This window comes from Arvicanthis niloticus, chromosome 3 (assembly GCF_011762505.2).
Source record: "Arvicanthis niloticus isolate mArvNil1 chromosome 3, mArvNil1.pat.X, whole genome shotgun sequence".
In the NCBI taxonomy this organism is placed as follows: domain Eukaryota; kingdom Metazoa; phylum Chordata; class Mammalia; order Rodentia; family Muridae; genus Arvicanthis; species Arvicanthis niloticus.
In genome coordinates, this window is record NC_047660.1 from 44,363,169 (window position 1) to 44,506,104 (window position 142,936).

The 142,936-nt window shown below is 43.3% G+C and overlaps 3 protein-coding genes and 1 pseudogene across 5 annotated transcripts; 3 read left to right on the plus strand and 1 right to left on the minus strand.

Annotated features, from left to right (window-relative positions):
- Window positions 1–4,893: 4,893 nt before the first annotated feature.
- On the plus strand, window positions 4,894–30,093 carry Slc25a30 (solute carrier family 25 member 30). Of its 3 annotated transcripts, XM_034497076.2 has the most exons (10): window positions 4,894–5,040; window positions 13,505–13,635; window positions 15,148–15,295; window positions 18,757–18,851; window positions 20,013–20,098; window positions 20,894–20,989; window positions 21,617–21,741; window positions 24,189–24,327; window positions 26,760–26,840; window positions 27,483–30,093. In XM_034497076.2, exons 2-10 carry the CDS (start codon window positions 13,572–13,574, stop codon window positions 27,522–27,524), a joined length of 876 nt encoding a protein of 291 aa, XP_034352967.1. In that variant the 5' UTR covers window positions 4,894–5,040; window positions 13,505–13,571; the 3' UTR covers window positions 27,525–30,093. The 3 variants fall into 3 exon arrangements, with proteins under 3 accessions (XP_034352967.1, XP_034352970.1, XP_076786820.1); XM_034497079.2 differs by lacking the exon at window positions 20,894–20,989; XM_076930705.1 differs by lacking the exon at window positions 4,894–5,040 and having other exon boundaries at window positions 13,504–13,635; window positions 15,112–15,295.
- A 6,410-nt stretch (window positions 30,094–36,503) lies between these two features.
- Window positions 36,504–87,875, plus strand: Cog3 (component of oligomeric golgi complex 3). Its single transcript, XM_034497938.2, has 23 exons — window positions 36,504–36,812; window positions 43,482–43,628; window positions 47,405–47,466; window positions 48,544–48,709; window positions 49,289–49,363; window positions 50,380–50,472; window positions 51,432–51,557; window positions 52,992–53,072; window positions 56,934–56,977; window positions 57,789–57,915; window positions 58,735–58,826; window positions 59,961–60,100; window positions 61,275–61,435; window positions 62,971–63,076; window positions 64,494–64,618; window positions 67,194–67,283; window positions 69,723–69,843; window positions 72,181–72,269; window positions 72,368–72,502; window positions 76,117–76,192; window positions 80,646–80,773; window positions 81,493–81,591; window positions 86,159–87,875. The coding sequence occupies exons 1-23, from the start codon at window positions 36,639–36,641 to the stop codon at window positions 86,186–86,188; spliced, it is 2,487 nt and encodes an 828-aa protein (XP_034353829.1). The 5' UTR covers window positions 36,504–36,638; the 3' UTR covers window positions 86,189–87,875.
- Window positions 87,876–96,878: 9,003 nt separating this feature from the next.
- On the minus strand, window positions 96,879–129,791 carry Erich6b (glutamate rich 6B). The gene is made up of 12 exons (XM_076930519.1): window positions 129,397–129,791; window positions 125,691–125,736; window positions 123,307–123,473; window positions 116,935–117,009; window positions 113,049–113,131; window positions 108,007–108,143; window positions 107,031–107,092; window positions 104,024–104,178; window positions 102,203–102,288; window positions 101,888–102,040; window positions 99,952–100,180; window positions 96,879–97,322 (listed from the first exon to the last, which is right to left on the minus strand). The coding sequence occupies exons 1-12, from the start codon at window positions 129,722–129,724 to the stop codon at window positions 97,023–97,025; spliced, it is 1,821 nt and encodes a 606-aa protein (XP_076786634.1). The 5' UTR covers window positions 129,725–129,791; the 3' UTR covers window positions 96,879–97,022.
- Window positions 129,792–130,204: 413 nt separating this feature from the next.
- On the plus strand, window positions 130,205–131,708 carry LOC117705206 (endothelial differentiation-related factor 1 pseudogene; annotated as a pseudogene).
- Window positions 131,709–142,936: the final 11,228 nt, after the last annotated feature.

The window sequence follows — 142,936 nt, forward strand, 5'->3', positions numbered from 1 at the left end:
GGCAAAATGCCTACCGTCCCTTCAGGGTCCCCAGGGTTTTGAGGCTTAGCTCAACTGGGAATCAAGCTACCTTTCACGGTCCCACATTAGGGTTTTACTGCTTTGAACAGACACCATGACCAAGGCAACTCTTATAAAAACAACATTTCATTGGGGCTGGCTTACAGCTTCAGAGGTTCAGTCCATTATCAGTAAGGCAGGAGCATGGCAGTGTCCAGGCAGGAATGGTGCAGGAGGAGCTGAGAGTTCTACGTCTTCATCTAAAGGCTTCTAGGAGAATACTGGCTTCCAGCCAGCTAGAATAAGGGTCTTAAAGCCCACACCCACAGTGACACACCTACTCCAACAAGGCCACATCTCCAAATAGTGCCACTCTCTGGGCCAAGCATATTCAAACCACCACATTCACTATCAGTATACAAAAGACTGTGGCTTCTGTCTTTGACCCTTCCATTTCAAGTGAAGCAGTCATAAACAGTTTTATAGGGAGGTCCACAATGCAAGAAACTGCCATCCTTAGCTGTTGTAGGTTTAGATATGTTTCCTAAGCCCCAAAGATAAAGTCTTGAGAAATTACTTGGAAACAACATTTTTTTTTGTTATTACTGTTGTTGGGTTTTATTTAATTTAATTAATTAATTTATTTGTTTTGCCAACACAATAAAGTTAGGTATGGTCACACTGGAAATGTTAGTTAGCTTTCTGTGACAATAACAAACACCTGGGATACCTTCACTTACAAAGAGAAAAGAGCTATGTGGGTTTATAGTTTTGGAGACTTGTCGGGTGACAAGTTCACAAGAAGCATGTGACAAAGCCATTAGAACTCACCTCACAGCCAGGAAGTGACAGACAGAAAAGAATGAAGTCCTACTATCTACTTGAAAAGCACACCTCTAATAATTAGAAGAAAGACTTCCCACTATGCCCCACTTCCTCCATGTGCTGCTAATGTAAGACTAAGCTTCGAACATATGGGCCTTTGGGGGATGTCCTAGACATTTTAAAATATGACACTGGATTGGAGTGAGTCTAAATCCTGGGACTGTCATATTTTTAAGAAAGAAATTTAGGAATAGAGACACACATGGGGAGCACCATCCAAAGGCCCCTGGCAGAGGTCAAAATGAGGAAGCTGCCAGAGAAAGGCTGTGCACATCCTCAGGCTGCGCCCTAAAGCCTTCACAGAAAATATCATTGTGTTATCATCTGATTTTTGAATTTGGAGAAAATCAATCCCTTTTGTGGTACTTTGCTATGAAGTCCCAGGAAACGATTTCATCAGTCAATGACCAGCCTGGATATGAAGCCTGCCAGCAGGCAAGAGTGTGCCTGAAAGAGGATCTTGCAGGGTGTGCCAGCAGCCAGGCTGTGTGAACTTGCAAGCATTCCACTTTCAGTCTGGGGACAAGCCTGGAGATGACCACAACCCTAAGTGACCCTTAACTGCAGACCTGTTAAACTTCTGGAGCGGAAGTACTAATCTAAGTGTTGCTGCCGCTCATCCCTGCCCATCAGGAAGGTAATTTAGGGGGTAATGATGCTTAGTTACCAGCCCCAGTGCTTCCTGATGGGAGGAAGGGAGAAGAGCTCAGGAAATTCGAGCCATAAAATAGCTCTGAAATGGATGCAAAATTTAAAAATGACAAATATAATATGGCATCAGTTAGAAACTGATACTATATATATATATGGAAGAGATGGCTCGGTAGTTAAGAATACTGGATATTTTTCTGGAGGATTGATTCCCAACACCTATATGGCAGCTCAGAACCATTTGTAACTCCAATTCCAGGGGATCTGATGCCCTTTTCTGGTTTTCTTGCATACTGGACAAAGGTGGGTTACGCACATACATGCAGGCAAACCATTTATACACATAGAATAACATAGTTAGCAAATAAACTGATACCATAACCGTAAGCCCTGCTATATGTCTCAGTGAGTAAAGGCACTGATGACATAAGTTCAAACCCTACCACCCACGATGGAAGGAGAGAACTGACTCCCCAAGTTTTCTTGTGGGAACACACACACACACACACACACACACACACACCATAAGTAAATGTTTAAAAAAATTTTAAAAAGAAGTATATTAATTCAAGAACTTTGGAACACTATACATTAATTGCATCATATTTAAAAGATTATAAAGATTAAAACAACTTCAAAGAAGTCTCAAATCTAGTGAGTTTGTTGTTGGTGATGTTACTGGTGTGTCTCAGCCCTGCTCATTCTGAGATGGACAGGGCAGTTTTGCCTCAGAGCAGGCAGAGCTCAGGGCAAGGTCACTGCTGTCTCCAAGCAGGACCGTTATCTTGGCAGAAAAAGTTAATCATACAAGCCTTAGCTGCAAACTGTGGATGCCCATTGGGACTGGTGGTTGTGCTGGGCTGACTCAGGGAAGACCATTGCTACTTCAAGGTCAGTTGCAAACAATGATAAGCTTCAATTGCAATTACTCTGGTGACATTGAACCACTGCCCGACAGCCTGCAGAGAACTTCCCCAGCTCTAGAGTTGTCTGCTTAGGAAGCCACTGTCAAGGTAGTTCTGCCCACTGTCTCATCTGCTGTGGCTTTCCTGAAGTGTACTTTAATAACTCCACTTTTGCCTTCAGTCTCTGGTGAATTCATTCACAGCCCAAGAGTCACTAGCCTGTTACTGCCACTCCTGACAGAGTCAACGACTTTGTGTAGCATGTAGGACAGAAGGAGTAGATAAATGTCTTAATGCTGGGGGAATAAGAGAATTTACTAGGTTAGATGAAAGACACACAGAGAGGAGGAGGCTAGACTAGAGCCCAAGGTACAGGCTTTTAAATTAGAGATATCTACCACTCATGATTTAAAAATATCTGAGGGTGGTGAGATGGCTCAGTGGTTAAGAACACTAGTTGCTCTTCTAAAGGACTTGGGTTTAGTTCCCAGCACCTATATAGCAGCTTATATAATCATTTGTACTCTTTTTCTAGGAGATCTGATACCCTCCTCTGACTTCTGTGGACACCAGACATCCATGCGGTGTCCACAGAGATCATGGACACACATGAACATGCACACACATGCACACAAAACACTCAAAATAAGTGGAAATAAGTAAGAACAATTTTGAAATATCTGTGGAGAGAGGCATATTGTTTGCGAGGTTGACACTGCTTGTTAACTTGACAGATCTAGATTCAAGCCTCCTGGGATACCCTTAAGGCAGTTATCTAGATTAGGTGCCTGTGAGGGATGTTTTTGGGCAGGGAAATTGAAATGGGAAGACTTCCCCTGAATGTGGCCAACACCTTCCATCAGCAGTGGGTATACAAGGAGCCCCAAGGGAAAACCCTTTGATTGATTGATTGATTGATTGATTGATTGCCTTAGCCTCTTGCTAGTGAACGATTCTGCCACTGCTTCTAAATTCCTTTGCTAGCACCAGAACCAGGCTTCATTGGCTCTCCAATGCGGACTGAAGGCCAGTAGCTCTACAGGAGCCTCTGGCATCATGTTGGGATCACTGAGGCACCCAGGCTGGTAGACAGAGCAGCTGCCAGGTTCCCAGCCTTTCCACAGTGCAGGCAGCCATCCTTGAACTGACTACCCAGACCATATCATGTAAGGTGGTTGAATATATCTCCTTTTAATATATAGTCATTATATTAGTTCTTCTCCTAAAGAGAACCCAACTATGCTGTTTTATGTTATGTGATACAATATAAAAAGAAACATATAGAAGGACTTTATAACAAAACTTTCCAAGCACAATAGGCAAGGAAGACATTTTGAGAACTGGTAGGCATTGTGCTAGAGAACAGGGAGTGCAAGAAGATAAGACATCCCCGGGACACTGGGGCAACGTGAGGGGGCTTCCAATGGCTAAAGGCGGGCAATTTAAGTGCCAGAAATAGTACTGGTATTTGACTGGAGCAACTGAATTTGAAACAAACCCCGCAGCCCACATCATTATTCAAAGCAAAGAGGAGGGGCTTTTTTGAGGAGAGAGAAACCTTGAGCAAGCAGCATCTTGCTCTTTGCTTCTTGCTTGGAGGGTAAGGACAAACTGGCAGTGTGCAAGTCCAGAAATGAAGGAAGTCTTGTGAATATCCGCCATTGTTCTAAATGTTTCTACATCTAATCACGAGGAAATAATCCCATGAATCTAGAGCGTGACAAGACAATTTGTCTGGACTGCAAATATGCCAAAATTAAGAATTTAAAAAAGGAGAAGCTCCGGTCGGGTTGTAAAGTAAATAAATAATTAATGAAAAAAAAAAAAAAAAAAAAAAAGAAGACGCGAGAGCTCTGGTTTAAGAAGTTTACGAGAGGTGAACTTAGATGTATTTCGTTGATTTTTAATAGCTCCTGAGTTTAATATATGCATGTGTGTATGACCTTTTGAGACAGCAAGGGGCTATAAATATGATAGTGTATGGGATATGATTGAAAATGTACTGTTTCTTGTATATGATAAGTGGTAAATTTTCAAGAGTTCGGTGTGGGAGGAATATACACAGAAAGAATGCAAGAGTTGTAAAATGCTAGCGTTGGTGACTCTGGGTTCTCAATTTTCAGTTAGCACGTTTCAAATTATGGAGCTCTAGGGTAAAAACAGTAAATGCAAGATGATTTCTTTGCGACTGCGGAGGTTCAGGGAGACAGAGAAGCCCCTCTGGAGTAGAGTCATTCGGCTCTGTGGCTTCCCGGTTTCTCCTTCACAGACCGAAGGCCGTGGGGAGCAGCGAGCAGCCGGCAGCCGGCAGCTCGGTTCCCAGCAGCGCGAGCCTGAGAACTGGAGTCTGGCTGCTTCTGGGACCAGCTCTTCCTGGATCGGATCCGCTGTGGCCGGAGGCGTGGCCTTGAGGGAGCCGGTGTCCGCACTGGCCAATGAGAACGTGGTGTGGGCGTGTCCAGCGAGAAGCGGGCGGAGCCGTACCGGGCTTGGTCCGCGCCCGCCACTCGGCGGCCTTTTCTTCCGCTCCCGCCCTGAGGTACTCCCAGGCGGCTGCACTGGCTCCGAGGAGTAGCTACAAGAGGAGCTCCGCCGCGGGGTGAGTTCCCGGCCGCGCTGCTGTCCTGTGGACCGGCCCGGAGAACCGCTGCAGCGGGTTTGCTCCGGGCTGAAGTGCCCTGGGGCTCGCGGGCTTCGTTCCGAGGGCACGAGGCTCCGGGGCCCGGGCTCGCTCCGGGGTTCGGGTGGTTCTGCGGGAGCCGCGGAGGATGGCCGAGGAGGGCGTCCAGGAGGCTCAAGGGTTGAACCCTTCGCTGCGGCACTTCTTCCTCCCACCGGTGTGCGCCCCTCCCACCCGTGGGCAAAGACAGTGCAGCTTCAGCACCCGGGAGCTTAGTACCCGGGATAGGGCTCTTCACCTATGGAATTGCTGGTGGAGGACTGGGGATGTAGCTCAGTGGTTGAGCTATTTAGCGTATACATGGGTCCCGGATTCAATCATCATAGTTGCTAAATAGACGGATAATAAACAATTTACATGTTCCTTAAGGCAGGGGCGCGCGCTCGTACACACACACACACACACACACACACACACACACACACACACTTGCTCGTGGAACAAGCCAGGTTGCTGCTTGCGAGTTTGCAAGAACCTGTCAAATGAATTGCTCGAGAAATTAACGTGCTAATGCGTTTTAAAGTCTTTTTGGGTGTAATTTCAGGCAAAACACTCAACAGTCAGGATTGTTCTTGCCTAAGAATGGCAAAACAATGCTAGAACGCCCTTGTAGATTCTACATTCGGAGATGTGTTAGTGTAAAGTGAAAGGCATGGATTTAAATCTTAGCATTGGCGCTGCCAACTTTTGTAACATGGGCTTAGCTAACTCGTGAAAAAAAATAGTACCGTTTCTAAAATGTTTTTAAAACACCATATTTCACAAGTATGTGTTTTTTTCTGTACACTTAAAAAAGATTTATCAAATCTTATTTATATGCTTGTGAGTTTATATGCACCACACGAGTGCAAAGTACCCTTGGAAGTCAGAAAACACAGATCCTCTGAAGCTGGAGTCTAAGCAGGTGTGAGCCCCTTGATGTGGATACTGTGAATTGAACCCTAGTCCTCTGGAAGGGCAGCCAGTGCTCTTAACTGCTGAGCCATCTCTCAGCCCCTCACTGTGTGCTTTTAAAAAAGAATAGGGAATAGGAAAGGCTTATGTTGGTGCAGAAATTTGGTCACCCTGATAAGCCCATAGAAACAGTGGTCATGGGAGTGTTCATGGAATTTTGTTTATTGCATTGCTTGTTCTTTGACTATTCGTGTTTATTGTCGTGTGTTCCTTGACTATTTGCATCTATTGTATTGCTAGACCCTCAACCTAAAACTGACCTTAATACATGCATGCAATTAAAATGGTATAAAAGCAAAAAGGAGGAGGGGGATAGGATAAGGGGTTTCTAGGGAGGGGAAATGGGATGGCATCTGAAATGTAAATAAATAAAATAATCCAATAAAAAAATAAAAAGAGAAATTGGTTATAAACCTGTAGTTCTCAGATTAAAGGATTCTCAGTTGGTACAAAAAAAAAGTGTACGAGGAGAGAGTTATGAGAACATGAAGGGAAGAGTATGTGATTACAGTTTAAGACTGTAGACTGAAAGAACAGACTAAAATGAAGATGATTTATTAATTATATAAGAGGAACTTGGTTAGTACCCTTAGAAGTACTAACAACTTAACAAAAAGATCATACAAAGCAGTGAGTTCCATCACACTGACTTCATAGCTTTTGTTCACCTTACCCACCCGCCTTCAGTTCCTTCCATCCCTCCCTCCTTCATGCCTCCATCCCTCCCTTCCTCTCTCCTTGCCTCCATGCCTCCATCGACTGCCTGCCCAGTTAGAGCCCTTCTGCTTTCTAGTCCATCAGCTGTTTCCTGTCTCTCCGAAGGTCTTTTCCTCCCTTCTCATGACTCTCTTCCTAGTAATGTGATCCATACACTTACAAATACATATATATTTATGAACATAAAACATGGAATGTTTGTCTTTCTAAGTCTAACTTATATTGCTTAATATAGTGACTTCTAATTATATACATTTCCCATAAATGCCATGATTTCATTTTTTCTTATGGCTGCATAAAATTCTACTGTATATTGTCATGGTTTGTATATGCTTGGCCCAGGGAGTGGAAGTATGGTTTTGTTGGAGTAGGTGTGTCACTGTGGGTGTGGGTTTAAGACCCTCATCCTAGCTGCCTGGAAGTCAGTATTCTGCTAGCAGCCTTCAGATGAAGATGTAGAACTCTCAGCTCCTCCTGCACCATGCCTGCCTGGATGCTGCCATGTTCCCACCTTGATGATATTGCACTGAACCTCTGAACCTGTAAACCAAACCCAATTAAATGTCCTTTATAAGACCTGCCTTGGTTATGGTGTCTGTTCACAGCAGTAAAACTCTAAGACATATATGTGGATCACTTATTTTTAATTTACTTTTCGTATTTTTGGGTCTCACTATGTAGCTTTGGCTAGCTTAAAACTTGATATGTAGACCAGGCTGGTCTTGAACTCACAGAGATTTACATGCCTCTGCCTCCCAAGTACTGGGACTATAGGCGAGTGTCACCATGTTAGGCATGGGCCCCATTTTCTATATCCACTCATCTATTGATGGACATTTAGGTTTATTCTATTGCTCTGTAGCCCAACTGCCCTTGAACTCAGTGATCTGTCTGTCTTTGTTGTCTTTTTTTTTTTTTTTTTTTTTTTTTTTGGCATGTGCCTCCATGCCCAGCTCAAAGCAGTCTTAATTTGTATTTACCTGCAGCTCCTTATATGTCCTGGATGTTAATCCCTTGTCTCATGTGTAGTTGGCAAAGATTCCCCTCCCTCTTCGGTTAGTTGCCTCTTCACTATTTTCTTTATGCAAAGAAGCCTTTTAATTTTATGTAATTCCATTTGTTTTAATCCTATAAATCGTGTGCTTTAATGACCTCTTTTTACAGTTGTACAAATAAGGTCAGGTGGAAATAAATATTCATTAACACATAAGAGGATATAATAGAATGGATGACAGTATATATCTTATTGTAGGGAGAAATTTTGAGGTTCTTTGTATAGATACTTTCATTCAGATTTTTTTTTTTTTTTTTGTGGTGTTGCTAGGTTCTGGACCCTCAGCTTTCTACATGCTAGCCAAATACTTTGTCACCAAGAAATACCCTTCAGTCTTTAGTAAACACACACACATGCATATGTATTTAACAGCCTTGGCAGATACTTTTTGACTGCAAAGTATTGTGAAGAGGAAAGATCATGCAGTCCTTCAGAGAGACACTAGCTGGAGTGCCTCATCCTGACCGAAGAGTTGCTTTTCGGAGGCTACTTGCTTCAAGTCCTTTGTGTGGAAAGTGTATAGCAATGCCTGATGATATCAAATATTTCATAATGACAGCTGATATTGTTGTTGACAGCTGATGTGCTGTGCTTATGATACAGCAAAGAGAATTTGTCAGTGAGTTTCAGTCTGACTTGGAGTGTATGGCCAAACATGACGGTTGGAAGTGATCTACAGCTACCGCTGGACTCTGGCTGTCTGCAAAGCTGTAATCCCTTCGATAGTTCTCAAGTTGAGACACATCTGTCTCCATCTTGGCCTTCACTATACAGAATTAGGGTTCTCCGAAAATCACTCCTCATAAGAAGGTTAAAGATACACATGAAAGTAAAAGGTTGGAAGATCTTCTCCAAGGTATCTTAGACACAAATGGGTTAGTTTACTGAACACAGGTTACAGCCCGAGAGAACAGAAGCTCGGCAGTTTGCCATGGTCAGCACAGCCTGGAACACACCTGTTGGCCGAACCCAGCCTTCAGCTGGACCGTTTTTGTTTGGGTGCTTTCTGGTTCTTTATGTTATTTGTTTGTTTGTTTTTTAGTTTTTCAAGACAGGGTTTCTCTGTTCTGACTGCCCTGGAATTCACTTTGTAGACCAGGCTTGCCTTGAACTCAACAGAGATCCATTTATTTGTGTCTCCCAAGCATTGGGATTAAAGTTCTGTGTCACCACTCAGGGCTTGGCTTTCTGGCTTTTTTTTTTTCTTTGTAATAAAGTATAACAATCTTTAAAAAAAGGTGTAACACTTTAAAAGTTTGCCATCTCTTTAAAAGTTCAAACTCTCTTAACTGTGGGCTCTTGTAAAACCGAAACCAAATGATTTACTTTCTTATTCCTGAAGAAGGGAGACAGTTATAGTCCTATCAAAGTAAAACCAAAATCCAAATTCTGTAGCTCAGTGTCCAGCATCTGGGATCCACTCATGATCCTCTGTTTCTCAAAACTCTGGCAGTGCCCCCTCACCAGCTCTGCTTTCTGCCATGCACAGCTTGTCTGGTAGGCTCAGGCCCTTCTGCTCCACTGTTCTTGGCAGACATTCCACACGCCTGACATCTCCAATATCCCAGAGTCTCCACTGAAGTTGAGGCTAGACCTTTATCAGTGGCCTCTCCTGGTTGTTACTTAGCCTCAGCTGTTCTCTATGACCCCTTCAATCTTGCCTCTCTCGTGTTTTCAAAACTAGAGCCAGGTAGGTGACCCTTAGATGTTGCTGAATTCCAGCTAGCAGCTTGAGATGCACCCTTGGCCCCAGGACCACAGCTTGTGTACTGACCCTAAAGAAGTAATTCCCAGAACGTTTCACTTCAGTGAGGCTGATCTCATTAATCACAGTTGGTTCTTTAGCCTCAGCTGACCAGCAACCACAGATTCCTAATCCAGAATATCACAAAGACCCTAATAGAGTCTTTGCTTCCCTCTGAAATGTTACAAGCCAGACCTCCATTGTCTTTATTATAATCTAAGCTCCCACAACAACCGTGCATTAAAATCTGAGTGCTCAACAGTTCCAGATTCTAAACATTTCCATAGTCTTTCCCCTAAAACAACATGGGAAGATTTCATCAGGTAACACCCTACTCTTGGTACCAATTTCTTTTCTGTTGCTATAAGAAAAATACTCCCAAAAGCAACTTGGGGAGGGAAGGCTTTCATCTGACAGGTTACATGTAGTCCACCCTCAGGGGAAGTAAAGGCAGAATCACAGAGGAACACTGCTAATGGCCTGGTTCCAGGCTCACATTCAGCTACCTTTCTATAGCTCAGCACCATCTACCTAGAGATGGTACTTCTCACAGCAGGCTTTGGCTCTCTCACATCAATTAGTCATCAAGAAAATACCCCACAGACATACCCATAAGTCACTTTTTCTTTTCCTTTATTGGTTGTTTTTTTTTTTTTTTTTTTTTTGAGACAGGGTTTCTCTGTGTAGCCCTGGCTGTCCTGGAACTCACTCTGTAGACCAGGCTGGCCTCAAACTCAGAAATCCACCTGTCTCTGCCTCCCAAGTGCTGGGATTAAAGGCGTGTGCCACCACTGCCCGGCTTCTTTTCCTTTATTTTTATTTATTTATTTATTTATTTATTTATTTATTTATTTATTTATTTTGAGACAGGGTTTCTCTGTGTAGCCCTGGCTGTCCTGGAACTCACTCTGTAGACCAGGCTGGCCTCGAACTCAGAAATCTGCCTGCCTCTGCCTCCCAAGTGCTGGGATTAAACACTTTTTCAATAGAGGTTATCTACCTCTTCCTAGGTGGGTAAAGATGACACCCAAGATTAGTTATTACACCTAGCATGCATGAAACCCTGGGTTTGATCCTCAGCACTGCATAAAGCCAAGTGTAGTGATGCATACTTATATTTCCAGGAAGCAGGAGGATCAGAAGTTCAGAGCTGTCTTTGTCTACATAATAAGTTCCTGGTCAGCCTGGCATAGGAGACTGCCTCAAAAACAAAACAAGCCAATAATGAGGGGGGAAAATACTTAATATTAAAACAAATAGAACTAAAGATAGCTCAGAAATAGCAACAGAAAACTAGAAAGTTAATTAGTGACAGAGCATGTGGGTATGATGGTAGTGTAGTTAATTTCTAAACATTAAAGTTAAACTTAAAAAATAATCTATTTTTGTTTTTAAATGTACATTGGTGTTTTGTCTGCCTGTGTGTCTGTGTGAGGGTGTTGGATCCCCTGGAACAGGAGTTAGAGACATTTGTGAGCTGCCATGTGGGAATTGAACTCAGGTTCTCTGGAAGGAGAACCAGGGCTCTTAACCAGTGAGCCAGCTCTCTAGCTGGTAAATTATCATCCACTTTCCATAAACGTTTGCTGGCATTCTGGAGTCATGTGTGTTTGTGTGTATCTGTGTGTGTTATGCGTGTGTATGTGCAGATATGCCCATCCTCATATATCCATGTTTACATATTAAAGAAAAACACTTGTAACTGAGATGAACAAAAAGACTCACCTGTAATGTCACCATCGCAGAACAGCCATTATAAGCAGAAATTTAGATCGCAGGGCCCCTGAGGCTAGCCAGCCTTTAGTTTACAGAATTACAGAAACAGCACAGATGCTTGGGCTGCACCCATGGAAGAAGAACTACTAAGGAAGCCCATGTACCACACAGTTGCATGATGGGTGTATAGCATCAAGCCCCTGAAAACCAGTCCTATAGATGGTGGGCAAGGGTGGGAGCAGCCTTTGGAGTAATGAGAGTTTTGGAGGACTAGAGAGAGTGGTGACTACAGTAAGAGTCATCAGTTCATTTCAGATATTTGGTTTATAGTGGGGAGGGCTGTGGAGAGGGGTCAGCTGGTAAAATGCTTGCCAGGGATCTGAGTTTGATCTCCAGAATGCATTTAAAAAGCCAGGTATATGATGCATGCATGCAGTCCCAGTGCTGGGGAATTGGAGACAAGTGGATCCTCGGGACTCCGTGGCCAGCCACCCTGGCTGAGTCAGTAAGTTCTGGGCCAGTGAGAGGATGGAGAGAAATAGCATGAAACATTGCCATCCAGACATGACATTACTGCTGCAGCCACAGGCATCTGGGCTTGATTGGGTTCTCAACTTCCCATCATGCATAGAGGAAGAGGAGATAATGAATCCTCTTCCCTTCCTCAGTAACTAGTGACTAGTAATGGTTGCTGGAGGTAGGGGTGTCATTTTTTTTTCTTAATGGTGTAGCCACTGGGAAACTGGGAAGAAGGGGTTCAGAAGGAAAGGGAGAAGAGACAGAGGGTAATTGGCATGAAGGGTGAATATAATCACAATGCATTATGTATACATACACATATAGGAAATTGTCCAAAAGGAACTATAAGTAAGTCTATATTCTTAATTTTTTGCGATGGCTGCTCTTGTGATGGTGGTGGTACAAAAAATGCTTAGCATGGAAGGTTAACAGGAACAAAGTGTGTACTTTCACCAAGGTCTGCCCTGTCTTTCCGTCATGCCAAACTTCCTCTGGGCTTGTAACACAGTATGGAGAGAGTGAGCTGACATTTACTGAGTACACACTCAATGAAGGGCGTGTTCATGTTATGGATGTTTCATTTGATCTCGGTTCACAGTGAGTTCCAACTCTAGTATTCCGGAGGGACATGATGTTTTTCCTCAGGGAGTCACTAAGACAGTGGCAAATGAATAGCAAATATTTATTGCATGAGAAACTAAGAGATCTATGTATGGTAAATAAGACTGGCTGGAAAGCAGCCTCCAGTGCACTGTGCTGAATGTGCATACAAGTATCAGGCAGAATGTAGGTTAAGCCCCTGAAGAAGTAAGGTTATGGATTGCTCATTTAGGGCCTTGGTTAGAGTTTTATTGCTCTAATGAGACACCATGACCATGGCAACTCTTGTAAGGGAAAACATTTATTTGAGGAGGGCTTACAGTTCAGAAGTTCAGTCATTACAAGTATGGCGGCACACAGGCAGACATGATGCAGGAGGAGGAGCAGATGGTTCTCTGCATCTGGATTGGCAGGCAGCAGGGAGACGGGGAGCTACTGGGCCTGGCTTGAATATTTGAAGCCTCAAAGCCCACCTGTAGTGACAGCTTCCTCCAACAAGACCACACCTCCTAGTAGTGCCATTCCCTATGAGCCTGTTGGGATCATTTTTACTCAAACCGCCACAAAGCCTAGGACACAGGGGCTCTGCTTTAGTAAGGCGAGGTTTGCCTCAGTTGTTGATAGTGTTGTTTGGGGACATTCTCTGAATAAAACCCAGGGATAAGAGTTTGGAGCAGAAGCTGCCTATGTGGGAAGGTCTGTGTGGTGGTTTGAATAAGCCTCATCCATTTGAATACTTAGAGTGGAACTGTTTGATAGGATTAGAAGGATTAGGAGGTGTGGCCTTGTTGGAGGAAGTGTGTCACTTGGGGTGGGCCTTGGCATTTCAAAAGCTCATACCAGGCCCAAGTCTCTGTCTTAGCTTGCAGATCAGGATATATCTCTGATCTGCTGCTCCAGTGCCATGCCTGCAGCCATGCTCCTGTTATGATGATAGTGGACTGAACCTCTGAAACTGGAAGCAAGCCCCAGTTAAATGTTGTCCTTTTAAGAGTTGCCTTGTTCATGGTGTCTCTTCACAGCTGTAGGACAGTAACTAAGACACTATGGTTTTGAATTGTTTTCTCTTTTGTATCTAGAACAAGCCTGGAGGCAAACCTGCAGGAGGCAATGTTTGAATAACTCTAAGAAGACCAGACAGTGAAAATGTCAGCCCTCAATTGGAAGCCCTTTGTGTATGGAGGGCTGGCCTCCATCACAGCAGAATGTGGTAAGAGCTCTGGCCACTGAAGCTTTGTCTGAGGGATGTGGTGGCTGTCGGGTTTTGTGTTTTCGTGCGTTGTATTCAAGTGCAAGCTTGTGAAATCATACCCTCCACATTCAGACATGCCTTCTTTGGCTATGTTTTAGACAGCCTAGTTGTTTTGGCTACTTATTAGCAACTTTGGGTTTAAAGTGCATAGGGAGAAAGTTGACCTGTTTTATGACTCCCATTTGGGTTGATCTGACCCTGTTCCCTTGCCCCTTTCTCCACTTTGCCACTGTAAATCCATTTGTCTGCAAGAAGTTTGGCAGGCTCCAGGGCCTTCTCTGAACCAGAGCAGCAATCTGACTCTCCATCGCTAACTTTGTGCATCACCTCTGTTCCGTCTGTTGGGTTCTGCATCTGATTGCCTTGCTCCTGCATCCCATTGTTTTGCTCCTGTATTCTATTGCCTTGCTCCTGCATCCCATTGCTTTGCTCCTGCATCTGATTGCCTTGCTCCTGGGTTTGTGCTGTTTTATCAAGCACTCGTTAACTGCTTGGCTTCTGGCTTGGACATTCTCTTTGCTCAGTTGACTTGCAAGGTGCAGGAATCACCCACTCTAATGCTGGTCAGATTTCTGTGAATGGATTATGGAATTTGAAAGACTGATTCCTGTCCCTGAATGAGTTAACGTGGACTTAGTGAGCCAAAGTTACTATTTGAGGATGGAGTCTATGTATTTGGGTAACTGGTCAGGTCAGTATTAAGCATTCTTACCTGCCTCATCCGATCTCATTTATCAAAGAAAATCCCTTAAACTTTAAAACCTGTTCAGTCACTTATCCCAATCTTAGCTTTTTCTTGTATAAAGAATATTTGGGATTTTAAGTGGATTTCCTCTTTGTGTAAATGGTTTTATTTATCCATGTTCTGTGGTAGTTCTGCCTCCTCACTCAGCTTTATAGAAAGATAGACATAGTATATAAAACCAGCATTGTGGGAGGTGGGAGAAGGCAGATCAGGAGTTCCAGGTCAGCTTCAGCTACACAGCAAGTTTAAGACCAGGCTGGGCAACATGAGGCCCTAGCTCCCAGAACAAAACCAACAATGTTTATTCATTTTTTGAAGTTGTTAATTTTTTGCCCACCCTCTGCTTTTTTTAAAAAAATTTTTTTTTGTTTGTTTGTTTGGTTTTTGTTTTTTTGAGACAAGATGTTGCTATATAGCCCAGGCTAGCCTCAAACTACTAGTCTTCCCTCTGCTTCCTGAGTTCTAGAATGCCAGCAGTCACCCTTGGCAGTCATTCCTTGGGTCCACCTTGCTTGAGCACATGGTCAGCAAGCCAGCCCCTGTTTCTGTTTCCGCCTCCCCAAAGTGTTCCTCAGTGTTTTTATGTGGGGTCTGGGAGTCAGATCCAGGTCTCCAAGCTTGTAAGGGAAACACTTTATCAAGTGAACCATTTCCCCAGCTTTGCCATTTCTTAATGTTTCTTTTTTCAGGGAGATTTTTTTTCTCTTTTTCTTTAACATTTTAAGGCACATTTCCAATTGATTTAACTAAGACTCGGCTTCAGATTCAAGGCCAGACCAATGATGCCAACTTCCGAGAGATCAGGTACCGAGGAATGTTGCACGCGCTGATGAGGATAGGTCGAGAAGAAGGCCTGAGGGCACTGTATTCAGGGTGAGTATATTTTTGTGTGTTTGTGTTTACCTGTGGGCCCTTTGAAGTGCCTGCTTAAAGCAGCACCTTCGTAGAGGGAAAAGATGAATGTTGGCATGTGTTTAAAAACAAAAATTACAATGGTAAGTTTCCCCTTTTAATTTCAACTCTGTTATCTTAAGTACATATGTAGCAAAGGTTTTGGTAAAACTATCTTTTTATTAAAAAAAAAACAGACAATAATATAAAGTGCGTATGTTTAAAATATTTTATTATATAGTTTTTCACCTTAGAAAGAATGGACCCTTCACTTAGTTATACTTAAGTATGTAGGTTTTTGCCGTGACAAAAATATTGTCTTGTGGTTAAGGCTTGGAAACACTTTAAATTCATTAAGCTGATGGGAAAGTGAGCAGCATGAGGCTTGACCTATATCCGTGAGTTCTTTGCAGGGAACATAACACCCTTTGATGGTTTAAATGATGGGTCTTAAGGGACAATTAAAGGCTTAAGGGAACAACTGAAGGGTAGATACTGAAGTACCTAGAAACTGGCAAAGTGACCCTAAGCTAAAGGGCCCAGGGCAGGAGTCATAGTGCCACAGTTCAGGAGGGTGATGCCTTGTGGTAGAAGACCGTGCTGTCAGTAGATGCTTACAGTACTGCCCCTGTATGGGGTCATTTCAGGGGTGAGGTGGGGTGAGATGCCTTGCTTCTTTCCCCTTTTCCCTTCCCTCTCGCACCAGTTGGACTCCTGGAGGTCCACTGGAAGGGTGTGTGTGAGATGTGGTCTGTAAACATCATCCTTTCTTGGAACACAGAGAGGGGTGAGCATGAATGTGGATAATACATTCCCTAATGAACTGTCACTGATGGGTGCTGCACATGTGGAAATGGGATTGCAGTAGTATCTGGTATCCATCCCACACTGTTGAGGCCAGGGAGGTGGGGCTTTTAAGGAAAGCCACTCCATGTAGGAGGCACAGAATCAGACCTTGAAGGCTCAAGAAGAATTAGGCAGGCAGAGGGGTAGGAGTGGGCTATTCACATACGGCTAGGCAGCATCGTAGTCCTACAAATACAGTGTTTCCAGCATGGAGATGGTTGAGAATTGGTGAATAGCAAGAAGTGAAGCCAGAGTGTTATTAGAGCATCAGAGAATGGACAGCCTTATGCCGTGCCAAGCACCTGTCCTACCCCTCACTCCTCTGTGCACCGCACTGGTGGCCCTAAGCCTCTCCAGGGACTCACTGATCCCTAGAGGTCATTGTTTTTAAATCCAGCTAAGACATTCATTCATCATTCATCATTCATCATTCATTCATTCATTCATCATTCATTCATTCATTCATAGAGAGGTCTTGCTGGGTTGCCTAGGCTGCCTTGAACTCATGGCTGAAATGATTCTCCTGCCTTAGCCTCCTGATTAGGGTCATGTGTCACCATGCTCAGCCAAGGCAGTATTTTTAAAATGTTTAATTGTGTATTCAAACAAGAGAAAGGAAAGATCCGGCAGGCCTGGATTCATTCACAGTGACAGGAGTAGCTGCAGTTGATATTTCCTCTGGCTTATGCAACCTTGATGCATGGCATATGTGTGCACAGTTGGACTGAGGCTGTGCACTCATCCTTGGCATCTGCCTGGTGCCCATCAACACTTGCATTTGCTGCGCCTGTGGCCAGCGAGGGCTGGGGTAGAGTTTGTATAGAAAGAGTACCTTGAGCAGGTCTCCATTATGAAAGTCACGTGGCGGCCACAGGAGGACGAGTTTAGAGAGAAGAATTCCGAGGAATGGGCATCCTGGTGGGGGCAGAGCCTGAGGTGGAAGCTGAGATCTGGTCTTGAGGATGGAGGGAGAGGAAGGCCAGAGAACTTTAGTGGCAGGATCAGCAGCATTGGGTGACTTTATTAAGGCGTTCCCGGGTAGGAGAGGTAGTGAGGAGGGAGGAAATCAACGCTGAGGTCTGGACTTGTGGGTTTAACTAGTGTGTAGCTATAACCTTCCCCACCTCAATCCCTACAGGAGACAGAAGAGGAGGGCCAATGCTTAGAGAAGGAAGGAGTGAACTCAGTGCAGGACATTTGATAGGGCATGTGTGGGATGTCTAATCCGAAGAACTAGACAACAGCTGGAAACTCGTCAGAATTGTGTTGGAATGTGGATCTAAGAGTCATCTGTTAGGATGAGCATGAAGCCATGGACAGGATGGGCTGGGAGGCGTGTGGAGGAAGGAGACATGATCCTGGGGGGCCTCCCAGAGGGCATGTGTGGGAGCTGTGGTGGGAGGAGAGTGGAGCAGGTCAGATGCTGCAGAGGTTACATGAGATGCTATGTGGAGACTGCCTTGGGATCTGGCTGGCTGGCCACCTTGGTGAGGGGATCTCAGGTAGAAATGTAGAAAGCTGGGCCGAGGGGCTGGGGGTTGAATGAGAAAAAGAAATGAAACGGAAGGAAAGACCATGACTGCTCCCAGGTATGGTAGAGGAGAGCATTTAAGGTAGATGTGACAGAGCTTAAACAGTCTCAGAGACATCTGTGAGAGCCCAGAGTGGACATGACCAGACTGAGCTGGGCCCTGAGAGGGGAGGGGAAGGGAACGGGGTGCAAAGGCCTAGAGGACAGAGGTACAGAGAGCAGCGGGTGACCAGAACACTTCATGATATAGGGAAGAGCCTATAGCATGTAAGGGCAACTCAGCCCCCAGGCTGGAGAGTTCAGGGGAGAGTGGAGTCTGCCATTTATACTAAGTAACAAGTAGGGACTGAGGGATGCTGGGGGAACCTGGGCCAAGTCTGTTTTGATATGTTAAATAAGCACTTCAGCTGCTTGTCTCTGTCCCAGGTTTGAAACCTAACAAGGGCTAAGCACACCACAGGTTGGCCTCCCAGAGGATGGGAGGGTGGTATCCAGGATGGAGAGATATGTCTTGTGTTTGCTAATTCTGGCTTGAATTTTGTATCCTATTGGAAAAACTTAGAGGGACAGGAAATAACTGAGTGTGTTCTTCAGGAGGTACCAGCCTTCCTGGATTTTTTGTACTTTGAAGGGAATGTCTATGCATTTTAATGTGAGTGGGCAAATTGACTTCACATTTGCATTTCTCTCAGGTTAAGTACAGCCTCAGGCTTCCACTTAAGACCAATAATTACCTCTGATTTCAAGTCCACAGGTGGTTTTCTTACAGTTCTTAATGTTAAGATATTCATTGTAAACTGAGTGTGGTGGTGCATGACTTTAATCCCAACACGAGGGAGGTAGAGGCAGGTGCACTGGAGGCCAGCCTAGTCTACACATCGAGCTCCAGGACAGCAGGGCTGCAGGCACACTTTGTTTCAAGAAAAACAAACTAATAAAATAAAATAAAATAAAATAAATCTATTCTAGATGTAGTTTAGGCCTTTATGTGGCCTTTGCATGTGTTCCCCCTGAGAGTTACTGACGTGTAGGTTGGCTTTTATCTGCCTGCATGCCCATGTGACAGGATTGCACCTGCAATGCTGCGCCAGGCTTCCTATGGGACCATCAAGATTGGCACTTACCAGAGCTTGAAGCGATTAGCCGTGGAACGCCCAGAAGGTGAGTGGCAACCCTATCACCTGCTGGTAATCAGCGAGTTGTTAGTTGCTTTATTCCAGACATTCTGGAGTGAGTGTTTCAATTATTTGGTTAATTTTCTACCAGTAAGGAACAGACTGGGTACAAAGAGTAAACAAACTGCTCGTTCTGAGCTGAGCAGAAGAAGGTGTATATAAGGGGCTGTTTGTACAAATGTTTTAGTCATTTGCTTTTTTTTTTTTTTTTTTTTTTTTTTAAGATTTATTTATTATGTATACAGTGTTCTGTCTGCACAGTCAGAAGAGGGCACCAGATCTCATTATAGATGGTTATGAACTACCATGTGGTTGCTGGGATTTGAACTCAGACCGCTGGAAGCGCAGCCAATGCTCTTAACCTCTGAGCCGTCTCCCCAGCCCCCATTTGCTGTTTGTTTGTTTGTTTGTTTGTTTTTCAAGGCAGGGTTTCTCTTTGTAGATCAGGCTGGCCTTGAACTCACAGAGATCCGCCTGCATCTACCTTCCTAAGTGCTGGGATTAAAAGCGTGCATCACCATGCCCGGCCCATCATTTGTATTTTTAAATATCCTCCTCCCTAACTCCCCCGACCCAACCCCCCTCCTCACCCTCTCCCAACATCATGCTCCTTCTTTTATAACCCAGACTCTAACTTGCCACATACTCATGGTGTGAGAGCATCCCCTGCAATGTTGTCGACTACCAGCAGCCTTCTCTTAAAGGAAAACAGCTCTCACTACTCCACGAGTTGTCAGCTGTCAACAGCTCCTCAGCCAGGGGTTGGAGAGTCATTTGTCTTTATGTTCAAAATGCCTGGCTACATGCTGTACTATTTCTGTTTGTCAACTGAATTTTCTAAAATTGAATGAATTATCACCCATTTTCTGGACGGTGCAGCCTGAATACGTGTCTTAGTATTAAGAGCTCCTATAGCAGCCTGAGTCTGCAGGATAAATATGAATATTTACAAGGCAGCTGGACTGCATGTTCATCTAGACAAACAAAGATGAACAGTAGAGTTATTTCAAAATCAGTTGCTTGATTCACAGAGCACACAGTTATATTCAGGTCAACAGAGTGTAATAGGTTACATTATTTATATTGGAGTCATTTACAGAAAAAATGCTTATGTGCAAAAAGCCAATCACTGTGTCTTTGTTTGTAGATGAAACCCTGCTGATCAATGTTGTGTGTGGGATTCTGTCTGGAGTCATATCTTCAGCTATTGCTAATCCGACGGATGTTTTGAAAGTAAGTTCTAGCTGTATGGTAGGGCACATTCCACACTTACATACTTTCCAAGTGCCCAAGGAGGACTACACAGGGTCCTCAACACACAGACTCTACCCCATATGCTACAATGTAAAAAGCCAAATTGGAAAACAAAACAAAGCACAAAAACCTATTAATTCCCAAATGTATTATTTTGCAGCTAAACTATTGACTCTAAAACTCAAAGGGGCAATAATAACCTAAATACAATTATCACAGTGCTCTTACCAAGGAGAACATTACTCCTACAGGTGGAAAACGGTAAGTCCGCAGGGGTTAAACAGCTAGGCCGCAGCTGAGTATACTGGGTATATTCTTACTGATGGTATTGTCTTTGGTATTAATATCACTTTCTTTAGTAGGGCATGGGGTGCGAACCTTTAATCCCACCACTTGAAGACCAGGTGTAGCCTATTTCTCTATGAGTTACTAAGCAGGACAAAAGAGTTTTCTTTTGGGATAGGGTGTGTGTGTGTGTGTGTGTGTGTGTGTGTATGTGTGTATGTGTGTGTGTGTGTGTAGCCTTGGCTTTCTAGGAACTCAATCAATAGACCTTGCTTGGCTTCAGACTTGTAGAGACCCACCTGTCTCTGCCTCCCAAGAGCTGGGATTAAAGCTGTGTGCCACCACTGGCTGGCTCAAAGTCATGTTTATGCTGGTTTCCCCCATGCACCATTAAGTACTAGATGGTGGTTTTCTTAAGTCTTTGATGGTGGAGGTGGTAAATGGGCCAGTTTCCTTCTCACATTGGTTGTTCTTTACGATGATCTGTAGATCCGAATGCAAGCACAGAACAGCGCTGTTCAAGGAGGAATGATAGGCAACTTCATTAGCATTTACCAGCAGGAAGGGACAAGAGGCCTGTGGAAGGTGAGCCCGTAGTGTAGCACCGCACTGGCTGCTCCCACCTCCTCCTCACTGCATGTGAATCTAAGTGTCTTCACGGACTGAGAAGAACACCATTTCCTGCCTTTGAAGATTCCTTCTTTCTTAATTTCTCTGACTGTAAAACGAGAACATGAATATCTTGTAGTTTTAAAGTGTCTTTTGGTTAATGCATATGTGGGGTTTTGTGAAAGCTGAGTTCCTTTTATTTGATGTTTACTTTCTGGTGTCTTAGAATGTCCCCAGGGTCTCCATCCCACTGGGTGATTGGCCTGTTCAGTTTCATGGCTTAGGTGAGTCTGTGTTTAGGCAGGCGCCCATGAAGAGTGTTATTTCCTAGGAACATCATGATGTCATAGGTTCACAGAATAGACCCTGCGTAGACCCTGGTATGATCCCTCAGTGTGACAGGGAACCTGGAGGATCTCAGGGATGGTTTGGCCTAACCCCAGGTTGGCCAGAGTCAGAATTGATCAGAGCTTTTGAGTTCTTGCCTGGTGGCCTTTTTCTGCTCTGTCACACCACACTGCTCCCAGAACTAGTAATGGGTGGGATAGAACTGCCTTGTCTGGAGGGATGCTTAAATCATTTGCTATTCATGTTTCTACCCAGGGTGTGTCCCTCACAGCCCAGAGAGCAGCCATTGTCGTCGGTGTGGAGCTTCCAGTCTATGACATCACCAAGAAGCACCTGATACTCTCAGGCCTGATGGGGGACACTGTCTCAACGCATTTTCTGTATGTTTATGGATTTTAAAAATTAATATTTTAGGTATGAATGAGCTTAGGGTAAAAATTTTGTCTAAGTTTATGGAAGTTTTAGAGAAAGTATTGTAATAGTATTGTATTTTATTATTTGAAAAATTATAATATAAAAGTCAAGTGTGACGAAGTGAAAGTCTTTGCTTTTACATAAGTACTATATACCTACCTGTATGTATACAAACTATATGTTTACAACATCATATGTACTTTATAAACAAATATAGTGTTTGTATTATATTACTTTTTAAAAAGTGACAACACATCCCAAATATATTTTCATTTCAGTTTTTATAGCTTAGCCATTTTTGATTACTTTTTGTGTTTGTGCCTGCAGAGGTCAGAAGGATAGAGGTAGATAGAGTTCCAGGCACTTATGAGCCTCTAATGTGGGTGCTGGGAATCCAACTTGTATTCTGTAAGAACAATACACCCTCTTAAGTGTTCAGCTATCTTGCCTGCCCTTAATTTGGTTTTTCAGTAATTACAGATTATCACTCTTTTTTTTTTTTTTTTTGTTTTTTGTTTTTTGTTTTTTCTAGACAGGGTTTCTCTGTAGCCCTGGCTGTCCTGGAACTTACTCTGTAGAGCAGGCTGGCCTCAAACTCAGAAATCTGCCTACCTCTGCCTCCCAGGTGCTGGGATTAAAGGCATGCATCACCATTGCCCAGCAGGTTATTACATTTGTATGAGTGAGCGTATCATAGATCATTTAATCTATGTGACTTGGTCTGGACAGGGACATTTAGCCAAGTGTGGAGAGTGTGCTGATTCTTACCACTAGGTGGCGTACTATTCACAACTCTGTATGCCGCAAACACAAGTAAACCTCTGTGTGAACAGACAACCTCGAAAGCAAAGAGTGATCATCAATTCAGTGTGTGAGGAATGTCTTTGGGAAAACCTCTGAGATGACTTGTGCTGATAAAATAAAACCCACAGCGGGGCTGGTGAGATGGCTCAGTAGTTAAGAGCATGAGTTCAATTCCCAGCAACCACATGGTGGTTCACAACTATTTGGGATAGGATCCAATGCTCTCTTCTGATGTGTCTGAAGAGAGTGACAGTGTACTCACATACATAAAATAATAAGTCTTTGCCTGGCAGTGGTGGCTCGCGCCTTTAATCCCAGCACTTGGGAGGCAGAGGCAGGCAGATTTCTGAGTTCGAAATTTCTGGTCTACAGAGTGAGTTCCAGGACAGCCAGGGCTACACAAAGAAACCCTGTCTCGAAAAAACAGGAGAGAGAGAGAGAGAGAGAGAGAGAGAGAGAGAGAGAGAGAGAGAAGAAGAAGAAGAAGAAGAAGAAGAAGAAGAAGAAGAAGAAGAAGAAGAAGAAGAAGAGGAGGAGGAGGAGGAGGAGGAGGGGGAGGAGGAGGAAGAAGAGGAGGAAGAAGAAGAGGAGAAGGGAAGAGAAGAAAAAGAAAAACCCACAGCGAAGTTGGATTTAGTGGACCTGAGTTTGAACAGAAGGAAAGTTCAGGAGCAGGAGCACACATGATGAGAAGGGGTTCCGAGAGTAGCACCCTCAGTGTGCAGGAGTGTTTATGGCAGAGACATGGAAATGGCGGACAGACAGTCTCCCTGAAGTTCAGCTTAGGATTTTCCAGCTCTACACAGGAGGGAAAGAGTAACCATCCCATTTTATGTTTTATGTAACTCAGCCAGTTATAGAAATTAGGTTACAGTTACTTCTGTTCACAGGCGGATTTAGACTAAATATAACTCAGTTTAGCAGTGATACTCAGTGTAGCCTATGGTAGTCTAAGACAGTGTTTTGCAACTTGAGGGTTGTGACCCCTTTGGAGGTTGAATGGTCTGGGGTTGCCTAAGACCATCAGAAAAATAAAGATATTTACATTCCAATTCATGACAGTAGCAAAATTGCACTTATGAAGTAGCAACAAAAGTAATTTTATGGTTGGGAGTCACCATAGCATGAAGAACTATATTAAAGGGTTGCAGCATTAGGAAGGTTGAGACCCACTGCTCTCTAGAACCTAAGACCAAGGGTGGACACACAGTGAGGTGGTCTAATGTTTTATTTATTCTTAGGCCTGATTTTTACATGTGTGAGTGTTTTACCTGTCTGTGTGTGTGTATGCATATATGTATGTATGTTCACTGTGTACATGCCTGGTGCCTACAGAGAATAGGGTGTTGGATCCACTGGAACTGGAGTTACAGAGGGCCATGAGCCATGTGGGAGCTGGGCTCTGAATGGCCCAGGTCCTCTGTAAGAACTAGAGCTTTTAACTGCTGAGCCACCTCCAGCCCCATGGACCTTATTCTTGGTGCAGTTTGTGTAGCTCCATGTTTGCTTTAAAGGAATTGCAAGAGGAAGCCATCTTGCCTCCCTCCTCTGTAGCTGTAACTGAGTGGTAGCTTATGACTTGTCTTTTCCAACCCTATGTTCTCCACAGCTCAAGCTTCACCTGTGGCCTGGTGGGGGCCTTGGCCTCAAACCCAGTTGATGTGGTGAGAACCCGCATGATGAATCAGAGAGTCCTTCGGGATGGCAGATGCTCGGGCTATAAGGGTACCTTGGATTGTCTATTGCAGGTGAGTGAGTGCCTGTGCAGGAGTGAATCACACACACACACACACACACACACACACACACACACACACACACACACACACGTTACTACGTTAGAACAAGTATTAAAACTAACATGACTGAGCTCATAGAACCCTTGAGCCCTGTTTTATTTATTTTTAGGACAGGGTCTCAATAGTGCAGCCCTGGCTGTCATGAAGTTCTCTGTGTAGACCAGGCTGACCTTGAACTTACAGAGATCCACCTGCCTTGCTGAGATTAAAAGCCTGTGCCACCGTGCCTGGCTGGACATTGCATGCATTTTATAAATTAAAGTTCATTTTCCTCACATATCTCCCCTGCCAGGAAGGATGCTAACCTAGTAATATTTTCTGTGGTCATGAAACTGTCCTTTTCCAAAGTGAACCTTTTTCCTCTTGAGTCAAACTGGAATAAATATTCCCATGCAGCTGTGTCTCACAGGAATAAGTGAATCCCACCACAGTTCCCAGCGTAGAGAATTGTTCAGAGCAGAGGAAAGAGTTCAGCTTCCCCGCTAGGTTGCCAGCCTAGGTTGCCAGGCTTAGGCAAGGCATTCTCTAGGTCTCAGCATGATACTAATGCTTCTCAGTCTCCAGGGGTTGCCTTACAGTTTCAGAATGACATTTTCATCTTTACTTCAGGGTTAGGGTTAGTAATGGCAGTGGTCATTTGTATGTACATACAGTCCCGTGGCATGATTGTTAGAGGTCAGAGGACAGCTGAGAGGAGTTTGTTCTCTTCTTCCACTAAATGGATTCTGATGATCAAACTCATGTCGGTATGTTTGACAGCAGGTGGCTTTACCTGCTGGGCCTCCCACCAACCTTTCCTTCTTTATTGGAGGCAGGACCTTAATATAACCTTAACTGGCCCTAAACTTAGTAGGTAGCCGAGTGTGACCATGAACTTGTGATCCCCCTGCCTCTACCTCCCAAGGGGTGAGATTACAGGCATGTGCCACCACACTGGGTTTTATGTAGTGCCAGGGAATGAACCAGCTTAGCACCTGCTGGGCAAGGACTGGACCACCTGAGCTCCGCCCCCACTCTTCTGGTATTGCTTTAATGAGGCAAAGATAGGAGACTTGGGATGCAGAAGTGCTATGAATGCTATCTTCACCAAAGAGGCTTGTTTAGGAGCCCAGATGGTGTGGAAGCTAATGGCCTGTACTTAGAACTAAGTAAAATTTAAGTCTGATTTCTTGCTCACTGAGTTCCTGCTTGCCTGCTTTGGGAGGGGTTCATCTTCTCTGTGTGCAGTGGTCAGTCATGCAGAAGTCTTTAAGGAACAAAGACAGAAAAGATCTCTCATCAGTCCTTCTAAACAGGCTTATATTTTGTTTTTGAGTATGCCTGTAAAATGTATTTCATTTTTCTCTGTTCTTTGATTAAAGCTGAAAATATTCTGAGGTCTCTTGTAATAGCAAGTGTTTGAGTAGAATTAATGACCAAGAAGAGCTCAGCCCCTCATGGTTTTCATTGGAAGAATAATGTAGTCTGTAAATGGCATCATCCAAAGCTCAGTGATTCTCTCCATCCTCTGTGACTAGATTGGACCAGCTCTTAGGAAATTTCACAGCCAATGGCTGTACTTCCCCATCTTCTGAATCCCCTGCCTCCAGCAGCCAGCAGGTAGTTCCATTAGGAACTGTAGTCCTCCTGTGTTGTATGTTACCTTGACAAGCACCACACATGGGCTGGTCATCTATTCATCTGCACTACCAACCTTAGGCACCATGGGCTGTGGGCGGCGGGGTGGGTGGTGGCCCGAGCGGCAGCATAGGGACACTCCTTGCCACAGCTGAGGGCAGTTGGAAAGGCGACTGTCGCAATCTCGGGTTTCCCCAGGCTCAGTCAGAGACAACTTGTGGGATTCAGTTCTAGCTTTCACCATTTAGGTCTTGGGGGAAACATCCTCAACTTTTGGATTTAATTTTAATGAAAAAGTTTATCAATTTGACACATTGTTAATGTGTTTGACATAACTGGAAAATGGGGCTTGTCTCAGGGTTTCTATTGCTGTGACAAAAACACCATGACCAAAAAGCAACTTAGGGAGGAAAGGGTTTATTCGGCTTATACTTTGAGATCATAGTCCATTGTTGGAGCAAGTCAGAACAGGAACTCAAGTAGGGCTGGAACCTGGAGGCCATGGAGGAGTGCTGCTTACTGGTTTGTTCCCCATGACTTACTCAGCCTGCTATATAGAACCCAGGACCTCCAGCCCAGGGATGGCACTACTCACAGTGGGCTAAGGCCTCCCCCATTGATCACTAATTGAGAAAATGCCGTAGAGCTCATGGAGGCATTTCCTCAAGGGAGGCTCCTTCCACTCTGATGACTAGTTTATGTCAAGTTGACACATGAAAACAGGCAGTACAGAACTTAATGGTGCTTTGTCTTCTTTTTAATAGACATGGAAGAATGAAGGGTTTTTTGCTCTATATAAAGGATTTTGGCCAAATTGGTTGCGCCTTGGTCCTTGGAATATTATTGTATCCTTTTCTGTTGTGGTTGATCTAAAAGAGGCTGTAATTAGATAATATAGCTTGTTTTTATTTATAAGTTATAGTGTAGAAGTAAGTTCTTGTTCTTTTGAGTTCCTTAGATCATAAGAAATAGCCACTCCATCTCTAGGAGGTGTGAGGTCTCCTCATTCAACACTGAGGCTCTTAGTTCAATGGTGTCTCTATTGAAAGGTATTGATTTTCATTAGAATCTGCTCTAGGAGTGCAAGGCATTTGTGATTCCAGAGTGATGCAGTTGATGTATCTCTTTGTGTTCTGGGGAAAGATGTGGGTCCGTCAGTGTGCAAGCATGCTTACTGTGGGATGCTTCCTGAACATGGGCCCGGCATACCCTAGAAATGTTTGCTTAGTATCCAGGTGGCAGGTAAGGAGAGGTAGGTGTCATCCCTAGAGAGCCCAAGGAGAAGGGTTTTGTAGGTCTCAGGTCGATCTCTCTATTCTGAATTGACTTTTGGCAACATCTGGGGAGAAAGCCTGAGACTCAGCATGGAACTAAAATGGATTTGTGTTTTTGGCAAGCTGTCTGCAGGTATTTGCTAGAAGGTAAGCTAGGTTGTCTGTTGGGGTTGGTAACAACATCCTCTTGGCAGCCTTAACCCACAACCGTAGTTCTTTTTGACTTACGAACAGCTGAAGAAACTGGACTTGTGACCACACGTCACTGTTCTGACAAACTGACTTCCACGATGGTCCTGTGCTTCTGGCTGCTTCTCAATGCACAGCTCATCACAGCTTCTGGGATGGGAGCAATGGATGAGTGGGTTCTTCAGATTGCCATGCGTTGGCACTGGATGCTTTTCATCTATGTTCAGAGCCTGGAGCATAGTAACATCCACTCACTGTTGGTTTCCATTGAAGTGCCCTTTGACATCCTACATAATTGATGTACATAATACATCTTTCTTGCTGTAGAAAACCTGCAAGGAAATCAAAATCGTGTGCTGCTGCTTTCTTCCTGGAGAGCAGCCTCACTGCCTCTGGGCTTCCAGCTGTGAACATCTGCATCAGAGTGAAGGCTCCTGGAGTGGTGGAGTGATGTTATCCCTCTACCATTCAGCTTTAATTTCCTGTCAGCTGAAGAGATTTTACATTTGAACTTTTATCCCCTAGACCCAGACAGTTGTAGGAAGTACATCTTTAGCATATTACACTGCTTTATAGTTCCTGTTTGGGCAGAATCTTTCACTTACATTAAGTAAGACTCGGCCTTTGTGAGGTGACTTTAACCATTTGCCCTATGATTTTTTTTTTTTTTTAAAGCAAAGTTTATTATTTCCATACCGATCAAATGGGGATAATCATGCTTTGTGAAGTAGGGGTTAAATGAAGGGAAACCGGCAGAGACTGCTGTGTGAAGGATGAGTGTGTTTACATCTGTCAGGAAACAGTTGACTACTATAGGGCTCTCCTGGTCCTGGGGACCAAAAGCCTTTGTTAAATAAAGAACCCTGCAGGTGAAGTCTCTTTTACTAGTAAATTCAAGAGGTGAAGCTTCAGCGTTTTAGTCTTTACTTTTATATTGAAGTGAGTTTGTTAAAAACAAACAAACAAACAAACCCTTTATCAGAGATTTTCCTTGTTAATTTCCTTGAAATTTAGAAAAAAAAAAAGATTTATTTTCTTCCTTTCTCTTTTCATTTTTGCGTTATTGGGAATCAAACCCTTGTGCATTCTGGGTGTCTTCCCCACACTGAGCTCCACTCCAGCCCAAGCTGATGGCCCGAGTGCCTCTGTTTATCTCCATTCTCATAAGAGCTGTATAATGTCCTCTACCTATTTTTCTTTCTTCTGAGGCTGTGATAAATCCTCTTACCCTTTTCAAAGCAAACGCTGTCTCTAAGAGCCAACAGCTGTCTAGAAGGGATCCCAGTGCCTTCAGGAGAGCCCTGTGGAAGCCTCATTAGAACTAAGGAGGCTCTAGCAGGTGCAATGTCCAGTGCACTCCCGAGGGCCCCTTTCTCCTTGAAGCAGAAGCATGCAGGTTTTCTCTGAGGGCTGGCCGCTTTTTCTTCCACACCTTTTCAACCTGGCTTTTTAAATGAATGGCTCCTTTGAAAAGCAGTTTGTGAAGCAGAATTTTGTTTCTAAAAGTAAAAGGTAAGACAAACCCTCACAGAGCAGAGTCATTGGTGGCTTAAAGACAACTCCTTCGCATGCCATTAGATGGCGGTACAGGATCCGAGCTGCTGTTGGCCTGGCTCCTAGCATTATGAGTTAGAGACTTTTTTTACTCTGACCTGAACATTCCGTTGAAGTGATAGACTCCAGAGGCTTTCTCTCCAGTTGAAAGGATTGACTTTTTTTTCAAACCACTTTTTAACATATTAAAAATAACTTTTAAAAATTAAATTCGTATCTTCATCCTTTCTTCTTTCTTTCATCTTTCTGTATTTCATCATTCTGTATTACTTTCTAATTTTTTTTCTCCAATTTTCCAAGACAGAATTTGTCTGTGTAGTGCTGGCTCTCACTCTGCAGACCATGCCGACCTCCCGCTCAGAGATCTTCCTGCCTCTGCTTCCTGAATGTTGGAATTAAAAGTGTGCACCGCCACCAACTGACCAAAACAATCAAACGAAATCCAAAACAACAATAACAACAAAACCACTTTATTTTTTTCAGTGTGAAGGTAATTTTGAAGGTAAAGTACAAAAAGGTCCATCTTGAAGATCATGTGAAGAGTGGCTGCCAGTATTATCAATTTATTTAAATTATGTTTTCGTCTATACTTGGATGAAAAGAAACCTACACTTAACTGTAAAATTTCAGCATGTTTCAAGGCAAATTTGCAGTATTTTAAAACAAGGGTAGTGTCAATTTATTAAGTGCCTTACAGGACAGGGTCTTAACCTGCCTCCTCTCTGGAGTTAATGTGGTTGTTGACGTTTCTAACGCAGAGACAACTGAAAGCACTTGGTGATGTGGGTGTGGCTGTAACCCCTCACCACCTGTCATTTTCCTCAAGTATGGTGAAAAAACTACTTCAATTTTTTTTTTTTTTAGCTAAGTCAAAGGAAATTGTGTTTGTGTTGTTATTGGTCTGTAATGTAAAAAAAATGGCTCCTGTTCTCCATATTTATTCGTGAGCTATAAAGTTGTATGTATTATGTAGAGCATACATTTCCCACAAGCTTTTCTATTTCAAGCTCTTTATACGTTGTTGGACTGTGTGGCATAAACCTTGTTTCATTATTTAATAAACTGAAATAATATATGATAATATGGCTTATGATTATTTCAGATACATAGATTTGGACAAAGACCAAAAGGGTCCAGAAGGCTGGGGAAGAAACAGTGTCTGTGAAAGTGATCCTGGGAACTTTTATCTTCGTGGAGAAGTTACTGGGATCAACTCACTCTTTGCCTTGTCCTTAAGAGATGCCCCACACGCCAACCCCACATCATTTTGTGAAGCACTCAACATTCACAACACCAGTCGTGATCCCTCAGTCCTTCATCCAGTGCTAGGAGCTGCTAGAAGCAGGAGCTTGGATCATTGATGAGCTGGACACGCCAGGGACATTTGTCTCACCAAACACAACGAAATTAAGTATAAACTTGGCTAATTAACTTTTGGGTTTCTTAAAGGATTGCCCAGATGTTTGTCTTCTTAACATTTGAGTTACAAGTAATGGTTTGTTAAGTCCTGGGTAGAAGAGGGGAACTTTGCTTGTTAATAGGTGTATTTCTTAGAGCTGTTAAGCTCCACAGGAAAATTCAGTGAAGGTATCCATTCCTGTACTTTCCCTTCTTCCTACATCATCAGCATCCTGATCAGAACTGATGAACCTGCACTGATGACCACGTTACCCATAGCTTATTATCTTAGGGTTCACTCTTGGTGTTGTATGTTATACAACATGTATATATAATGATATATATCCACCCTTGTCACATGACCCAGTCTTGTCTAGAGGCAAGATAGAAAGATGGGAAGAAACCCTTCACCCTCAGCTCTGGTTCGAGTTTCCTGCCATCTAGAAGTCAGGAGAGACAGATAAAACCGAGCTTGTCTACAGACAGTGCTCACTTTCTTAAGATGTTAAACAATGGGCCATTCTCGATTAGGGCCATGGTCTTGAGTGTAATTGAGTTAGTACTCCTCTGATCTCTAAACCCGATCTGCGTGTCCCAAAGAACCACTTTACAATTTCACTTACAGTTTTTTGTTTGTTTTTGTTTTTACCGTGTGTGTGTGTGTGTGTGTGTGTGTGTGTGTGTGTGTGTGTCTGTATGTAAGAGGTGCTTGTGTACCACAGTGTCCGTGCAGAGGTCAGAGGACAGCCTGTGGAGGTCACTTGTCCTCTTCCACACTGTGGGCTCTGGGGATTGAGTTCATGTCATAGTCGTCGTCAGGCTTGGTGGCAATTTCATTCATTCTGCTTTGTTCTGAAATTCTTTTCCCTGAGGAAGCCACCCCTTCAGCTTCCCTTCCCTGTATAGTTAAGGATCTGGCTTTATCTGAGTTGAGGTCTTTATTTAAGCAGTGGGAGACCTTGGGCTACCAAGTGACAGTGGTTAGCTGTGTTTCTTCACCACTTCTGACAGTGTCTCTGGTCTAAGAGTGGGGGTGAGCACTTTCTTCTCTCACCTAAGAGATGGAATGCGACACTGGCCAAGGATTTAGATGTTGTGGTGGTGGCACAGGCCAGGATTCATTGTTGTGCTGACTTTACATATCTTCTCTCCTTATAGTCTTTGACAATAAGAAGACAGGGATAGCACCTCTGTCTCAGGCCCTTGAGAGCCACCCCTTCTCTCCATGGCCGTGACTGCATTGCACTCCAGCTGGTTACACCTTTTATATTGGATGATATTGTTGTGCCCACTTACTTTCGTTAGGAACCAGAGACTGACTACTGCCTTGTTTAATACTCATTACCCAATGCTGAAAGACTTCTATGAACTAAGGGGAGGGGTCATAGCCTGTGCCTTAAGCTAGGCTCAGCCTCCCCTCCTCAATAAGCCAATTAAAAGAATCAAAACAGCTGAGGGGTGGGGGTGTTGCTCATGCCTTTAATCCCAGCATCAATCAGGAGGCAGAGGCAGGTGGATCTCTGAGTTGTAGGCTTAGCCTGATCTACAGGTCAAGTTTTAGGACAGCCATGACTACACAGAGAAACCCTTCTAAAACAACCAGCCAGCCAGCCAAATGAGAGGGTTGGTGAGATGGCTCAGTGGGTAAAGATGCATTGCTTCTTAACCTGTGGGTTGAAACCCTTTGGGTACTGGATATCAGATATTCTGTATCTTTATATCGCAATTCATAACAGCATCAAATTACAGTTATGAAGTAGCAATGAAATAATTTTATGTTTGGGGGGCTACCACAACATAAGGAACTGTATTAAAGGGTCAATGCATCAGGAAGGTTGAGAACCATTGATACAATGGCTCCCAGAAGTAGGTGGAAAGGTGACTATTTTTATCCCCCAGATGGTCTAGCACAAGTTGATCTGGTCCACCGTGAAGCTGATGGCAGCTGTATGCCATGATGCTGTCATCCTTCTGAGCCTTTCTCCACAAGTACACCCAGGACCAGAACCAGGGCATTGTGGGCTCCTGTGGGACAGAACTCTGTGACTTGCACAGAAAGCCTTTCCACAGACCCAGGTTTCTTAGTTCAACAGCCGTAGTGAACTTTCTTCAGTGTCACTACATACAAGTCTTCATGCCTCTCCCTTTCACCTTGATTGAGGTATAAATGAAATACATTCGATATGCATGTGTATCTCCAGAACAATAGAAACAAGGACTTTGATCAGTTTTGGTATATGTGTATCCTTGTGAGATTACTGCCACATCAGGTAACATCTGTCACTTCAAAAGTTTCCTTGTTCCCCTAGGAAACCCACAGATCAGGGGAGTGGATTTCATATGACATTTCACATCCCTTTACAATCCTAAGGGTGGAACCCAGGATTTTGAGCATCTTTTTTTTTTTTTCTCTCTTAATGCTTACAAAACCTGGGGGTTGGGATGGATTGAAACCATTCCCGCTTGCTGAGTTTGGTTCGTAGTGAATTGCTGACACTCCAAGATGGTGAGAGCAGGAAGAGATGGAGACTCTGAGATGAGACATGACTGGAGTCTTGGCCAGGCCCCAGTTGTCTGGCTGATGAATCACTTGAGTCATTCCAACAGGAACTTCCTTACTGAGGTCTTCCCAACCATGGGCTTTTAATCGGGGTGATAATATCAGACTTGGATCCCTTCCAGTGGAGAGAACCTTAATCCAATAAGAAATCAGTTGATTCTGCTCTCCTAGTTTGATTTCTGTTGCTGTGCTAAAACACCTGACCAAAAGCAAGTTAGGAAAAGAAAGATTTATTTAGCTCACAATTCTAGGTTATAGTCCATCACTGTAGAAAGTCAGGGCTGGAATTTAAGCAGGAACGAAACCGCAGGAACCCTGGAGAAATGCTGTTTGCTGGCTCGATCATAGACCCACGCCTAGCTAGCTTTCGTATATACCCCAGAGACTCATGCCACACAACGGTGCTGAGCGCAGTGGACTGGGCTCTCTTCCATTCAGTGCTGGGGAAGAGTGCCTCGAAGCTGGGCCGAGTCACTGAAAGGGTAGCTTGGCATGCTCTTTATAAAGTGGTTATCCCTGGTATTGTTATAGCAATGGAAGGCTAAGCATTATTGCCACAAAGGTGACTTGAAAAAAGAGAATAGAGGGGAGCTGGAAGAGGGTGGGGTCCACCAATTCGGCCAGCAGGATCACATGCTGTTTCATTTTTCTTAAGTATATTACAATCATTTTAGCAAAGAAAAGTCTGCCTTCCTTCCTGCTTCCTTTCTTCTTCCTCCCCCTACCCTCTCCTCTTCTTTGGCTTAAGACAGGGTTTCTCTGTGTAGCCCTGACTGTCCTGGAACTTACTCTGTAGACCAGACTGGCCTTGAACTCAAGAGATCCACCTACCTTTGCCTCCTGAGTGCTGGAATTAAAGGCGTGTGCCCAGCTAGAACCATCTTTTCTATACCATTAGACTTTTAATTCTTATTTTGAGATACATTTTTTTGACAACAGTCTCTTCTGTGGCCCTGACTAGCCTCCAACCCTCCTGCCTCAGCTGCCAAGCTGTAGAAATGCCTTTGTCTCAGCCTCCCTGCCGATGCAATTACAAACATGAGCTGCCATACTATGCTCTTGTGAGATAAATTTAGACTTCAGAAAGGCCCCAGACATTGTGTAAAGAGTTCAGGTGTGTCTTTCATCCAGCTTTCCTAACGTTATAACCTTGTCTAACCATGTTCAATCAAAGCTGGTAATTTAACATTGGCACACCACCATTGCCTAAATTACAAACTTTATTAAGATTCTATATTGTAATCTATAGTTTTATCACAATTATTCTTTCTTCTTTTAAGGAATCAATTCAAGATACCACATTGCAATGAGAAGTCATTATTCATTAGTCTCCACTATGTACCAGCTCCTTGGTCATTCCTTGTTTTTTAGTACTTTGAAACTCTTTTTAAAATTGGCTTTTTGGGGCTGGAGAAATGGCTCAGAGGTTAAGAGCACTGACTCCTCTTGCAGAGGTTCTGAGTTCATTCCCAGCAACCACATGGTGGCTCACAACTATCTGTAAAGGGATCTGATGCCTTCTTCTGGTGTGTCTAAAGACAGTGACAGTGTACTCACATTAAATACATAAATAAATAAATAAATCTTTTAAAAATGATTGGGTTTTTATTTTAAAATTTTATTTATGTGTGTGTTTGTACCACATGTATGTGGGTACTCAGAGAGGCCAGAAGAGGGGGTTGGATCTCCTGGAACTGAAGTTTCAGGTGGTAATGAGCTAGCTGCATGTTGAGGGGCTGGGAACTGAACTGGAATCTTCTGAAAGATCAGCAAGTTCCCTTAGTCCCTGAGCCATCTCTGTACCCTGGCCTTTTTGAAGAATGTTGCTCAGTGTTTTGTAGGATGTTTATACATTTGTGATTTTTTTTTCATAACTAGAAGTAGGTTTCTATTTTTGGTAAGTGTCACAGAAGGAGTATCATGTTCTCAAACCATCGAGCCAGGGATTTCCTTTTATTTTTATTTTTATTTTATTTTATTAGATATTTTATTTACACTTCAGATGCCATCCCCTTTCCCCATCCCCCCCTTAGAAAACCCCTATCCCATGCCCCCTTTTCCTTTGTGCATTTATACATTTTTTTAAAAATAATGTTAATCATAAGCATTATAAGTTTGGAATTGTTCAATCAGAGGTGTAACCCACTGACCAACCTAGATATAACAACTATCTTTGACTGGTGGAGATACATGAATATCTGCCTCCCTGTCTCCCCCCTCTTTCTCTCTTTCATCACCTAGCTTCTCTCCTTCTTCTCCTCTTCTTACTCCTTTTCTTCCTCTCAGTACTCCTCCTAACTTAGCTCCTCCTACATATCACCCTTCCTGTTAAAATGAAACTTTTCTCTCAAAATACAATTAGAGCATAATTATGCTAATTTGTACCAATGAGGTACAAGATAGTCCTAATACCCCGTCCATCCTTTTGTTGACTAACCAGCACCTCTGTCATCTATCCTAACTAAAACATTTAGTTCTGAACCGAGCCAGGGATTTCTGATGAAGAGATGTTGAGTTGGATCACATGGTCAAGGTTGTGTCTGCTACTGTACCTTGTTATTCCCTCGATTCCCCGTTTTTTGAGACAAGGTCTTGCTATTAGCCTGGGTTGGCTCTGAACATGTTCCAATTTTCCTGCCTCAGCCTTCCAAGTACTGAGCTTTTCAGGAGTATATCATCATGGCTGCTTCCTCTTTTTTTATTGGTAAATATCTTGCAGAGATTATCTGGAACTATGCAAACTGCTGTTTCTTCTGGAACTTTTGTCAGCTCCTCAGAATGCACCCTTTTACCTTGCCTGCTAAAATTATTACTGGGATGTCCCAATGATGACTTTCGATTTCCTTACTTTTTTTTTTTTTTAATTTTTGGTAAGGTAGAAGGTTGTCAATTTTTCATTTATATACCCAATATTTTATATTAGTATATACTCACTTTATAATACTTAAGTATTATTTATTCAATTATGTAGGTTTGATCTAATAATATGACTTGTTTAGCTGTTCAAATGTGTATCATAATTTAAACAGCAGAATAATTTTTGCAGTTTCATGTTTGGATCGACAGTTATTGATCCAGTTCTTCAATGTCCGACATTTAGGTTTTTTTCCCCTAGTGTTTTGATATTATTAATGAGGCCTGATATGTATGTCTTTGAATTTGTGTTTCCATAATTTAGTTTTCTATCAAGGAAGTTGTATGTTTGAAAACTCTGTGCTCTTGGTTACTATGTCAACATGGAAAGCACTCATAACCCATCTGACAGGAGAGAAGTAGATCTTTGGAGTTCAACAATTCCCCTACCCGTTGGATGACTAACAACTTTTAAAAAAAAAAAAAAAAAAAAAAAAAAACCCTGAACAACACATCACAATAAAGTTATTGATGTTGAAGAAGCTTCCGGTAGGGGCAAGCTTATTTCCGCTCATTCCAGTCTCCTACCCTCTAGTTTGAGGAACATTCCAGCCGGAAATGTTTGTCCTCCGCCAAAAGCCACGTCTGTTCTGGCCTCGGTCCCGCCCCCACGCCGGGGAAGCGTTTCCGGGGTCAGGGCGCTCGGGCCCGCCCCGCCGCGGCTGCGGCGCTGGAAGCTCCGGTCCTCCCGGAAGTTCCCGGCTCTGCCTGTCGGGCTCCGGTTCTGCGCTGCTGAGGGGCCCAGGGCGGCGGGGATGGCGGAGGCGGCGCTGCTGCTGCTGCCAGAGGCGGCGGCCGAGCGGGACGCCCGCGAGAAGCTGTCCCTCTGGGATCGGAGACCCGACTCGCTGGCGCCGCTGACAGACAGGCAGACGGACTCGGTGCTGGAGCTAAAGGCGGCAGTGGAGAACCTGCCGGTGCCCGCCGAGGTGAGGCGAGGGCGTGGGTTGCGCCCGGTCTCCTGCCCTGTGCGGGGATCTGGCCAGTCGTCCTGAGCCACCGTGGCGGATTCGGCGGGAGGGGCCTGTGTGTGCCCTGCTGTCAGCCTCGCACTGCCCGCGACCCCGGCTGGCCCTGCCAGGGTGCGTGGACGTCCACGCGAGGGCGTAGCCCTCCCCCAGCGCCGTGGGACGGTTGGCCTGAGCCTTGCTCCGGGCTTCTTGCTCCTGGTGTCCCCGTGTCAGCGTAGCCCTGCTCCCTGTGAGCCGGAGGTGCTGTGCTCCGGAGTCCAGCTACTCTGTTAACTGCATCCCGGAGTCCTCTGGCTTGCTTCTTCCCGGGGGCAGAGGGGCACTTAGAGGGGATCAGAACTGGTCCCGAGAAACAGTTTAATTCATCACACGCCAAGCTGTGAACTCTTGGTGTAGGTTATGGAAGATGAGATTCATTTAACCTATAGCAAAGCAATAAAAAAGAATTATTTTTTACAAGTTGACTCAGTTATTAAGTAGCGCTTTGGGTTTTAGTGTCAACATTTTTTTTCCAGTTACCAGTGGGACGGTATTAAAGTCACTGTTTGTGTGATTCAGTGTACTTATAATGGTAAGAGTGCTTTTTCTTTGGGATTGTTTATGTTTGACACGCTCTTCTAGTTTCGAGTCAGAATTTTGGGTTATTTTATTATCAATGGTGGTTAGTTTTGATGTGGAAGCGTTCATTTCTATACGTTTTGGAATTCTGTCCAAATGCAGACTGAATTTGGCATCTTCACCTCTACTCTCACACTTTAGAGGTGTGATTAGAAACGTTCTCTGCACCTCTGTGTGCCGTGCCCTTAAAAATAGGTGTTCTTAGGTGTGTTTCTCTGCCCACCTCCAGGATGTCATCCAGGAAATAGACCTAAGTAAACGAGGGAGCAAGTGGGAAGTTCTTTGACCTGGCTGTGTTTTATGTTCTGGATTATAAGTGGGTGTGGTGTGTGTGTGTGTGTGTGTGTGTGTGTGTGTGTGTGCGCGCGTGCTGGGGACTAAACTGTGGATCTTGGCATTGTTGGGTAAGTGCTATCAATATTAGAGATTTACATCCTCAGCCCAGAAAATGGTTTATGTGTTTCCCAGTCTGTTTGTAATTTTTGTGCCCCATTATTGAAGCTGGTGTCAGACTTCATAGACCCAGGGAAGTGAAGTATACACTACAAGAAGCTTTATTGTTGCTGCCAAGGGTTATGAACTAAGTTTTCATGTTTATTGAGTATGGAGAGGGTTGAAAGTAAAAAGGCATCTGATTAGTTTACACTATCCTTCCTGATTTTTGCAGCAGTACTCACCATTAGTTCATACTGTCATTTAACGTTCATTGCCACGTGCCTACACTGGAGTAGGAATTAGGGATAGAAACGTAAATAGGAAATGAAGTAGGGTGGTGGGGTCAGAATAGATGAGGCATGCCTTTTTATGGGAGATCTAAAAATGAAGGGAAGGCCTTGTAGACCTGGAAACATGAAGCCAGCCTGGGTCCATAATGTAGCTGGAAGAAAAAGCAGAGCAGGGTCCTGGGGAGAGGATGTGCTTAACAAGTCCAGGTATTTGGGGGGTGGGGGAGGTCCCAGAATTAGCAGGAAAAGAGCCTGTTTACACTTGATCTGGGAGGGATATGTCCTCATGCTCTCCTTTTCCTGTACAAAGTGATCTGTGTCTGGTGGGATGACTTTGGACTCCATTTATTCCCGTTACCATGCTTGTTACATTACTGTTGAAAAGAGTGCATCAGTTTTAATTCATCTAACTAGCATATTTCCAGAGACTTACGTAGAGCCTCATGTTTTAATAAATTATTTCATAATCTGTTGGAACTGGGATGATTTAGTTGTGTTCACCAAATGCTCAGTGAACATCATAAAGATGTCTCTTTAGAATGCAGCTTTCTTACTTCAAAAAACAAAAACAAAAACAAAAAAAAGCACTCTTGGGGCTGGAGAGATGGCCCGTGGTTAAAAGCACCTGCTGCCCTTGTAGAGGATCCAAGTTCAACTCCTAGCACTTTCCTGGTAGCTTACAATACACTTGTAACTCTAGTTCTCTCCTTGACCCCTGGGCACTCAACATGCATGGGTGCAAGTACATACATGCAGGCAAAACACTTACATATGAAATAGGTAAATCTAATAAAAAGTTCTTTATCTTCGAAAGTTGCTCTTTTTATTGTGTTAGATGAAAGAATTTGCAGTAGACTGGTTTCTTGTAGTTGAGGCATTTTTTTTTTTTTTTTTTTTTTTTTTAGCAGCAAGGATCTTTTTCTTTCTGCTAACTAAGTAGTTCTTGTTAAAGTGCAAAATAATTTACTTTGAAATCTGTCTGTAATTTACTGCTATAACTTGTTTCTTGTAGGTATGTGACCTACAAGATGATAATTAACTTCTGTATGCTTCATTTTCTTTGTTTTGAGAAAAGTAAAGGCACTCGTGTGCATAAATGGCCCAGGCATGCTTCTTGCTACCACTGCATTATTCATGTGATCTCTTTTCAAACAATGAATGTTTTAAAAGAACAGATTAGAATCTTGAGCTACTCTAAGTGTCAGTAAGACTGAAGATAAGAAAAAAAGTCTTGGTGCCTTGGAAGGTTCTGAGCCTCCAGCCTCCAGGATATGCTCTATGTAATCAGAGGAAGTGTTGTCAGTTCAGCTGGGCGTGGGTTGATCAGATTGATTCTAAAAGTCATTTTCTCCAGTTGAGGATTTTCCAAAAAAGAAGGCTCCTGAGAAGAAGAGACATTTGTCTTTTCCTGGACAGGTTAAGCTGGTGAGGCAGTGCTGTGTGGTCTGTTGTAATTATTACTTAGTATGCGCACGTCTGTTGGTGTAAGCTGCAGCTGTCCAGCATGGCAGCCAGGGTGTGTGCTCTTGTCTCTGTCCTGAAGCCGAGGCACTGTACTGAGGGCGCCTCGGATTGGGTTATGTCTTCAGAATGAGAAGTCAAAAGTGGCAAGCTGGGGACACTGCCACACCCCCTTTTGACTGGCCACTCAAAATCGGCTATTTTGTGAAAGGAACTTAGTGGGACATAGGTACCCAGAGGGGTAATTTTCTCTTATGTTGTTAAAAGCAAGTTGTTTTGTTCTTTAAGATACTATTTCTTTAAGGTGGTTGTATTATAATTTCTCTCCTACTTAGTTTGAGAGAAAATGATTTCTTGTTACTAAAAGAAAGGGACCAGGGACCCTCCTACTTCTGATATTTAAAGTTTTTTTTTTTAATTTTTAATTTTTATTTATTTTTAATTTTTTTCCTTTTTGTTTTTCAAGACAGGGTTTCTCTGTCTATCTCTGGCTGTCCTGGAACACGGAAATCTGCCTGCCTCTGCCTCCTGAGTGCTGGGATTAAAGGTGTGTGCCACCTGTCCAGCTATAGATTTTATTTTTAATTGTTTGTGTGTGTGTGTGTGTGTGTGTGTGTGTGTGTGTGTGTGTGTGTGTGAGAGAGAGAGAGAGAGAGAGAGAGAGAGAGAGAGAGAGAGAGAGAGAGAAATGCCAACAGAGGCCAGCAGAGGATGTTGGGAATCCCTGGAGTCTCTAGCACTTGAGTTACAGGTGTCTGAACCACCTGAGATGGGGCTGGGAACTGAACTAGTATTCTTAACTGCTGAGCCATTTCTCCAGTCCCATAATTAAAGGTCTTATGATTGGAAATTAATTAATAGCCAGGCTAGCAGCTCAGATCCTCTACTGTCATCTAATGACAGGAGACTCTCATGTTCTGGGTCCTGTTTTTTAATTAATTAATTAATTAATTAATTATTTTTGCCTGTTGTCCAGGGTGGAGGTTTTTTCTTTTCCCCCTTTTCAGCTATAATGGGATGCTGTATTCTATGACTGACAGAATTTGCTAACCACCCTGATCCCCCAAAGTGTTTGTTCCCTGGGGGGAGGGTCTGGGCAGGGCTTTGTGCCCTGCTTTTCTACTCAGTAGCAACCACTCATCTCTTCCATGTCTGGACCACCTTGTTCACGTGCTTTCTCAGACTGTCCGGTGGAGGGCCTGTGAGTGGGTACGGGGTGTGAATGCCTCCTAAGTCAGTGGCTTCCGGGTGCTTCCATTGCCTTGCAGACCTCAGTGCTTGGTAACAGAAGTTAGAGAGTTCTTAGCCATTTGCTTGTCTTCCTAGAGGGGAGTCAGTTACTCCAACATCCCTGGAAGTGTCCATCTTTCCCTGGTTAGATTTATTTTATGTTTATGAGTGCTTTGCCTGCATGTATGTGCTTGGTGCTCACCGAGGCCAGAAAAAAGTATCAGATCACCTGGAATTGGAATTATGACTGGTTGTGCACTGCCTTGTGAGTACAGGAAATCGAAGCTGGATCCTCTGCAAGAGCAACAAGTGCTTGCAACCCCTAAGCCATCTCTCCAACCTTTCCCCTGGGGTTTAATTTGCATCACCATCCTGCAGTCTGAGCTATGATTATATTTAAGAATTCTTAGGCTTGCGGCCAGGATGGCTTAGTGAGTAAAAAAGTCTTTGTGATTAAGCTGATTGAACTTGAGTTAATCTGTGGGACCCACCTGGTGGAAGGAGAGAACTGACATTAAGTTGTCCTCTGACATGCATGGGAGGTCACACGCAGACGATAAATAAATGTAATAAAAGAATTCAAAAGAATAACGTCTTTGTAAATTGCATGTTGGTGTGCAAGCAACGTGCGTTTTGGTGTCTTTATTCAGGTGTGGGCCTGCATGTTTGTGAATCTGAGCTGGATGCAGTACTTCTTCCCCTTCACATCTTATCTGCTATAACTGTGATCTGTCAGTGCAGGACTGACTAGTACTACTAACATGGTACTGCAAAGGTAGCTTAGTGACTCTTCTGTTGTCAAGAAGCATCGTGGATTCACACCACTACAATTAGTCTGTTGTTGTTTCTAAGTAGAAGTAATAAAGAAGTATGGTTGCTATTAAGAGGAACAATGAAAAATCCTTCTAATGTCAGTAGCTCAACTTGGTTAAGCATTTACTATGTGGCAGGCTTTATGTTAAGTGTTCTGCATGCTGTGTTATCTTGGGGTATGTGTGCGATATCATTTCTCTATGGAGACAGCGTCTTGTTGGTTAATGGGTGGTTCTGTGGTGCAGGTGAAGGTGCTGGTTTAGGTGTTATCTCTGTTACAGTTCTGTTTTCAGAGTCCCTAATGACAGCACACAGCTGCTGCTGACACTTCAGACTCAAGATAGATTTCATGAAGTTTAAGAACCTTAATTTTTGCTGGGCCACAGTACTTTTATATCAGGGCTCATGCTACTTTTCAGCCAGAGTTTATATGCATTGTGACATCCTGAGAAGACATTTGCATTTCTTTAGGACCCTCCTGGATATTGAGTCTGACTCATTTGTGTTCAAGGACCTTCCTGATCATGTTTGCTATTGGCTGTTGTTTGCTAGCACTTGAACCAGCCAGTGCTTTCCTCTTCGCTCTTCACAGTAGTCTTGGTGTGGCCACTGGATCTGTATGTCAAGAGAAGAAATTGCGGAATAGAATCATTAATTTCCCCAATGCTGCCAGCTTGTACGTCAGCAAGAGGCTTTAAACCAGGCTTTACTGTAGTGTGTTACCATGTGAGCATAGACCACGGATGCAGCCTCCCCAGATTAAAGACTTGCTTCTAGATTAGTAGTGGGTATTTGTGCATCTGGCTTACTTGAGCTTTAAAGAAGAAGCCCTGTCTTCAGATGGAACGTCAGAAGATGAAAACAATTTCTTAAGGCTGTGAGTCATGTCTTAGAAGACTTTAAATGAACGCCATGAGCTTAAAACTAGAATTGAACCTAATAGTAGGCCCTGTTGCTTACCCTGTCATCTGCTTCCAGTTTCTTCTAGGTCTAAAAACACCTTGTCTGGTATGGGACTTCAGGTATATAAATACCAAAGTAGTGGGGAGTGAGAATGCTGTATTGGTGTTCCAGGGAAGTCTCATTCCTGGGGTTCGAAACTCGGGAGATTCTTCCTAGTCTCCTCTTTGTTGTTGAATCTCACAGTGTGTCAGCGGAGGTGAGGTATACTGTGGGTGGGTGATGGGAGGAGTCAGCTTGTTGGTTAATGATTGGGACTTGTTAATTCTGTTGGTTGGGCAGGCCTTTGTGTTAGATCCTGCACAGAACACACTACTTGCAACAGCACACAGGTCTTCCCTTTGTCTAATGGTAGTTTAGAGAGATTCAAGTGAGAAAATGTGTGTGGTTCTACATAATTCACCCACACTGTTAGGAAGCTGTCTCAACAATAAGACCTTGCTACTGAGGGACACTGGCATCCTCTTTACATCTTGAGAGCAGCATCTGTCCTGGAGAGGCCTAGTAGAGAATGTTAGTATTGTGTGACATTTTCTTTCTTTCTTTTTTTTTTTTCTTCAAGACAGGGTTTCTCTGTGTAACCTTGGTTGTCTTGGAACTTGTTCTGTAGACCAAGCAAGGTTGCTTGCCTCGAACTCACAGAAGTCTGCCTGCCTCTGCCTTCTGTGTGCTGGGATTAAAGTGCTACCACTGCCTGGTAAAATTTTCTGATTTCAGAGAATGTAAAGGAAATACTGTGTTCTTTTTCAAAACAAGATAGAAACAATTGCATTGACCTAAGAGAGCTGAAGTTAGATATCTTGTGGTTTTCTTTTTCAAGCTCCCAATTGAAGATGTATGCAGCTTAGCATCCCAGTCCGTGCCCATCGAGCTGACTGCTGTAGTGCCTGAGTCTACAGAAGACATCCTCTTAAAGGGCTTCACTTCCTTAGGAATGGAAGAAGAAAGAATTGAGACTGCACAGCAGGTAAATGGTATCATCTTTTCTGTGGACATTGGATTATTCTAGGTGTCTCAAGACAAGCTAAAACAAGAGGCATAACTCACTTGCACCAGGCCTACATGTATCCTAGGGTATCTGTGAACATAGCCTAACACTTGCAGATGACAACATGATATCATATGTCAAAGATTAGACACCCCAAGGTCACTAGCATCAGGTCTTTGTAGAACAGTCTTGGTTTTGTGTTAGTTTTGAGTGTTTTTAAGTGACCTTATTGCTTATCTTCATTAGAGTTTTATTTTTGTGAAGGGACACCATGACCATGGCAACTCTCATAAAGGGAAGCATTTAATTGGGGCCGGCTTACAGTTTCAGAGATTTAGTTTGTCATTGTCATAGCAGGAAGCATTGCAACACACAGCAGACGTGGTGCTGGAGAAGGAGCTGACAGTTGTACATCTGGATTGGCAGGCAGTAGGAAGCAAGATATAGTGGGCTTGGCTTGAGGGTCTGAGACTACAGAACCCACCCCCATTGGCACACCTTTTCTAACAAAGCCACAACTACTTCAACAAGGCCATACATCCTAATAATGCCACTCCTGGTGACCAAGCATTTAAATCGATGTGTCTTTGGAGACCATTCTTATTCAAACCACGACACTACCCAATTATATTGGCAATACAGATAAAAAATAAGATAATAGAATAACCTAATAATAGGGCTGGAGAGATGGCTTAGTGGTTAAGAGTACTGGCTGCTCTTCCAGGGGATCCAGGTTTGATTCCTAGCATCCACATTGGGCTGCTCACAGCTGTTTTTAACTCCAATTCCAGGGAATCTGATGCCCCTTCTCACATTTGCAGGTGTAAGACATACACACCAAAATACTCATACTGATTATAAAACTGATTTAAAATAATTTTAAAAGATAACAATAAATTATTACAGAAATATGTACATCTAGATAAGCATACATATCTCCTCTACTTGTTTTAAAAATCTAAATTTTTTTAGGTGAAAATTTATAATTTTGTTATAGTAATTTAGCATGCATTTTGGTGTTTCCTTACTGCTAATTACAAACTTAAATGTGTAGTAGTTTCTATAGGTATTTTCCTGTTTATTCTTTCTGACTTGTTAAGACAGTTAGAGCTATCTATGCCTATACCACCCTGAACACACTGGATCTCTTCGGATCTTGGGAACTGTGTAGGGTTGGGCCTGGTTAGTAGCTGAAGGGGAGAGTTAGAGCTAGCTGAGACAGGAGGATCACCAGTTTGAGGTGAGCCTGGATATATAGCAAGTTCAAGTGTATTTTGGGCTACATAGTGATGCTCTGTCTTTAAAACTAAAACAAAGACAAAAAAAAAAGTGTTAAAGCGGAGGCAGTTCCAAATGAAACGTAAAGCAGAGTCACTGAATTGTATGCATTGTAAGTCAAGAGAGGCAGTGAAGCAGCAGAGGCAAGCTCCTGCTGTAGTTAGGCCGACCTTCTGCTCCTGCTGTAGTTAGGCCGACCTTCTGCTCCTGCTGTAGTTAGGCCGACCTTCTGCTCCTGCTGTAGTTAGGCTGACCTTCTGCTCCTGCTGTAGTTAGGCCGACCTTCTGCTCCTGCTGTAGTTAGGCTGACCTTCTGCTCCTGCTGTAGTTAGGCTGACCTTCTGCTCCTGCTGTAGTTAGGCCGACCTTCTGCTCCTGCTGTAGTTAGGCCGACCTTCTGCTCCTGCTGTAGTTAGGCCGACCTTCTGCTCCTGCTGTAGTTAGGCTGACCTTCTGCTCCTACTGTAGTTAGGCCTACTTACCTCTGCTGCTGTTGGAGAGTCACCTCAACCTACATCTGCTCCTGCTGTAGTTAGGCCGACCTTCTGCTCCTGCTGTAGTTGGGCTGACCTACGTCTGGAAGTCAGCTCCATTACTTAGCATCACTGTAAGTCTTGGCAAATTATTTACCTTTTAGTTTCTGAGTCTATAAACTAAGGATGATTATATACCTATCTCCCATGGTTTTAGGAGAATTAAATAACACATGCAAATATAGTGTGTAGCAAGCACACAATGAGTGCTTAGAAACTGCTAGACAAGGTAGATGAAAAGCCTGTATCCTCTTGATGTTGACTCTCACTTTGAGAACTGGCAAAGGTGGACTTGAACGATGTTGTGAATGTTATTGGACATCTTTTTCTTTTTTTTTTCTTTTCCCCTTCCACATCATCTTAGTGCATGTAAAATGGCAGGTTTCAGCATGGTCCGTAGATCTGATGCCCCTGAACCGTGCTCTTGTCCTCACTGTCCTCCCTGGCTTTCCCCACTCTTGCTAACTCTTCTCTCTCCCTTCTCTCCTTCCACAGACACTTCCCTTCTGTGAAGACAAAACCTTCTGTATTAAATTCACATTTTTACACACCTTTTAAAAATTTGAAGCATCTAATATGTTGGGTTATTGTTTATTATGATAAAATTTACTTACTTTAAATGTCAGCCAGATGAGTTTTGGAGAGTGTATATACCGGTATAACTACTATCAAAAAATGAACCTGCAATGAACCTATTTTTATGTTTGAGACAGGATCTCGTGTAGTACAGGCTGGCTTTGTATTCCTGATGTAGCCCAGACTGTCTTTGAACTCTTGATCTTCCAACCTCTACTTCCTAAGTGTTCTAATTATAGGTGTGTGCCAACATACTTGGCTAAAATAGAAAACAATTTTATCATCACCCTCCTCCCCCAAATGCAAATTTTGCAAATTTCTCGAGTTAATTTACTCTTTTACCTGTTTTGTTTTTCTTTTCTGTTTTTTCCTTCCTCTCCCTTCCTCAGTGTATCCCAGGATGGCTTTGAACTCAGGATCCTCTTGCTTCAGCTTTCTGAGTGCTGGTATTGCAGGCATGTATGTAGATTTTTATCAATTTTTAAATAATGGATGATTTCTTTTAACATTGGTATGGGGCAGACATAGCCTCAAGTCCATATTCTTTTTCACTTTGCATTTTTATTTTATATGTGTGATGTTCTGCCTGCATGTCTGTGTCTGTGTACCAGTTACATTCCTGGTGCCCTCAGTAGTCAGAAGGTGTTGGATTTCCTGGAACTAGAGTTATAGACAGTTGTGAACTATCATATGGGTTCTGGGAATTGAACTGGGTCATCTGGAAGAACAACCAGTTGCTCTTAACTACTGGGCTATCCCTGCAGTTTCCCCAAAGTCCATACTTAATTTACTATGTGATTTTTCAAGTTTATAGTCTCATCATTCTTATTAGGTAACATTAATATTAATATTTACCCAATGCCCTATGCTAATTCTTCAAATTTGGCAAACTAAGAGCCAGGTACTAGTTTCTTTAGAAAAAACATTTATTTTTTTTTATATGTGTCTTTTGTTTATTTGTTTGTTTTGTTTTGTTTTTCCGAGACAGGGTTTCTCTGTATATCCCTGGCTGTCCTGGAACTCACTCTGTAGACCAGGCTGGCCTCGAACTCAGAAATCCACCTGCCTCTGCCTCCCAAGTGCTGGGATTAAAGGTGTACGCCACCACTGCCTGGCTTTATATGTGTCTTTAATACTGCTTTTCTTGACTTGACTCTGGAAATGACCAATGCTTTTCATATTCTTTGCTTTTCCTGGCATATAAATGCTAAATATTTAATAAAGCTCAAAGCTAATTATTAGTGGCTGAGCCCTAGAAATAAGATTCAGTTAGGTAATGCCTGCCCCTTCGCTTGTGCTCTCCCATGTAATTATTTTCCATTTATTTGTTTTAGTTTGGTTGAAGGAATAATACTCTTTGTTTTCCAGTTTTTTTCATGGTTTGCAAAGCTGCAAACTCAGATGGATCAGGATGAAGGAACTAAATATAGGTATGTGTGGATCCTTTATTTGTTGGATATCCTGATTTTTACGTCATAGTCATCTCAAGTTACCAAAACAACTTAACAGTCGAATTTTCCTTACGACTGCCCAGCGTGAGATTGGGATTATAAATGATTTTAGAGAAAGAACCACAGAAAGTATGTGGGTCAAGAATTGTGTGAGAATTCTCTGAGGTATTTGTTGTTCAGGAGAAGTGTCCATGGGAGGAAGACCTTAATGATGGCCTTTTAGACTGAGTAAGCTAGTGTATGCTGCAAGCATGGGAGGGAAGACACCAGGCAGGTTCTTTCTGAGGTTAGATTATGGGTTCTGCATTTGTGTTCAGTTAACATTTTTTATGGCCCTTGTTGTTGTTGGTTTTTTTTTTTTTTTTTTTTTTTTTTTTTTTTTTTTAAAGACAGAGTCTCACTCTATAGCCCTGGCTGTCTTGTAGCTTACTTATGTAGACCAGGCTAGGTTTGAACTCACAGAGATTTGCCCGTGTCTGCCTCCCAAGTGGTAGGAGTGAAGGTACGCACTACTACTTTTGGTATATCCGTGGCCTACTTTATCCATAGCCAATCACCAAGAAACGTTACCGTCTCCATTTTACAAATGGCCAGACTGAGGCCTGGACACATTAATTGCCAGTGTCATTTGGTCTTAGATAGAACTGCCGTTTGGACCAGGGTCTTCTAGTCTCAAATTCAGAATTCTTTTCATGTGGCCTTTGGAGGTGGCAGTTATCTGAAGAAGTAACTTTCCTTGTTGCCTTGGGATGTCCTCGTGTCCCATCTCTGGAGGTTGACACCAGTGATTTATTGACTTACATGCAAGAAACCAGGTTGTGGCTCCAAGGCGAATTCCATTTGTTGCTTGTGTTGTCAGCGATCCATCTTCCTCAGCACTGAAATAGTGTATGGGCTAGCTTCACTGTGGTTCTGAGTGGTAGGCATTTACAGCTGTGGGTCAGATTTTCCACCTGATATTTATGCTTTTAGAAAAACATGAGACCTTATTGTTTATTGACTATGCTTATTGGGGGAAAATATTATTGCCAATCCCCTCTTGGTTCTGTTTTCTAGACAGATGAGGGATTACTTGTCTGGGTTTCAGGAACAGTGTGATGCTATACTGAATGATGTGAACCGTGCTCTTCAGCATCTGGAGTCATTGCAGAAACAGTATCTTTTTGTGTCCAATAAGACAGGAACGCTTCATGAAGCCTGTGAACAGCTCCTAAAAGAACAGGTAATTGGGAGTCAGGGAAGAAAGAGGGAGGGGTCAGTGGTTAATTCATTAGTGATGAATGCTGTTTAACTTTAGTTTTTAACTTCCCCGAGAAGATCACGGAGGCCGGTCTGTATGAGACTGTGCTAAGCATGCAGATTGCTGTAAAGGGGGCAGAGCCAGAGGCAGACTTTCTTGTTCTGATCTGCTAGGTGCAGCTACAGAGTGTACTGGTTATTTTGTTCTGTCCTTTACTACTGACATTTTCAGAGTGATTGTACTAAGGGCGGTTTTTGTTTGTAATCTGCCTGAGGAGGTTGTATTTAAACTGTGAGTGAGAGAGAACATTGAAGTTACTGTATTTCAGAATTTTCTCTATTTTTTGTGTTTTTAAAAGACAGGCACTTATTTTATAAAAGACCATTTAATACTAATTACAGTCTTCTTGTTGATGGGTGCAGAAATTTTTGAGCATGATTCTGAAGTCATACTTAATTTAAATTTAAATGTCAGATATAAATCTATTCAAAGTAATTTTGACGTTAGGGTACTGATTTCATGTAGTTTTATATTAATTGATCTTTCTCTGTAAAATGTGAGTCGGAGCTTGCTGATCTTGCTGCGCACATCCAACAGAAGCTGTCTTATTTTAATGAGCTGGAGACAATTAACACAGTAAGTGCTTTGTAGTTCTTTGTAAAGTTAGTGATATCTTATGTTTCCCTTTGTAGTACTCTTCAAGCATGTAAGTGATACTTAATAGTTGGTCACTGATGTAGTTTCTGATTTAAGTAGTGGATATACCATTAGCATTTAGAATTTTCCCTATGTGATGCAAATAAGATTTCTTAAATTGTGTTATTGTGACTGGATCTCTTGTTGATTACCTGTTCTAGAATTTCCCTATAAGCTGTGAAAATGAGGACAATAAATGTCCAGTTTTAAATGTTGCTGTGTTGAATTTTTATAATTCTGTTCATACATTTTTAAAGTCGATTCTCATGTTCAGTTTGAAGAACCATATAGTCTCCATAGAGCAAATAATTAGGGCTTCTGAGTAAATTATATTTCTATGTTTCTGACTTGTAAGTTAGTCATAATTATTTATAAATCGTATTATTAAGTTATTAAAGTAATTGTAATTACTATAGTCTAATATTAAAGACATAAAAGTAAAGCTGGCAGCCATTTAGACATGGGATGCAATGTGAATTGGTTCATTGGCAAATCACCTTAGTATCAAGGAAGAATAAATGGCTAGTAAAATTTGACTTCTTTTTTTTTTTCTGTGCTGGAAATAGAACCCAGAGTCCTATGAGCCTTCCCGCAAATGCTGTGACTGCTAGTTAATCCTTTAACTGTAAGAGTGACCATGACCAAATGCAGGCATATTGTTCCGTGATAGACAGTGAGATACTGGGCCCCTGATGTAGAGTTCAGTTTAGCATTGCACAGCAGCATAGCAAAAACACTCTCTGGGGCTCTTTTCTGCTTGCTTACTTATTTATTTTTCACTAGGTTGACACTAATTAGGTTGCCATACATGGACCACAGTTGAGGATATTTCAAGATTGTTTTATTAGCCTAAAAGTACACTATTATATTTAAAAATATGTTAAATTCTAGTTGATAATTTTCAATGTTTACTTTTTTGTTGCTGTAATTGATTGTTCCTTTCCTTCTACTTGAAGAAATTGAATTCCCCTACGTTGTCTGTGAATAGTGAAGGATTTATCCCTATGTTGGCCAAGTTAGATGATTGTATGACATATATTTCATCTCATGTAAGTCATTTTTATGTTTTAAAAAATATTAGCATTTCTACTATATTTCTTAGGCTATACAATCATTTTTTCCCAGTGGGAAAAATATAGTCACTTCTCTCTGTATAGCTTTGTCCTGTGTGAATTCGACAAGTTGTACATTGCAAGGATTAAAAGAACTTTGTTTGTACTAAACACGTACAGCCCATTTTCCTTGTTTTCATTACTCCCTGAGTGGTACAGCATAACAGCTGTCCCATAGTGTTATATTATGTTAGTCTCATTCATAACTGGGGGTGAGGTAAAGTATAAGGGAGCATGTGTTTGGTATATAAAACTTCTGCACCATTTTATTTAAGGTATCTGAGTACTACCCTCTTAACCTTTGGGGTCTTAGAACTAGTGCTGTATGAATATTGAGGGATGATTGTATGTTTGTAATACGCTGAAGAAAAATGTGCGTTTTTTTGTTGCTGTTCTTTGTGATATACACAGTACTTTTGGCTTCTGAGAATTTCTGGAGTGGAAAAGGCCCTCACTGATTCAGCCCTTATCCTACTTAAAAGGATGTGACGTTTTCCGGTGCTCATTTATGGATGTGCAAGATACTCTTGGAGATACATTACTTGGGTGGGGGTGCAGCCGATGCCCAGAAGGACAAGTCCTTTCATTTTATCCCTCTCCTGATCTCCCAAGGATTTCCTGCTGTTGTTAGTTTTGCTAACTCAGTTTTGTTTCTAGTAGGGTCTTAACACTAGCTTCAAAAGTTCATGGGGCACTGACATTTAATTGCTTGTAACTGTAAATGCTGACTGAGTCCCTATTTTGTGACCCAAGTCATTCATTCAAGTAGTCTTCTTCATGGAGCTAATAACCTACAGAACTTCCTGTATTGCTTTGCACAGAGGACACCTTGGTTGTCATTGACAGTTTGCTAATTGTTAATATTTATTTCTTTTGTAAATTTCCTTGTTTTACAGCCTAATTTTAAAGATTATCCTGTATACTTACTGAAGTTTAAACAATGTCTTTCTAAAGCTTTGCACCTCATGAAGACATATACTGTGAACACACTGCAGACTCTCACAAATCAGTTACTAAAAAGGGTGAGTTAATTGATCCTAATGTCAGCTTGGTTTTTATTTTTGATTTATTTGCCTTCCACCATCTTTATCTGAACTACTACTGTATAATTAAGTAAGAATCTATGCTGTAGGTTTTATATTTGAAAAGTATGGCTGTGTCCTATATAGCACAGCTGATAGAGCCCTTGCTTGGTATTAAAAAGTCTGCTTTCAACCCCTAGCACCAGAGGAAAAAATTAAAATGAGGAAAATTCTTTTTCATTATCCACCATTTAAACTTACTCACTTTTACTGTTTCTGATTTATTTTGCACCAATATTTTTATGAAAAAGCTAAAAGGAATGTTTGAGGCAAGAAGTAGCTTATATTTCATTCTATAGTTTATCGGTTAGTGTTGGGTTCTACTCATAGTTCTTGGACTTTACCCTCAGGATACATGGCTTTGGCCATGGACAGCTGTTACAGTGCTCCGACTGCACCCAGGCCTTGGACACACCAGAGAAACACTTTACCACTGACTTACACATTTAGCCCATGGAGTTTTGAGACAAGGTATCACTGTGTTGCTCAGCCTGGGCTTGACCTTGTGGTCCTCTTGCATCTTAGATGCTTGGATTGCAGGCATTTACCACCATAACCTGCAACATCCATATGTCTATTGAGTATGTCCTCATGTTTAGTATTATATTAGAGACTGATGGTGGGAAAGAGAGCTCATAAGCTCCATGCTGTCACAGTGATTCACAAATCATAACTAGTAAAAATGAAAGAAAACTGGTCACAAATCATAACTAGTAAAAATGAAAGAAAACTGGTTACAAAAATGAAAGAAAACTGGTTAGCATATATTAGTATATGCTAGGTAGAAAAGTAACACACATTGACCAGGTTAGAAAATAAGAGTAGAGCTGTCTAGGATGGTCACTGAATATATTTTCTCCCAAGAAAACAAAGCTGGAAAGGCTGCATTTATTTCTTAACCTCACTTTTCAGTTGGACAGACCTAGGACTTACACTGCTTGGGCAGTTCAAGGCCAAGTCGGTATAACTAACTCATCGAGGGCTGTCACATGGTAAAGTAAGACGAAAGGAAACTGAAGATAGGCTGTGATGTTTTTAGAGGTAGACCAGTGTCTGGAGTTTGCCGGGCCTTGGAGCTCAGTCTTACCTTGGCAGAGGGAAGCAGTGAGGGAGACATAAAACGTTTAAGTCTGAATGCAGTTATACTTACTGCCAAAAGTCAAGTAACACAGGATTCATTTTATCTATAAAGGGAAGATGATGGCACCACTAATTAGATGATAGCTATAGCAATATTAAGATATATAACTTCTTTTAATTTTCTTTAAGCTTTGTTAGGTATGGAGGCCAAGCAGTAGATGGATGAAGTGGTTTGTGTTTATTTTCTGAGCAATGATGTGTTTTTTAATATCTTTCTTCCCCATGTTTCTTCAGGACCCCTCATCAGTCCCTAACGCAGACAATGCCTTCACACTATTTTATGTGAAATTTCGAGCCGCTGCCCCTAAAGTCAGAGTAAGTCTGTTGACACATATTGCATGTTGTTAGCCAGTCCTTTGGAAGGCCATCCCGTGCCTTATCCTTTCACTTATCCCAGGAAGTGGACTTGAGTGAAAGAAGAGCATTCCAAGTCTCCAGAGCAGGAAACTCTTCACCTTTCCCATGATGCTCAGGGCAGTTACTAGATGAAACTTTAGATTTGGGGGTGGTGGAGGTGGTGGTAGTGAGATGGCTCAGATCTAAAGAGCCTTGCTGTCAAGCCTGATGGCTTGAGTTCAGTTGCTGGTGAAGGACAGGACCAACTCCTGCAGGATGTACACACACACACACACACACACACACACACTCACACACTCACACACGTGTGTTACTATTGCTATGATGAAACACCAGGACCAAAGCAATTTGAAGAGGAGAGAGTTTATTTGGCTTACATTTTCACATCACTGTCAAAAGGAAGTCAGGACAGGAACTCAAACAGGACAGCAGGAGCTAATACACAAGCCGTGGAGGAGTGTGCTTATTGGTTTGCTCCCCATGGCTTGTTCAGCCTGCTTTCTTATAGAACCCAGGACTACCAGTCTAAGGATGGCACCACCTGTAATGGCTGGGTCCTTCCCCGTCAATCACTAATTAGGAAAATGTCCTACAGGCTTGCCTACAACCTGATCTTATGAAGGCATTTTCTCAGTTGAGGTTTTCTCCTTTCAGGTGACTTAAGCTTGTGTCAAGTTAACATAAAACCACTCAGCACACTCACTAAACAGATGTAAAAGGAAATGAAGCTGAGATTTACAGTGGACTTTAGGGTGTTGTAAAGGGCAGGTTTTTAGAGATATAAGAACATGCATCTGTTGTAACTGCACTTGAGGGTGTTACTAGAGTCTGACGGGAACAGGAAGGAGAAGTGACCAACAGGCTGGTCCATGAAAAGTAGAAATCAAGCGACCAATCTGAAGCCTGAAAAGGCTTTGGTTAGATCACCACCTTAGAGAGTACACTTAAAAGAAATGGATTACAGTAAAGAGAAATCCAGAAGTAGGAGGAGGACCCCTCAACAAGCACAGTTTGCAGCCATTCCGGGGAAGAGTAGGAGCTGGACAAGGCTCTGGTCGCGATTGTCTGAGGGGAGGTTTGGTCCGCCCTTCCTGAGAAGTGTTTGCTGTTTAAGGGATGGTATCTGTCCTGGTTAAATTAGAAGTGGAGAGTAATGGTTAAAAGCTGGTGTTTGTACATGTTATACTAGTTGAGAGAGTTTACTGGAGCTAACAGACGTATGTTCTTTTTGTCACTAGAAGGAATGTGACACTTTTGTTGACAGGACTTCATGTTCTTTTTTGAAAGTCAGCCAGTTAAAGGAGACTGATTTTGTTTTTCAGATGGAAGACACTTGATTTTGTGTAGAAGACTGAGGCAGAGGTTGATGAGGAGATTTGGATTGTGCCTGATTGGTTTCTTTTGTCTGTTAGCTAAAAGCCAATATTGAATATCTGATCCGGAAGGAAATGGTTTAAAGAGGACTTAGGGTGGTGGGTGACTGTTAAATGACTGCCAGTCATCAATGGCTTTACCACTTTAAAAAAAAAATAACCAGTTAGTATACATGATGGAGTTGCACTTGTTTTACAATAGAAAACATAAACTACTTAGCTAGGAGGAATCTCAATGGAATTACGGGATGAGTAAAATGACAAAAGTACACCAAAACCCACAAAAGATTAAAAAGACAATAAAACTGTCCTGGCCCTTGCTGTAGAGAGTTAGGTTTGAAATGTCGATTCTTTTCAGTGTAGTTTATTTGTTGGAATGTCCTGTTAGCTAAAATTACAGAAAGGCTTTTTTTTTTTTTTAGATTTATTTATTTATTTGTGTGGGTATTTTGCCTGCATGCTTTTATGTATTTACGACATGTAAAAGCTGCCATGTAGGTGCTGGGAATTGAACCTGTGTCTTCTACAGAAACATCCAGTGCTCATAACCGCTGAGCTATTTCTACAGCCCTGAAGAAAGATTTCTTTAGGTCAGCAAGACAACAAAATTTTGGAAAATGTAGTGTTGTTGATTTAAGAATTCACTGGCAGATCACTGCCAGACATGAAAAATTCTAGAAGTAAGTAAAAAGGAAGACCTAGAATTTTCAACATGTATTGGGAAAATTTGTTATCTGGATTAAAAAAAATAACCTTTTTATTTTATAACATTATCAGTGATCTGATAAATATTAAATTAGTAAGTAGACCCCCAAAATACAACAAGAATTATTTGAAAAAAAATCAGATTATAAGATTAAGAATATAAAAATTAAGAATTTTAAATCTTAAGTAGGAAAATAAAGGTAGAAACTGGAATGTTTGTTAAGAAAGATACATATCTATTATAAAATGGCCAGATAACTCACAAAGTGTGGGGAATGCATGCCAGTTAAGACCTTTTTATTGTCTCAGAAATTTCAAATTAAGGTATAATAGTGTTTTGAGGTTTCAGTGATAGTAGTACTGCTGACAGGGGTGTAAATGGATTCCTCTCCAAAAAATATTTTTAGCAGAACAGATGAAAAACATACAAAGTCTGTCTTTCTCTGATTCAGTGTGTTGAAGTGCCCACAAAGTGGCGCTTACAGAGGAATTCCTTGGGAGCTGAAGGGAAGGAAGGCTTGGTGCTAAGAACACTGGCCACTGTTTCAGGGTGTCCAGGGTCAGTTTTTAGCGGCAGTTAATCAAGAATGTGTAACTCCAGTCCTAGGATCTGATACCTTCTCGTGGCCCCATCAGACACATGGTACACAGATGTACACACAGGCAAAACACCCATACATATAACAATAAATACAACTTTGGGAAAAGAAATCAAGAGAAAAGATTAGATACTCATGATATAGTTTGCTTTATGGAATCTCAGAGAAGTGAACCTTTCTGCCTGGCCTCTGATGTAGTAGAATACCTATTTGACACCAGAGTGTAAATTAGTGGCTATGAGTGTTTGGAAACAAATGTTGGACAGAACAGTTGATTTTGAGTATATCTACCAACAGGATAATATAAAACCATTTCATATGGTGTTATATTCATTTTTTTTAACTTTTGTTGCTACTGCTGTTTGAGATAGGATATTGCCATGTATGTAGTCCAGGGTGGCTTCAAACTCACTGTTGAGCTCAGGCTGTCTGGGAGTTCCCCAATGCTTCTTTTGCTTCGCCTTCCCAAGTACTGGGATTATAAGCATATGCCACTGTCACCAGCTTTATGTAATGTTTTAAATGCTGTTTGCAAAAATTTTTTGAGTGTTTAGTAGGTACCAGGTGGTATATAAGGCTTTCTGTGTGCCCCCCCGTGTTCTATTATTAAAGTGTTTAATGATAGAAAAATATTTATGAAATATCATTATAATATTTATTCATCAGATTATAGAGCTAAATATAGAGTACAATTCCAGCTTTGATTAAAAAGAAAATATGGGGCTAGAGATATAGTTCATTGGTTAAGAACACTGGATACTCTTCCAGAGGACCCACGTTTGATTCCTATTATCTACATGGTGCTCACAACTATGTAACTCCAGTCTTGGGTTCCAATGCCCTCTTCTGACCTCCATGTACACTCAGGTGCACAGACACACATGCAGGCAAAGCACCCATACATATAAAGAAAATTAAAGGGAAAGAAAAAGCAAGAAGGAAAGGAAATGTGCTAATTGAATATAAAAACTCTGAAAAATGTATACTGTGGTATTGAGTGTGATTGCTTCTTATATGTCACTTTTATGATTTTTACCTTTTTCACATTACTAATCAAGTGAGGGATACCAATTTAATCAGTAAGCAATGGGAAGTACAGTTAAGACAAGTGGACATGTAATGTGTCCTTCTTTATTTCACAGGTTCTAATTGAACAAATAGAACAACGATCTGAAAAGATACCTGAGTGAGTACTCAGCACTTCTCGTCTTCTTGTCCTCCTTCTTGGCAGTTTCCGAGCAGCTGCCTCCCTGTCTGTTCTCAGCCAAGTAGTCTGGGTAGAGAACAGTCTTGCGAGGCTTAGCAAGTGGATCATGGTGAGACTAGTGCAGTTTCCTTCTTTCTCAGGCAGGCAGCTGTGAGTTCTCTGTTGAAGAGAATCCTTCCTTAAAAGACCAGGCTTTTGTATCACTTCATTGTGGTTTCTGATCTATGTCTATGTTCCTTAGTGTTTTTAATGTGAGCAAATGAGAGGCGGCCATTATGGCTTTAGAAGCCTGGCAACCGATTCAGGAATTTTTTTGTTTTTTGAGACAGGGTTTCTCCATGTAGCCCTGGCTGTCCTGGAACCCACTCTGTAGACCAGGCTGGCCTCGAACTCAGAAATCCACCTGCCTCTGCCTCCAAAGTGCTGGGATTAAAGGCTTGCGCCACCACCACCCGGCCCTATTCAGGAATTTAAGATTAGATTTAATTTTTGGATTTCAAATAAAAGTTTATACAATGTATACTCCAGTCTATTTTTTCTAGTTTACCATATTGTATAGTCACTGTCCATAGTGATGGACTCATAAAAATATTTTAATTCAACCATCTCATGTACTTTGGCCTTATTCCTCCCCGTACTCTTCCCCTCTGTTTGTCAGTAGTCCTCTCCTTTCTGCAGCTGGCCCCTCTATTTTCATGTCTTGTGTGTGCATGTGTAAATCCAGCCTCCACACAGGAGAGGAGGACTCATACAATATTTCTCATCTTGTTCTCTGTTTGCCTCCCATCAGATACCAGCACTTGCTCAATGATATCCACCAGTGTTACCTTGATCAGCGGGAGCTCCTTTTGGGCCCAAGTATTGCCTACACCGTCAGGGAGCTCACCAGCCAAAACAACAGAGACCATTGTGCCTTGGTGAGTGAGTGCCTGCTGGTAGACACATCCTGCGCTTTGCTGTGTGAGACAGGCTGGCTTTAACAGCAGCACTCTTTCCCAAGTCTGACTCTGCCCCTGTGGCTGGCAGTCACCTTTAACCTTATTTCTGTAGCATACAGCTTTGTATCAAAGTAAGTCATATTGGATTCAGCAGGCTGGGATTGTTCTGCTTCCCAAATCAACATTTCTTCTATCCTGGAAATTAGTCCTTCAACTTTGTAAGATAGTCTCATTTTTTTTTTAAATATGAAGATTTATAAGTATGTATTTTTCTTTGTATACATCTTTGAACTCATCTTTGGGAGATGAAGTTTCAAAGCTAATGGATTTATGATAAAAATGTAATTTGTATGTGTTTCTTTTTTCTTTTTTTGGTTTAAGATAGGGTCTCACTGTGTAGCCTAGATTGGCTTTGATGTTTGCTTATCCCACCTCAGCTTCTGATTGCTGGGATTTCATGTTTGTGCCACCATACCTCAGCTTAGTTTTTGATGCAGAAATGGCCTTTTGTTTAGTGTGTCTTTGATTCATACTTTAGGAAAACACATAAAAGTTCTTTTTTAAAGTACCCCCTTTTATCTAGAAAATTATGTTTATTTTTGAGAATTTAGAAATGGAACAGTAAACAATTAAAAATTGGACCTTATTTTGCAGAAATCCATTGAGAACCACCCATTTTCTGTTTTCCAGAGAGTTGCTTATGAATATATGTGTGTAATCTCTTTGCAAGCAAAGCACAGCTTTGCTTTCACAGGAGCTGCGGTGTGCATGTTTGTAGGGGCTGTGTTTGTTTTGCAGGTTCGCAGTGGCTGTGCCTTTATGGTCCACGTCTGCCAAGATGAACACCAACTTTACAATGAGTTTTTCACAAAGCCAACGTCCAAGTTAGAGTAAGTAATATATGGAATAGCTCTGGTGGATAACATTTGATTTGCTGTTGATAATAATGGAATGATACATTGTAGATATATTATATATATCCTAATATATTCAACAGTTAACTGCAGTGTTTGGACTTTGTGGTGTTTGGAAATAGAATATTGTTGATTGTGATTATTTTTTAAAGTCTGTATTGAAAGACAAGCATGCTTTTATATTTTTTGTAGTAACATTTGGAGACATTCTGGGATGAAAACAAGAAGTCTAAGTCTTAAAAACTAAGGCCTGGGATATGGAGCCTTTACCTACACCAAGTATAGTAGCTCCTTCTAGTTTAGAAATTCTGTGTGTAACTGAGGAACAATACTTAAAAATATACATTTTTTTTTATAATCTTTTTAAAAGTGATGTTTCAGGTCTGCTGTTAGTCACTTGACTCTCCCATGTTGGAGGGTTTGTCTCACAAAGCTCCCAAGATCATGATTCATATTGTAGTTCCTGATTTTGGTTGGTGGTTCCTCAGTGAAGTACTGTATATGGAAGGGCTCTCTGTTCATGGGCCCAAAGTACTTGAGGATTTTTTTTCCTTAAACATTTCCTTTTTCTTTCTTTCTTTCTTTTTTTTTTGGTTGTTGTTGTTTTTGTGAGTTTTTTTTTTTTTTTTTTTTTTGAGACAAGAGCTCTTCTCTGTAGCCCCGGCTGACCTGGAACTCACTCTATAGACCAGGCTGGCCTTGAATGTACAGAGATCTGCCCGCCTCTGCCGTTCAAGCACTAGGATTGAAGGTGTGCTCTGCCATGCCTGGCTATGTGTGGGGTGACTGTTTGATCTCTAGTGATGTAGAATATAAAAGGTAATAGTGTTTACTGGAATAATCTATATTTTGAAACTATAAAATTAGTCTTAAAAGTTGTAAGCAGTTAACTTGTGGCTGGAGGCATCTAGTTGAACCGTTAGATTAAGTGTTGACCTGAGCTTTTAGGGCAGCAGTAGTTTACAGACGCGTTCTCGCTCCTTACTCTACACTGTTCCCAGGTACCATTTTCTAGTCCGCATTTATTCTTCTTTCTGGCTAGAAGAGGTACGCATGGGAAAAATCCTGAACATTTGACTATTAACAACTGCATTTTGTCTTTCCTTTCAGTGAACTATTGGAGAAATTGTGCGTGTCATTGTATGATGTGTTCCGGCCATTGATCATCCATGTCATTCACCTAGAGACTTTATCGGAGCTCTGTGGGATTCTTAAAAATGAAGTGCTTGAAGACCATGTACAGAACAACGGTAAATGTACAGAAGTGATCACTTTAAAGGACTTCTTAGTTGTATCTGTGGCTCAGTGAATGTGAGAACAATTGGACCTTTTCCTTCATAGCCTTAGTTCATACATACTTCAGGATTTTTAAGTTTTAAAAATTGTAGGTAGAAGGCTAATGTTTTGGAGCTTGGGTTGACATCTCTCTCCTTTTCAAATAAAGGTGTGCTTCATCTGGAACCATTTAATGGTACAGATTAAACGGATAAGGATTTTAAAATCTGACGAAGTCAGTAATGAAGTTGTCACTTTCCATTTTGGCTTTGGAGTCCAGAGAAAACTGAGCTTTGGCTTTTGTTAGGGATCTAGCACACTGGCCTCAGCTTACTTCATGCCTTTGATTGAAAACAAGGGGTTATTTAGCATCTGTAGGTAGTAGTGCTCCACCATCTTCCCTCTCAGCACTTAGCCGCCTGCCCAGCTGTCATCTATGGATTAGCTTGCGGCAGGAGCATGGTTTTGATGCCTTGGAAAACTTCTTCTGAAACCGTCTGGGTGCTGGGGGCTTTATCTCCGCTGCCATTTCCGGAAGTCAGGAGAGGTCATGTCACTCCTCAGAGGCATCTTTCTGTGGTGTGACTTCTCCCTCCCAGTGCTTCTGAATTTAGGGTGATGTTAAAGTGTTGTGAATGTTTTCCGTTACTGCGCAGTGTCTCTAGTCCCTGACCCTTGGAAAGAGATTACAGATTTATGTTTTAACATTAGTGGCTTCTTAGAAAGGGAAAAACACGATATGAATTTATATTTCACTTTTTTCTTTGTAAAATGTGGGATCAGTTTATTTCTAAAATGGGAGATGACAACCCAGTTAATAAGCTGTCTTAGCTAGCTTGTAGTGCTGGTCTGAGGCTATATGAATTAACTTAGCGCATGTACTCTTAAAACCCAGATTCATTATGACTGTAAATAATATAACTAAAATTTCAGAGTCCTGGGAAGAAGGTGGAAGGCCAATTTATTTTCCCATGTTAAACCTGAGGCAGTTGAAAGCGATCCATTAATTTTTTTAAGATCATTGAGTCATATTGGAATAAAGTTCAGCAGCAGTCTCTGAAACAGAGTGGTTCATCAGGTCAGCAGTCTGCTTAGTTAAAAGGAAGCTGCGGTGGATAATGGTCTCTCTTTTTTTTTTTTTTTTTAAAGCTGAACAACTAGGGGCATTTGCAGCTGGAGTAAAGCAGATGCTGGAAGATGTACAAGAAAGGCTTGTGTATCGAACCCATATCTACATTCAGACGGACATCACAGGCTACAAACCAGCGCCTGGAGATCTGGCCTATCCTGATAAACTAGTCATGATGGAGGTGGGGTCTCTTCACCACTGATCCCACACAGCTTGTGGATGTTTTATACTAGTTGAAATAGAATGTTTCTCTGAACTATCACTCAAAATATAAAATCAAATGTATTTGCCATAAAAGTCATAGGAAATGAGACTAAAGAATTTGAATACAAATTGTTAGTTTGTACTTATATTGGGTAACCTTTCTATACAGTTTTCTCTTCTTTGTTGAATGTGTGCATTCTTATGTTTTAAATTGAATTAGTGCTTTCTGCAGTTTCTCATATTTCTTTGGGAATGGCATATAAGAGGGCTGGTATAATAGCAGCCACCACAGTTAATGATGTTGGCGTGGCCCTTTGTCATACTCGTAAAATTATATTGTTCCAACTTTGGATTTATGGCTTGAAGGCTCCAGCTGTTACACTGACCCTTCGGACTGTTGTTTATTTTCTGTGACCTTTGGGTAGAGTTCACAGACTGCCTACGGTATCAGTGCTATGGCAGGGTTATTAGAGTGTAGAGCTTTTAAAGTGAGAACCTACAAATAAAAGCAAAAGTATTGTTAGTGATGCAGTGAGCTCTCGATGAATCCAGCACAGTGTCTTGTTTACTTTTACCTGCTTGTTCTTGTCAGCTGTTTTAGGGAGGGTTTGTTCCAGGCATTGTTTGAATCTGTAAAGACTTCGGTACGTAACTCTGGAAGGTCCGGATGGTGTTATTTTTAACACAATCATAATAGAATTTCTCACCTAAAAACAACAGTGTTTCTACAGTTCTGGGTTCAGATACCCAGGTTCAGAGTCAGCACTTGTTAATGCTCTCATCATAGTACCTTATGTTTTTGTCAGTATGGTTTGTCACCTAATCATTTGAAAGTAATTTGAGTACTTAAAATTAAATAAAATTGTGTGTGTGTATGTGTGTGTGTGTGTGTGTGTGTGTGTGTGTGCAAGCTTTATGGAGGCCAGAAGAGGGCATAGGATCCCCTTGGAGCTGGAGTAGCAGGCGGTTGTGAGTCACCAACCTGTGTGTAGGAGCTGAGAACCTTGAAAGAGAATCATGTCATGTGTCTTAGCTTCAGAGTGGTTGCTCCAGCCCAAGCTAAGGACTCTCGATACTTGACTCCTAAGCACCTTAGTTTTTTATGAATAAAAACTTTGCTTATAGCTCATGACACACAGAATAATAAAGTATAAAAAAATGAAGTTAAGGCTTCTCTACTTTGTTTTGTGTTTTACTTTTATCACCTACTGTTTTAAAGAGACCAGGTTTTGTCTCATTGTTCCTTTTATTTATTTATTTAAATAGTTTTGGTGAGAATACCGAATAGCTGGCGTTTACTTCTTCATTATATCAAAGGGACATAATGTGAGGTCTTACCATTAAGGGCTGAGGTGGTGATTATGAAGTGAAGGAGTATTTCTACTTTGTAGTGATACTGTTGGATGATACTTGAGTATTATAGGAGTACCCAGAACATCTGTTCAGCTGGTCCAGATCTTAAGACACAAAGAAAAACTGCACCTGAGTGTCCTTTCTTGTTTCTCTATGTAGCAAATTGCACAGAGTTTAAAGGATGAGCAGAAGAAGGCACCTTCAGAAGCTTCCTTTTCAGATGTACGGTTAGAAGAAGGAGAGTCCAATAGTTTAAGAAAGTCTGGTATGTTATGATGTCTTAACTTATGGCATCTATTCATTCAGTTAATTAATTAACCTCATTGTGGACTGTGTCTCTGGCTTTATTTCTTCCCCTCTTCCTTTCCCTCTCCCTTTCCCTCTCCCTCTCTCTGAGCCAGGGTTTTATGTAGACCAGGCTGCCTTTGAACTTCTCATCTTCCTGCCTCTGTCTCCTGAATGCTGGGATTACTGGCTTGCCCCACTGTACTGCATTTGCAGTGCTGAGGGATCATACCCAGGTCTTTGTGTGTTCTAGGCAAGGACTCCACTATCTTTAAGAAATGTAAAATTAGAACTTTGATTGAAGAATGTCCTTATTGGAGGGATTAAAGATTATCCAAGTGCTATATGACTTTGAAAAAAATGTTTACCTTCAGATCTTTTATTATTTATTTAAAAAGTTTTCCTCTTTATTTTTATTTTATGTGTATGGATGTTTTGCCTACATCTATGTCTATCTACCACATGCATGTAGTGCCTGTGGGGTCAGAGAGGGCATCCGAGCCCTGGAGCTGCAGTTACAGAGGGTTGTAAGCTGCCATGGGGTGCTAGGATGGAACCCAGGTTATAGAAGAGCAACCAGTGCTCTTGACCACTGAGCCGTCATACCAGCTTCTCCTCAGAGATTTTGAACAATCCAGATCTGGATTTTTTTTTTCCCTCTATTTCTGTGTACTTCTGTATATCCCTGGCTGTCTTGGAACTAACTGTGTAGATCAGACTGGCCTCAAACTCAGAAGTCTGCCTGCTCCTATTTCTTAAGTTCTGGGATAAAAGGCTAGTCCACCAAAGCCTGGCCAGATCTAGATAGTTTTTTAAAGAAATAATATTTTTTTGCAACATTACTAATTCATCATATACTTTTTTATTATTGAAAAAGCCAACTATATAGAGAAGTTACAAGAAAAAAATGAATACACACATGTACTACTTAGATTTGAGACTTAGCATTTATCATAAATGCATATAAACATACCTTTTTGGCACCTTCACTGGTGCTCACTGCTTATAGATCTTCTAGAACCTGCTTGTGTTCTTCAAATATGCTGTTGATTTATTCCATAATGATTATTAATCATAGTTTGTGAAAAACACTGAGTGATACTGAGCATATATGTATATATGTACAGCTGGAACATGTGTGTCCATATAGACTCCAGTTTTTTTCTTTATCTTTCTTTCTTTCTTTTCTTTCTTTCTTTCTTTTTTTTTTTTTAAGTCTTACCCTTACTTGTCACTGGTTTAGACTCCTAGGGTATTTTTTATTAAACATATGAGGGGGAGGGAAATTGATGATAACCAATGAAAATAAATAGTTTATAGCTGCCATGTAAATTATTGTATGACAGATATCCACATGCCTGGAATATATGTTTTTTTTTTTTCCATTTGGGTTTTAGGTTCAACAGACTCCCTCAATCCTAGACCACAGACCACGATTTCTCCAGCAGATCTTCATGGGATGTGGTATCCCACAGTTCGAAGGACACTTGTCTGTCTCTCCAAATTGTATAGATGCATAGATGTATGTGTGTGAATTCTTATATCTTTACTGTGACTTGCTTATTCTAGAATTTGCTTGGAATATTTTTAAGTTTAATCTACTTTAAGAACCTGATGCAGTATTTTGTTGGTATTCTTAGAGTTATGATTTTTAGATATGGCTGTAATTTGAAGGTTGATCTATTTTAAGGGCTCCTTGAAACTGTGGCTAAGTTTTAAATATGTGTTTATATTTGTATCTTTCTGAGGACCAAGGTTGTAGTTTTTATCAAATTTTAAAGGAGTCCATGACTATGAATAAGTTTAAAATCACTAATTAATTTGTCTGCTCTAGTTTTTATGTGAAGAGGAGAGATGTGGGGATGTGAAACAATACGGAGATGCCACATTGGCATACTAGTTAGTATTAGCTGTAGCCACCATAGTCTGGTTTTGTTGTTGAGACTGGGTCTTGCTAAGTAGTGGCTGTAGGTGGCCTTGATCGAACCTGCTGCTGGCATTTTAGATGGCATTTCAGCACCGTGCCTAATCCCTGTAAATCAGTTTTGCACTTAACTTTCAGTCAGCATCCTTAACACATAGTGTAAGATTGCCCATGTTTCTAGCCATGAACGAAGTTTAGTTACTTCTGAAGTTAGCAGAATTTTTTTTTTTTTTTAAAGCTCCCTTTAGGCCATGCATTGGTTTTGAGAAACAGTTATTTTAGCCATGCTGTCATAATGTTATAGTTGTTATTCCCTACAGTGGCAGATTTGGCTACATATTTGCTGCCAGTGGTTTACGTTTAAAGCAAAATAGTTTTATAAATTTGGTGGTTTCAAATATTTATTTTTAATTGACTATAATCCTACTGCATGTGAAGAGAAGTCACCGTTGTCCAGACTCCACTACTTTTTAAGAATGTGACTCAGAAGGAATAGGTGTGAACTCTCTGCATCATACACAGGCACATATTCAAGTTTCGTGCTGCAGCTCTAAGGAACAAACGAGGCTTCACACTTGTCACCCATCAGTCACCCATACTCCTCTGACTTAAACTGTGGCTCGTGGATCTCTTCCAGTGTGGGCTAGGAGGACGTTTGACATCTTTGCTTCTTCGGGTTCCCAGTAGGGAATAAGGCATGAGACCAGGGTTCAGAAACTTCCTATTGTGGAGCCAAGATCCCAAGGGAAATGTGCATGAGTCATGCTCCACACATGCCCCCGACCTCAGTGCATAAAGGTTTTGTCAGCCAAGTTATAGGTAGGTCCTAGGAGGTTACTCCGTCTGGTTTGATAGGTAGGTCCTAGGAGGTTACTCCGTCTGGTTTGCCTTGTGCCTCAAGCTTACTTGTTCTTTTATCACCTGCCTGATATCCAGATCTTCTATTGTTGGCTTTTAAGACTGAGTCTCACTCTGTAGTCAACATTGCCCTAGAACTATATAGTCCAGGAGGCCTTGAACTCTCAGCAATCCCATCCTAGCCTTCTAAGTGCTAATATCATAGGCATGAGCCACTGTGCCTAGCTCTGAGGTAAAAATCTTTTATTTTTTTGTTTGTCTCTTCCCTGCTTCCCAGATAGTGTCTCTTATAGTCCAGGCTGGCCCCCTTCTTGATATTGTCACTGAAACTGTCTTGCATTTTGATTATAGGCAGGTGCCACCAAGCCTGTCTCCACTGAACTGTACTTAAAACTTTAAAAATACATTTTATATGTATACATGTTTTGCCTACATGTATATCTGGGCATCATGTATGTGCTACCAGAGGAGGGCAGAGGAAGGCATCACAGATGAACCTGAGTCATAGATGGTTGTGAGCCACGGTGTGGGTGTTGGGACTCAAAACTGGTCCTCTGGAAGAACGGCCAGTGCTTTAACCTCTGAAACCGTCTCTCCAGTCCTCACTATATGAATTTAACCAAGTGCCTCAATATTCGGAGTTTTTACAGTACTCTATAATTTACTTTTTTTTTATTTAAAAATTTTTATTTATTTGAACAACGTCCTGTAGATTGTTTATGTTGTTTCCATTTTCCTTTGTTTAAAAGAAGATTGCAGTGAAAAGCCATGCACACAAATCTTAAAGTGTCTTATATAATTACCTGGGATACATTTTTAGAAGATACACTGAGAGTTTGTTTTATAGTTCATTTTGAGTTTAGAAACCGCCTACTAGCTAGGTGTGGTAGTCACAATATTTCCGTGAGTGCAGTACTAGGGAGGCTAAGGAAGGAGGGTCTGGAGTCTGAGGCCAACATGCACTGTATAGCAAGTTCTAGCACACTAAATGACATTGTTCTGGAGTGGATATTCTGTCAGGTTAACCCTGCTGCTTAACTGGCCCCTGTATCCCCAGTGACCAGCACGGTACTGGCCATGGGTAGGTGCCACCATATTTAGTGAAGAGCACCAAGCATTTCCAGACACATTGCACACACAGAGTGCACATTGCAGAGCCACGTGCTAGTCCTGAAAGGCTGAATGGGCATAAGATATTTGAGGGAGAATGTTTCAAGTGTGGAAGTAAACACTGTTCCCTGCTTTCATGGCTTTGTGTTCCCCTTTTCTGTTTTGTCAATGACTACAGGCTGATGTTTCTCTCTTCTTCCACCAGAGGGCGGTGTTCCAAGGATTATCACAGGAAGCGTTGTCTGCCTGCATACAGTCCTTGCTGGGAGCATCGGAGTCTATCAGCAAAAACAAGGTTTGATGAAGCGTTAGGTGAACGTTTATTACCTATAATAGTATTGTGTAACATGTCATTTATTTAGAGTCATAGAAATCTAAAGCCACTTAGCAGTAAGATTTGTTTGTTTAGTAGGATTGAATTTCGAGACCCTTTGAAGGGAACTGGTGTTTTAGTGCTCACAGAAGATGAACTATGAGGTTTTATTTTGCAAATGTGCCAGGAATGGAGCTGAGGCTCTAATGCTGTAGGATAAAGAGCCTGAGGAAGTGATACTGCTGTTTCCCCAGAAAACCAAGAACGTGTGTCCAAGGAAACACCAGTCATCATCCCTACAGTATTTTAAATAGTCGAATGGCCTTGTCTGGAGGAACTCAGCCTGTTAGCTTTGAGGGCACGCATTTATAGTCCTTTTGTTGTGTGACTTAAGGTAGCTGCCATGACCACATGGCTTATGGTTTAGAATCAGCACGGGCTCCGGGTCTGGAAGCTTCTGGTCTGTGCTTCTCCCTCGGCCTTTCCAGGAGGTGGACCTTGGGCAGCAGTTGTCCTCCTCAGCTCTCCCAGAATGCCTGTACTGCAGAGATGGAGTGCTGAGGCCACCGGAAGCCACAGTGCACCTTTGTAGTCTTCAAGCCTGTGCGTTCCAGATTGACAAATTCCATTTCTAACTTCAAAACTGTAGATAATTGAGAAGAGTCTCCTGATAAAAGTTGTTTCTAGAGAAACTCTGCCCTTGTGGGTATTTCTCACCTTTTGTGCATGGTATTGAGAGAGGATCTCTACATAGGGATTAAAGGAACGTGGGACAAACAGGTTCTAGATAGGCAGAGCTAAGTTTTAAATAATGTTTGCAAGACTCATCTCTCACATTTTTATGATTGATGAAATTTAGAACTCATGCCTAAAGTCCCTGTTGGTGATGGTTAACTAAACTGGAACATGTTATGTATGATGGAATATTACACAGCTGCTAAATTTAAGGATGTGAAACAATAAACATCACTTCACTGTATTAAGACAAATCAAGGATAACAGAAATAAGATACAGACTGTGCCTTTATGTAGCAGAAATGCCACAGAGTAAGTGGGGGATTGGGTGACCTCTGCCCTGATCCTCAACATTTCTTTATTAGCCATAGGTTTTGTACAGTGACATAGATGTTTCTCAGCTCATTAAGCGGAAAGACCGACTTAACTGAAGCCTCGGTCGTTCATTCATTCATTCGCTGTGGCTTTTCGTACCACTGTCTTCTTGAAGCCCCGCTCCTTCTGTAATCATTACCCACCGTCCTTTGTGTAATCCTGTTTCCTACATGTTAAAGGTGTTTATGTCTGTCTGCAGCCTTTGGTAAGCATTGTTAGCACATTGGTTTTTGTGGCTGAGAATCTAATTTTTGCCTTTGAACTTAGGAGTTTTTTGTTTTTGTTTTTGTTTTTTTTTTAAGTATTTTAAGGTAAATTATTACATACATAAATTGAACACCTATTGTGTATTAAATTAACATACTATTTTCTTAAGTTACAACAACTTTAATAAAGAGAATGAAGTCTCCATGACTCAGTTACAAGTAGAACAAGGGTTTAGAGTGTGCAGCATTTCCCATTGTCGGCTGCTGTGCTCACAAGCCAGGTGAGCCTCCCGTACACGTGGCGTTCTCATGGTGGTTGTGCTCCTTAGGATCTGGAGAGAGACTGAGAGCAGGCACCGTTTGTGAATCCTCTTTTACTGCTTATAAAAGATAACTTTATGTTTTCTTAATTTAATATGCAAACTTCATTAGAAATGTTTTTAAAATCAATTCTGCCTCTAGGAACAGCCTTGCTTTATTAGTACACAAACCTTTACCACAAGGACTGTAGTTATTATTCTGGGACTTGGTCAGGTCATAGCTTTGAGAGTTCCGCGTCAGTCACAGGCTCTTGCTGACAGTCCTGAGTGAGCAGAAGGGCTTGTACAGGGACAGCCAGGTAATCCAGGATGGGGATGCCAGGCCATTTTATATTTGGAAGCTCCTTTTGTACTGTGTCTGATGTTTTGGATATCAAAACCATGTGGGCCAAATAGGGAAGGATGTCCTCCTAAGAGACGCTGGAAGGCTGTGAGCAAGCAAACCCAGACTCTTCCTGTGAGCTTCTCTGTGCTGCTCAGGGTGGCTCTTAGGTTGCAACCTTTGTTTTTAACCTCTGTGCCAAGTTGAAAGTCTTGACTTCTTTCCTAGCTCTTGTGTGGTTTGCTCTCTTGGAGTCCTTAAGTAGCACAAGTGATAATATTTAAAGTCTTAGCAAGAATTTTCCAGAGAACTTTGACATGGGTAACCTGGAGAGAGTTCATTGTACTGCAGAGAATTTTCACCTTGAGGCCATAAATTTGCATAGATTTAATGTTGAGTGATAGTGTCTTTTATATGTTCCTATTATCTGTGATAATATCCATTTTTTTCTCTCATAATTTAGACTCAGATTGATGGACAACTTTTCTTAATTAAGCACCTTTTGATTCTTCGAGAACAAATTGCTCCATTTCACACTGAATTCACCATTAAGGAAATTTCCCTGGACCTCAAGAAAACTAGAGGTACTTTGTTGTCCTGGCTGGCACACTTGGGTGTATTTGACCTGTCCAGGTGTGTCAGCACAGGCTACAGGTTTATTTTATGTTCATCTGCAATTTCTTTTGCATGCTTTGCTTGCTAAATGTTACTTATTCATACTAAACTAAGCTGTCAGTATCCTAATTCTAATGTGTTGTATTTTCTTTATTAAAGGAACTATATCTGAACATTTCCATGTATAATACAGTTTAACTCTCCTTGGCCCTTCCACATACTACCATTATAAGCAATTATAAGATGAATATTATATAATAAATACCTATAAGATAAATAGCATATGTCAGGAAATTGGGGTTTATCCAAGTGCCTGAGAGTCAAGTTTTATCCCTGGCTCTTGTGTAAACCTGAACTAAGGGGTTGTTAACTTCAATAGCCTGTCTTCCTCCTGTGTAACAGGAGAACAGTGACATCCTGTTCCTTTCTTGTTTACTAAGATCATAAGAGTGAAAACAAACACAAAGATATGTCACAGTGTTTAAGGTAGCATCGAGTTGGAGATGCTTACTGTTAAGTTAGGTGATGTGATGTGTAGAATTCTGACTCATCTTGGGAAAGATGATTCATTTGTCTTACTTATTGTTATTGAATTAACAGGTTTTGGGGGCAGGGTGTAGTCTAGACAGGTTTCTGTGTGTAACCCAGCTGTCCTGGAGCTCACTCTGTAGACTGGCTTGGCCTCAGACTCACAGAGGTCTGCCTGGCTCTGCCTCCTGAGTGTGGGATTACGGGTGTGTGCCACCAGACTCCGCCAGAATTAGCAGATTTTGAAGAGATCAAAATACGTATAATCCATGCTCTTGACTGTAAGTTAAGGGCACACCATAAATATCATGTGTTTTTTTTTTTTTTAAACAGATTTTTGTGAGTTTCTGTTTTTTTTCTCAGTGATTTCCAGAGATTTAAGCTCTTATACCTTAAGCATTTGTTTGTGTAATGGGTTAACTTCCCTCTTAATCTTGAGGTAACTGTAAGAATAGTGACTCAAATAATTTTCTGTGTTCTGTGATTCAGAAATGCCAAATAAAGGATCCCAAAGGTAGCAGGCTTCTACCTCCTCTGTCACTGTGCTTATCTTAAAGAGAGGACTTGATTTAACTCTGCTGAGTTCCATGCTGGTCTCCTGATGCGTCACATCAAAGCAGTTGGCCCCATGCTTCTCCTTGTGCTGCTGTGTGACAGCCACAGCAAATGCCTTTTAATTTTGTAAAGCCTGTGGGTATTTGTCATATAATTTGTCATTTTCCTTTTTAAATATGATCCAGGTTTTCTGGGCTTTGCTTTTAAAGAATGCCCAATGTTTTAAAAAGCATGTTTGTGCAAGGAGCTTCTGTCCCAGCTCCCCCCTGGTTGATTCCCTTCTTTTGGTGTGAGTTTGAGAATGGTGCTTTTAACCACATGGAGCTTGTGGCTGCTGATGGCCTTTATTGGGTGATAGGATGCGGCATGGTTGTTAATTCTCGTTTCTTTCTAATCTGGATGTTGCTACCGCTTGGTTCTGCTCTAAATCTGCTGAGACAGAAGAAAATGAAATAGACTAAGATTTTTGCAGGAATTCTTTCCTACCATAGTATGAAGTTCATGCTCTTGCCATGTGGTTACTTACAGTTGCCAACTGAGTACTGAATCTGATAGAGGTTCCTTTTCATTAAGACCCAGTGCAAGGCAGTACTTACGACTGGGATGTACTTACAGAACAGGACTGGGAGCACTGCATGCTTTGCTTTCTCCAGTCTGGCAAAGCAAAGCCATAGTCTTTTAAAAACTGTCACTTGATAATACTTTCTATCTTCACTTTTAAGTCTCTAACCTCTCACGACTAATGGTATATCTTATTGCATTTGAACATCAATGAGACCTTAGTACTTTCAGAGATTCTAGTTAGTCTGGAGGTTAAGGGGTAAATATGTCCTCTTGGTGTTTTCTTCTTGGCTGACACATTTGTTTATTCACTGTCATTCAAGTGAATAAATTTCTGTGCCTGCCAAGATCACAAAGAAGCTGGGTAAGTATGTCCATGTAAAAGAAATCTACGTAGCATCTAAAAGCAAAGCAGGGAAATTTGTGATTATCCCGTTTTTTAAAAATAAGTAGATCATTGTGATTAATAGTGACTCTTTAACTGTGACTGCTGATGGTTGTGTGGCATGTCGTTACTGGCGCTCACCTCACTCAGCCCTTCTTGGAGGGACCAGGTGTGGGCGGGTGCTTCCTGGGTGGCAGCAGTAGAGCACTAGTGTTGCACGGGGATTCTCTGTTGAACCACCGTACATGTTCACTGGATGAGCAATTTTGTTTCACAGATGCAGCATTTAAAATCCTGAACCCTATGACTGTTCCAAGATTTTTTAGGCTGAATAGCAACAATGCCTTGATAGAGTTCTTGTTGGAGGTGAGAAGAACTCTGTTTCATTGGTCAGTGATATTCTTTACATGGCTGGTAATTGTTAGGCTCATGCAAACAGAAGGAAATTGTCGCATCTTTTCCAGGGGACTCCTGAGATCAGAGAACACTATCTCGACTCTAAGAAGGATGTAGACCGGCACCTGAAGTCAGCCTGTGAGCAGTTCATCCAGCAGCAGAGCAGGCTGTTTGTGGAGCAGCTGGAGGAGTTCATGACAAAGGTGCAGACTTCTAGAGCCCTTTTTCTTTCCTAGCTTTTTTCCGAGTTGTGAAACACAGTGGAAAGAGAGTGAGTCTGGCTCTTACTGTGTCTTTCTAGGAATGTTTCCATATCACAAAAGCTGGTTTGCAGCTCTGGGTGTAAGCGCAATAGTGTGTTGATTTGAAGACCTGACACTGCACAGCTGGTTTCAGCTGAGCCCTGCTTGCTGTGTTCTGTTACCTATATAATAAGTCTTCCCTGTGGTGGCTGGCCTCTCAGTTTGCTGAAATCAGCTCCTGTTTGGGGTCTATGTGGCAACAGTCACAGTTTCTTTTTATTTCTAGTTTTTTGAGACAGGGTCTCCAATATTAGGCTAGCATTGAACTTCTGGAGTAGCCAAGGATGACCTTGAACTTCTGCCCCTCCTGCCAGTATCTCCAAGCAACACATATGCTGTTGTAAATGTTGACATACATGTATGTATGAAAGCATTTCAGTCAGATTGTTTTCTTTAAGGTTTTAAGAACTGCAGTATATTTTTCTTGTTCTAGAGTACCACGGTATACATGTTGCATGAAACTACTAAATAGGACTTGGACTTGTAGTAGATGTTAAAAAGTACATGACTTGGAGTTGGGCCGGCTAGGCCTGCCCCTGTCTGCATATCCCAACTGAAGTCACCAGCAGTCGGTGCCTTCTAGCCTCCTTTTCGGACTTCTTTGTTGAGAGCTACAGCATTCATCTGCCCTAGCTGAGACTGTTGTAAGAACTACATATGACGGTGGGGTTACACAGCTCCTCAGAATAGCTGTAGGAAAAGACAACAAAACTGAACTAAAGATTTTGCTTTAGTAGAGTGTAAATCAGGGCATTTTGAAGGAAACATTTTAGGTTATGGCTGAGCTATAGTACTCCCTTCTGGTGGGGCCAGCCTGTGCTAAAAACGTACATGTAAAAGCTTTTCATCTTTTTGTTTGATAAAATTTTGCAAGTTTATGTCTGTCATTCCCTCTGAAGTATTGTTAGTTTTTTTGGTAGCTATAAACTAACTATTTTTGATGTAGTGCATATAGTAGAATATGACCTGTAAATTTAATTCTCGAATTCAAGGAATTGTAACCTGGTAGGGAATCTAAATAGAAACGCCATCAAAGTTCAGGTGCTTAGAGTAGGGAGGCAGGGCGGGCGTGGACTGCACTGGTCCAGGCTCTCAAAGAGAGGGGCTGTTTGAGGAGAGCTCACTCCTTTCTGCCTCTGGCCTTCTTTGTTAGGAGACCTTACCTCTGCAGATCTAGGAGACCTTTTGAAGAAATGATCTTTGATTTGACTTAAAGAGAAGTAAAATATGCAGATAGTAGACTGGGTGAATATAGAAGTCTTTGTGTTCTTTTTAACAAACAGCTTGTCCAGGCATGGTGGCACACATTGAGGGGAATACTGTGGCTTCAATGAGAATGGCCCCTGGAAGCTCATATATTTGAATGTTTAGTTGCCAGTAGTGACACTATGTGAAAGATTAGTAGGATTAGGAAGTGTGATCTTGTTGGTAGTGTGGCCTTGTTGAAGAAAGTGTGTCACTAAGGATGGGCTTTGAAGTTTTAAAGCCCACATCAGGTCCAGTGTCCCATTCTTTGCTTGTTGCCTGTGGATCAGGATGTAGCTCTTAGCTGTTCCTCCAGCACCATGTATGTCTGCCTGCTACCATGCTCCCCACCATGACGATATTGGACTAGCCCTCTGAAACTGTAAGCCAGCCCCTGATTAAATGCTTTCTTTTATAAGAGTTGCTTTGGTTATGGTGTCTCTTCACAGCAGCAGAATAGTCACCAATACTGAGGAAGACTGTGAAATCAGTGCCACCCTGGGCTATACAGTGAGTTCCAGGTCAGCCTGGGCTACATAGCATGATGTTACTGTTTTTCTTTTCTTTCTTTGTTTCTCTCTCTCTCTCTCTCTCTCTCTCTCTCTCTCTCTCTCTCTCTCTAAAGCACAAATTATGTTACTAGGGAGTTAGTGAGATTCTAGAACAATTGGTGGAGTAGCAGGCATTGGTTATTATTAAAATAAAACTTTTATGGCCAGAAAAGGGCTAAAAATATAGCTACTAGAAAAAAGTTAATAAACATTGTGTTCCTATTTTTTTTCCCCCCAGATAGGGTCTCTTTGTGTAGCTTTGGGTATCCTAGAACTCTTTTTGTAGACTGGGCTAGCCTCAAACTCACAGAGCTCTGCCTGCCTTTGCCTTCCAAGTGCTGGGATTACAAGTGTGCACTCCATTTCTCAGCTTGGATCCCCTCTTCCCTTTTTTGTTTTTTGAGACAGGGTTTCTCTGTGTAGCCCTGGCTGTCCTGGAGCTTGTACTGTAGATCAGGCTGGCCTTGAACTCAGAGATCTACCTGCTTCTGCCCCCAGTGCTAGGATTAAAAGTGTGTGCCACCACACTCAGCCATATATAATTTATCTTTAAAAGTTGTTTCTGAAGATGAAGACATGGAAGAAGTTTAGAGTGAGGAGGTAGAGATGAGGTGTGCAGTGGTCAGGATGGGCAGAGATCTAGGCTGGCTCTGGAGTAAAACTAGAGCAGGCGGAGCTAGAGAGGAGGTGAGTGACCTCAGGTACCATCCTCTTGCGGTATGTCACCTGGCTGTTGTCTGGATATATTCCATCGTGGGAAAGCTGGAGTTGATGCTTCAGTTCTGTAACAGCTTGGACGTTTGCCCCATGTCCATCCATGAAAAAGTAGCTCATGCTCACTCGCATCACTCGTGTTCACTTCCTGTGCTGCTGCAACGGGATGAAGAACACAAGGTGGCTTCCAAGTCTGCACCTATAGCACAGTTTGGCCACACGGGCCTTGTAATGATATTTGAAAATCCCATTTGTTTGTTGTTGTTGTTGGTTTGTTGAGGTAGGGTCTGACTGTGTGGCCCAGGCTTGCCTGAAACTCTTGTGCTTGATTCCTTAGCTTCCCAGATGCTGATTCTGTAGCAGTCTACCATACCCAGCTGTTTGCTCGCATGTCTGTGTGAACATATGCCTGCTGTGTGTATTCCTGTGGAGTCCAGAATAGGGCATCCTGTCTCCAGAAGCTGGAGTTAATATGTCAGCCTAGCTGTTTAAAAACTCGAGTCTCATGGTCTCTTCTCTTGCCTGGCCACCGTTTGTCTTGATGGTATTTTCTGTGCCTGTGATGGAGTTTAAGAAGAAGGGAAATCTTCAGAGTATGTGAGGAGCTTCTGCAATTGTGAAGGTCACTTTTCTAATGACAGTAACTCAGTAGTAACTCAGTCTCTTTGGGAGTGACCTTTTATTAAATTTTTATATTTTTGGTAAAATTTCTTCAGAGATTCCTGTCCTGAAAGGTCTCAGGAAGAATGTCCAATAAGGTTGTGGCTGTTTTGTTTTTGTTTGTCTTTCTCTCCAGAATAACACATACCTTGAACTCACGAACGAATGAACGAACGAACGGAGTTTTGTTAAAGGCTGTCTAGCTGCGTAGGCTTGTGAGATGGCCGCAGCTTTGCTACAGCTGACCTGGTTACCAGTGCGCCTATTCATATGTGCATCTTGTGAGCAGTCCGTGTTGATTTGCCATTGGTGAAATGAAACCTCTGCTTTTGTCTCCTCTACTAGGTATCAGCACTAAAAACCATGGCCAGTCAGGGAGGCCCCACGTATACCCTCTCACAGCAGCCGTGGGCACGGCCAGGTACTGGGCTTTCACTCTCTTGGAGTTCCCTTTTAAGGATGTTACTAGGCTGTGGGACTTGGTTCCTTGCTTGCTTTGGGTTACCAGATCTGGGTGAAAGCGAGGTCCAGCTTGGGGCTGATAGAGATCACTTGGCCAGCACTGCTTCCCTCTGACAAGCATTCATTCTAAAGAGGGGGGACTTTTGGAAGTTTACTCAATTAAAAATCAAGCATGACTTACATCTCAGTGCTTTGTGCTCGCAGACTTCTGTGCACCTGCTATTCCTTGGCTCCGGGCTTTAGTGGGGACACGGTTGCACAGCAGGGAATGATGAGAGGCCTGCACTTATTTTCAGCATATGAAGAAATGTTGGCCCACTCTTTTCTTCCTTTTTTTTTTTTTTTTTTTGACAAGTTACATCCTCTGTTGACAATTTAGCATGTTTGAAAAAACGGTGTCAGAATGAAGGAGCCGGCTGGGTTTGGCAGGCAGGCCACTGCCCGACTCACACGTCCACTTTAGATGTTCCAGTCACACTCTGTGCATTTACATTTCCTATGCTAAAGGCTTTTTGTTTCTTTTTGGCAGGTGGGGTTTCTTCAGTGTTAGGTTTTAGACATTTAGAATCATACCCCTTTGGGTTATTTTTGGCACACTTTTTTAATGGCGTTTTATTTTATTTTTTAAGGGAGTATTTTATTTTTTTATTGGTTATTTTTTTTTTTTTCATTTCAAATGTTATCCCCCTTCCCAGTTTCCCCTCTGCAAACTCCCATTCCATCCCATCTCCCCCTGCTTCTATGAGGGTGCTCTCCTAGCCACCCACCCACTCCTGCCTCATTAGCATCCCCTACACTGGGGCATCAAGCCTCCACAGGACCAAGGGTCTCCCCTGCCATTGATGCCAGATAAGGTCATCCTTTGCTATATATGCAGCTGGGACTATGGGTCCCTCCATGTGCACTCTTTGGTTGGTGGTTTAGTCTTTGGGAGCTTTGGGGGGTCTGGTTGGTTGATATTATTGTTCTTCCTATGGGGTTGCAAACCCCTTCAGCTCCTTCAGTCCTTTTAACTCCTCCATTGGGGTCCCCTTGCTTAGTCAGATAGTTGGCTGTTAGCATCCACTTCTGTATTTGTCAGGCTCTGGCAGAGCCTCTCAGGGGACAGCCATACCAGGCTCCTGTCAGCAAGTGCTTCTTGGCATCAGCAATAGTATCTGGGTTTGGTGTCTAGAGATGGAATGGATCCCTAGGTGGAACAGTCTCTGGATGGCCTTTCCCTCAGTCTCTGCTCCACTGTATTTCCTTTACACAGGAGCAATTCTGGGTTAAATTTTTTGGGATGAGTGAGTAGCCCCATCCCTCAACCATGGGCTGTGCCTAATCTCTAGATAAGGTCTCTACAGGTTCTCTCTCCCCTTTGTTGGGAATTTCAGCTACTGTCATCCCCATTGGGTCCTGGCATTTTCAGTTACCATTAACCAGAATAAAATTTGTTACATTGCTATTCTGTGACCCACATTTAGACACTGAGACAATGATGAGGAGCAGGGTCTTAGTTTTGAAGAAGCTGCTTCTAAGTGGAAGACTTGCTTCTTGCTCTTAGTGAGAGATCCAAAGAGCATCTCCCTTCTCACAAGCCTCTGCTTCTTGTCCATGTAGTTTGGCAGCTACAGGCAGCTACAGGCAGCTACAGGCAGCTACAGGCAGCTACAGGCAGCTACAGGCAGCTAACCTGGAATCAGATTTATAATACCCCTGGTTTTTTATGGTGAAAGACATTTTCTGTTAGGTCCATATTTTCTTTGAATAAAGGGGTGATACCCGCTTACTCAGGTAACTTGGGAAGTCCATCCAGCACATTAATCTACAGTTTGGTGTAGGTTGTTATCTTTGAGATGGACTAGTTTGTGGGTAGGAAATATGAAGTTTCATTTTATAATTTTTCACAGGTCAAATTTTAATACCCTATAAAATATAGGACAGATTGAAGTTGTCCTGTCTCCAAAATTTTCAGTCATAAGTGCCTTGATTTATTGAAGTTGAACTAAGAAGTAGCGAGTGCTGTCTCTCGAAGATGTGCAAATCCAGATATCAGTTGGTTTTGGAAGGAGACAGTTTATTCCAAAAGTTTCTTGTGTGTACATTGAGAGTGTGCTGCCACCTGTGTGGTGCCTGTGGTGGAGACAAATCTTTTACTCTGTCCATGATTTCAAACATTTCTCCTGTATTTGAGATTGACATCTGTGGCATCTTTTTAAAACAAAGCACAAACATGCATGGCATGTTAATACAGCTAAGCCTACTTGATGCATAGCTAACTTGTTCTTTCCTTTCTGGAAAGATCCTTTCTCTTGAGGTAAGGCCTGTGATTTTTTGCAAACTTGTATCCTAACAATTCTGTGTTGGGATATCCTGGACTTCAGTTTTACTTACATTGCCATTAGTAACACAGTAAGTAAAAGGACAGATTGGAGTTGGACATTTTGTCATGTAACTCTCTTTTTGATCTAAGTGGGATTCTTCACTATCTTGTAAATATATTTTTTCCTTTTGCCACTTTGGAAGTATGGAGTTAGTTTTTCATGGTCTGTAATGAGTAAAGCCCTTACTCGACTGTCAGAGATTTATGGGTCTCTTGGTGGTGGATCAGGGACAGCAGTCTAGAAATTGTTGGGCCCTCTGCCCTTAGCTCAGGGTCTGGAGAGATTATGTTAGGATAACCACACTCCAGCAGAATGGGTTACAAATTAAGATGCCATTTATTTAACGTAAGGTTTGAAATACATATTTTTAGGAGTTGATGGGCACTGTGTTCACTAGCCTGAGCAGCCACTTTGTGGTTAATGAGAGCCTCCAAGTCCGATTTAGTGATCCCTAAAGTATTTTAGTGATGATGGAACCAGAACCCAGGGAGGAAGTACCTGGAAGGAGCCTTCATTTATGTAATGAAAAGTGAGCAATTCCTGAGAGCATTGGTACTTTTCTACCATGTTTTTGCCCAGACTTCTGTCAGCTAAACATTTTCACATGATATAGATTGACTTGTGGAAAGGTATAAAACAAAAAATTACTGTTCTGCACCTGCAAACTAATCTCCTCGAAGATAGCCATGATTGTAGCATCTGTCCCCAAATTGTTTTTATATATGCACTAGCACACATGGACTTGGTTATTCAGGCGAGATTGTATCATCCCCATTGTCATCACTTCCTGTGTGCTGTGCAGCCCGTGGACACCAGTGAGCCCAGCTGTTCATCCTGTTCAGTGGGTACACAGAGCACTTCACCACACTATGAGTCTCTCACCTAATTTATTAATGAATATACTTAGTGTTTCACTTTGGTTTTCCATAAACTCTTTAGTAAATGATTTATATACATGTGTCTTTTTTGTATTTTGTGAATGCTTAAATGACATAATCTTCAGTAGTTAAGTGAAAGGGTTTATTTTCAGTCTTTCAGGATATTATTTACCACGTTCTCAAGTTGAAACATTTCTACTCCTATGAACACCTGATGAAGATACACTGTCCCTTAGTATCTGTGGATTTCCATTTGATTTGTTTTTGAGACAAACCACCCAGGCTGGTTTCAAACCCAGCCTCTGGATTTCTAGGACTGCAAGTGTCCACCATCTCATCTGGCTTGTTGTCGTTTGTTTTATTTTGTTTTTCCTTTGAATATTTTTTATTTGAACCAAAGGATCTAGAAGGCTGTTTAGCTATTTCTCCACACCTTCAGACGTGGAGCTCTGGATCCTTTTGCCAGTGTTTCACTGGTTTATTTGTATTGACTTTGAGTGAGGCTGTACGTTCTAGAAATTATGAGTCTTTTCCTTTGTGGCTATCTAGGCAATTCCTTCTTGAATATTTCATTCATATGACTGACTACTTACTTCCGTGTAGCCCTTTCAGATGCTACACTTGGGTTGTATAGATTCTTTACTTACAAACAACTGGAATGTGTTCTCTGTCTGGTAAGGAAGTATAAGAAAGTAATAAATGGATACATAGTTCTGCTTTGACAGGGATAGATAAAAATCTTCTGAGTGATCCAAGCAAACCAGTCAGAGACATATGCCTGGGAGTTAGTTTTTCACATTGAGAGGCTTGGTTCTTATTAATTAACTCTTACTGTTTCTCTAAAAATAACTTAAGAATTTTTTAAACCTTATTTTTTTTTTTTTTTACCTCCACTTTCCAAAGGCACGAATTACAGCCCCTGTGAACATCCTGAATCATTCTAGGGGAGTTTTGGCTACATTAGCCCTTGTGGCTTAGAGTTTTTATGTAGCATATACTTAATGAATGTTTAGAGGGTTTATGATTAAACTTTATAAATAACAAGATATAGGGAAGAGATTGTTTTATTTATTTATTTTTGTTATTTTTCAGTATTCCCCTCTGAATTAAAATTGTCATTTTTCTTCCCCCCTTTTCTGTGACACTAACAAGGGTAATTTTTTTGCAGCAAAGGTCAATGACCTCGTGGCCACTGCCTACAAGACAATAAAAACGAAGCTGCCGCTGACATTGAGAAGCATGTCTTTGTACTTGTCCAATAAGGACACGGAGTTCATCTTGTTTAAGCCTGTCAGGGTGAGTGGGTGGAGCTTGCTGCCTGGTGACCGGAAGTGTGCTTTTCTTATTGCTGACATTGCAAAGTGTTAGTGATGCTTGTATTCCCGTGATCTCAGAGGCTTCAGAGCCTCATCTGTCTGGTTATATCTTATTCCTTGCCCTCTTTGTCTTAATTTTTTTGTTCATTTTGAAAGTATAAATTAATAAATAAGTAAAAAAATAGATCCACACATTGCACTGTGGCCCAACACTTCGGAGAGCAGCATTTCAGAATTTATGCTCCATTTTACTAGTGAGTAGAGGAAATAAATGGCTTGCAACATCCACCAAGGGATTACGTGTCAGAGCAGATTTAAGACTCATAACCTCCAGTTCGTGTTGAGTTCATGGCTTTACCCAAGGCATGGTTGATTTTTTTTTTAAAGTGCATTTTATGTGTCTTGAAGCTTTATTATCTTTTGTGTAAGAAATTGCTGAAGACTTATTATTCTCTGGGGTGTGTGTAAGATATATGAGAGTTTAATGTTTCCAGGAATTATCCGATAAGTCTTGATCAGGTTGTGCTAGCATGTAAAATATTAAAGTACAAATTATATGTCTTTGGTAATCTCATAAAAATTTATTTCCTCTACTCATTTTTGCTAGAGCCATAATGATTTAACACTCTTAGTGTTTCTTGTTTATAGCGTATGCATACATCCCTGGGGTGTCTGATATGATCTCTCCTCCTTTCTAAGAATAACATTCAGCAAGTCTTCCAGAAGTTCCATGCTCTGCTAAAGGAAGAGTTCAGTTCTGAAGATATCCAGATCATTGCTTGTCCTTCCATGGAACAGGTATCCACAGATTGAAGGCCTGATATCCTTAAGCCCTTGTTTATTTTACTTGAGCAGAACATGTTTACTTAAGCAAACATGTTTCTAGTTTTAAGTTTACAACTTCTACATTGTTTTATTTTAATGAGTAAGAATTCAAACTTCGAGTTAAAGACTCTTGGGGGGGGGGGGTCCTTTTAACGTTTTAGTTGCTTTTTAATTCATTCTGGTAATGAATGACCTGTGAAAGTCTCAGTGCATCAGCTTGCTGAGTCAGCTGTTTAAACACAGGCCAACCCATAGTGCCTGAAGTCAGAGTTATTTTAGGAAAATGAATCGATGCTGGACCTATGTGTTTTTCCTTCTTTCTAAACTTAAAAAGCATAAATTAGAGAGCCCAGTTTGTATTGGCATTTATTTAACATTGTTCAATTCAGTCAGGAAATTTTTATTAGGATAGCCTGGTAGTTTGGAGAATAACTGTTGGGGACCGCACTAGCCCCAAGTTGGGGCGGCCAAAATAAATGTTGCAGCCCAGGCAAAATGTTGAGGCCCCGGGCCGACCCACGTTTGGGCGGGCACTGTATCCCGGCCCAAGCTGCCGCTCCGGTCTTCAGGTCGGGGGTTCAGCAAGAGCGAGGGTGAGGGCAGATTCTACCTAATGTCTGAGATTCGTCTCTGATGATCCCTCTATAGTCTCTGATCTCCGTCTATATTCTCTGATCTCTGGTTCTGTCTTCTATAGTCTGACTAATGTCTTCTATCGTCTCAATTCTGATCTGTTCTGTCTCTGCCTTTTATGTCTCACTTCTAAGCCACGCCTCTAAGTTACACCTTTAATCATGCCCTTTAAGTCTTGTCTCTAACTCTGATCTCTATACTTCTAAGTCATACTCTTAAGTCACGCACCTTTAATCTCACACACCTTTAATCTCAAGGTATCTAAACCAAGATTATCGGAGTGTTCTCAGCTGTTGTAGGCTATTGTAATCCAAGTCTCATGTCAGGGTATATGGCTCAAGATGGCTGCAAAGCTGATAGCCGCTTTCTGCTAAAAGTCGGCCCCCAACAAATAACTTTTTTTTTTTTTTTTTTTTTTGCCTTTAAGCCTAGAGAGTCTTGGAAGGGGGTCAGATTGTTGAGCCTTAGTGAAGTGTGAGTGCAGATGAGGGGAGGACCCGAGACTGCACATGCAGATAACTTTAGGAATGTGACGGTAATGGGAGAGAGCTGGAGGGAGAATTATGCTCTCCTTTAGGAGACTCAAGTCATAGACACCAAGTTCTGCTAAAATGTGGAGTTTAGTAGGTTTGAGTGTATTTACAAGATGGTGCAGCCATCCCAGGCTTCTGATTCTGTAACATTTTCTTTACTTCCTTAACCCCTCACAGTTAACAGAGTCTCCAGCCCACCTCCTCCCTCAGTCTCCCCTTAGTCTTCATGGATTTGCATATTCTGGGCATTTCATTGTGTAGTGTCACGTGTTGCCTTTCCTAACTGGTGCCTGTCACTCAGCATGCCTTCAGGGCTCACCCATGTTGCAGCATATACTTTTTAACTTTTTTTCTTAGATTGAATTTTTAAAAATTTAAAATTATTTGTTTATGTCTGGGTCTCTGTGTGGGTGTGTGTAGGTGTCTGTGGAGGCCAGAAGAGTGTGGTTGGATTTGCTGGAGGTTGCGTAGTGCTGTAAGCTGCAGGATGTGCATGCTGGGAACTGAACTTGGCTTGTCTTTAAGAGTAGCAAATATGCTTAGCCACTGAGCCATCTCTCCAATCTGTTCTTCCTTTCCCTCCTTCCCTTCCCTCCTTTCCTCCCTTCCTTCCTCCCTCTTTCCTTTCTTCTTTCCCTCCTTTTCTTTCTTATAGCTGTGTATATGTGGATAGTTGGAGTCATATTAGAAAAAGATTTTAGAATGCTTCTTCTAGTGTTCTATAGTTTTGGAGACAAGGTTTCTCTGTGTAGCTCTGGCTGTGTTGGAACTCACTCTGTAGACCAGGCTGACCTTGAACTCAGAGATCTGCTTGCTTCTGCCTCCTAAGTGCTGGGCTTAAAGGCAGGTGCTACCACTGCCAAGCTAAATCTTTTAAACTTTTAAAAATTGTTTAAAATTGTGTGTATGTGTCTGTCTGTCTGTCTGTCTACATGAGTGCCTATAGAGGCCATAGGTGTTAGATCCCTTGAAGTTGGAGTTACAGTTGTTGTGAACCACTTGTTGTGGGTGCTAGGAATAGAACTTAGGTCTTCTAGAAGAGCAATCTGTGTTATTAGCCAGAGTCTTCTCTCTAGCCTCTAAATGTTTTTAAAAATAATTAATTTGAGGTGACCATTTTTTGTGTGAGTATACCACTAAACATATAGTTAGACTTCAGAAGTAGAAGTTTCCCCATTTTAAGTTTTACTCTATGTATTTAGCGTGTGTTGAGTGTGAGTCATGTCATGTATGTGGAGGTCAGAGGACAACCTAGGCAAGGTGATCCTTTTCTTGTGTGCTCTCTGGGGTCAAACCCCGGCCATCAGGTTTGAGGACAGACACCTTTTAACCTACTGAGCCTTCTTGCTGGCCTTAATTTTGCCTTTGAATTATATAAAACATCTTGTGGTTTCCAGCTCAGATGTATAGAACATGGTAAATGTAGAATTCCTATTCTATCTCCTAGAGCTGTCTAGGGGGATGTTACATAGAGACTGTGTCTTAGAGGCAGTCATAGCAGTGTCACTCATAGTCCTAGATGTCAAGGAATCTCTGCTGTGTTAAGGGAAGCCAGAGTGGGTGGTACAGATGCGGGTACAGAGCTGATGGGGCTCGTGGAGGTGTTCAGCCCAGTACTTCCTGTTTCTGAGTGAAGTAGTAGTCATGGTGTGGGAGGATGTGAGAGCTCTGAGGATGAAGGCCCAGTTAACTGCAGTGGTTAGGAATCTGAGTTAGAGCCCTCTACTTGTGTTTACTCTGTAGTCATTGTTGATTGCATGGAACAGCGTGTGGAGTAGTTGGATCATAAGAGTCAGTGTGGTCAGCCCTCTGTCACCTTGACAAAGAAAACCCTGTTTGTCATAGTTTGTGGGCTCCAGTTCATGGTTCGTTTGCCTCATTGCTTTTGGACATTTGGTGCAGCATGGGGGAAGCATGTGGTTCATGTAAGCTGCTCTTGTTGTGGCCAGTAATGGAAAAGGAAGAGGAAGGTTCTGGGCCCCACACCTTGTAAGTCTCCCCACTTCAGAATTGAGCTTTGAACACATGGGCCTTTGGGGGAACATTCCAGACAAACAGCAGCTCCAACATGTAGCAGGAAAGATGCAGGCATGATGGAAGAAACCCCTTTGCATTTCTTTACCCCATTCCTGACTTCTCTATTGGTTTTAACTTCTCACTTTTAGCTTCTCTCCAGTCCTTTCTTTGAGAGGAAGTTGAGAGATGCCTGCTTGATACTCTTGAATACAGAAGGAAGCCTCCTAGGCCGCCTGCCCTTGCTGTCAGTTTGCAGAGACTCTCTAAAGACTGGCTGAGGGGATAGTTCTTTGTACACAGCTGCTTTAGGAGCAGCAGGTGATGTGTTTCCTTTCTCCTGGAAGCACAGTCACAGAAGACTGGGGTGACTAGTGACCAGAGCAGCACGTCAGCTGCTCACCACAGCTCTCCAGGCCTAGCTAGATACTCCTCTTGAGTTGCCACCAGTACCTGGCTCTGGGGTCTTAGCCTCCGTTACCTATTGGCACACTGCCTCCATGACAAGTATGATTCGAACCTGTGGGGAGAAAGATCGTAAGCTAAAACCCACCCAGTGTGCCTGCTCTGGGTGTTCACACAGTCCGTGAGGGCTAGTGAAGCTCATTGGGTAGAGTGCTTTCCTCAAGTGCAGAAGGCCTTGGGTTCAGTCTCTTGTCCCCTGTAAATTGCAGCCTGCTTAGTGCATGTCTGTAACCTGAGCACCTGGGAGAGGGGAGATCAGAAAGGAAAGTTGCCTTCAGCTAAATGATGAGTGTGAGCCTGACCTAAACTACACGACTCCATCTTAAAAACACACACAAGATAAAACAACAAGCCGGGCGGTGGTGGCGCATGCCTTTAATCCCAGCACTTGGGAGGCAGAGGCAGGCGGATTTCTGAGTTCGAGGCCAGCCTGGTCTACAGAGTGAGTTCCAGGACAGCCAGGGCTACACAGAGAAACCCTGTCTCGAAAAACCAAAAAAAAAAAAAAAAAATGCCATTTAAATTCCAGCACTCAGGAAGCTGAAGTGGGGGATGTTGAGTTTAGGGTTAGTCTGGGCTATACCTCAAATAAACAAACAAAACAAAATCGTCATTTAAAGGATTCAGCTTACAATGGTGCTTTCCAAAATACTGGGTAGAAAAGGGTGGCCTGGATTGTGTGGTTTATTTGTTATTTGATGATTGCTTTGCTGTCACTATCATTGTACTGTGAGTGACTTGAGGCTTGGAGTTGGTAGTGAAGTGCAGCTCCCAGCAGGACCTCCAGTGGCTGTAAACATCTTGGGCTTTTTTTCCCCTTGTGTTTTTGGGTCTAGAGCTTTCTAAGAGTTATAGTCCACAGTGCAACTAACCCAGGTCTCCCTGTTGCTTTTCAGCTGAACCTCCTGCTCTCAGTTTCTAAGTAGTCCCAGTGGGTCACTAGTATCAGCCGTCTGCCCCACGGCAGAGGCCTGAGGAGTCCTGCAGTTTGCAGGATGTCCAAGACCCCTGTGTGGGACGGCTCCTGAGGAACATGGATGTGCTGAGTGCAGAAAGAAACCTGGATGAAGCAGGAGAAGATCAAAATGCCAAAGACTGACAGCAGGGGTAGCTGCCTCATTGAAATGGTCTCCAGCAGTAGAGAGATGTGACAGGGAGCCACGCTTCCCAGTGAAATGTTCCTTCACACAGATTGTGCAATAAAGTAGGTTACAGTAGTAAACAGTGATGCACTTCCTAGGGACTCGGCTAACTGGAAAGCTGCTAGGTCACAGTCGCTCCTGTGGACGCTGCAAGGCATTTATCCACCGGGCATTCCACGGACCTTGTTAACTTGGAGAACTCTTACTTCTGTATCCTGATGCAGTGTTTCTTCTGCTGGGTTGAGGTTGAGTTGAAATGGAATGGTTGTTGCCAAGAAGGCATCTTCCTTTTCCTGGACTCAGGCTGACGTCTTTCTATGGGCTGATACAAGGGAGACGCAGTTGCAAGAAGCCAAGGCCTCCTGTAAGGTTCTCTCCTTGAACTGCATCCTCCTCACTAGATAGGTGTGTCTTGGTAATGGTACACAGTACCAGCACCAGTATGTGAGTGGGAGTTACAGGTGAAGGTGTTTTAGCTGGCACAGCCTGGAGAGGAGGAGGCCTGTGGGGAGTGGGTCTCATGGATGGAGCTTAGTTGCAGCCATTCTTTATACTCTTTGGTTGCCTATGGTGTACTAGACACTAGCCTTCTGGTGTCCCAGTCCTGCCACAGCCAAACACCTAAGTGTGGCAAACACTGCCCATACCTTAAATAACACCAGTCAAGAGTCAAAGAACTACAGGCATCTGTGAATTTTCCTACAAATTCCCCCTTTGAATTTGGGATCGGCTTGGCTTTGACCCTGGTATTACAGTAAATGTAGCCTGTTTCTTGGTTCAGTTACTCAGACGGTCATCTGGAGGGCGGGGCAGTGCTGAGGGCTCTGAAATAGGGTAGGTGACCTCATGGTGTAAGCAGAGGGCCACGAGCAGCCTCTTGCACAGTGTGCACATGGGTGACCCATCCTGATGCAACAGGCCACTTGTTTCTCAGCCCAGTTTAAATTGGTGACGGCTGTTGCTTGGTAGAGCATATTACTCTATATTTTGGGTAACTCAAAGGTAAGAGGGTCCATATTTTTTCTTTGCTATGAAATGAATGAGTTAAGAAGATTGTACTTAATATTTTAAATACATCTTATGTGATAAACTGTAATATTCAGTTCTGTGTATTATATGTACATTGGTTGTTCAGATAGCCTTTCCAAAGAAACGAGGGTGTAACCGTTGTACAGCACTATGGCTCAGCAGTCTGATGTACAGAGGAGGACTTGTTCGGGGACTCTTGTTGTGCTTTGATTTTTTTGTTTCTGAAAACACTCACATACCTTACCAAGTTCTGGGAGGGTGGTACTGATCCAATTTGTTTGCTGAATGAATATTTGTTTAAATCTGTACAGTTTCACGTGTTTACTTATACAGAGTGTACATACTTTGAAATAATTAATTTAAAATGCTTTATATTATTTAGCTAGAAATTGCTGTTTTTAATAAATAAATTTTTTAAAAAAATAAAGATCTTTGCTTCTTACTTTGCTGCCATGTGTTTGTTACATATGTGGAATCTTTAAAAATATTTTAACTGAGAACTTTATTGGAACAAGTTGTAGACAAGTTGAGTGTTTATAAGAAATAGTACCTGAGTTCCTTTATCTAATTCTGCTCAGTGATAACATCTTACAAGCTGTGGTGTTTACTATAACCAGAATTTGACATCAGAACACTTGGCTAATCTTAGCTTTCCCTTGCATTATTGTATAATAATTGTGAAAAGAAGGACATTTTAATTTTATTATATTTTCTTTATTAGTAACTTTTAAAAAATGTTAATCAAAGGCTTTATAAGTTTGGTAGTGCTCAATAACAAGATGCCCATACAATCAGAAGTGTAACCCAGTATCCAACCTAGATATACCAACTATCTTGACTGGTGGAGACATGAGAACATCTGCCTCCCTGTTCCCCTCTCTCTCATCTCCTAGCTCCTCCTCTCCTCCTCCTCCTATCCTTACTCCTCCTTTTCCTCTCCGTACTCCTCCCACCTTAGCTCCTCCTACATGTCACCCTTCCTGTTAAAATAAAACTTTTCTCTCAAAATACAATTAGAGCATAACTATACCAATTTGTGTCAGTAAGGTACAAGATAGACCTAATACGCAGTCCATCATTTTGTTGACTAACCAGAACCTCTGTCATCTCTCCTAACTGAAAGACTTAGTTCTGAACCTGGCTTTTTTCTTGGCTTTATTTTATTTTTTTTAAAAAGATTTATTTATTTTATGTATATGAGTACACTGTAGCTGTCTTCATGCACTCCAGAAAAGGGCATTGGATCTCATTACAGATGGTTGTGAGCCACCATGTGGTTGCTGGGAATTGAACTCAGGACCTCTGGAAGAGTAGTCGGTGCTCTTAACCACTGAGCCATCTCTCCAGCCCTTTTCTTGGCTTTAGAATGAATGTCTGCTGAAAACCATCTTCTCAAATCTTTTCTCTCAAAGTAAATAGCCGGGATTGGCTATGAGACTATAAGTCTCCAACCCCATCAGAAATCCAGAATGACTGAGTTAACTGAAATTATGAGAAGCACAAAGCATAGCTTCTAAAACTTAGCCCATTTATAGAGACCACTGAATACCTGGACAGTCCCTATACTATAAAACGTTGGAGCATCTGATCTTCAGACTTCTGGCCCAGGATCATCTGACAGACCTAGTGATGCAGAATTATTAAGGGCTGATTACTCTGTCTTGTCAGATATAATCAGTCGACTATTCTGCAAGTGTGTCCTTTTCTGGACAGTAATTTGTCTGTAGATGAAAAGAGGCAATTCTTGCATAGTGGCTGTCTTACCACAACTGGAGTAACTCCAAAGATGCTCAATTTCTTCTTAGAATTCAATACAGGAAGCTGTCAGGAGCAGACAGATCTCTAATCAAAATGAACATTAATACAGAAATGTTTGTAATATCAATTCTATGGACTTCTGATGTTTTGAAAACCAACTATTCATGTAAGACAATCTGGACTGTTGTCTGTTAACTCCTCAGCTAATTCTAAAGAAAATATAGAAAACACCCTAACAATAAACTCAGAGCCATGAATTTGCTATAGGCCCTTAACTCACAGGCTGACCATCTCAAATCAGTTTAAAAAGTTAAAAGAAGGACTGGGTCTAAGCCTTGTATTCCTAAATGTGTTATGTAGGCACAATGCCTATAAGAGTAACAATATTAATCTGACTTTTACATCAATAAGAAACGCATACCAGTGAAAACAAATTGGAAATCAAAATAAATTTTGTACTATTTAAGAAATTATAACTTCATCTTAATAACAATTATACATATTTCTACCAATAGGTTATGGCTATGCAATAACTCCTACCTATTGCTCCCTGTTCCAACAAAACCACTAGTTTTCCCTAGAAAGACAGCCCAATATTAACCACCTCAGTCCCCAAGCCCAGGGAATAGGGGTGCTGACTCTTCATTAACTTCTTCAAGCTGATTATGGGCCTTGAGATATCAGAAGAGGGACAGGGTGAAGAGTGAATTGATATAAGCCTCTGATGCTGTGTCTTCACTGCATCCAGCTGGAATTCCAAGACATCAGAGGTTCAAGCAGGTCTGCTCAGCGTACTTGATGAGTAGATACACCAAGGCTATGTATTCTGCAATATACAATTCTCAAAACAAATTTTAGTATCAAGATAATTTTTTGTTTGAATTCTGGAATCTAGTCTTCTGGCGGCCTGCCTCTGTCATGTCTAATACATATAATTCTGAAAGTTTCTATGAGGTTGTGCTCCCACCATCCTCCTGTTCCTACCTCCCTGCTCTCAAATTCCCCAACACTAGGGAATCCAAGCTTTCAGACACCAAGGCCCTTTACTTCTACTGATGCCTGACAAGGCCACCCTCAACTACCTATACAGGTGGAGCCATGAGTCCCTTCCCTTTGTGTTCTTGGGCTGGAGGTTTTAGAATGGCTACTCCAGCTTGTTTCTTAGGACCATTTGCTTGAAAAATTGTTTCTAGCCTTTTACTCAAAGGTAGTGTCTGTCTTTGTCACTGAGGTGGGTTTCCTGTATGCAGCAAAATGCATACAGGGTCCTGTTTACATATCCAGTCTGTTAGCCTATGTCTTTTTATTGGGGAATTGTGTCCATTGATGTTAAGAGAGATTAAGGAACAGTGATTGTTGCTTCCTATTATTTTTGTTATTAGAGGTGTTAATTATCTTTGTGTGGGTATCTTCTTTTGGATTTGTTGGAAGAGGATTACTTTCATGCTCTTTCTAGGGTATAATTTCCCTCCTTGTATTGGAGCTTTCCTGCTATTATCCTTTGTAATGCTGGGTTTGTGGAAAGATATTGTGTAAATTTGGTTTTGTTGTGGAATATCTTGGTTTCTCCATCTATGGTAATTGAGAGTTTTGCTGGGTATAGTAGCCTGGGCTGGCATTTGTGTTCTCTTAGGGTCTGTATGACATCTGTCCAGCATTTTCTAGCTTTTATAGTATCTGGTGAGAAGTCTGGTGTAATTATGATATGTCTGCCTTTATATGTTACTTGGCATTTTTCCCTTACTGCATTTAATATTCTTCTTTTGTTTTGTGCATTTGGTGTTTTGATTATTATGTGACAGGAGGTATTTCTTTTCTGGTCTAGTCTTTTGGCATTCTATAGGCTTCTTGTATGTTTATGGGCATGTCATTCTTTAGAGAAGTTTTTTCTATAATTTTGTTGAAGATATTTATTGGCCCTTTAAGTTGGGAATCTTCACTCTCATCTATACCTATTATCCTTAGGTTTGGTCTTCTCATTGTGTCTTGGATTTCCTGGATGTTTTGTATTAAGAACTTTTTGCATTTTGCGTTTTCTTTGACAGTTGTGTCAATATTTTCTTTCTTTCTTTCTTCCTTCCTTCTTTCCTTCCTCCCTTTCTTTCTTTCTTTCTTTCTTTCTTTCTTTCTTTCTTTCTTTCTTTCTTTCTTTCTTTTCTTTTTTTGGTTTTTTGAGACAGGGTTTCTCTGTGTAGTCCTGGCTGTCCTGGAACTCACTCTGTAGACCAGGCTAGCCTCAAACTCAGAAATCCGCCTGCCTTTGCCTCCCAAGTGCTGGGATTAAAGGCGTGCACCACCACTGCCCTGCATGTCAATACTTTCAATGGTATTTTCTGCACCTGAGACTCTCTCTTCTATCTCTTGTATTCTGTTGGTGATGCTTGCATCTATGACTCCTGATTTCTTTCCTAGGTTTTCTATCTCCAGGTTAGTCTCCCTTTGAGATTTCTTTATTGTTTTTACTTCCATTTTTATGTCCTGGATGGTTTTGTTCAATTCTTTCACCTGTTTGGTTGTGTTCTCTTGTAATTCTTTAAGGGATTTTTCTGTTTCCTCTTTAAGGGCTGCTACCTGTTTACCTGTGTTCTCCTCAAATTCTTTGAGAGTGTTATTTATGTCCTTCTCAAAGTCCTCTATCATCATCATTAGAAGTGATTTTAAATCTGAATCTTGATTTCCTGGTGATACGGGGAATTCAGGACTTTATAGTGTGGGAGAACTAGGTTCTAATGATGCCAAGTACCCTGGGTTGCTGATGCTTATGTTCTTGCGCTTGCCTTTAGCCATGTGGATCTCCTTAGTGCTACTTGCCCTGTCTCTGACTGGAGCCTGTCTTTCCTATTATCTTGGTTGTTTCAGAACTGTGTGGGGTGGGTGTAACTACTGGGGTTAGAGCTGAGGCCCAAGATCTGCTCTGTGCTCGGGGGAGACAGGAAGGAACCAGGGCTCCGGGCCAGAAGTGAATTTTTGGGTCCCAGTGGGTCCCAGTGGGTCCCAGTTACTCCCTGTTTGGGGCGGGTGTTGCTGTCTCCTTACCTAAGATACTGCCTGGGTTAGAGCTCCTGGGAGGCCTGCTTCCGCTGGGTTTTGTGAGATTGGGTGTAGAGCTGCCACCTGGGATCTGCTTAGTGCTCTGGCCCAGACCAGAAGGAGAAAGGAGGACATTTTTGATATCTTCTCTGTCTCTGTCTCTGTCTCTGTCTCTGTCTCTGTCTCTGTCTTTTTTTTTTTTTTTTTTTTTTTCTTTTAGTTTTTTGAGACAAGGTTTCTCTGTGTATCCCTTACAGTCCTGGAATTTGCTTTGTAGACCAGGCTGGCCTCAAACTCAGGTCTGCTTGCTTTAGCCTCTCAAATGCTGGGAGGTGTGTTCCACCACCTTTAGCTTTTGGGATATTTTGGTGCTTCACTAGAAAGGGTGTTAATTTTCTGTTACTAAGATAATCAACTTAGAAGCTTGTCTTTGTTCTCAAATGATTTATTGATTAGAGACTGTCTCTGATTTGTAGTCTGGAGAATAACCTATCATAGCCATTCTTGGTTTTGAGTAGTAGGTTTATTAAGTCTATAACAAACACAAATAGAATAAGTAGCAAGTAGCAGATTAGAAGCCTCCGATAATAGCAAAGCATCGTCAAATCAGGCATTCAAAATATCTAGAACAAATTGGACCATCCTGATTGAGAACAAACAAAGGAAACATATCAAATTGGGGCTTCCAACACTGAGCAGAAATCAGAAAAGATGCTAATCTGAACTTTCTTTTCGTGGACGCGCTTTCGGCTTCCCCTTCCCAGGTAGACAGTTTTTATACATGGGGGAAACAGTAGTAACCTCTGGAAATGGTTCACCTCCTTGTTTTTCCCTGTCCTTGTCACAGAGCCAGAGGGATCAACCTGACTGGGCCAGCCTGACACAGGACAGAGCCTTGGGGACTCTTGACATAAACAGGAATCTGAGGGATGGCTTGCACAACACAGACAATTTACCATTATAATGTATATTATAGTCCCCATTGCTTTGGGGCCTATGCTAAAGCTGCAGGCCATGGGCATGGGAAGAGCAGGAAAGCATAGGGGGCTGTCAGTCAAAGCAGTGATTTTCAGCCTGTATATCATAACCCGATTAGCAAACCTGTCTTACTGGGTTAAAGGATAGACCCTACTCAGGACAGAGGGATTGGCTGGGGCGCTTCCTGTTATCTTGTTTGTCTTTTGTCTTTGATAGAGACAGGGTTTCACTGTGGAGCCTGGACTGGCTCAGCAATCATCCTGCCTCAGCTCAGGTAGAGGTGGTAGTACTGGTGTGTGGGTTACCACACCTTGCCGCTGTGGGAACCCTTCCAAAAAGGATAGAGCTGGTAGAAACCAGTGCAGTGACAGCTATTACAGTTGTCTGACAAATGTCTATTCCCCTTTAAAAACACAGATTAGAAAAAATTCCAATTATACAAATATGTTCATAGCTAGTCAGCTGTAGTGTTTGAATTCTGGTACAAAACATGAAAGTCTCATGAGTGAGCTTTCCACCCCAAAGCCAACCATTACATGGTTTTGCATTTAACTTCCAGATTTTTCTATGTATATCTTAAGATAATTTTTCTTAACCAGATTGGGCTCTTTTACACAGTTACACAATTGAGTTTTAATTGGTGTGTAGTACCACACAATTATCTACTGAAATATTTTTAAGTTGTACTTAAAACATTTTGCTCCTAAATATTTTAGCACCAGTCTCTTAAAGAATAACATTCTTTTGCAAGTCCCAGTAGTAGTACCACATCTAACAAACAAATTCAGTTTCTAATATGTAGTCTATATGTTAAATATGTAGTCTATATGTCCTCTTCCTGTCTGCTACCTTACAGATTTTTCAAAGTCTGTGTTTTACTTCGTGGTCACATCTCTTCAGTTCCACCCCCCCCCCCCCCCCACTGCTGTGCATGCCAGCACACACACATATGTATGCACATGCTTGCATGTGTGTGGGGGCCTACACTTGATACTAGAAGCCTTCCTCAATCGCTCTCAATCTTATATTGGGGGCAGGGTCTCTCACTTTAACTGAGAGCTCCCTGAAGTGGGAAGTCTAACCATCAGCTTGCCTCAGGAATCCCCTCCCTGCCTCCTGAGTGCTGGGCTTAGAGTTGGGGCACAATATCTGCTCAGCGTTTATTTGAGTGTTGGAGACCTGAACTCAGTTCCTCATGCTTGCCTGGTAAGCACTTTGCCTACTGGACCCTTCCCTGCCCCTCTTGAGTTCTTAGTGATTTTTGACCATCCTCAACTTTTTTGATTGCCATCTCCTCCCTCCCCTCAGGATTTTGTTTTAAAGAAGCTAGCTAGTTTCTATAATGAAGCAAAGCCTATATTTTCCTGAGTTTTCTCATTAGCAAATCAGATACTGTAAAGTTATACAGCCTTCCCAGATGCATGAAATGCTTGACAAGTGTGTACGGTCCTGAGACCTTGTAAAAGGAGGAATTCTTTTGCTTCCTGGCTTCAGTTCATGCTTGCCTGGTCCCATGTCTTTGAGTGTTATCACCATAACACTCAAAGACATGGGACCAGGACATGAATGGGACATGGAACCAGGACATGAATGGGACATGGGACCAGGACATGAATGGGACATGGGACCAGGACATGAATGATGGAGCAAAGCAAAGATGCTCACTTTGCATTGAGGAAGGAAGAGGAGCAGCCAGGGTCTTTAGGGGACACACCCCAGTTTCCCAACTTCCTTGCACTGGGCCCCACCTCTGAAAAGTTCCTCTGCCTTCCAACAGTGTCTCAGCCTGAGGACCTGGGCTTCTAATACACGGAGCAGAGATATAGTGTCATGAGGTCACTAAACCTTTGATGTTGTGCAGGGGGCTGTCAGCACAGTGCCATGTTTGTCCCAGCTCATTACCTTGCAACAGTGTTCTGATTCTGCAGTGACACCACTCACCAATAAGGTGTGACAGTTCCATTGAAGTGACAGTGTGGCACCCCTAAGAGCCTTCTCTCTAGCTACACTTCAGCTGCTTTGGTGATGTTTGGGGCTGGTGGCATTTGGTGACGGTGAGTGGCAGCCAAGTGGGAACTTGTTAGGAGAGTAGGCCACAGAGGTGGCACGTGGGTGTCACTGTTTATACTAGAGAATGGCTAACTCTCAGGCTGGGCTGAGAAGGTGATGGCCTTTTTGGTTGAGGCTGGGGTTAGGGTCATCCTGGGAAGAATGGGTACCTCATGTCTATCTGTATAAAAGGCACAGATCGTGGCAGGGGTGGGCACCAAGCTTAACTCCTCCTTTTCTATAAACTACTCTGCCAATGCCTAGGTTGTCATGGAGCCTTGTTTACTACATAATTCCATCCTCCCTCGCCTCACTGGATTGGACCAAAGGCATCCAAGGAAATAAGGGTGGAGGAGAGACCACGAGGAGCTTCAAGAGTGCTCAGGAGACAGACACCTATGGACTGAAATGTATAGAAAGTCTCTCTAGGACAAGCTGAGCATCCCAAGATGGGGCCTCCTGGGCTCTGGGCTCCTGGGCTCTGATCCAGAGATCACTGCCACTTCTTTGGCTGAGTGTTTTAGCTAGGTGACCACACATTTACTGCTTTGATCTGTCTGGTTAGTTGATGATTGTTACTAGTGACCCAAAGAACCCCAGCTATTTGAGGAGGAAACTTTGGGTCCTTTGGGACTTAGTTTAGCTTCTGACTGAGGGACCTGAGTGCAGGCTGGTGCTGTGTTTCTGTCTAGGTTTTCTTTTGCTGTGACAGAGCTGGGTGGACAATCGGTCATCTGTGATTGAGTCAGTGTTAGTGACAGTCTTGAAGTCAGTGCACAAACAGTAGGGTCCTTCAGTGAGGGTTTTCTATTGCAATCCCAGCCTGGCACGAGCAAGTGTTCTGCACTGTTCTTCAATGTGCCAAAGCCTAGACTAGAGCGTGACTTGTACAATGTCAGCAGCATCTCAGTGTGACTGTGATGGGTGCGAGTCTTGCAACAAAGTGGATGGAGGGCAGAAGGGTTTGGGGGTAACTGAGGTTTGGAGATACTCTGAAGTAGGGATTCATATAAATAATAACTATGGAGTTATAAAGGTGATGTCACTCAGTAGATGGGTAGCTTAGAGGATGTGAAGGAGGTCATTGTGCCTCTCTTGGACTCTTGTGTCCTCAACAAAAATACTACCTGTGTCACAGAACTTCATGAACTGGAGCTTGAACAGCCCTTAGCACAAAGCCAAGCTAGCTCATGGCTCAGGCTTGGTAAGTGGTAGTTAGAATCATGACAAAAAAGACCTACAACCGAGGACAGGACTGACCCTGTAAACCAAGGCAAATACAGACACCCAGCATTAACTCAGAGACACACATTTGTGGAGGGGCCAAGCAACCAGTAACTTCAGTGATGCTTGCCATGTGGGTTCACTGTTTGTTTAAAGATACAACAACCTGCATGAGCGGATTCAATACTCTTGACTCTGTCCTGGCAAGAACCATTTCTAGGCCCATTTTACAGATGGCAAAACTGAAGCATAAAGCTGCTTGCCTAGAAACACACAGATAATGAAAGACAGAGCTTGGTGGTCTGTGTCTTGAGTAAAAGCCAAGTACTGGTACTGACAGTCAGAGAAGAATCTTGGTACTGCAGGGATGAGAACAAGGGGACAGACAGATGTTGGCTAGGGTTACTTACTGGATGATAATGTATCTCTAAGTGGCTAGATCAGGGATGACCACTAAGCCTTCTCTGTGCCTGGCCTTAGATTCAGTTTAACTTCCCCCTTAGAAGCCCTACTTTTTGATCCCTAAGAAAAGAGCTATGACAGGTCTGGACTACAAGCTGACTCTCAAAGTCTTTGTATGTGCGTTGCCCTGCAGTATCTCCTTTCCCAAGACATGCCGTGGAGGCCTGAGACAATTTGGTGGCTGCCTTAAGACCAGATTCTTTGCACAGAGGTCCCTGAGCACCACCTGGACGGCTGCTATGAAGTCTTCCAAATCAGATAGTGTCAGGACACTCAGACTCCTAGTTATTTTCTCCAGAAGGACTTGGATCTTCCATGACGTTGGGCGGGGGTCTGTCTCCAGGATCACCGTCTCCATCAAGGCTTGGTGCACTTTTGAGTTAATAAGCTGTGGGGTAAGTAGACGGCTGGGTGAGAATCAGTGCTGCCCTGATGCTGTGTCCCACCCATGACTTAGCCCCACCGTGGCCATGATGAATGTCTCTAGAATGTTCACCCTGGAGGACAGGTCTGACTCACCAGCTCTGCTACCTGCAGCCTTCTTGCTGTGTCCCAGATGCCTACCTGGCCTTCTCCTATGGTCACATGATCTGCTGATACACACTGATACTTTGTTCCAGCAAAACTAGAGGGGAGCCAGCTTTGTGTCTGCTGGTCTGTGCTGTTTTCGGGTGTGAATGTGAGACTACTGAATTTGGGAAGGACCTTGCATCTTGCCTTGACTGTTGACAGGGCTACTGTGAACAAGAGAAGCTTTTTGGGGCATTGGTTTCCCTGGTGGGCAAGCCTGAGGTGCTAGCATGTTACACAAATGCATGTGAGGAAAAGAAAGGCAGTATGCTTGAGGTGGTAGTTTGAATAAAAATGGCCCTCATAGGCTCACAGGAAGTGGCACTATTAGGAATTGTGGTTCTGTTGGAGAAGGTGTGGCCTTGTTGGAATAGATGGGGCCTTGTTGAAGGAAGTATGCCACTGAGTGGACTTTGAGGTTTCAGTTGCTCAAGCCAGGCCTAGTGGCCCGCTCTCTTCCTGCTGCCTGCCAGTCTTGATGTAGAACTCTTGGCTCCTTCAGCATCATGTCTGCCTGAGTGCTGCAATGCTTCCTGCCATATCTACAGTGGACGAAACTTCTGAAATCAAAGCCAGTCCCCACTAAATGTCTTTGTTTATGAGTTGCAGTGTAAGAGCACTGACTGCTCTTGTAGAGGTCCTGAGTTCAATTCCCAGCAACCACCTGGTGGCTCACAGCCATCTGTCATGGGGATCTGATGCTTTCCTCTGGTGTGTCTGAAGACAGGGACAGTGCAAACAAGTAAATCTTATTAAAAAAAAAAAAATCTTGTGGTTCCTTTAAAATGTCCTTGCCTCTCCCCAGAGGTTAGTTTATGTTTTTTATTTCTTTCTTCCTTTCCTCTTGAATCTTAGCACCTGCGTAAATTATGCTTCCAACCTTGTATAGGTTTGCAAGCTTGCCCAGAGGTTTGAGTGGGTGTTCGTTCACTCTGCTGCCTTTGGAGCCGCCGTGTGGCAGGATCCCAGCTCTAGAGCTGAGCACTGCTCCCTCGGGGGCTGCAGGGCTGCCCTGTGGGACAGTTCCTAAGCTGATTTGGAACTCTGGGTCTTCTCCCTCAGGTTCTGTTGTTTTCTTTCCTTTCCCCCTTTTCTCCCTCCTTTATAAAGGAGATTTACTAGACCCAGGAAGGACCCTTCGGTTAGATAAATTTGTTTTATGAAGCTTGGTGGCTCCCGGGAATTCCTGGTTTTTCTTACGCTTCGCATTGATACACACAACTGATGGAGTCGTGTATTTGGCGGCCTGGAAGGGCCTGGACAGTGTCTTGGTTTCACTTGTTTTATTTTATTTTATTTTTAAACTAAAGCTATATAAAGCTTGTGGACTAAACAGAATAAATTTCTAATTTTTTTTTTTTTTAAGAGTTGCAGTGTTCATGGGATCTCTTCACGGCAATAAAAACCCCAACTCAGGCAATGGTTAACCTAGATGGCTGTGCTGGGTGGTTTTATGTCAACACTGGCTAAAGTCATCTGAGAGGAGGAACCACAGTTGAGAAAATTGCCTCTCTATGAATAGGTTGTAGGCAGGCCTATAGGACATTTTCTTAATTAGTGATTGATGGGGACGTTTTTGTTCTTTGTGGATGGTGCCATCCCTGAGCTGGTGGTCCCGGGTTTTATAAGAAAGCAGGCTAAGCAAGCATGGAGAGAGAGGCAGCAGCACCCCTCCATGGCCTCTGCATCAGCTCTTGCCTCCATGTTCCTGACCTGTTTGAGTTCCTGTCCTGACTTCCTTTGACGATCAATAGTGATATGGAAGCATAAGCCAAATAAACCTTTTCCTCCTCAACTTACGTTGGTCATGAAACCCTAACCAAGCAACAGAAACCCTAACCAAGCAACAGAAACCCTAACCAAGCAACAGAAACCCTAACCAAGCAACAGAAACCCTTACCAAGCAACAGAAACCCTAACCAAGCAACAGAAACCCTAACCAAGACAACTGTCGATCTTGATTGGAGTAAGGATCATCTTGGAGATTACTTGAGAGCTTGTTTGGAGGTTCTAGCAGGGGAGCGCAGCTACTCGTATACCCTTGACCGAAGACCGGTCCTCCTCTATTCGACCGAGCAGCTTCGGGAGGGACGCACATGGAGCGGTGAGGGAGGAAGGGGACACCTGCCTAGCCAGCCAGATCAGCCGAATCAACCCTGGCGATCAATGGGGTGACCGATGTCGCAGCCAGATCACCCTCACATCCCATCTTGGAGATTACTAAGGCACACATTGATGTGTGGCAGTGTTTTTAGATGTGGGTTAATCCCTTGATGGATTCTGAATATGATGGCATTATCGTTGGGGACGATGGAAAGCAGGAGGTGCAGCCTAGCTGGAAGCGGTAGGTCACATAGACTGGGTCCTTGGGGTGAGATATTCTACCCCCACTCCCTTCTTAGATTCCCTTTGTCTGATTTTTTTGGCCAGGGGAGTAAAGACTTTACCTTGAACTTGGTGCCCATGTTGAAACAGATCCGTCTCTGTCTGGGGGGGATGAAGCAGAAGATGACCTTGTCCTGGCTTCGTATCTGTACATGGATGTACTTGTTGAGTTTCAAAGTGATGCACATGAAAGGGGGCGCGTGCACGTGCAAGTCCACGTCCCACCAGTTCCAGGCCTTCTGCCGCTTGCCTTTGGGGAAGTAATAGCCCAGAAGTTTGCTCAGGCTCAACCTAGGAGAAGGAGATGTGTCAGCCACTCCTATGCTGGGGCCAGGCTACCCTGCTGACCCTCCCACTTCCCGTCCTCCTCCTGGACCTACAAAATTTTGATGGGACTTCTAGGTCAACATGACACAAGCTAAAGTCATCTAAGAGGAAGAGTTAAGAAATTAAGAAAATGCCTCCATAAGATCTAGCTTTGGGCATTTTCTTAATGAGTGATTGATGTGGGAGAGCCTAGCCCACTCCAGATGGTCATCCCTGGGCTAGAGGTCCTGGGTTCCATAAGAAAGCAGGCTGAGCAAGCCGTGAGGAGAAACCCAGTAACAAGACCCCTCCATGGCCTTGGCATTAGCACCTGTCTCCAGTTTTCTCCCGTTTGAGTTCCTGCCCTGACTTGCTTCCCTGACAGTGATGTGGAAGTGTAAGCCTACTAACCCCTTTCCTCCCCAACGTGCTCCATTGGTCAGTGAAGCAATGGTAACCCTAAGATAGTAGGATAGAGAGGTTCCAACAAAGAACGTCTACCCGAGTCCAGGCTCTGTCTTCGGACTCAGTCATGGCCTCCCTTAGTCTCATACAGCACAGCCTCCTCTCCTGTGCTCTCTCCTTGCTCCTGTGCTCTCTCCAGAGCTTTTTCTGTGTTCTTCTCTTCCCTATGGATCTAAGACCCAAAGAGTAGAATCCTCAGGATGCAGTCAGCTCTCACCTCTGCTCTGACCGTCTCCCTGCCTTTTGGTTGTTGACAGATCTTGGGATTGTAGCTGCTATGTGATGGCTTTTAGACATAACTTTATATCAGGGAGAGTGAATGCCCTAAGATCCTATGCCTCTAACACACATATTTTATATACAACTCAGGGCAAGTGACTGTCACCTTTTGAGTCCAAGTTTCTTCACCTACAGTGGCCAGATTCTGTATTTCTCTAAGTTCTCTTCTGGACTTAAAACTTTAGAGAGAAGAGACCTTACTTATGTCACCAGACAAGAGTTGTGATCACTAACTACATTTCTGACCTCAAGGCCATGTGCGTCCTATATCTGGGAAGTGACTTTGCAGACAGCACATTCTACACATAGGACTTTCAGGGGAGAGCAGATGGTACTCAAAGAAGCCAACCCGGAAATGATGTCTGAAAGCCAAGGCAAAGTGATAAGAGGAGACTTTTGGAATTAAAAGTGAATTTGGTTTTGATGAAAGTAAGTTAACTAACCCAAGCTAATATGCATCTCCCACGTTGTAGCCGTCTTGTCTGGAACAGGACATACTGAGAAAGGGTTAGGGATGGTTTGAGGGGACCTAGTTATCTTCAACTGTAAAGGGAACGCTTTCACCGTTACCAGAACTAGAGATTTAAGAAACAAGTTTGATTTTAATGAAATATTTAGAATATGCCTTTTGATTCTGGATTCTTTCTATGCTATGTTTGTCTCTGAAACCCCTTTCCAAGGCTTTTGGAATAGTGGGACCCAGGGCCTCCTGGGTCAGTTCTCACAAGGTTGGACTTTTGGGAGGTGTTTGGAGGTGAAGCCAGTAGCCTGTGGTCACAGAGACCATGATTTCTCTTTCACACTGGGGGATGCTATGGCACCGCCTCCGAGGACAGGGTCTGCACTCATCCTCAGTGGGTGCCCCTTCTCATGTTCCCAACATGTACAAACTTCCACGACACAGTTTCTATGTGCTTCAGGTATTGCAGTCCAAAGACCCAAACTTACCAGATCCCTCCATCCTCATTGTAGAAGGTGGCATGGCCAGAGTTGGTAACAAGGCCTCGGATCTTTTTACGTACAGAGTCTTCCAGAACAATATACGTAAATTTTTCAACTCCTTTGCAGGAGATGAGCAGAGCCAGGTTCCCTGATGGATAGCTGAGAGTTGGTTAAGACACAATCGGTTTCTTGGGACAGCCCCCCACCCCCAAAAGGTTAGACCCCGAAGAGGACACAGTTCTCAGTCAAAACCCACATCCTAGGCCAGAATCACAAACATTCTAGGTGTCAGTTGAAACATCCCTCTTCCTCAGTGGATACTATATCTGGCCTGTGCCATTAGGAAAGAAAATATGGAAGCTCTTCCCACTGTGATAGGCAGCTATTTTTCCATCACTTTGATGCACCTGGGAAGAAGAGACAAGGAAAGCAGGCAGGTGACAGATGTCCTTCAAAGATGAATGGAGCCACAGCATCCTTGGCTCCTGAATCTCTGCTCTGAGCACCCATATGCTGGCTGGCCTGTGACTCCTACCAACTCAGTTTATTTGTTCCTATGAGGAGACTGAACTGGATCCATGGTACATGCGTGTGCTGCTGGGGCATGCACAGGTAGATAGAAACCTCTTATTCTACTCACCCAGGCAATTTCGTTCTCAAGAACTGTATTCTCAGGGCTGGAGAGGTGCCTTAGAAAAGAATACTAGTTGCTTTTGCAGAGGACCAAGCTTGTTCCCAGCACCCACATAATGGCTCACAACTATCTGTAGCTCCAGTTCCAGGGGGTCCAATGCCGTCTTTTAACCTCCATAGACACTAGACATGCACACGGTACAGGTATGTACATGCAAGCGAACCACTCAGACACACAAATAATCTCAAAAAAAAAAAAAAAAAAAAGAAATATATTCTCACTATTGCAGAGGTAACATGTGTGAAATGAAGTGTGGGTGGCATTAGGTCTTTCAAACATGGGAGTAAAGCGGCTCCTGTTTCCCCCTAAGTGCTTGGTGATCAGCCTCCATTGCCGGCACCCCTCCCTCCCTCACCCCCCACCCCACCCCCGCCACAGGCTCTGCCTCTGTTTCCCTGTGGTAGTCTGTGCCCTCGGATGGCTTGAAAGTGGGTAGGGTCCTGTCTTACCATTCCCTTCTCCAGTATTCCTTCATCTTTGACTGGTTACATCCCTAAGGATACTCTTTCCAGATGAGCCCACATTTTATGGCACTGGAGGTTAGGACCTTAACATGTCCTTTTATGGGAAGCCAGCTCAACACATATCACTGGTAAATTTAGGTTTTCAAGGCCTTGTTCTTGATTTCATTTTAATAAATTATATTTTTCTAGGAAATTATCATTTTATGTAAAACTTTGCATTTATTGCCATACAAAGCTTGCATATGGTGTTAAAAAAAATCTTGGCTTCCTCTGTTTATATGTCTTCCTTCTTCTTATTTATAGCTTAAAAAACATTTTTTTTTTCCTGGATCAATCTTGCCAAAAAGCTTGCTTGCTTTACTAGTTTTCTGCAGACTGGTTTATGTTTTATTTATTCTATTTTTTCTGTCTTATAAGTTTTCTTCCTAGCTCTGGATGCTAATTTATTCCTCGGATTTTCACCTTTCTTCACGATTCCTCACTTCTCCCTGAATTTTATGAGCAGATAAAACAGCGAGGCCCAACATTGTTTTAGCTGTTTCCTAGGAGTGAAACCATCTTATTTTTATCTTTAGTCCATTCTTAATATTTTCAAGGATCAATATAATTTCTTCTTTGATATCAGAATTATGTACATGTGCTGATATTTGGCAATGGTTGTGGTATTGTTGCTCTCCCCATGGGGCCACAAGCCCCTTCAGCTCCTTCAGTCTTCTCTCTAACTCCTCCATTCTGTTCCCCCATATTACTTAATACAGGCCCCACAGGGAAAAGACTCAACCATGCCTATTAAAACCCTAGTCAACGTTCCAACAACCCACACAGGCAGCTGTGTCTTGACATATTGAGAACACTTTTCTTGTTGGTGTCCATTTTATATATTGGCCTTGACAGCTCTCTGATGATGTGTGTGCCTCACCTGACCCAAAAACAAAAACAAAAAGCCCCCTCACAGTGAACTCACCAACACGCTGCCATCTTTACCTTCATCCTTGTCTGTGCCCATTTGTGGTCTAGATGTAATCTCCTCGTGAGAGAATGACGTCTTACTAATATCTTTTCCTCAGGTTTCTCGGGCTGTTGCAGAGTTGATATTAGGTATGTAATGGTGATGGCCTTCTCTGGAATTTTCTGGCTAGCTGTTTTCAACGAGTGATGACAACTGCTTTCAGTAAGGTGACTGCTGGGGAATTAAGCTACACTCCACCTGTTAAGGGGCTACTGGGCTTTGAGGGCTCAGCCACTCTCTAGGTAAGGGGGAGGGGTTCCAGGGGAGCAAGGTTTTTGGAAATGCAAAGAGGTGGGAGGGGTGCTGAACTCCCAAGATTTCTGTTTCTTATTGATTCATTCAACAAATATGATGTGCCTGATGTGTGCCAGCCCGGCACTGGACAAGAAGCAGAGGGGAAGCAGGGCCAGCACAGTCTTGAGAACTCAGGCTTGCAGCTGCGTGCTCACTAAGAGCACAGACACAGCGCTCAGCGCAATGCGTGGCTACTAAATGAAAACACAGGCTAACTCAAGGGCTAGCTTTTCAAAACAGAGGAAATGTACCTTGGACATGTCATTTTAATGTAAAATATAGATGTTAATGTGTTATTTAAGATGTAGGGAAAAGCCTTTCTTCTGAGGTCTGATGACTGGGGCTCTGTGATCATTTCTACTTACACAACATCCATTCATTTATTGAGATAGGATCTCACGTAGATCGGCTGGCATCGATCTCCTGATTCCCCCTGACTCTATCCCTGGAGTGCTAGAGTTACAGGCACATGCTTTAGCTGCTGGTTTATGCAGTGTTAGGTTTTGAACCCAGGACCTAGTGCATGGAAGGCGAGCACTCTGCCAACTGAGCCACATCTCCTGCCCCATAGCTTATTTCTCACTATTCAGTTTTGGCAGTTTCTAAGTAGATTGAATGCAGAATCATATAATCTTTAAAAATATCCTACCTGGTCTCCAGATCGTATGTATGTTTGATTCACATTGGATTGAAAGTAAGGTTTTTAAAAGTTATTAAAGACCATTTAACTTAGTTTTCATGGAAACACATTTCTATATTAATCATTTTGTCTTTTTTTTTTTTTTTTTTAACAGTAGAGTTGCAGGGGCAAGCTCCCTTCCCATGCTTCATGGTGAGTTGAACACGGTACTAGAGACCATGGTGAGGACTTGCTGTCTGTGACATCTCTCAAGTGCTCTTGGTAATAGGAAGCCTGACTTACTTGGCACCTTGGTCGGGGGAGGTCAGTAAAGCAAGTCCTGGGTGCTCACCATTTGGGGCCTGTATAGGCTGCCGCCATGAGAGTTCATAGGAGAAAGTAATCCAGGCTTTCAAGCCCAAGTGACGTCTTCAGGAAGACATGCTATAAGCAATGCATGATGGGGTTCTAGCATAAGTACTGGGTGGCTGAAGGTCTGAGTGGGAATGGGCTAGTGGAGACTTAGTAGAGACAGGCACTGTGTTCTCAGCAAACATCCCCAGTACAATGACCTGTTCTAAGCATCCAGGGGCTACGGTCCCTGTTGTCCCTTGTGATATGCCAGATGATCACAAGTACTATGAAGAACTACTATGTGGAGAAAGATGGATGCCCAGTGGTATGTGCAAACACTGCTTTGTAAAGGGTAGCCAAGGAAAATATTTCTGAGAAGGTAACATTTAAGCAGAGTCCTCGTTGAAGGGAAGAAGTGAGTCACAGGATGTTGGAGATAAGAGTGTCCCAGTCAGAAGCAACAGAAAGTACTAAGGCTTTACAGCAGGGGGGCCTTGGCCAGGGTAATAACAGAGCAAAAAGCCAGTGTGGATGGACAGGCGAAGTCGAGGGCCTTGTAAACTATATGCAGAATGGAGACACCTTCTTAGAGACCATGAGGGTCTGGTGAAGAGTTTTTAAAATTAATATGCAGAAATACTGTGAAGGAACAGCCAAGAGACAGAAGGGAGAATTGAATCTTAAGGAAAAGAAGGGGTTTGAATCCTAGATCCTTAAAATAGAAAAAAACTATGCCTCTAATAACCATGGCATTGCTATAAAACAGTGCACGTATGGTGCCACCCGGTACCCAGAATTTCATTGTGTAGCTTTGTCTGTTCTGGAACATACTCTAGCTGAGGCTGGTCTCGAATTCACAGAGATCTGCCTGCCTCTGCCTCCTGAGTGCTAGGATTAAAGGTGTGTGCTACCACCACCACCACCACCACCTTTTATATTATAGCTTATTCATTGGAAAAGATTGTTCTGGATAGGAGATGCTATTTCGTTTAATGATGCAAAATAAAACCACAAAGAAATCCTGAAATTACTAAGAATTTCAAGACAATGCCAGCAGGGCTTTAAAACACACACAGAGCCATTCTTGATGTGACTCCCTGTATGATGGTGTGCTAACTCAACCTTAACTTGCAAATTAGTGTGTTCAGAGATAAGGGGCAGTCTATCAGGAATATGGGTCAGTAGGCCAAACACAGGAAGCAAGTGAGTAGCATCTCAAAGGTGCCTACAGACTTTCTTAGAACTAGCTATATCAGAACCACAAAGGGGAAGCTGCTCTTGAATTAGAACCATTGTTTTTTCTGTATAGACAGCTCAAAGGCTTTAGGCTTTCAGGTGTCTAGAGAGACAGGGGTAGGCAAGCATGATGGTGGTGCATTATGGTGAACCCAGCTTTGTATCATTTCCTTTTCAAGTTACAAGTTGTACTGGTTCATTTTAACTGTAAACTTAGCACAACTGAGAATCACATGGGAAGAGAGTCTTCATGAGAAATTATCTAGATCAGGTTGGCCTGTGGGCGTGTTTGTGGGTCAGTCTCGATTGTGGGAATTGTCCTATTGTTAACTGATGTAGGAAGACACAGGGTGTTGTGGGTGGCGCCATTCTCTAGGTAGGGGGTCCTGAATAGTAAGTATTAGAGAGGAGAAACCTAGCTGGAAGCAAGCAGGCAGGCAGAGAACAGACTGGGTGTAGACTGGAAGAATGGTTCTTACCTTCACGTTGCTTCATAATCCACATAATTGTTTCTCTGTACTTTTCAAAATTTTTCTTCAACCTGAAGGGAATGTAAATCATCTTTAAAAGTCAAGCTTAATTCATGTTTGCATCTCATACTACACGGCACTGTGGGCCTAGAGGCTGTGGAATCTTACATCAGGGAAAGGGAGACAGAGGGCTCAACTGTGTGACCCAGATTCCCTTTCGGTCAGCGCTCTCAAGAATTAAGGAAGAGACATGCCGTCTGTGCAGTGGTTCCCATATGGCCTGTAACTGACCAGTGTGGGTACTTGGATCCCAGGTCTTTCAAAATGAGTCCAGTGAGGATCATCTTGGGCCCCAGGGCAAACAGGGAGGTCCAACTGCCAGGGTAGCAGTATGAGTTAAGTTGCTGTCACCGTATTTTCTATGACTTACCTGAATCACTTGGGGTTACATCTAGACATGGCTTAGAAAATAACATTGTCCACGAACTGGCCAGAGCTATTTGAAACTCCTTGAAACTCAAAACAACAAGATGCACTCATTCAGATCACTAGATCCAATCAAATAAATATGACACTGATATCCGTGGGAGACAGCCGGAAAATCAGTTGTGGTAGGAAAATTTCAAGCAGGCTTAGCCAACATGATTTCTCTTTAACGTGAAAGTCCAGCCAAGCACCACTTCCCACAATGGTCAGTGCCCTTTAGCCATATCCACATCAACATATAAAGCAAAGACACTGCTTGCCTTTGTTCTTGTTTTGTGCTTCGCATCCAAATGATTTCCTTCCTTTCGAACTTTGGGTCCCATGTGCATGTGCCTCCTGTGTGTTATCCATGTCTTTGTGCCTGGCCTGGGCCTGGGCCTGCTTCCCGACTCGGGGCTCTAGCCCGACCCTTGTTCGGTTCTTTTCCCCCCCGGGGTGGTGGTATTTACACTGGACCCATTCCATATCTGGCTTTCCAGAACCCTTGTTGGTTACTTACAAGGCTCCCAGCTTCTTCCTGTTTTCACCTTCCATCAGCTTATTCAGGGATATGTCCAGGTCATCTTCCAGTTCACCCTCGATTGCCAACTCATGGAGTATCTCCCTAAACACAGACTGATAGGTGCTGGGAAGAGACTACAAAAGGGTCACAAAATGAAGTGGCTCAGAAGTAGAATTGACGATGCTCTGTCAGTCAATCACTCTTCTGACTCCAGCTGTGCCAGGTGACATTTTCATAGATGACTAAGAAATACCCACCGTGTGTGTTTGTGCTTGTGTGTGTGTGTGTGTGTGTGTGTGAGAGAGAGAGAGAGAGAGAGAGAGAGAGAGAGAGAGAGAGAGAGAGAGAGAGAGAGAGGAGCTGCAGAAGAGCTAGAGGGATTTTCTTAAAGAAATCTTCCAGAGCCAGGGTGATGACCACCTGAGCCTAATGACCTCAGTTTCACTCTTAAAGCCCATGTAAAAAGCCAGATGTAGTTGTATGCATCTGCAATTCCAGCATTCATATGGTGAGACAGGAGAATTACCCAGAAGCTTGAGACCACAAACATGGAGTATGCAGAGTGTCAGCAGCAAAGCAAGAGAGGGCGCTGGAGAGATGGCTCAGAGGTTAAGAGCACTGACTGCTCTTCCAAAGGTCCTGAGATCATTTCCCAATTATATATGAATGTGTAATTATATAATATGTATTAAAATATATTAAAAAAGAAAAACAAGAGAGACTCTGCTTCAATAAGGGAAGCAAGAAGACATGTCCTCTGACTTCTACACACATGTTGCACTCATGTACATGTGCCCCCACACAAGTACATACTACATAAAAACACAAAGGATAAAAAGAATAAAGAAATCTCCCATTACTGGGTAACCCTAGTGGAGCCTCACAGCATTAGGGATATGAAACCTGAAGAGGTCACCTCCTGTAGCCAGGCAGGAACTCCAGTGGAGCGGTAGGGACACCAACCTACCCACAAATCTTTTGACCCAAATGTTATCCTGTCTATGAGACATGCAGAGATGGAGGATGAAGGAAAGACTGAGGGAATGACCAGCTAATAACTGGCCCAACTTGAGACCCATCCCATGGGCAAGCACCAATCATGATATTAATGATACTCTGTTATGCTTGCAGACGGAGTCTATCATGACTGTTCTCTGAGAGGCTCCACCCAGCAGCTGACTCAGACAGATGCAGACACCCACAGCCAAACAGTGGATGGAGCTTGGGCACTATTATGGAAGAGTTGGGGGAAGGATTGAGGGCCCCAAAGGGGATAGGAACTCTACAGGAAGACCAACAGAGTCAACTAAGCTGGACCCTTGGGGCTCTCAGAGACTGAGCCACCAACCAAAGAGCATACATGATCTGGACCTAGGCTGCCTCACACATACATAGCAGGTATGCAGCTTGGCCTTCATGTGAGTCCAGAACAACTGGAGTAGGAGCTATCCCAAAAGCTGTTGCCTGTATGTGGGATATGTTCTTCTAGCTGGGCTGCCTTATCTGGCCTCAGTGGGAGAGAATATACCTAGCTTTCAGAGCCTTGATATGCCAGGGTGGGAGAGTACCCAGGGGATGCCTCCACCCTGTCAGAGGAGAAGACGGAGATAGGGGAGGGATTTGTGGAAGTGGGTGATGGGGGAGGGCAGTGATCAAGATATAAAATGAATAAATTTAAAAAAAGAGAGAAATCTCCTATTACTATCAGACCCTCCTCTTGTCTGCCCCCCTGAAGAATCATGTTTCATATTTGTGTGCTAAGGAATCTTTTGGGAACATAAAATCATGCTTTGACTCTGAAGATTATAGACTACAAACATGCTTTCACATTTGAAGTATGCAGCAAGCTTTCTGCATTCTACAAATGACCAAGGATGGCTAGCTTATTCAGGGCCATGGTTCTGTAACACCTAGAGCAGTCATGATATTAGCTGTCTATGTTAGTAGACATAAATGGAACCATTCCGTGCCAAGGCTGTGCCACTGACTGACTGGCCCACAGGTGTGGCCTCACAGTGTTTCTTTCTCGACTCTCTCTTGACAGATGACAAAGGCTGGCTTTCTGGAGTGGAGCTAGGGGATTGATCATACCTGTTCTCCACTCATCTCCAAGTTGAGGATACTGTGGTTGATATTATTCAGTATATGATACTGGATTGGGTGCTATTAACTTGGTGGCCTACTACAGTAAGTGAGTGAGTAACCTTGACCTTTCAAAGTTCTATCTGATGTGGGACAGTTACAGGGATATAGCTTGTGGTTCGTGGAATTTCTAGGTTAAGGGGACAGCTTGGGGCTAGCTTGCCTGGTCCTCATCTCTGAACTTCTTTCCCTACTGCGACACCATTGCTTCAGGGAAGTTTGAGGTTAAAGCCCTGGTACTGGCATTTCTGCCTCCGTGTTCCTGATGACAACCCTTCCCAGGGACCGGATGAGTGCCTGTCCAGCGATCTCTCACTACACTTTACATTCCATGTTCTGTTTGCCAGAAAATACAGTGTCCACTGCAATTCCCCAGGCAATAGACTCAAGCGCATGGCTTCCCTCAAGGTTCTTGTCCTATCTTGGCTGCGCTGCTCCACTTAATTTAGTCAGCATGTGTACCTCCTAGATAAATCTCTGGTTGTGAGGATAAGAAAATGTTTGCTTAGCAAGACTTGTGGTGCATAGATGTATCTTAGAAGTAAAAATAAGGAATAGTAATTAGAAGTAACAAGTGGATTGGGGTTTCATGGTACCACTGGGGTGGGGGTGGGGGTCTGGGGTGGAGCTTTCCCCAGAACTCTCAGAAGGACCAAGGCCTTCAACACCTAGATTTTGGGCCTAGCATCCAGACCCGAAAGTCAGCTTCTGCTCTTTAAGCCAATCCCTCCTTGCTACTTTGCTTCAGAACTCTATAAACTAATGAAGATTCTATAGCAACCTCTCCAACCAAGATCTTTCTCCAAGGCTCTCGATTCTTGGATTTTTTGTTTGTTTGTTTGTTTTGTGTTGGTTTTCAAGATGGGGTTTCTCTGTGTAGCCTTGATTGCCCTGGAACTTACTCTGTAGACCAGGCTTGCTTTGAACTCAGAGATCTGCTTGTCTCTGCCTTCCGAGTTCTGGGATTAAAGGTAGGCAACCACTGCCCAGCTTATTCTGGGCTTTTAACTGGACTTTTTCTGGATATCTCACAGTCGCTCAGCGCTCAGTGCAGGAGCTTCTGACTTAGCCTGGAAGCATGACTTTCTCCTCTTTACATCTCCAGTCTGCCCGCTGTCACTGCATCTTATGTCATGTCCCTAAGCAACCAAATATCAGTGCAGTTCACCAGTACTGACATTGTGAAGTTGCTTTTCTCCTTGTCCTCAGTTTCTCCATTGCAACCCACCATCTATAAAGCTACCAGAATGACTTTTAAAAATGTAAAATGAATTCTCAATGTTTCAGGGCCCTCTGGTTGGATCTCCTAAATTATATATAATTAAATATGTTATATACACATTCATGTATATATATGTATATATATATACACACATATATATGCGTGTGTAAATTATGTATATATCAAATACACCCCAGTTATGCTTTTCGAAAGATTCCTTACAGAAGTGAGAAAAAAACCCAAGTGACTTAGGAAATACTTTTTGAGCGTGAAAAAAGCTTTTAATAAACATAAGATAATAGCTAGTAGTCACCGGGAAAACTATTTCTTAATGAGATGAGATAAAGATGGGAAGTGATCACGGGGTGGGGAAGACCAGGGAGGACTTGTAAGGATGAAAAGTTCTGAAAAGGGGCTGGAGAGATGACTCGGGGGTTAAAAGCACTGACTGCTCTTCCAGAGGTCCTGAGTTCAATTCCCAGCAACCACATGGTGGCTCACAACCATCTGTTTCTAGGGCTTCCAACTCCCTCTTCTGGCCTATGTAGGTACCAAACACACACATGGTACATAAACATATGTGCAGACAACACACACACACACACACACACACACACACACACACACACACCCCAATTTTAAAAAAGCAGTTCTTATAAACCAGAAAAGAAAAGATGTAAACATCATGGTGGAAGAATGGCTGGGTCTCGTAGAAGAGAGACGTGAAGCTCTTGAGCGGAGACAGTGCCCCACTCACATGCAGCCTGAGTGCACACAGCAGCACGTCACTCTTCCCACTCTCACAGATAGGTCCCTGTGAGGACCTCCGTGAAGGGGCATGCTCTGTCTCTTGGGAAAAGGAAAACAGCCCAACATATTTAAACAGAAACGTGCTTTTTTGCGGGGTGGGGTGTCGCAGGGTAGCCCAGTGTAGCTCAGGTTGACTCAAACTCAGTCATCTTGCTTCCCCCTCCCCTCCCCCAGCGCTGGGATTACAGGTGTAGACCAACACATACAGCTATCATTATCTTTTGAGTCAAAGATGCAGATTCTCTCTCTGTGTCTCTGTGTCTGTCTCTGTCTCTCTCATGTGTGTGTATGTAAACGTATGTATTATATACTGTATATTCTGGGAAAATACCCAATGATAGGGATTTGGTATCAGCTAAATACATGTATATGATATGTAATGAAATACAGATTTCCAAAATATATTATTAAGGGAAAAGTAAGAAATAGAATGTATATTCTGGTCTCATGGTGACTGGTTGTGCTACTGTAATGATCACTATACTTAATATGCATTAACATTTCCAGATGCGTCTATAAGTACATTACATAATAGCTATTTCTGGGAGGTAAGGAGGAGGGTTGAAACATTTATTTTACTGCCTTTTCACTATTTCAATATTTAAAAAGCATGGATGCAGGGTAGCTTCAAGACTCAAAATCTAGATTGAATCAGACTACCTTAGGCAATGAGTAAGTCTGGCTGTGTTTCATTTTCTCTGATGGAAAAGCCTTGAGGTGGTGAGGGGCTTGTGATGGGAGATTCCTGCTCAGACCATTTGTCCCCAAGAATGCTCTGGAAGAATGTAAAGTGTGGCCTGCTATTCCTGAGTCTTGTGCAGCTACATAAAGCCATGGAGGGGATTGTAGCTCTTCACCCACTTACTTCAAAGGATTCCTCTTCGCGCTTGTCGAAAGGTTCATTCATGAGTGTGTCCCAAAAGGCCCCTTGATGGAAGCTGTCTGACTCTTTCGATTTGGGGAGGAACATCAAAAGAAAGCACATTTGGATGGAAAAAAACAAACCAGAGAGAGAAAAGAAAACCAGGACAAAAAGAAAGAGATTTATGACCTCATCATTTCAAAAATACCCAAACCAAAACAAACAGAAAACTCACAGGCATCCCCCAGTAAAGGACATTCATCAAATTATTTAACAGGAGGAAATAATAAAATAGGCATAGAATGAGTTATTTCAGTGGCTGATTTGCGGGAGCTGCTGTGGTTCTGGCATCTGGTGAATGTCAGCTCAACAAAGTGATGCTTGTATGAAGTAGGTGGAGAACAGGCAGATTGCTGGGGAATGGGTGATACTACTCCCCCCCCACCTTTGCCCCTCCACTGCCCCATGGTGAGACTGGAGACACATGTTGAAAAACTGCAAAAGCACTGGATACCTGGTGTGGAGCCAACAGAGGAGCTAACTGTCAGAGGTCTTTGGAAACTGGCAGAGGGACTTTGTATTCTCGAGGGAGATTTAGTCTGAGTGTCAGACATTTATGTCAGAAATTCCAAGGACTGTATCTATATCCCAGGAGTTCTCTGAAATTTGCTGATTTCTGGATTTGCCTATCACCATTGCAAGTCAAGACAGGAGAGGATTCCCCAGTCCAAACAGATCAAGAGAATCTACCAGAAATACCGCATACATTAGAATTTAGCATCAATCCTAGCCAGTGGCTCAGTAAAAGGAAAAGGGCTTCAGGCCTTCAGGGTGACGGGGCAGGGGGATGTGCAAATTGAATTGTGGAACTGATAATTATAACTCTGGTATCCATCCATCCCCCCCTCCCCCCGGAAGATGTGTCTCCTAAGGTAGGGCTTGAAGGAAGTGGCTCTAACTGGATAATTGGGTCTCCAGGGAAATAACTGTGGCTTGTTGCCTCGGCTTCAGAATGTCCTTTAGAGGGAACATCCAGAGAGCCCAGGAACCCAGCAGGGAGCCATGGGACTGCCTCAGTGCATTTAACTCTGTGCCCTTATTATGCAGTTTGTGGTTCAGAGCAGGGGTGTTCCTTGTGTTCCCCACCTGTTGATTTTGGGTTCAGTAGAAAAAGCCCCACCTATTGTTTCCTATGGCCTCTGCTTCTATTCTGATGGGAATGTTATCTGTCCCCTGGAGGGTGGGGGTAGGGCTGTACCAGGCCAGGAGCAAGAGGTGGATCTGTCTCGTAAGACTGTGGGGTGGTGGACCATGAAAGGATAGCTTAGTTTCTGGTCGACCACTGGCTAGAGATGGCTTGAGACCCAACAGGTATCTCTGCAAGGAACAGCATGCATTTTGCCACGCTCCCAGACTCCTGGCTCCTGATAGGAGGCCGAAGACCTCCATTGATTTGCGCCTTTCAGTCACGTAGGGCAACGCCCCTATCAGCCCCTCCACAGGTAGAGGGTGTGACTACAGACATATTGATGAGATACCTAAAGGCCAGCGGGTGTAGCCAATTAAACACCCCTTCCCAGACCCTCCTCCTTACGAATGGTATTTAACCTCAGGCTCGCCCTGAGGACACGGAGTACAGCTACATCCACGTTCTGCCATGACAATAAACCTTTTAAAACCATGGACTTCCTCATGTCTTTGGGGCCTACCATGAAGAACCGTAGAGGGGGCTTTCAACTAACGAGCCACCACCACGTAATCTCCCACCTGGAGGACTTCTCTACGTTTCAGCCATGGAGCCCACCAACTCAAGCAAGCTAGCGGAGCCAGCCCTGACCCAGCCAAGCAAGTCGCTGTGGCCAAGCGTCTCTACCCCGCTGGGCGCTGCCGGAGCTTCTCTCCCTTGTCCCTCTTGGCTGTGGGCCCCCAGTCTCGACTCTTCCGTGGCTCCCAACGGCGCCTGGTAGCCCAGAAATCTGAGACCAGTCAATCCCCACACACCTTCTTACCCAGGGGTTCCCACTGAGAACTCTACCCCCGCAGGGTCCCAGGCTGAGACCTCTCCACACCTGGGTGGAGCTCGGTGGCTTCTCATAGCCCAGCGTCCGCCCAGCACCTTGTGGAGTGAACTCAGTCAAATTCCCACCCTTCTGCCTCCCAGAACCATGGCAGACACGCAGGATTCACAACTCAGCCCAACAGGACCCACGCCCACATGCAAGCTACAGCCCCGCATAAGACCTGTGTCACCTGTAATGTCACCAACCCTGCTCACACCCTAGCCCTGCTCACACCCTAGCCCTGCTCACACCCTAGGCCTTCACCTGTGCCATGAGGAAAAGAAGGCTCATCTTTACAGTACACACAGTTCCTGATAGCACATCTCCCTTGACCCCTAACCTCCCCCCCCCCCATGTGATTAAGAACCAATTTTGATTCCATTCTATTTTGATGCATCTCTTCCATGGCCCTTCTTGATAGAACTGAACACTAGAGTTTGTGATAAACGTTTGAACTGTGTATATTTTTCCACACAGAGTCAAAACAACAGCCCCCATATTCCACTGAGAGAAACCTTTACGTGGCCAAAGCGTACTCACCTCCTGAGTCATCTCCTTGACCCACCTGTTTCCTTCTTTCTGAAACCAACTGTAGCCAGAGCCTCGATTAGTGGGAGCTTCACATCCGAGGCCTGAGCATCTCAATCCTGGGCCTGGCTCCGTAGTGGTCCAGAACCATTAAACAGGGTGTCTGATCACTGGCTTGCCTTCAGTGTGAATCCCCTTCCTGTGATGCCTCATTTCCACCCAGTCGCCCCTCCCCGCCCTTTGGGTGTGATTCCTGCCTGTCAAGGCTGTGTTTGTGATTGAGCCCCATTTCTCTCTCTCTACAAAGTCCCATTACCAAGGCCCTTTCTGCATCCCAATTCTTCTGCACTGGTCCCCTGTAAGGCTTGTCTGGAAGTTCTAGTTTGACAGCAGATGGGGGGTGGGGGGGGGAGGAGAAAATCAGTGACTAGTCCAGGACCACCTCTGAGCAATGGGCAGCCCTGCCTCACAAACTCAGCCACAACCTAGGCCCACTTTAATCGTGGGAGTTTCTCCTTGCACCAAGGCTGTCGAATATGGAGACAGACTTCTAGCTCTGTCCCGGGTGGGCCATTCTGCCTCACTCTGGAGACTATATCTGTTTAATCCCCCCTTTTCAGAGATGTGCCCAGGTTCCCCTCCAGGATTTGGTATAAACTGGATTAGCAAGGGAGTCACCACCTGGGGGCCCTTCCCAGCCCATGGTACTCTGCAAGAATCCGTACATAATAGGTTAAGTTGACTTACTATAACCTTCCTCTTGCTCTCTATCAATGGCTGAAATGCCATGTGTGTGGACCCTGGGAGAACTGAATTTAAAGTCTTAAGTAGCTGAGAGGTAAGAGGATGTAATTGAGAGTGAGGCCACACAGGCAGAGAGAGGTTTCCTAGGCATGAGGGGCCTGTAGTGTGCACTCACTAAGCATGGGTCTCCTCTCCTCAGGCCTGTTTCTTCTTTCTCATTAGGGTTTGGATCAGGTTTTGTTTGTTTCAATATCCTTCTCAGTGCACAAAAAAATGTCACTGGATGAGCTATGTATAACAACCATTATCTTCCCACCTGCCTCCAGTCATGGGTACTGTTTTCTTTCCTTTCAAAACATCCATGCCCCTGCCTCTGATTCAGTATCTTTCCTTGGTGCTGTGTTCCAGGGATGATGCCTTGGCTATGGATCTTAATTGAGGTTGCCTGACTGAAGGAGGGCTTTCATCAGCAGGGGTCCAGCTAATTTTGTGCTTTTTACCTCCTTGTGTCTGGGTTAGTAACTTCTACAGTCATTTAAAATCAGCACAGTCATTACCTTCCAAGTCAGATTTCGAATAGAGTAACATGGAGGATTTGTGATCCAGTCTTGTTTTGGATTTTAAGGATAGTCCTGTGAAAAGATGAAAGTGGCCATTTTGATTTTAGTCTTGGGCTTTGCAATGGGTCCATGCTTTACCTATGGGCTCTCTCTCTCTCTCTCTCTCTCTCTCTCTCTCTCTCTCTCTCTCTCTCTCTCTCAAAACCTATGTTCCATTCTTGGCAGCAGAAGAGGAAGAGGCTCATGAGGACAAGAAGGGAATCTGCTGCACCTTTCCGGGAGGGTTGGGATTTGTATCATCATCGGGCTCTCAGTGCTCAGACGAGAGGGCTCACGCATGTGCACTGACCACACCTACTATTTTTTTTTCAGCTCGAACCCCAGCACTCCCACAGGTAAAGGACACCAAGCTTAGAAACATATCTGTCTTGGTCACTATTGCTGTGATGAAACACCATGACCAAAGCGTATTGGGGTGGAAAGGGTTTGTTTGGTTTACAATTTAACACTGTAGTCCATCACTGAAGGAACTCAGGACAGGAACTCATACAGGGCAGGAACCTGGAGGCAGGAGCTGATGCAGAGGCCATGGAGGGCTGCTGCTTACTGGCTTGCTCCCTGTGGCCACCAGGGGTGTCACAGTTCTGTTATTGCTTCATCATCTCACTTCAGCTTCCGCCTCTTATTGCTCTGTCTTGTCCCCAAATACTGAGTTGCCATTGGGCATTAAAGGCCTGGTGGGATTTGATGCTGCAGGATTTGACGCTGCAGGATTATTACATTCACCTATGGCTGTTTTGCCAAGAAATGACAACCAACATTAAATGACTGTCCCTGCTAGCTGTATACTGGTTTGTTGAGGACATTTTACTCTTAACATCTGCCATAGATTGGCACAAGCTCATCTCCCTGATTCCTTATGATTCTACAGATTCCAGAAAGATGGTTGAGCCATTCTCTGTATATTTGGAGGCTATTTTGTCTAGGTCAGAAGGCAGCTGACTCTTTCAGCAACCTTGGTTTCTGCTACCTCTTATTCAGTTTGCTGTGCCTTTTCTATTCTGAAGATAATTTTCTTTGCCAGTGAAGTAAAAAAAATGAAATGGTGGCTGTAGAGTGTGACTCTGTGCCATCATTAGCACTGGCAGTGCAGGTGGGGCTGTCAGAACCTTCTCTGTGCTCTAGTTATATTGTAACAGGGCCCATGGGGCTGGAAACACAGATCAGTGGTTCACAGCAAGTGCTGCTCTCCCAGAGGACCTGGATTTGGTTTGCAGCACCCATATCAGGTGGCTTGCAACTGTCTAAAACTGCAGTTGTAGGGGGCCAGTGCCCTCTTCTGGCTTTTGTGGGTACTGCACACACTGTGCACATATAGCCAAGTAGATCTATAAATAAAATATCCACTTTTTTATTTCTATTATTACTGTTGTTATTGGACAGGAATATTTATCCTGGGATTCAGTTTTCCTGACCATATTCTTCAAGTTCAGAATTATTTTTCTCCATTTATGCTTGGAAAATTTTCTTCATTCTTTTTTTTTTCTCCTCTTTTTCTTTTCTTCTGCTTCTCTTCTTCCTCTTCCTCTTCCTCTCCTCCTCCTCCTCTTCTTCTCTTCTTCTCTTCTTCTCCTCCCCCTCCTCCTCCTTTTCATCTTCCTCCTCCTCTTCCTCCTCTTCATCCTCTCCTCCTCTTCTTCCTCTTCCTCTCCTCCTCTTCCTCTCCTCCTCCTGTTCCTCCTCCTCTTCCTCTCTCTCCTCCTCTCCTCCTCCTCTCCCTCCTCTTCCTCCTCTTCCTCCTCCTCTTTCTCTTCTTCTCTTCTTCCTCTTCCTCCTCTTCCTCCTCCTCTCCTCTTCCTCTTCCTCCTCTTCCTCCTCCTCTTCCTCTCCTCCTCCTCTCCTCTTCCTCCTCTTCCTCCTCTTCCTCCTCCTCTTCTTCTCTTCTTCCTCTTCCTCCTCTTCCTCCTCCTCTTCCTCTCCTCCTCCTCTCCTCTTCCTCTTTCTCTCTTCCTCCTCTTCCTCCTCCTCCTCTCCTCCTCTTCCTTCTTTCCCCCTCCTCCTCTTCCTCCTTTCCCCCTCTTCTTCCTCCTCTCCTCCTCCTCTTCCTCCTCTCCCCCTCCTCTTCCTCTTCCTCCTCTCCTTCTCCTCTTCCTCCTCCTCCCCCCCCTCCTCCTTCTTTCTTTTTCCTCTGTACATGATTCTTTGGAATCCTAGGCCAGTGACCTGGGAGGCGACTTTGGTGGAGGAGCACATTCAGGATGCTCGAGTCACTGGGTTTCATTTTCAGCACTGAAAACAAAACCCAAGCTCCTGTGCATCAACGCGCGCGTGCACACGCGCGCGCGCGCACACACACACACACACACACACACACATACTGGTTCACACTCGGGGAGTTTCCTGACCCTGGTCACATCTCTCTTGCCAGGTGTCTTGGAGAATCACTCCCCAGCCTATCCACATTTCAAAACACAGTGCTTTTGTTATATACACGTCTCTTTCTTTTGAGTAAGATGTACTCTTTTACCAGCACCATCTAATCTTGAATCAGGAGTGGGGGTTCAATCATCTTGTCAAAAGCATTTAACAAGTAACTACAGTTGCCAGCTGCATGCCAGACACCAAGCTTGATTTCTCTGAGTACAGGTGTAGGGTTAGGATTTCTGGTCTCCTTTGTTTATGAGCTGCCGTATGTCTAGATAGACAGTCTCTTGGGACTGTAAATAGTCTTTCTGGTTCTCCCCTCTGGACCAGGAGTCATTTCCTGCTCTTTAGTATTCTTTCCACGCCAGACTTGCCAGCCTCTGGGAGAACTAGTTTCAAGGATTTACTGGGTAGCTCTGTGAGTGAAATCTGCGCCACCTGAGACACTGTTTCTGACCTGTGGGTACTGACCAGTCTCACAACAATGAGTTCCTAAGATATAGGAGCCTTGGTCCCATGAGATTCATCCTGAGATAAATAAAGGTTCTCAGGCCTCCACTGTTTATGTTGCTAGGTCTCCAGGGACTGTGTTAACATGGAGACTGCAGGTCATCTCAGGCAAGGGTCTGATAAGGGCTAGAGATCAGCATGTTTGCTGAGTCTGGTATGGAGGACACTCAGGCCTCCACCTCCACCTTCCCCAGCTGTCCTTCAGTCCCGAGTCCTCAGCCCTGTGGTCTTCTTTGGCCAGTTGCCATGTTTCTGTAATAAGTAGAAGGTGCTTTCTAGGAAGAAAGCAGATCCTTATCTGTCCCAGTCTTGTGCAGGTATCTTCAGTAAAATGTGCCATGGTGGCAGGGACCTTTCTTGTGGGGAGCCAAAAAAAGGTGGTTATCATCCTTGCAGCCATCTTGAGCCATATACCCTGACAAGAGACTTGTTTTCAACAGCCTACAACAGCTGAGCACACTCTGATAACATCTTGTTTTAGATACCCAGGATTTTCCCTTGGGTGTGTGTGACTTAAAGGCGTGACTTAGAAGTAAGACATATAAAAGTCGAGAGGCAGACAGAAGAAGACTGGAAACTTGGAACTTGAAGGCACTAGGGACTAGGAACTCGGAACTCGAGACTTGGGACTTGGACTAGGAACAAGAAACTTGGAAAGAGAGAAGAAAGACTTGAGAATAAACGGGACTGAATCACACTCTGTCTGGTCTCCATTCTTAGAGTCTGCCCTCACTCTCTCTCTTGCTGAACCGTGACCCACAGACCGGAGCATCAGTACTAGCCAGGACAATTTAGCCCCCAAAACTTGGGGCAGTGCGAGTTCCAACATTTGGCAGAGCAGTCCCCGACACTTTCTCTTCCTACAGTGTGTGTTTCTGTGTCTTTCTCTTCCTTACCTCCTGACTTTGAGCTTCTCCACCATACTGGATCTATGTTTCTGTCTCCTATGTGTATCCCTCACATATCCTCTTTGGGGAAGTCACAAGCTTGCTCATCTTTCTCTCTAGCCTGTGATGCCACTGGTGTGAAGGTGAGCATGTCTGCATCATTTGGGACTTTTGTCTGTGCACACACTATGATGAGGCTGAGGATGGGAAGTCATTTGACATCATTTCACTGGCTGGTATAGCAGAAGGCACAGTGGGCTTGCCTCTAAAAGCTGCCTCCATTTGGTTAGCCTGGTCCCATGATCTTGTTTCCCTGGCCTAAGAGGCTGCCCTTGGGAAGGCCAGCCTTCCTCAGGCAGCTTGGCTTTTTAGGACATAGTATGCTCTTGGTACTTGGCTGCGACATCAGGCCCTGAGAGATGCTAAATCCTCACCCATTCTCCCATTTGCTCCACTCGTTGACTTTACAGTCATGTGCCTGCTACTATCAGAGTCCTCCAGAAAGATTATAACCATAGGCAGAAGAGGAAAGACGATCCTTCATGAATTCTTGGTAACTTCTTGTGCGTCCTCGTGCTTCAGAGGCTGCAATAACTAATGGGGAGAGGGAGAGGCTTCCTCTTCCTAAGGTTTGCTGGAACGAACTGAGAAGAGAGAAACTAAATAGAACTGATAGAGAAACATACGGTGCTTGGAGGCACCCACAAAGTGTTATCACTTTAGAAGCTTCTATACCCCTTTCCATGATGTGAGGGTCAAGGGACCATGGTGTTTCTGCCTGTGTCCATAGGCTCATATAATGCACAGTGACCTGGGGCAAAGACCACTGGATATGTAGCACAGACAAAGAATGGCAGGTGATTCTGTTTGGAATGCTGGGTGGGACCAAAATGGAAGACAAGGGCAATGTAACAAAAGCCTGTTGAGGCCTGCCGACAGATGCGAGTCCCTTCTCCTGTTGTACAGGTTTGGTAATTGAAAGCACAGAGGAAGTATGAGAGGTAATTAGTGTCTTCTGTGGTGAGCATAGGACATTTCCAGTCCATGTGGCCACCTAGGATTCTTTGATTTAAAACGATATACGAGTCCTTAGTCCCTGGACTCATTCATGATCCTCTCCCCAAGTAACCAGAGGACTTTGGCTATGTTGTCATGGAGCCTGGCTTGGAGGCTGTGGTACTGTTCACACCTGTGGCTACGGCGGCTGATGTCATAGCATCAGATCAGTGGACATTTGCCCCTGGATGCTTGACTCGCTCTAAAGGTTTACTCAGCAGTTGATGGCTTTAAGGACTTCCGTCTTGGGAAGATGCAGAGCTGCAGACTGGGCCCGCACACATCCGAGGTGCACGATGCTTACAGCCTAAATGTGGACACAGGAGCGGTATTCCTTCAGCATGGATTGCAGAATGAGTGTGGATGAAGAACACACAATGGTCTTGGCATGGTTTTTCTGGTGCGTGTCCACAACGGTATGGTCAGGCCTTGGGTCCTTCCTTCCCACACCCAGCGTCTTTATCTCCGTCTCTCCCACATTTTTTTTTTTTTTTCAAGCTTAATGTTGACACTTCTTAGGCAGTTAGTGAGTCCCTTTAGAGTCTTGCTTAGAATATTTAGAGAAAAGCTCAGCCTTTCCCGCAGATGTCGCTGAGTGCACAATGGTCCCATCTCTCTGGGATCGGAGAGAACTCATACAGGCCTGTCCTCTTTGAAGGGATTCTGGCTCCTAATTTTGTTTAGCCAACATTGAGCCACAAAACAAAACTTAGCAGGCACAGGTTGGGGCAGGGAGGTGAACTAACAGGAATGCAATTTACTGCTGTCATGATTACAGATGGGAAGTAAATCTGTGACTCAGCCATGGGTCAATACCACCAAGGCTGGCCTTTAATGATTAATAATGGTGAGAAACGCTGTTCAGCTTTCCATTCCTGGGACCCAGAGGGAAGGGCCTTTGATCTTAATTAAGTAGAGTTGAGACCCTTGATGCCACCTCTCTGAAATCTCTTCTGTATATTTTACTGGTGGTTTTATCTGGACTTGAGATGGAGCTAGCTTCAACTGCACGCCAAGACACAGTCTGAGGTGGCCCGAGGCTGGTTAACTGTTCTCCACAGATAATTAGCCAGGCATGGTCTGTTGCCTCAAAGAACCAGTGCACATCCTGGGGAGGGAATGCCTTTGCCCCTGAGGGAAATACTGCTTGTCTTCATATAGCAAAAGACAGGAAGACTCACAAGGGGCAAGCAGGAGACAGGAAGGCGATACCTATCGGCTCTTTGCAGATACTTCTGGGAGGGCCTGGGATGTGAGGTGGTACATGATGGGGCTGCCAGGCAGTTCACTTCTTACCCAAATATGTTTGACTTGACATTCTATCACCCAGGACTGTGTCATAAGTATGGGCGACTGTACTCAAGCCTCAGTATCAGACATGTATACAATGTAAACACACACAATGCATGCATGCACAGACACACACACAAGATCCTATCCTCAGAGATGAGAGCCTGGCCAGAGGGTTCTGGTAGGGTGTATTCTCCCTTACCTGACTTGCTCTTGTAGGCCCATTCTGTCTGACTGCTCTGATCTCTTAGGGAGACAGAGAGTCCTGGCAAACTGTAGTAAGAAGATGTGGTAAACTTCAGGTCATGTGTAGAGCCAGGAGAAGAGACAGACAGACGGGTCCCTTGAGAGGCACTTAGAACTGGGCTCCTGTCAAAGGGAAGCAAAGGGTCAGTTTCCATGCAGAAGTCAGGCTAGGATCCCAGATGTACGACACTGTGGGGTTGGGAAGACAGGGGCTGTTCTTCTCCCACAGACTTCTGCCTGCCCCAGGTGGCAGAGGCCAGAAGACTAAGAGGCACCAGCTTGTGGATTGCAGAGACTAGGTCTGTGTGGCCCTCCATGTTGCCAGCTGCTATTTCACTAAAATCTGAAAGGATCTATGGCTTCACTGACAGCAGAATATTCTAGAACATTGCCCGCCAGTCCTGGTTCAGAACCCTGCTCATAATCTCTAGAGGCTTCTCCTGCCTCACAGTTACTATAGGAGTGTGAAAACTACAGAAGTACATGTCACAGTAGTTTAGAACCAAGCATGGAAGTATGTTTCTACAGGTGACCCACTGTTGTCACACATGTTCTGAAGGGCTGTAGATGGTGGGGTATTAGGAATGAAGTGTGGACTCTCCACAGCCTAGGGTCTAGAAGGACAGTTTCAAGTACCATGATCTTTCTCAGGAATCTCTGGATTTTCACTGGGTCCAGCCTACAATTCAAAGGAACGAAAGGGAGTGTCCACCCTGAAATTATTTTATACCCATTGGCTACGAGGCTGAGACAGTCCCAAAGAGAAATGTCCAGCAGATATTGGGGTGGTGGCTATGTCTGGTAAATAATTAGAGTACTTTTCTGAGGGACTCAGGCCAAATGACATATGGACACGCCCTCCCCTAGGCCTCTCTGGTCCTCAGGGTTCTCCCTAGGGCCCCCGGGGAGTGGAACGAGTCCTCAATGAAATGTGGATAGAGATGGGGTGGATGTATGTTCTTTAAACCTAATGACCTGGGGTCATGGCTGGTGACCTAGGCCCGCTAAGTGTCTACCTAGTGACTCCTGAGGAGTGGGATGGAGAAGACCCTCTGTACTTGCCAAACCTGTCCTGTGTGTGAAGTACTTCCCCCCGCAGAGTACCACCTTATCTCCTTACACCTCGGAGGAGGAGGAGGCAGGAGATGGAAATGCCTCCTCCCAGGTAAATACGAGCTGCCAGGAGGCAAAGCACCTGCTCTGTGGTTCCTAGCTGGCTGTGGGTGTAGTTCCTGGGTGAGGATGTGAGTTACACTTGGCGCTGTCAGTCCCCTTTGCAGCTGATCCCCAAGGCAAATTAAGGAGTAACTAAAAAGAAAGGGTCTTTGACATTTCTCTCTCTCTCTCTCTCTCTCTCTCTCTCTCTCTCTCTCTCTCTCTCTCTCTGTGTGTGTGTGTTACCCATCAAATCCACCATTTCCAGCCCCTAGAGGTATGGAATATAGACCAGAGGAGCTAGCGCAGAGTAGAACTTGAGGACTGACTTGCCAATAGCAGCTCAGTGCTCTGACCTATAACTTGTACTAAAGCGGGGGTTACACCCCTACCTCTTACCACCAAACTGGCCTGGTGAGTTTTCTACATCTTACACCCATTCACATCATCAGTAGAGAAAGATGACTATCCATCTGGGCCCCTGCAAGTACATCTGTTGGGGGATTATAGGGTACATGACCTGGAGACAAGGATAGTACATTGGGAAATCTGGGTACCTCTCTTCTGGTTTCTTTAGAGCTGGGTACACAGATGGATGTGCTTAATGACCTCAGGACATTTGAAGAGCATGCACCCACCCCATCTTTATTCATACATTATTGAAGTCATGTTCAATTCCCCAGGGCCCCATGGAGAATCCTGAGGACCAGAGAGGCTAGAGGAGGGGATGCTTAGATGACCATGTGTTTTTGCATAGATGCTTTTATTTTTGCCGTCTAGGGCACATCAGTCATGGTTGCAGTACTTCAGTCACTATTTGCTGTAAGCCTTGGGAATCTGCTCAAGCTGGTATTTTCCTTGTATAGCTTGCAATTTCCCTCTGGCATCCACTCTTCTGCTTATGGAGAGCACTTCCTGTTAGCCCTTTGCTGACTGCCTTTTGTTACTGCCTCTCCCTGACCTAGGCTTTGACCAAAACTCAGAAGGCCCTGTTCTTTCATTGCTGGACATCCTTGGTACCCAGACACCTGACTTAGGAACCCTCCTTTGTGAGTGACAGTGTGACACAAGTGAACACTGTGTTAACTTTCAGGTGCTCCTTACTCAATACCCTTCCTCAGGGACTTGCTTCCTCTCCACCTCTCCCCCCATCTTCCCACCTGGCTTTTCCCAAAAGATTATTACCTTATTTTAGCATCGAGCAGGCTTGGTGTGACATCTGTCTTCAGTTCTATTGGGGGAGGGGTGGAGAACAGAAAGGCATTATTGATCCCTACAAAGCATTAAAAATATCTTGTTAAGTCTCTGATGGTGAGGATGAGGGGGCCTGGGTTATAGAAGTTTCCTACTTCTGCTTGACTTTAGTGTTCTCTCTCTTAATGGTTTTCTTTAAACAGTAGGGGATTTAAACTGGAGAGAAGTCAGGAAAGTGAGGATCCAGGTTTGCTTTGCTAATCTTAGGTACTCATCAATGCTACCAGACAGAGCAGGGGGTCTGGATATTTAAGATCAGGAAGTTTTCTTCCTTTCTCCCCCTTTTCTTTTAGATCCAGGGTCTCTCTACATAGCTCTGGCTGGCCTGGAACTCACAATGTAGATCAGGCTAGCCTCAAACTCACAGAGGTCTGCCTGCCTCTTTCTCTGGAGTGCTGGGATTCAAGGCATGCAATAGAATTCTAATCATTTGGGTTATGTTACCATCTGACTGTATTTAATGACATGACAACAAGAGCTTCAAATACAGTTGTTATCAACTCAAGTGATAAAGAATTTCTGGAGCCCGGCATGGTCCCCAGGGGGCTCTCTGATGCTGACTTGCTCCTCTGTAAATGTCTCCCATGCCCTGTTTCACTGACTCATGATCTCTTGCTTTTGGTCATATCCATTTCACAAAGCAGAAAAATGTAGTCATGGAAGACTGGTCACACATAAGTCACTGGTAGGGAAAAAATATATATATACATATATATATAGTATATATATGTGTGTGTGTATATAAATTATATATGTATATATATATATATATATATATATATATATATATATATATGTGTGTGTGTGTGTGTGTGTGTGTGTGTGTGTGTGTGTGTGTGTGTGTATTTACAGCTAACCTTCACATTGGCTCAAAATGCTGCATGTTTGATGCACCTTGTGAGATAGCCTGTGGCTAGTCCCGGATTAAGGGATGATATGAAGACAAGAGGTTAAGGGTCTTATCTAAGTTCACGTAACTTGTAAGAGAGAGCTGGGATTCAGACCTAACAAGTCAACCCACTAAGAAAGATCTTCTTTATGGCAGATTCCTGTAATAAACAAATGGCAGTCAAGCTTCGTCTTCAGTACCTAATTCTATGAGAGACATTACTGATAGCAGTATTCTTTCCTGATGTACCTAGCCAGGGCCCCTGATCCTTCTCAAGACAGTGACCTGCCTCTAACTCCTAGTAATTAACCTATCAGAATGAGAAATGGTAGCTCACATGTTCTTCCTAAGGTTCTTTTTATAAATGCCAATTAATTCACTAAAAATAAGTGTGTGTGTGTGTGTGTGTGTGTGTGTGTGTGTGTGAGTGCATGTATGTGCGCATGAATATGCCTTTATAAAGTAAATCTATTCGGTTGATTCAATTTGCATAGCTGCTATGGGTCTGGAAGGCATTCTTGCTCAATACTGCGCTCTACACTACTTACATCAAAGATATTTGGAGAATATTCTACATTAAAAACCTCGATATGAATTCTTTCAAAAACCAAAGAATTCTCTTGTTAACCCCCTGCCCCTGTAACCTGTTTTACGTAGCCTAGTGTGGTATTGGAGTTTGTACAGCCCAAGAAGCTCTTCTCTGTGCCTTTAAAATCGTTCCAACATCTCCCTGCAGGGTTTTCAGTGTTTTTTCAATTTTTTGCTAGCAGGTCGTTTATTTTCAAAGCCTGTGCTTTATACACAAGTTCCATTCGCTTGACAGCACTGTGTTTGTCCTACTCCAGTGGGTAATATATTTACAAAGATCCAGCACACAGAGGGGACATGTTAGGAATGCTTGATCCATACTGTGCAGAGGAAAAGCACAAGTTGCTATTTTTCAGTATTAGCTTTACACTTGGTATTTGGACAGCAGAGATCTTAGGCTCCTGAGAGGGAACATGATGGCAGAGGCACACAGAAAAGAATCTCCTGGCCATAGAGCAGTCATTTCTGCAATGCTCAGCTTCCACGAGGGTAGCAGGAATCAAGGATGTTATATCTGAAGCTCTCCAAGAGAATCTAAAGATAAAAGCTGAGGGTAACAAAACTGGTCCCAGGAATATAGTTTAGTTCTTAACTTAGGTTCACATCAAGATGATGCAGATGACTTGGGGTTTTAAATTTCTGTACCTGATTGGATATGATCCTGCAGTCAGGACATCTTGGGAAGATGCCACATGAATCTCTGTGCCAGGGACACATTAGCTAGAGTGAGCAAATAGCACAGTGGCTGCTGTTGCCAGAGTAAAACCCAACTCAAGGAGATGCTGACAATCCCAGGAATGGGGCTGTAGAAGAATGTCAGGCCTTGGCTGAGAGTCATCACTCGGCATCGTAGTGAGAATATCCCTTCTAGGGGCTGAGTCTGGGAAGCAGAGTCTGGTGGCCTAGTGTCAGATTGTAGGTCTGCGTTCTAGGAAATACTCATTATGTATTTGAGGATGACCTTGAGTTTCTGCTCTTCTTCCCGAGTGCTGTGATCACTAGCATGCACCATCACATCCAGTCTAAGTGGTCAACCCTAGGGCCTCATGGGTGCTAACAAGCACTCTACTAAATAAGCTACTTCCCAATCTCAAAGGGCTATTCACAAAAGTAACACCAAACAAGGGGTGGTGAGTATTCCCAGGAATCCCAGCACTCAGAAGGCCTAGGCATCAGGATGCCCTCAAGTCTAGGCCAGCCTGGGTTATAGAGTAAATACCACACTTACCAGGGCTCCATAGGCAGACTCTGTCAACAAAACAAAACAAAACAAAACACAACAAAAACGAGACAAAAACGTAGCACTAAAATTGGAAGCAATGAATGATCAATAATAGGGATGGAATAGCAATATTGTGGTCTAGCCTGGGATGAGTGGGCATGTGTGAGTGGGGGCAGTAGAGAGAGGATGGTTAGTGGGCACTGTGGACAAGTGGAGTGACTTTGAATGTTCTATGGAAAAGAGAACTACAGTGGACAGCAATTAGTTGAATATTTCAAAATAGTTTACAGAAAACTTGGCATGTTCCCACTGTAAGGAAGAGTCACATGGATGAAGGGTAGATTTCTCTGCTCCTGCATCTGATTACTGCACTCTGACTGGGCACACACTCACTTATGTGTATAATGGTTATGTCAGTTAAAAATAAAAAAAAAATAAAAAGAAAGCCCAGTACATTCAATTCATAAAACTACAAAGCTATATTCATGTAACACATAGTATTTGTATGGAGTCACAAGGTACAAATGCATAAATAAGTATACCTTAAAAACAGGGTGCAAGCACTATAGAAAAAACATGGTTCTTTCCTAAAAGGTGAAATTTGTCAATCTGGTAACCAATACAGGACCAAAATCTTATGAGTAAATTATGTAAGCACAACTAGTCTGTATATGTACACATGTGCATAGAGGTGCCCCAGTGTAGACATTCTGAGCAGAATTTGGTCTTGAGGGCATTCTATCTGTCAGGATAGAATACTCAGTGAGAGGACAGAAGTTTCTTCCTGCCTTTCATCCTTGTTGTTTCTGCCTGAGTACTAAGGGAGCCAGAACTACCGTCCTCTTCCTACCCAACCCATTGCCAAGTGCTCTGTGACATAAACCCACTCTCTCCCTTCCAGATGCCTCTCTAGACACCCTTTCCAGGTAGATACTCACCATCTTCCAGATGCTTCTGAGACTTCTTCTCTTCCATACATGTTGCTTGAAACAGATATGTTTCCCTTTGTAATAATTCTTCCTCATCCAAAAACTCATCCTCTTCCAGGTATTCTTCTTCATCAGATTCCTCATCCTCAAAGTCTAGAAACTCTAAGTCATCCATAGACTCTGAAGACTCATCCTCGACATTAGACAGAGATTCTTTCTGTGAACGCTCACCTTCCTGTGGTTTGTCACCCACGGAAGAAGGGGTCACTATGGTGTCCTTGGAAGCCTTGGGAGGGTCAGGATGTGAGGGTTCTGGTGATAAACTATCATCAGACATGATGGAGAAGCCTGCACAAATGAGTCCTTTCAGTAGCACGTAATGTTAATTTACTATCCTGGCAGTTGAGAAAGGAATAAAACAACATTAGTAAGTACAAACCCACCAAACGTGATGGAAATTGGTCTTGTTCACTCATTTCCTTTAATGACCTCTGGAAGCTCTTTGTGTGTACATATCAGTCCTGGTAGCATGAGGGCCTGCCTCTGCCCCAAATAAAAGGGCCAGAGGCTCCACCCTCAGTAGTAGCTGATGGAGAATACACATAGCACAACATGAAGAGAACAGGCTGGAAAGAGAAGGCATGGCCAGGGATTGGTGACATGATCACTTGGAGCACCTTTGTGTTTCTTTGTGGAGAAATACTTACTGCCACCTCAAAGACAATAGATTATGTTTTAGGAGCTTGAAACCTGGAGGGGAAAAGGAACTGGACAAACCAATGTCTACACAGTGATGAGGATGAAACATAGGCAGGGAATGGGGGTCTCTGGTAAGTTAGGGCCCCTGTGGGTAAGGTCCTGAGGCATATTTTCGTGAGTGACAGCTGTACAAGGCACTGTCTCCTGCTAGTTTCTTATGATTTCATCCTGGCTGCCATGGTACTGTGAGCATGGTGACTCCCCCCGGAAGCCTTGTGAGATCCAGTCTGTATTCTGCCTGGACCCTCTGTGCTCTTTCTGAGTGACCGTTTGCTGTGTTTGTTGGTTTTCATGCCCGCCTTTCTAATGGTGTGAACCTCTTTAAAGTAGGCTTAAATTCTGGACTGCACGGAAAGGAGAAAAAAATAAGCGTTTCTCTCCCTCTGCTTCCTGCATGTGGCCTGCAGCCTCAAGCTCCTGCTGCTGTGGCTTCCCCTGCTATGATGGAGAATACTACCCTAACAAAAGCAACTTACGGAAGGAGGGATGGACTTTGGCTCACAGTTTCCAAAAATTAACTTTTGTTAAGGTATTTTTTCTTACAGCAACAGGAAAAGAAACTAATACAGAAGGTCTCACGGATGACTTAATAGCTGGTAGGCGTAACTTGGGTAGATAGGGGTGGGTGTGGGGCAACTACTACTACAGAGAGATGACAGTGGCTGCACAGGGAGACTTTGAAAGTAATTAAGAAATTTGTAGCTGGGCATGGTGGCTCACGCCTTTAATCTCAGCACTTGGGAAGCAGAGGCACATGGATCTCTGTGAGTCTCAGGCCACCATGGTCTACAGAGTGAGTTCTAGGACAGCTAGTGCTATGTAGAGAGAACCTGTATCAATAAGTCAATCAATCAAATCAAATCAAATCAATCAATCAAATGAACAAACAAACAAACAAAAAGGATTTTATGTGGTGTCATTGCACCGGGTCTGGAGCAGATGCCAGAGCCGCCAGACGGACCACTGCCCCCGCCGAGCCGTGGCCTCGAGTGACTGGGACACCATGACGGTGTTGCGCAAGAAGGGCCCCACAGCCGCACAGGCCAAGTCTAAGAAGGCCATCTGAGCAGCTCAGCAATGAGTAGTAGATGTGGAGATATCCAAGAGATGGGCTGCTGACCAGAACAAGCAACATTCCATCACTAAAACCACAGCCAAGCTAGACCAGGAGGCAGAAGGAGCTGCATAACGACAGGGTGACTCTGGAGGTGGGCAAAGTGACCTATCGGGGCCAGCAGAGGAAAAGACTGACACAGAAGGACCTAGGTATGAAAATCAATGAAAAGCTGCCAGTTGTCACAGATTATGAAAGTGGACGGGCCATTCCAAATAACCAGGTTTTGGGCAAAATTGAGTGAGCCATCAGTCTGAAGCTCTGGGGAAAGGACATGGGGAGCCTGAGGAGAAGGGGTGGAAGGCGAAATGAACACAAAGCCTGGAAGCTAGTGGTTCCAGCTGAGCTCTTCTGGCTGGTCCCTCAGGACCACCAGCACTGCCGTGGGTCTCTTTACATGGTCAAAGGGAACACAGGGGTCAGGCCTGTGTGTCCCCACAACCCATAACTGCTGTCAAACAAAGCAAAACCTTGCAAAGTGAAAAAAAAAAAAGGGATTTTATGTGAGCCAGTTGGTTATCCAATCCCAAATTGGCATCACCTGTCCACCAACAGCCTCCTGTTTTCACATCTCTGCCCACACTGAGGAAACAAAAAATATACAAGGAGGTCTGATTCCCAACTGTCTGCTTACACACTGGCTTTAAGGTTCTGGCCCCTGTAGAGAAGTGGATCCTACATACCCAACAGCCTATTCTGGCTTCTGCATATAAGTGACACTTTTCCAGGAGAAATGAAAACAAACATTTGCTCACCTCAAATAGTGAACCAATGACAAATTAAAGCATGGATACCAACAAAATTCAGCTTGGCGAACCAATGAGTTTTTTTGTTGTTGTTGTTGTTGTTGTTGTTGTTGCTTATAGGACTATGGGTGAGAGGTTACTTACAGGAGCAGAAATACCTCAACGAAAACTACCTCACCAAAGCCCACCAAAACTGGAGCTCACTGCATGCCTTGTAGACAGCTCCATAGGTTTGAAATTACCAGCTCAGCTACTCTCTCTGCTTTTCCCAGGATGTTTTGACTGGTCTGAGAATGTCTCTCAGCAGTGATCTTTAACTGCTAATACATGCTTGGTGGATTGAAGTGGTCTAGTGAATCTGCTTAGTTTCAGGAACTTCCTGAAGCTATTGAGTTGTTTACTTCCCAAAGTTCAAGAAGCTTCCCCACAGGGTGGAATGTTCACCTTTATTTAGAATGTCCTGGGAAAAGCTTCTTTCCAAGATGGAATGTCGTGTCTTACAGGACGTTGCCATACCACGCTTTCACATATACTCATGGACAGCTCAATTTTGTGCATGTAATAGGAACTTAGTAAAATCTTCTAAATAAATAATGAATGAATGAATAAATGAGCAAGGTATTAGTCATGTGCTGCTATGCGCTTTGCTTAACTTACTTCTTGGTTGTGTCCATATGAGGAAAACTGTGTGACACTCTGTTGAGGTCAGTGCTCTGTCATAAAAACTTGCACACTGCACAGTAAATGAATAGATGATGGATCTCCCCTCTCTGTAAGGTTTAATTTTAGATCTCATTTTTTCCCCTAGAGTGAACATTCTTGGTGGAAACAAATGAAGACCTAAGTAGCTAAGACAAACAAGCAAACAGAACAGAATGCTCCCTCTGCAGTTGACTGGGTTGGTGTTGGCCTGAGAAGAAGAATAGCCTGTTTTACGGTGGCGTGATCTCCGAGGCCTCTGTGTTCTGACTATGGTGTTTGCAGGTTAAAGGCTCTTAGGGATCTCTCTATGAACAGAGGGATGTCTGGCACCTGAGCTATTTCTCACTGGGGCCACAGCTTTACCAAGCTTGCTGAAATACCTTATGCTTCAGAAAGCAAATGAAGGCAAAAATATTTGAAGTTGGGTGGCCACAAAGCCCTGGGGGTAAGGGAAAGGGTTAAGAAAACAGGCTGCTTCCTAAGGGAGAACATGATTCTTTTATACAACTCATGTGGCCCTGGGCTGAAAGGGACAGTGAGGACAAGAACAGGGTGTGCTGGCCTGGCTGCACAGCTGTCCCACTCCTATACCTCCCGTGGTCTACCTTCTTGACCATCAGATCTGAGAATTCTGGGGAAGCAGTGTGAGGACTTTAGCCCCTGGCCCCTGGTGTCTTGGTACCAAGAGGCAGTTCCTTTTCACCACAATTTTGTGCCGAACTCTCCCTGTCCATGGGGCTGGCACCCTAGATCTCCACCTGGCACACCCTCACCTTTTTATTGAAGTTTCCCCATCCACTGTTACCCACCCCATTTCACAGTGCTAGTCTTGCAATCTGCTTCACTTTCTTCTTTTTTTCCCAGAGCACATCTTACCTTCTAACTCACTAAGGACTTCACTCAGTTGCAATGTCTGTTTTCTGTTCAGAAGGTGCGTTACTGAGGGCAAGGGTTTCTCCCTGGGCACTGGCTTTAGATATCTCATGGCTGACTTCACATTCCTTAGCTAGCCAACCATCCACTCAGATAAAGGAAGTAAGGGAGTGAGAAGTACAGGTAGATACTGTTTTTTACTGAACACAAACTATGCACCTATAACAGATCAAAGTGTTTGTTTTGTTATTCTTTTTCATTTAAAAACTTACATCCATCTGATGAAGAGGAAGACCCCCCCCCCCCCGGGGCTTCCAGAAGTCGAGTTGACTGATGTAGGCTGTATAGCTGCTAAGGACCCACATTTGAGATTCTATTCTGTCTGTGTCTAATCCCAAAGTCTAGATAAAGCTCTCAGTTTAGGAGCAGATGAGTAAGATCTAACAGCTCAAACTGTTAGGGCAGTAGTGTTGCTATGTGTTCTGTATTGAAACATTAGGGGAGAGTGAAGCTTATAAGACTCAGCAAGTTCACTAAACTTACAAGTCTCAGGATGATCAGAAAGTTACAAGACTTGGGAGGATTCTCTCTAAGGTTATATAAGCAGTGAAAATGTTTGAAGAAGACTCTTTGGAGAAGCTGCCTGCAAGGTGGGGCTTTTGTAAGTTGTCACCCACACTGGGTTGTCTTTTTGGTGATAGAACTGCCTTTGAATTAACCATACTTCCACAAATAAGTACTCACCCCACTACATCCATTGGTTCTCTATGCTAGACTTGGGTGACATAGTTTTTGTGATCTGTTTTCAATTTTTTATCTGGAATGAGTGGATGTTTGTCTGTGCCTCCCCAGGAAAAGTCACACAACAGGGATTCCTTCAGATAGCTAGAAGTTTTCCTGGCAATTATTTAAAAGAACAAACAAATAACATACACAGAGTTCCTACTTGCTAAAAGAAAACCCATTCCTGCGAAAACACGTCTTTAGTTAGAAGTTTACTAGACTGATTTTCAAGAGTCCCTAGAGAGCCTTCTAATTAACTTTTTCTAACATCCCATGGCACCAGCAACAAGGTAGCATTATTCACTATGCTGCAGCAGTGGCACAGTCAGTTCCAGATAGCTCACTTTTAGACTGTGGAAAGATGGTATTTTGGGGGTTTACCATGTTCACAAACACCAGCATGCTAATACATCAAAGTTGTAACAGGTACCAATGGACATCCTGTGTCACGGGTGATAGCCAGGGTTGGAAGGAGAAATCACACATCCTGGCTGGACTTTAATCCAAATATGCAATTTGGAACGTATGCCTTCCCCTGCTTTTGCCACACACGACTTTAGCCTTTTTCCTCCTTCATAATATTATAGATTAGCCATGCACTTAAGACTAACTCTTGTCTGAAGCCCATGTGGCCAGCTGAGTCGTGGAATTCAGATATATCAGATATACTGTAAGTGTGGAACAACCCTAGAACGGTCCAGGGTGGGGCTCCCAAGTATGTCTTATTTGTATTTCTGCAACAAGCATGTAGGTATTCCCAGTAAGTAGGATTAAAAAATAACTTTACATGGTCCCATGTAGGCTCAGGTTGGAACTTGCTTCCAGGTTACTACAGTGGCTCAGTGTCACATGGCCAGGTGATTTTCTGCCAATTCACCAAAAGATCCAGTTTTCAGAACTTTGTAGATGTCAGAGTTTGTTGATAAAGGATTTTAACTCCATGTGAACATTTCTTTGGCCGCCCTGTTGGTAGTAACATCTACGTTGTATCTAATACCACATTCTTAATGGGGGAACACATTTAACTGTTTTCTGTGTAGGGAAATAAAATCCACTTCATGGAGAACCATTTGGACATTGCTGTTTCTGGGATCCAGCGTGGCTAACGCAGAAGGCAATGAGAATTATTCAAGACCATGGCTGTGGAGTCTGTGATCACCGGAACAACACACGGCATCTAGGCTCCCTGTTTAGTACTTACGGTGCTGGGGAGAGAGCTGGCTCCAAGGCAGGAGACCTCATAGCAATGGCAGCTGAAAGAAGACAGTCTTCTGGTTACTTATCCAGGAAACTAGACACGGAACACTGTATTTATTAGTAATACTGAACAATAGATAATTATTTCTGAACTATTGGATAGGGTTTGTTTTAGTAGTACATAGCACTTTCTTAAATTTCTGTGATGATTTGAATGAGAATAGTCCCATAGGTTCATATGTTTTCATACTCGGTCCCCAGTTGGTGGGACTGTTTAGGTGAATTAGGAGGCCTGGCCTTGCTGGAGAAAGTATGTCACTGGAGGTGATCTAGAGATTTCAGAAGACTTGTGCTGTTCCCAGTGTGCTCTCTGCCTCCTGCTTGCTGGTAGAGATGTGAGCTGCAGCGGGTCCCACCACTCACCTTTGCCCTGTTATCATGGACCCTCTCCCTCTGGGACCCTAATCTAATGGACATTTTCCCTCATTAGGCTGCCTTGGTCATGGTGTCTTATCAATAGAAAAGTAACAAAGGCAATTTCCTCAGTTGGTAGCCATGCTTGCACGTCCAACAAGCCAAGCAAACCTAGACAGCTCTCTCCTACCCTCCTCCCTGTTGGTTGTCAATATTTCTTGCTCTCAGGTGGTAGAATCAATGCCTGGATATTGCAGAGAATTCATGAAAATGCCACTGCATAATTTAAAGTTCTTAGAGAAGCAGAATATTCAGCGTTTGCCAATCAGCATGGGAACTAGTGTCATTAGGTAAATGCTGTTCTTTTCAGGGATGACGTATTGTGCAAAAATGGGTTTTGGCAGTTGCTGAGATTAAAAACAACATCTATCACCAACACCATCACCACCACCACCACCACCATCAACAACAACAACAACAACAACAACAACAACAACAATAAACCAAAGAAACCAAGCACCATGCAAAAATCAGTATGGAAACCTGGAAGGATGGCTCAGTGGTTAAGAGCCCTTAACTGCTCCTTCAGAGGACAAAAGTTTGTTTCCCATCACCACACTGGGTGTCTCACAGCTAACGGTCACTCCAGCTTCAGGGGATCTGGTGCCCTTTGTTGGCCTCTTTAGGCACCTGCATAGACAAAGAAAACATACACACACACACACACACACACACACACACACACACACACGAACAGAAATAACAATAAACCTTAAAATTTTTAGGATGGGGCTGAAGAGATGGCTCAGTGGTTAAGAGCACTGACTGCTCTTCCAAAGGTCCTGAGTTCAATTCCCAGCAACCACATGGTAGCTCACAACCATCTATAATGGTATCTGATGCCCTCTTCTGGTGTGTCTGAAGACAGCTACAGTGTACTCACACACATAAAAATAAATCTTTAAAAATAAATTACATAAATTAAAAAAATTTCTTAGGATGACTTGAGTAGTGGATGACTTTAATACTTTTGCTTGGGAGACAGAGGCGGGTGGATCCCTGTGAGTTTGAGGCCAGCCTGGTCTTACATAATGAGATTCTTTGGATGTAAATACTTGTGTGTTTATGCATATTCGTGTGTATGTGTGTGAGTACACGTGTGGGTGCATGTCCACATATGTGATGTATGTGGAGTCCAGAGGATAATCTTGTGCTAGTATTCAGGGTCCTTCTGTCCACCTTAGTTGTGAGGCAGAGTCTTTCACTGGCCTGGAGCTCAAGTAGGTCAGGTGAGGTGTCCATCGAACCCCATGGACTTGCCCATGTCTCCCTCTCCCAACCCTGGGATTATAAATACATGCCATCATGAACAGACTTATTTATATTTTTTTCAATGTGGGTTCTGAGTATTGAACTCAGGTCCTAGGGCTTGCCTTGCTACCAACTGAGCCAGCCCACTGGATATAGAGCTATTGAAGAAATAGAACTTTTAGAGATTTCCTTTGGTAAGAGACAACTGTGAAAATGTCACTGAATTGGAATCTTTTTTATAATTTGTGGTGTGCTCAGAGGGAAGAACGTGAATAATCCTTGGTTATTCCTTCACCTTTCCAAACCACTCAGTATGTCTTCCGTATCCTACCTCATCTTACCCAAGATCCACCCTTACCACCACCAAATCCACCATCACCACCACCTTCATCACCATCATCACCTCCATCATCATCATCACCACCATCTCCATCACCTCCACCACTACCACCTCCATCACCATCACCACCTCCTCCATCACCACCTCCATCACCACCAACACCACCACCTCCTCCATCACCACCACCATCACCACCACCACCACGACATGACCATCCACATGATCCAATACAGTTTTCTACACTTGTCTCCGTGAATCAGAGGTGGAGTTTAAAAGCCAAAGTTAGGTCTATTACTCCTTTGCTTCAACTCTTCTCAATGTCTTCCACTTCCAAGGCTGGCCAGGGTTGCCCCTGTCCCTTGGAACCTGTGAGCCCTTTCTCCCCTTGCTGAATCTGTTCCCACCTTAGGTCTCTGCTTTCTCCACTCTCTAGAAACGTTTTTAAACTCAAAGATTTACTACACATGCTTGGTTCTCCCTCAAATTTCAGCCCAAATGCATCTTCCCAGTGAGGACTTCCCTCAGCGCTGATCAGAAACTGTGTCAGCTCCTCTTAGTTCCTGTGCAGCTCGTGTCTTAATTGCCTCAAGACACACGTCATTCTTGAAAGTATTATATTTTCACTTAGGCAGAGCCTGGAATATAGTAGGTGTGTGAACACTCACTGAGGGCTCCTCCAGGAGGGGATCCCAAGGTACACATGGAAGGACAGAGTCAATAACTTCAACATGGCACACACACACACACAGACGCAGACACACACACACAGACACACACACACACACACACACACACTCACACGCATGTGCACAAATAAAGGAGGTAGGTTATTTAGTTAAGGACAAGGCTTCATATGTATAGCAAGACACAGCAACTATTTATCATGGACGAACCCCATGTTCCTAAGCGATACTGATGTTTCATGGTAAGCAATGATATTAAATTGCTTACTTACGAAAGCAGCTTTATTCTATTACTTATTATTCTTCATACCGGGCAAGCTTTCCTTGCCCTTTCCTGCCCCCTGTCCCCGCCTTTACTTATTTATGTTAAAGAAATGAGACAAAGACTTAAAAAGGAACCTTTTGTACCTATGGCATTAAACCCAGACAAGACTGCCGCTGCCCGGTCTCAGCTTGCTGAGGCGCGCCTCTCAATAGCGAATCCAGGAAGGGCGCATGGCAGAGCGGTGATAGGAACAGGTGCAGAATTATTCAACATCTCCGGGAAACAGCAGTGGGGATTAAACAGAGCTTTCTTTAATAAGATTAATTCCGAAATATGAAGCGCACTTTGGCATATCCCCAAAGATACAAGGCATTTGTATCTATATGAGATTAAAGGAGCTTTTACACAAAGCAATTTTCTTTTTCAACATCAAAGAGCTGCTTCGAAGGGGCGGCTGGAAGGAGGCACAGCGGCCTGCGCAGTGATGCAAGCTTCTTGACGGGAAGACGGGTCGCTCAGCTAGGGATTGTATACATGCCTTTCACTAACCGGGACATGCGGGGCCATTGTTCCCTGGATCACAGGATTACAGAATAAGGGAAGCTGTGGGTCAGGAATCAAGTCCACAAACACTCCAGACAGGTGGCTCCCTGGTGATAACACTGCATTTTCAGAGATGGCGGCTCAGTGCCTCATGAGGCGGTACTAACAAACAATAAATAATGACCTTGATGCTGGAAGTACCAGTAACGCAAAGATCACAGCCGCCATCTATGTGTCAGACACTGCACTTAGAGAGTAACAAACTGCTCAGCCTTCAACCACTAACTGTCCCCTTGGGCTTGCAGCCGGCCATGCTGGGTCCACTCGGCATCCACACACAGCATGCGTGCTCTGCACTGGGCTGAATTCCTTGGAGTAGGGTCTTCCTTTCCTCCTCTGTTCTCTTTGTTTCCCTGACCTACATTCACATTTGCCTTTTTGATCGCAACACAGGTATTTACAGGAATTGGTCTCACACTGCAACCTGCTGGGTTGGCCTCGCTGGCCCAAGCTGCTCAAACACTTGTGAGTTGAGAGTGTATCACTCAGTAGGTTAATCAAAGTGTGCAAAAAAGTGGAGACCAGCCTGGGGTATGCAAATCTGTTTTTAAAAGCTGTTCTTCCTCCTATCCCCTTTCCCTTTCTTATTTTCCTCTTTCTTTCTACAAACATAGCCTGCAGGTGTCTCACACGCCAGACATTGTGTTGGGTATCTGGGCTCTACAATGACCAAAGGTACACCTGTGGGTGAGGACCACAAGAGCGTCGTGCTTGTTAAACTTAACATGTTTATTAAGTAGAAATTAAAATAAGTTAAAATACAGCACAGTTCAATTATAAAATGGATGAAAAAAAGAATTCTACCATGAATTAAAAGCATAATATTTGCAAAAGGAGACACTGAGAACCAGTGGATAGCCAGCCCCAGCTCTGGTTTCTAGGGTCAGAGCCTACCTGGGAAGCACAGTTCCTACTTTAGTTGAAAGCTTGCCATAGACTACCCCAGAGAGCTCCTTTATGGTAGGGGCTAGGCTGCTATGTCCCGTGTTCTAGCTCTCTCTCTCTCTCTCTCTCTCTCTCTCTCTCTCTCTCTCTGTGCTTGACCAGGGCATTTCCTCCCTCCACTTCGTTCTGAAGAGTCAAGAGCAGCTGACTTAGTTGAAGGGTCTAAGTTTGTGCAGAGTGGGAGTCACAAGTCATCCCGTTGGCATGTAGGAGAGTAGGGAGGTTGGAATCAGAAAGGAATGGGTCTTTTATAATCTGAAACTGTGCATTTAGTTGTTGGGAAGGTGGGTAGACTTATGTGCAAGGGGACTTTGCATTTATGGTGGCTCCTGAGTTTTTTTCACAAGTATAATTACCCAGGTTTCTTAGAAGCCATTCTTGTGCTGGGAATATAGCTCACTTGGTAGTATGTTTGTCTAGCATGCAAGATACCCTAAGTTTGACTTCTCAGAATAGCATAAAATCCGTTCTGTGCCTTCAGTCTTGGCACTCTGGAGGTGGAAGACCAGAAGGTCAATGTTATCCTTGGCTACACAGAAAGTTGGAGACCAGCCTGGGGTATGCAAATCTGTTTTTAAAAGCTGTTCTTCCCTGAACTCCAGGCAGGCTAGCTTGTGTGTGCTGAAGACCCTGGGGTGGGACCAGAGTCTGAAAGCTCTAGGAGTCAGACACTGAAGGCAGAGTGAGTGACTTTGGTAGACCCATCTTCCATCTTCCCATGCCTTTGCTCAGTGAGGGACATCCTTTTGGCTGTAAGCCCTCTAAAGAAAGAAATACATGCAGACATGAAGATAGAGAGTTCTGGAAACTATTTGGTTCTGGGCTGAGTGCCTTGCTTTACCTGGGATCTGCTCTTGAGCCCTTCCCTGGTGCCTTCTCTAAAAAGCTGACTGCACAGACTGGTTTGATTTGGTCTGCTGATCCCTTCCTGTTGTAGAATTTCAGCACTGAGAGCTGGGTGAGTAATACTGATATTGTGACCAGGACTATGGCTATAGGTTGCCTTCCTCTGGGTGATCAGTGCCCAGCTATGGATGAGGGTAGGGCACACAGACAGCTGAGGTCTGAATGCATGACAGAAAGTTGTGAACCAGCATAGAGTTGAAACTGCAGGACAAAAGATCTATGGATTTGGGGATGAAAACAGGCTCAGGATTTGAGGTGGGCCACCAAGCACCTTCCTCTTCTAAAAGGGTAAGCCATCACTAAAGCAGCCCTAGGTTCTGAGTTCCACATTGGATCTCAGAGTGTCTAAGTCAAAGCTCAGCAGAGAAACAGTCAGTAGAAGATAAATGTGTCTCTACATAGACACACACACACACACACACACACACACACACACACACACAGAGCACATAGTTGTAAGAAGGGATGAGAAGGCTGTGTACAACCAGAGGCCAAATGGCTTTACAATGAGCATTTGAAGAGACATAAAAATAAATAAGTCCAGGACGGTGAAAGCAGCAGAAAGATATACACATACACATACACATACACATACACATACACATACACACATACACACCAAGACAGAGAGAGATAGAGAGCTAGAGAGACAGAAAGAAAGAGACAGAAAGTCAGGCAGGGAGAGACAGAGAGAGACAGAGAGAGAGAGAGAGAGAGAGAGAGAGAGAGAGAGAGAGAGAGAGACAGAGACAGAGACAGAGACAGAGACAGAGAAAGAGAGAGGGATCTCATTCCCTGTGCAGGCACCAGCATACGTCTGCATTCGAAGTCTGAGGACTGGGAGTCTGCTGCACGCTGGAGACAGCAGCAGAGAAATGTATCTCCTGGGAAAGCAGGGAGGGAGCAGAGCTGCCTTTGCCTTCTTCAGCTCCATGTTCTAGGGACCTCCAGCCTATTGGATGCTGGTACACACACTGAAAAGTAGGGTTTTCTTTATTTATGTCACGGATTCACATGCAATTCTGTGGAAACACCCGCATAGACACAGAAGGGCGCTTTGCCATCTCTAGGTGGTTTTTAATCTAGGAAAGTTGACAACCAACATTAATTATCACAGATGGTGTAGAAAGACAATAAAACCAGCCTCTTTTTGCTGGGGCAGGAAGAACACAGGTGGGGTTGTTTCTGGACTGAGTTGTGCCTTCCGAGAAGGAATGGGTTGAAAGAAGAAATGAAACCAGGACTGTTTTGATCCACACCATTGCCTGAGATCTAGGAAGGGTGAGGGATTTTTCTGCTCAGGGCCCTCTTAATAGATGTAACAGGAGAGAGGAGGTAGAGCTTCTTCCTGGCTCAGTGCAAAGGAAGCCTTGAGCTTGGGCAGGTAATCGTGGGATGCCTTTCAGCAGACCTAGGGACATCAGACAAGCCACTTACTTAAAAACTCTGCCTGTGTGTTTCCTGTCAGACTTGATGTGTCCATCAGGGATGACTTAGTCACATTTATCATTGCTGTGACAAAATACTCTACAGAAGTAAATTAGGGGAAGATTTATCTTGACTCATGGTTTCTGAGGGATCAGTCCACTGTGGTGAGGGAGGCATGACAGAGAGTCCCAATGCAGTAGGGGTGCTTGGCGGGTTCTTCACACAGAGCCTGGAGCAGGAAGCAGAGAACACAGACTGGGAACAGAAGCAAGTAAAACCTCGAGTGATCCTATGTCTCAAAGGTTCCTCAAGCTCCCAGAACAGCGTTACCATCTGGGATGCAAGTGTTCAAACACACGAGCTTGTGAGGGACATTTAACATTTAAACCACAACACAGTCTCTGTTATTAGTGCTACATCATTCAATACTAAGAGTCAACCTGGCTAGTATTTAGTAGTAAGAGGCCAAGCATTCAGACA

Excerpts from the sequence above, each read along its gene's own strand:
- Slc25a30 (XM_034497076.2), top strand. The coding sequence starts at position 13,572 with ATGTCAGCCCTCAATTGGAAGCCCTTTGTGTATGGAGGGCTGGCCTCC. Across the intron at positions 13,636-15,147 it reads CTCCATCACAGCAGAATGTG|GCACATTTCCAATTGATTTA; the intron begins GTAAGAGCTCTG and ends TAACATTTTAAG. Across the intron at positions 20,099-20,893 it reads ATCCGACGGATGTTTTGAAA|ATCCGAATGCAAGCACAGAA; the intron begins GTAAGTTCTAGC and ends GATGATCTGTAG.
- Cog3 (XM_034497938.2), top strand. The coding sequence starts at position 36,639 with ATGGCGGAGGCGGCGCTGCTGCTGCTGCCAGAGGCGGCGGCCGAGCGG. Across the intron at positions 49,364-50,379 it reads AGCTGGAGACAATTAACACA|AAATTGAATTCCCCTACGTT; the intron begins GTAAGTGCTTTG and ends TTCTACTTGAAG. Across the intron at positions 81,592-86,158 it reads CTTGTCCTTCCATGGAACAG|CTGAACCTCCTGCTCTCAGT; the intron begins GTATCCACAGAT and ends GTTGCTTTTCAG.
- Erich6b (XM_076930519.1), bottom strand. The coding sequence starts at position 129,724 with ATGTCTGATGATAGTTTATCACCAGAACCCTCACATCCTGACCCTCCC. Across the intron at positions 123,474-125,690 it reads CTGCTCGATGCTAAAATAAG|GAGCCCAGTTCTAAGTGCCT; the intron begins GTAATAATCTTT and ends TCCCTTTGACAG. Across the intron at positions 102,289-104,023 it reads GGGCACAGACAAGGATGAAG|GTGCATCAAAGTGATGGAAA; the intron begins GTAAAGATGGCA and ends TCTTCTTCCCAG.